The sequence below is a fragment of the Uranotaenia lowii genome, chromosome 3 (genome assembly GCF_029784155.1).
Source record: "Uranotaenia lowii strain MFRU-FL chromosome 3, ASM2978415v1, whole genome shotgun sequence".
Lineage (NCBI taxonomy): Eukaryota > Metazoa > Arthropoda > Insecta > Diptera > Culicidae > Uranotaenia > Uranotaenia lowii.
This window is the reverse complement of record NC_073693.1, coordinates 240458676-240578158: the sequence shown is the minus strand read 5'-3', so window position 1 is coordinate 240578158 and position 119483 is coordinate 240458676. Positions and strand designations below refer to the sequence as shown.

Below are 119483 nucleotides of genomic sequence, written 5' to 3'. Positions count from 1 at the left end.
AAGTCATTGAACACGTTTGAAATGTATTCCAAACGATTTCGAGTTTAATTTACTGATTACATCGCTAATCTCGAGTGAAGTTCCATAATACTGCCACATAACGGTTTGTAAATATGATTTGTATTGCTCGTTAAGCACGTGGTCAATCTTTTCTCGATCTCCAAAGCTCATCTGAGTTCTTGAGTTAACCAAACGCGTAGAGAGCAACGAGAAGAACTTTCTCTCTTTCCGCCCCAGCGCAGATCCGGTACTCTCACCGGGGGAACCAAACTTGAATGAAAATCGCTTTTCCACCCATCTCACCCCTTTGCTTTCCGGAAGGGTGCCAGAGGGAGGGAGCTCAAACGGTTTCAAATAATGCTCCCGCTCTTATAACGGATTTCGCTCACCGTCGCTCAGAAAAATTTCGGATATCGACGAATCGCACAAAAGTTTTATCCAAAAGTATTGCTCCTTCGAGTGCTACCGTTCACTGTCTTTGGATCCGCGCTGGCGTACGGTTTGAGTTTCGTCTCCTGATCGAAGTGCATACGTTTTGTCGTCCCCCTCGCTCGAATCTACCACTGCGAATCGGTTGAAGATAAAAGAAGCTATAACGATAATTGTCCTCCTTTTGTGCTTACTGTTGTTCCTTGTGTCCCCTTTCGAGCACCATTATAATCGCCCTCGAGTGTTTGTTCGGGGAAAAATTGCGTGGAAATTTTTCACAAACGCGCGCCCGGAACTGCTGTTGGAAAGTGTTGGGGAGCTGTTTTTCTTCGGTGAAAAACTGCGTATGTTGAATCGATAGCATACCTTGTGCCGGAATCTACAAGGCGCTACCATTCCTAGTCAATTAGTACGGTGTCTGCAAATTATCGGTGGTCGATTTAATTTGTTTTTCGAAATTTTCGCGATATCCCGGTCATCCATATCCGAACCCGTGGCCGCAGGTGCCAAAAAGATCCCCTTTTGGAGTGAAAAAGTGTTTACGTAATTTCGTGAATTTTCTTGGTTGTGTAATGTGAAGAATCGTTCTCGCGTGTGTGCAATAGAAGAGTATAAAAAGGGCAGCGCTACCGAGAGTTGGCAAGAAGAAGAAAACGGTTTTAGCAAATTGTTCGTCGAAATTCGCTCCGACCGACCGTCGTCGTCGTCCTGTGCCATTGCCGTCGTCGTTTGAAGGAAGAAAAGAAATACACCAAAACGGACTCTGCTGCCACTTTGGGTGTAGTTGTGTGAGCCCTTTTGTGGATCAAACAGGAGCAGCAAAAAAGGTTGCAGCCTTCTCCCCTTCTCGCCGTCGGTCCGACCTTGGTCACATAGCGCTTGGCCGTGCAGATCCATCAAACGCTGAACAGAGCAGCAGTAAACGTCAGGAATAACCCAAACAGGCAGACAGACGACAGGCTCGCTAGGACGTTTCCGTGTCGTGGTAGAATAATCCTCCCGGTCGTGTTGTGTAATGGCGTTTCTGCGTTCGGTAGCTCGATGCAATAGTCTGGTATCGCGCAAAGTTTCTTCATCTTCATCCCCATCGGTGCTTGGCAGTGGTCTTCCCGCCGGTCAACGTGCTGGATTCTCGCTCAATGACCCACTGCTGATTGCCGGTGACCACCATGCGTCCCTCGCCTATCTCTGCCAAACGTTGGCAGGTGGACAACTTCACCAGCGACGGTTTCGTTCAGTAACGGCCACTGCAACGGCTGGAGGGCATCATGTGGCCAAACAGCAGCAGCAACAGCAAAATGACCCAGGCTCCCCCCATCGGGACCCGCTGGACGTCAGCTTCAATGACCCGAACGCCGCCTTTAAGAGCAAAACAACGTTCGAGCTGATCCGAGCCTACTTCGTCTATCTGCTCTGTTCGTCCGAGTTTCTGGTCGAGAACAACATGAAGGTAAACGTTTTCGGTACCAAATGAAAATAGATCAAACACCATGCCCAAAACCACCCTACACCTCCTCAAATCCCCACCAAAGAATCACATCCAATTTGGAATCGGTCGGATCTTCATTGCGTCACAACAATGATCCCATGCCCTTGCCTTTGGGAGATACCCTTTCTACGTTCGTTCGACTGCATCCCGTAGGACGGCAGCAGTTTGATCTCATTACATACATATATGTATCTCGCTGCACCACCAAGATCAAAATATCTTCAAAAATCTACCTTCGCCCATCCTCATGTACCAGAACTACCCCACACATATGTACATCACATCAGAAAAACTAATCTTGCATCGTACCTTTATATTGTGCAAACCAATTATCCTCGTCCCGCCCGAGCTTCACATGTGACGACGCGCCACTACTGGGGGAGATGTTTTGACCAGTAATCTCAACTTGTTTGGGTTTCAATCTACTTACTAAAATTTTACCGAATTACATAAGGTGATCCACAAATCACTCAGTTGTGCTTTTTTCACTCATTTACAATAATTTATTGTGGAAAAATGAATAAAACTGAGAAAAATATTTTTTTTATGTTCAACTCGTTAACGTTAGTCTCTTTAAACATATTTGTATTTACATAGTTTTAAAAGTTAGACCTCCAAAATTCCCGAAACATAAATTAACGACGAAATGAGATATTCCAACTTGAATCGTAATTCAGATTACAATCTTGAATACAGATTTTCGTAATTCAGACTAAAGATTCAAAAATCTAAAAAAAATTTTAGATTCCAAGGAAAAGTTATCAAAATCATAGAAAATCTATAATTTTCCAAAACCATACTGCCGTTCCAAGCAAAACCGTCCCATATGACTTTTTGGTAATTTTTTGCCGGAAACGGTATCTTTTAGTGTTAACTTTCGAATAAAAACACAAACAAGTATACTTTGTTCCTGAACTTATATGAAATGTTACTTTTATTTATCGGCCTTAGCGGTGAAAAGTGATGTCCTTTTTAGTAGGGGCATCTAAAGATTATGAATTTTTTATATAAGGTACACCGGGGCAAGTGCAAACGGTTTTCACCATAGTTCAACTTTCACATGTCCTAGAAAAATATGTAAATCTTTAAAATTTATCTATTATCGTTCGTTGCATCATTAAAATGGTTCTCAACAAATTCCCGTTGAAAGTGAAAAATTAAAAAATGTTGGTAAAAAGTAACGGCACTTTTGTGAAAAAATTTCTAAATTTGCACTTGCCCCGTTTATGGGGGCAAGTGCAAACACAATGCTTTTCCCAAATTTATTCAAAAATGCGTAAGTGTATCGTTACTAAAACGAATTTAATACATGTTCCGGTATGTTCTATCAACTTTTTTTGATGCATTTGCTGTTTTTTCTGCAATATTAATTACTTTTTGAAACCTCAATTTTGCTGACTGTTGTTTGGAGCAAAATACCTTCATTTCCTAAGGCATTACGGAATTTCGAATATCCGCTTCAGATACAACACTTTGGATACCCTTTCTGACCACTCTAATATAATGCTGAACTATTTTTGAGATGATTTTTTTCTAATGTCTGATGTTACATGGCTTAAAGGTGCGTTTGCACTTACCCCGGTAGTGTCGTTTGCACTTGCCCCGCAGTGTGGGTTGACAGGAGTGAATATTATTTTCACAATTTTCAGGGTCTACTGAAAATTTATCATAAATTTTCTGCTTTCACTTGAATATCAGTCCCAAACACTCACCTTTCAACGAAAATACGGATTTAAATGCCCTTTTTTGTAGCCAAAAAAGCAAAACAAAAAAACACTTATCATGTCTAGTACGTACTTAAATTCGTGTGTAATCAAACAGTGTCGTGTTTTTAGTGAATTATTAAAAGAAAGTTTAGTTTATCTATGTCAGATTGTTGGCTTGGACAACAACAACAACTTCTAGAAGAAGAAATATTTTTTAATTTTTTTGTAACAGAGGAAAGTTGATCGTTTGCACTTGCCCCGAGTTTGCACTTGCCCCGGTGTACCTTAGATGGATAGAAGGTTAGATGAAATGAAAGATGGTGAAAATGAGCTGGTAGAATTTATTTAGAAGCATTATCATCACATTTAAAATTTTTTGTTCCTCACGGGCCTACTACTATGAAGTGGTAGATACAGATAGAGTTGCATCGACCACCACACATTAGTAGGCCAAGCGTGGTCCGCCCCACAAGGGAAAACTTGCATTGCGGACGAACAAAAAGATGACATGTGATCGCTCAGATAAGCTCCCTTTAACTCTGAAACGCATCTATCGATGTATAGTCTTCTCAGTTTGTTATCTTCGCATTCGTTACATCCGAGGTTTGGATGCGAAACGGTACGGTCAATAGTCTGATTATGACCTATCACCGATGCTATGATGTCGTGTTTTTTTTTATTTCTTTTTGGCCAAAGTTATTAATTATTATAAAGAGATTAAATAAACAAGAATCCAGGGGTGGAGAAAAGAAGAAAAAAAAACAAAAAAGACGCTCAAATGTCAAATTGATCTGATTAAATCACCGACCAGTGAGCAGGCATCAAATTTTGTTTCATTAGAATGACCATTCTTAAACCTTTTTTTAAGTCGTTGAGAGAGTTTTGCATTAGATAAGTTTACAAGTTTCACCAAACTTAGCATGCCTCATCTATAAAACAATAGCTTTGTTGATTTTGTTTGGATCCGGCACGAATTTTTATCATAAACGATTACAAATCTTTTCAACAAGTGCTCAATTTTTTGTCGAAAAGTAAAAAATGCTGCAGCTAAATTTCTATTTGCCTGACCTAGATAAGAATAGGCGATCATAATAAGATAACAAAATCAGTTGGCTAAAGAAGAGGGGAAAATTAAAGCCCTACAGTTAAAGTGAGGCAGACTGTCACCGCGGAGTTCCAATCGAGCTGTCAAAAGTCGTTCCAATCGAGCATAACTGCAGGGCACTTTAACTGTAGAGCTTTAGGGAAAATGGGATAACTAGAATTACAATAGATCTCATCACGATGCATTTGGCAAAAAAGTAAGCTGTTGGAGGGATAACATGCCAAATAAAAGTAGCAACCATTCGACGTACCCGTAAAGGTACCACGCATCGATCGAAGTAGGCGATGGAATCGCTGCCGAGTTTGGGTGATGGTTTTCCATAAGTGCAAGAGGGATGCAGCTAAATTTTTCATCCAACTTTTGACAGATCTGACGGATTTTTCTTAAGGAGAGAAAGAATAACTTTTCGCCTCCATCGCCCATAGAAACAGCACGTGTGAGCGTGCTGCTGGGGTGATCGATCCATAAGTAGCTGGTTGTGGGTCGCAATGTGGCTTCTACGTCATCCATCGTACCGATTACTGTCAAAAATACAGGTTGTCATTATGATTCGGATCGGTTTTAATTCGAATTCAGACAGTTTTTCTTGACAAGGCATGCGTCGTTTGAAAAAGTGTTTCATTTTCGCGCGATTTCGCGGACTGATTCTCCTGATGGACGGATGAAAATCGGTTCGATTTTTTTCCATTCTGGGTTACTGCAATAGACTGAGTCGATTTGGGGTCATTTTTTAATTGCTCAAACCCTGGAGTCTAGAAAGCTTCGATTAGTTTCAAAACTCATCCATGATTTTTACAAAATTTTTCAGCTACGTTTGCATGAGTGAATGTGAATTTTTAAGCGGGCCATAGACCACACAAATGGCTTGTGCAATTCGATTCCACGACGATTGTTTGATTCTATGCTCGCCCACACACAATACAAACATAGCAACAGCAACAAAAAGAATCCCCATCCCTGCTGGGGCTGAGTAAATGGCCTGCATTTTGTACAAACAGCACCATACACCATGCCACAGAGGGTTGTTTGTACAAAATATTTTAATCCCGACCGATTTTATTTAAACCGTTTGCGCGTTCGTTAGAGCAGTGCCATACACGACGCAAATCGTATTCACAGGGACAGAATGTCATCGAATTTCATCGCATTTGTACAAATGTGGTGTAGTCTATGGCTCGCTTAAGGTTTGTATGGGAAAACTGAATACAGACCCCGTTCGTTTTTGGCAACATTCGATATTGGCAACGTTCGATTTTGGCAACATCCGATTTTGGCACATGTGCGAAATCGAACGACTTTTAGTAACAACAACATTACCTTGTTGTTTTCGTTAATTTAGACGAACACCATAAATACGTTTTTATGTTATGAAATGGTGATAAAATGCAACAATAAAAACAAAAGTTTTTTTTTTAATTTATAAAGTACCCAAAAATGACAAAAAGATGAAAAATTCAAAAAGTTCAAAAACAAATTCAAAAAAGGCTGAAAATGACAAAAAAAAACAACTAAAAATGATGAAGAATGACAAAAATAGCAAATATGACAAATGAAAACGAACATTATAAACAAAACAAGAAAAGGGCAAAATGCATTAAAAACAGGATGAAAAAAATAAAAAAAATGACTAAAAATGGTCGGAAATTGACTGAAAATAACGTTTTTGATAATAATATTAGTCATTTTGTATAAATAACTGATAAAAAGTTGAGAAAAAAAAAACCGTTCGATTTTGGCAACATTCGATTTTGACAACACAAATTGTACGGACGTGTTGCCAAAATCGACGAATGTAGATATTTTGTACTGAAAAATCATCATCATTTTTGTTTCTGCTTGGTGCCTAGCGAGGTATAGGCGATGGAATAACAAAATTTGACAGCGAGTTTGGGTGAAGCGAAATGTAAACAAAGCTGTTCGAAAATAGTGAGATTTTAAAAAACATTTTGGACGATCTTGAGCATTTTTTTGATAAAAAGGTCAGTAAAATCAAGTTAATTATAATGTTCTTCCACATATTCTTTAATTTTTTGCTCGGTTTTTGTGTGCATTGAGCCCAAACTTTCGTGTTCAAAATGGTGTACATTAATGTGCTGTAGGAAATTAAAATCTCAAAATAACGATTTCTCATTTGTAACAAAAGATTTTGATAATCTTTTATTACCAAAACCAGCGCAAAGAATGATAGTATTTATCAATGCCTGAGTTGGAAATAAATAAATTGAATATTGCTTGTATAAAAGTTCTTCAAATGGTGTATACCATCATGTCACCATCTACCGCCCAGTTAAGCGGTTTTTCAACTTCAAACATATGTAATAAAAAAACGACGGCAGATTTTTATTCGCTTTCTTTTCCAATACATCTCAAAACTGCTCTACTTTCAATAAAAAATTTAGTGGAATGCGAAAAATGTACGCTTTTCAAGATAATTAACTGAACTTTGGGTTGTTCAACTGGCCCTATTACCGCCCACTCGACTTTTTCGGGTATCGATAATGTTTTCTTAAGGAAAAACTATCTAACAACACGGAAACTGTTCTTTTTAGTATTTTTCATGTAAAGAGCTGTTAAAACAATATTTTGGATCTTGAAAGAATACATTTTGTGAAATTTTTTCCTCAAATTTTGTACAAATTTTAACAAAGTGCGTTGACTAACAAAATGATGTTTCCCGGCAAACAGCCTCAAGTAACCGGTTACTTTCAGCGATAAAACATCATTTTCTTGCCTAATCAAACTAAATGCTTCTTACAATTTACACATTTGACACAATACATGCGTTAAAGACAAAGAAATTGTTCCTGACCGGTCATTAGGAACACACACTTTTTTTTATACACCAATTACCGCCCATCACTAAACGCTTAAAAAAACAACAACTATTGAAAAAATCGAAAATGTTCCGATGCAAATCTATTCTACGAAAATAAAACTATCGTTTCAAGTCTATTTTAGGTCAAATAGGTACTATCTAGTAAACAAAAACCCTTTTTACCCTAGGAGCACAGTAATGCTAGTTCGCTAACAGGCGTCGAATTCAATAATTTGATCGGAAACGAAAAACCAAATATTTTATTTCTGGCTATAGTTAGCATAATTAAGTGAAGTTTTTTCAGTGAAATGGTCGAACAATGATGCCGAAACAGAACACAGGTCTTACTTTTGGAGAAAACATCCCAGTTTTTTCAAAATACACACAAAAGGGTGATTTTGGGCGGTAAATGGTGTCTGGGCGGTGAATGGTGACTTGATGGTATATTGTTATTTCAATAGCAAGCTGAACACATCAAGACGGTTGCATTGATTTTTTTTAAACTTGTTCCTTTACCGGTGTATGTATCAGGTTGGTCGAAGAAAAAGGAAAAGGCTTGAAGCTGATCTTATGGAAATGGATGTCATCTTCCCTAAGTACCAAAATCCTTCGAATAAGACTCAGAAAATGTATTGAATTGAGAAGCCGAAGATGACCAAGAGAAATACAATAATAACTAAGTACCTACAACAATACAAAATAAGATAATGATGGAATAAACAGTTTTCTTTCAATGATACATTCAAAATACAAAAACTTTTAAATATTTTTTCTCAGATATTTTATTTTGAAATTCATTGCTTTAAATTTGTTTTGGAAGTCTGAGGATCCAGTTTTGTCGGTGAATTATTCTGTTTCTTTTGTTAAGTAAAGATTGAATCTGTAACAGTTGTTTTACTTCACTGTTCTGTCGCTCATTCTGGCTCCAAATCATTATAATAAATAGTCCACAAACAACTGCTCGATGCTAGAACTTTTGATGATCTTAAAAATGATAATTATTCCAGTGCCACGATGCTTCTAACAAATGGGCATTAGGCTTGCTGTCCGATTAATATTGCACTGAAACGACATTATAATTGTATTTTAAACAGCTGATTAAGGAGAATCTACGAAGAAATGTTCATAAAAACTTAAACACATGCATAGTTCTGATCTTTTTTCGATCTCTTATCATAATTGCTACCTTTTAAGTCGTTTTTACAATCAAAATGTTTGAACAGAAAATTACTTACTTTTCCAATCTTTAAATTTTCATGGATTTCTCTCCACGTTTTACATGGCCTCGTAAACGTTTTCATCTTCAACTGAATGAACAATCCCGTAACAAAACACGATAAAACTGATGGTAAATAAAACTGAACTTAAAATGATCAGCCAAGCGGAAAATTAAAACTTTTTAACTTGGACAAAATGTTGTTCCTTTTGTTTACTTTTCCATCACCCAACTTTTAGATATTCAGAGTTGGCAGCAGCGCAGCTATTCCGCCTCCTATTGCATGACTACTTTTCATGCAATACTTCGCGAGGCTCAAGCAGTGAGATCAATTGAATTTATTGTTAATCAATGCGAAGAGACATACCCCTGTTAAACAGCTAATAACTTTTTTGTCTAATAAGATACGAAGTAACGGTCTTGAACAAAATTGTTCAGCGGAAAATTTTCTTTGGAGAATTTATAAATTTCACGAAAAACTATAGTCAGGTTCGGCTGCACAGAAGAAACAAAAATAATGTTGATTTTTCAGTACATAATATTCAATTTTCCCATACAAACTAGTGAACCTACAGTTGCGTTCAAAAAAGAATGAAATCGCGTGAAGCTGCGCACCCACTTCCAACTTTGACAAGCTGCCATTTCTCTCTCGGTAGATATTTTTTCATTAAAATTTCACACAATCTAGTTCAACTATCCAACAAACACTCCACAAAATTTGAAGTCTTTACAATGACGGAAAACAAAGATACAACTATTCCCGTGAAAAAGGGAAATTTAGAGTTGCTTCACTAAATTTGCTGTATCCTTGACAATTTTCATTGAAAAATCTTGAAATTTGGTCCAAAGATGTAAAAATATTTGATCTAATACCAGGCCAAGTTTCGTCAAAATCGATGAACGTGATCAAAAATGGTGCCGGGTTGAAAATGAGGTTCATTATCGCCCAGCAGACGATTTCATTCTTTTTTGGGCGGATGTTTATATGGAAAACATCGTAATCCATGTATTCTTGGTATTTTCTTTCACAAAACCAAAATTTATCACAAAGAATGTTGTAAATTACTAAAAACTTCATTCGTACTTTGTTTCGAAAGAGAAAATGTTTCAACAGAGTTCAAAATAAGAAGAACCGAGTTTCAGAAATGACCTGCTAATTATACAGATAAACAAATTTGTTCCACAATTTAAGCGAATATTCTATTCGCTCTTGTGTTTCAATACCAGTTCTGTTGGAACAATTTCTGTTTCTAAACAAAGCAAGAATAAAGTTCCTATCAATTTTCAACATTCTTTGTGATAAATTTCGGTTTTGTGAAAGAAAATACCAAGAATACATGGATAACGTTGTTTTCCATATAAACATCCGTCCAAAAAAGAATGAAATCGTCTGCTGGGCGATAATGAACCTCATTTTCAACTCGGCACCATTTTTGATCACGTTCATTGATTTTGACGAAACTTGGCCTGGTATTAGATAAAATATTTTTACATATTTGGACCAAATTTCAAGATTTTTCAATGAAAATTGTCAAAGATACAGCAAATTTAGTGAAGCAACTCTAAATTTGCCTTTTTTACGGGAATAGCTGTATCTTTGTTTTCCGTCATTGTAAAGACTTCAAATTTTGTGGAGTGTTTGTTGGATAGTTGAACTAAATTGTGTGAAATTTTCATGAAAAAATATCAACCGAGAGAGAAATAGCCGCTTGTCAAAGTTGGAAGTGGGTGCGCAGCTTCACGCGATTTCATTCTTTTTTGAACGCAACTGTACATGTAAGAGAAGCGACGTCTGAAACACAAAATTCCAATCGATACAAAAGAACTGTCCAATTCGATTCCCATCGATAAGAGCTTTCAAATTCAAAACTCATCCAAGAAGAGTATTGTGATTATTGTTGTAGTTCAAACAGATAAATTTTAAGCTCGTCATATGAATTTATGATTGAGTGCCTTTTTTTTCACTGCTTTGGTGGATCGCGTTCCTAGTTAGAAAACTATCTGATTGTTAACTAAATTCAAGTCATTCATACTGTTAATATCGCGATCTTTTGGGCATCAAATTCAATGTTGTTTTGTTGGATTTACTGAGCGTTCACTTTAGAGCTTGAATATTGAGCCAGAAAACAGAGCTGAGGATTTTTTTGTCCAAGCTTTCGGCTATGTTGCCACATATTTTATTTTAAGAGGAATTAGACGTCGCTTATCTTATATGCAGGTTCACTATACAAACCTAAAAGTTCAAATTTACTCATGTAAACTTAACTTAAAAATTCTGCAAAAATCACCCACAGGGTTTGAGAAATTCAAAAATGACCGCAAATCGACTCAGTCGATTACTTCAAACAACCAGCTGGTGCTGAGGTAAAGAATCACCCAGGCAGTTTAAAGCTGTTGATAATACGAAGCCCTAGATCACATTTTTAAACATCTATTCGTTTCTTCTACCCAAAGCGCTCTAGCTGGCCACCTAGTAGATAAATCATTTTCCAAATATGATTTTACCTAGTGTCTATTAATTTGCCGAAATGCCGAAAATTCTAATTGAAATTAATTATGAATCATTAATAACCAGGGTTTAACATCAAGACTCAAAATCAGAGTCAAAAGTCAGTTTCCATTTCGAAATGAAAATTATAAACCAAAATTCTTGAGTGTAGGCATTATTGATGATACTCATAGGCATTATCAACGCTAACGGCAGTTTTCAATCTAGGTATTTGTTTTACCATATTCCGGCATCAAATTTTACAAATGTTCTTCACATTGACTTAAAATTTAAAAATTCAGATACTTTTTTGCACAATAGGAATGTTTTCATTAAAAAACAAGTCATTGAACTTCTTAATATGCAGTCGATGATTCATTTCTTGCGTTAGTCGATCTTTTGAAAAGGGAAAATGCTTTGAAGATTATTTTCATGTACGAAAAAATAGTGTAAATTGAAGGTAATATCACGTTATTGAGTGATGAAGTTTTGACGAATCGATACAGAAAAAAGGATTGCTGTGGATATTTTGGGAACAATACTACGTCAAACTCGTTAAAACATCTCCCTCGGACATTGCGCGCGAATCACCCTCCCTGAAAAAGGTTCCATCAATTGCATAATAATACCGCTTCCAATCCCAAACATCTGCGTGCATATCCCCACTCATTCTAAGGAAACGTAGAAGAACCTATGAATTTGCATGACAACAGCAATCAACTAAACACTGGGTCATTAATTTGCTGTTCTCCATTGACCAGCGGAACATTTCCGAGTTCCGACTATCAGAACCAGTAATAAACCACCCAGTGTACCTTTACCGTTATCTCTCTTTCGAAACGGACACCTGTCTGTCTGATGAATTTGAATAAGTTTGATTATTGCAAAGATACCTCCTGCCTTTTAACGTTCTCACTGCAATTTTCCCATTCACCTGTTGTAGCACCACATCTCTATTGTATCCTCATTTTCCTCGAAAACTCGCGCTCGATCACGTGACCGTTTTTTAGCGTGATCCCGAAACGGTTTCTCGAATACAGAGCTACAGAAGAACAACACACCCTCGAGCGTGAATTGGAGCATAAATCATCGGTGAATCTCGTGCAAACTTATTTCGGGCGATGTGGGTTAATTTCGTTTGGTTCGGTGTTGTTTGTAGAAGCTTCGCAAATTTTGTGATTTTTTGTTTCATACCCTACACACTTTTTGTGACACGAGACGCGGCTTGGCGTGGCACGAGAATATGCGAACGATGTAAAATGTTCCGATTAGAACCAATTCAAACGTCATGCGTTTCAAAAATATGGCTAGCAGCCGGTTGTTTGAAATTTGGCATTATATTAGTGGAATGTTCGAAAGTGTTAGTTTTTCATAGTGAAAATATGAAAAATGAGTCAATATCAGGAACAAAAAATGGCAAACAATGACACATGAAAATATCTTGTAAATTGTTACTATTTTAAACTTCACACGAGTTAGACATTGCTTGACAAAAAGTTGTTAATTTAGTGAAGGTCTTCGAGGACCTATTCCAACGTCATTTGGTAGCAATTTAATGCAAGCCAAGTTTAGCTAATTTTGTTTCAACTTTCGATCAAAGAATCGAACGATTTAATTCACCGCTGTAGGGAATGAATTGGCGATGCTAAATCGTTGCCAAGAATCCTCCTGGTCTGGGAACGTGCCACTTAGAACAGCCAAATTATTTTTTCCCTAGATAACCAGCTGGTAGAGATCCTATACAAGAGAATGAAAAAGAATCTAGGCTATTTCAATTTGAAAACAAAACCGATTTCTTGTTCAGAATTCTGACTTGAATATGATTTTAAATAATAATCATTTTAAAATAAAAACTTTACTGGACAGCTCTATCTGTATCTACCACTTCATAGTAGTAGACCCGTGAGGAACAAAAATTTGATATGTGATGATAATGCTTCTAAATAAATTCTACAAGCTCATTTTCACCATCTTTCATTTCATCTAACATTCTATCCATCTATATTAAAATTTCACAATCTTTAGATGTCCCTACTGGAAAGGACATCACTTTTCACCGCTAAGGCCGAAAAATTAAAAAGTAACATACAAAAATTACGGTGGTTTATCTTTTCATAAAATTTGTACGGAACTTTCTTTGGGAAAAGTGCAAATTTACTTAATAATTTTCAACCGGAAAGGGGTTATAAATCCATATCCATATCCATATAAATCCAAAGTATAGTGTGAAATAATTCTAAAAATTTCCAAACAATTTTGAATTAATTTGGCATACATGGCAGTTTTGATGTAAATCATTATTCAGAAGACTTTTATGGCAATATTATACCAAATTATGCTATCATGCTTCGGAAATTAAATTTGGTACCATTTTGCCCGAGTAAAGGTGGTACAATGCCGAAATTTGGGACTTACTTTTCATATATGAATACCTCTATCATGTCAAGTGAAATTTTCTCATGTTTTTGTTTTGGTTTTGCCATTTTTAAATATAATTCACAGCCAAAATGTGGCATCGTTATTATATCGAATCCTTAACAAACGCTGTCCAGACAAGGTATCATTAAGATTCTATTGAAACCAAAATTTGGCGTATCTGTGGTATTCGCGAATACAGCAAAATTTTGTTTGTATTGTAAAGATTTATTTCAATTTTACCTTCTTGTTAATTTCCGAAACATCCAGGCGAGACTTGTCAACGAAAAGTTTTGGCTGGATACCTGCCAGGGCCGGCTAAAGAGTTCGTTTTGCTGTCCATTGTGAAATTGTCAAAATTTCTCACCACAAGTGGTTCAAATATTTTAGGCACGATTTGACCACCGTATTTCGTTTGTTTTACTTGTGGGCAGATTTTTTACCTTGTAGAAGATAAGTCAGGCCTGTTTATTAACTAGCTAGATAAACCAGTCTGGAAAACTTACCTTTTTCATCACCTCCCCCATTAAAATTTTCAGATTGAGCTTGATAAAACTTCTCACATTCCTTAACTTCATGGAATAAATCATCTTCACTTTTATCAAATTTTAGCCCACTATGAGATCCTCTAGGACTCTTTGAACGATTTACCATATGAATTTTGATCGAACAGTTGAATTACAGCTGTTCTTTCATACCACAAAAACTAGATGTGATAGATAAAATCTGTTGAATGATTTGAATTCAGGACGCCAAAATCTTCCAAAACCAGTTAGATAAATATTAAATATTACATAGGCACCAAAAATTCAACTCTAGTCTAACATTTCTCCCATGTTTTCCCTTTTCATCATTTAAATTTTCCAGGAGACTTGTATTACTAGTTAATATTTAAAAAACGCCCAAACTACTTAAACAAGACCGATGCAATTTTACCGGTTTCATCAGGAATAACCTGACGACTTCTGATCGAAAACGATCTTGTAAACAGAATAATGATCTCGTTTCTTTTACAATCCCAGCCAATCAAGTACCGTTTTAAATGTTATGAGTCAGAGTGCCGCGGCCTAAAACAGGTCGCTACCTTTCAAATATTTACAGTAGTGATGAATGATTTATTCTGTCAGATGATCAACGCGCTGCTAAGTCGAACGTGCATATTCAAACATTTCTCTCCAGATAAATTATCTGCTACCTAATAATAATCGATCTGTACATGTGTGCAGCTTCCAATAGTAAGATGTCAGACAAAGTAGTGGTTTCGAGCAATCGCAACGCGAAACATGCGCACATGTAATTTCCCTTTTTTATATTTATGGTTTACAGAACAACCTGTCGACGGACTAAAAATAAGCTTTATTGAACTTACATATATTCCAAGCTGTTTAAAAACCATTTTTATTTAATTTCAAATCTTTCTTTACAAATAATAATGTGTTTTTTTTTTGTTAAACTCAATCTTACATTGTAAGATTGAGGATTAGACATGGATTGGTAGACAAGCTGAGATTTTTCCGACCCCCCGTTAAATGGTTTTGAGAGAAAATTGAGCAGTTACTCGGCCACCCACATACCAACAACAACACGAGGAACTCATAACTCGGTGCATCGAACGTGTCGTTTCGTTTGTGATCATACCATGCGTTGCCGGTAACTCACCAAGATAAAATGCGATCAAAGCAAGCAAGCCGGTAACGTGTGGAGTCATTTTTTTCTGTTCAAGTTCGGACGGTTGATAATTTCCAAGAAATACCAACAAGTTACACTACTTGATTTAGGATCGAAGGTTATAATTATCGTGTTTGTTTGTTATTGATAGAATTGATTGCTATAATTATTGTGGGAAAGGTCCAAGTAAGGTATTTCACGTTCTAGTAATGATAACGTGCTCACAGATAGTGTAACGTTAAAAAGTTTGTGTAAACCAGTGCTCAAAACTGTTGACATTCTTGGATGAAATGAAATAATTTTCCTTTCAATGTCTACGTTTCACGTTTCCATCATTGCGCCCAATCAGTCAAAATAGCAATCTGTGACTGACTGTCGAAAAAAAAGTCACTTCAATTTCTTACTCGTGAATGTGAACTTTTGAAAAACTCAGTCAGCTAAATTCGGAGATCATGATAGAGTTGAAATTGCAAACAACGCATGATTTTTTTTTTTTGATTTTAACGCCTGGACGTTTTTATCCCCTACAAACATTGCATGGCGGGGATCTCCATTGTTTATCTTCCAGGTCATAGTTTATTAAGAAATTATTAAGCCGACCAATTAAAATCATCGTTTTTAGAGGCATTTTATCATTCAGACAAGCCTAACCGTGCTGGGGAAGAGTAGTCACGTTAAATTGATTTCGCAAACGTCCAGACGCCATTGCTAAGAGTCCGAAAAAGAAATTTTTTAGTTGTCTGGTAGCATAGAAAGTACATCCAATCATAAAAAATCCAATTGACATGACTGAATATTTGTTGACTGTCACGACTTTGTGGATTGAATGACTGTGGAGTGAATGACGAAAGAAAATAATGTATTCACTGTCATTATGAAGTTCGTCTATGCTAACATGATTTTATTTCATCGTCTTTCGAAACACGTGGGGATGAAATTTATTTTCTCTCATTCATGCCCTACTGCGGTCAATGAATATGATTTCTTCGAGCTCTGGTGTAAACATAGAAATTCATGTAATTTGTAGTGTTCATGCCTAAGTGTTGATCAACTTGAAATCAACAATAGGGCTTTTGATACACACACATACAAAAAATCTATTGGGCATCAGAGGTTTTTATACTCATGTGTCAAATGTAGTTTTTCCTAAAATGGATGCCGCTTGTCTCCGAAAAAGAGAGATCAAGAAAATATATCATTCAATCATTTGCTAACATGTGGAAACGATTAACCCTCATCCGTCCCTGAAATTTTTATCCGTTTTAGTCCCTGGAGTGTCAATTTGACGCTCCTGGCCAAAAACCAATATTTCTCTTTTGTTTCTCAACCGATTTTTACAAAATTTATAGTTTTGGAACCTCGTAATGTAACTCAAATATGTTTATCAGACACTATTCACCTACAACACTTTAGTTTTCCGTTATTGAAAGCCTAAGAAAAAAAACCGAAAAACACCCTTCGGAAAAAGACTGTAGATCAGCTACGAATGCTCAAAAAAATTTCATTTAGTGGTCAAAAAAGGTGAAGTCGAAAGCTACGTTGCCCATAACGTTGCCCATAAAGATATTTTATTTGAATTTTTTTTAAATCATGACCACACAAAAATGTAAAAAAGTGGTGTAAAAACCGTACTTTTCAATCAATGAACCGTTTGTTTAAGTCACACAGATAAATTTTGGAAAAAGAATTGAAAAATTGACGTAATTTGGCACATTTTTGCATTTTTAGATTGTCAAAATACGAAACACAGAATTTTTGACGAAGGTATATATTTTTTACCTTTTTATCAATTTTCAATTTCGCAGATTTTCTTGCACTTTAATTTAACTTTGCACTGGATTTTGAGTATATTAACAATAAATTTATGCACCAAAAAGCCAATTTAATACCGATTCTAGTGGTGTTATTACATAAGCGCTGAGTTAATGTTTCAGAATTAATCATGATATTTCAGCAACATTTCAAACCACTTAAAATGATTACTGCACATGGCAACGTTCTGATTGGAACATTGTTTACCTTAAGAACACTTGATTTAAAACTTCAATCAGAAGGAAGAAGAATAAGAATGCAGAGCTAATTTCAAATTATTTTTCTCCGTATTTTTATACATAAAATCGATGGACTATAATACAATAAGAGGTATTTTTCTTTCAAACTTTGAATCTTTTTGTCAAATTTTCGTGTTGGGAACAAATTGCCAAAAACTTATTCCAGAGTTTAGTTTAGGTAAAAATACCAAAAAGTAGTCAAATTACTTTTGCCAGCTTTCTTTGAGTTGCTGATTGTTTGTGATTTTCTTGCGCAAGGATAATTCATTTCTCAAGATTTTAAATCGTTATTTGAATTTAAATAACGACTGAAAAATCTTGAGCGATGTCCTTGCGGATGAAAATCCCAAAAAAAAAACGACTGAAACATGATGCTGGCATGCAAGCTTAGAGATTACGTAGCATTTTTACATGTTTATTAGAAGATTCAAAAATTGTTTTTTTTTTTCATAAAAAAAATCCTGAAACCGGGAAAATATTTATTTATATTAAATATTTTAATTCATATTTAAATACTAGCTGATTTTACCCGGCGTTGCTCGGGTTCACATAAAAATATACATCAACATAAGTTGTTTGACTTTCAGAAATTTTTAAGCTTTGTTTTCATGTTATGAATAGATTAACCACCGTAATTTATGTTTGTTACTTTAACTTATCGGCCTTAGCGGTGAAAAATGATGTCCTTTTTAGTAAGGACATCTAAAAATTATGAAATTTTTATATAGATAAATAGAAGGTTAGATGAAATGAAAGATGGTGAAAATGAGCGGGTAGAATTTATTTAGAAGCATTATCATCACATGTCAAATTTTTGTTCATCACGGATTTTCATCATTATAAGAAATTTGCCCATGTATGCACTATAAGTTATGTTAATCTTTTTAAAATGTTGATTGAGATTGTTCACTATGTTTATCGTTTTCATAAAATTGATAAATTTAAAGTTATGAGGTTTGTTTCAATAGAAATTAAAAATTATTTCCCTTGAATGATTATACATCCCATCACGAAAAACATTTCATACCAACAATTATTCAGAAAGCTTGGAAAGATTTGGTCTTTTAATCTTCAGATGATAAAACCGTATTTTTTTTTCTTCACCATCCCTCATCTAATGAAAATCTCTTTTGGAGGTTATCCCACTTTTCAAGATGGATGATCTCCCTGTACAATTGTATATTCAAGTTTTTTTTATTTAGAGATTTCTAAAAATATCGGAACCATGTTGAAGACTCATTTTGAATGTTCTCAATTGTATTTGTTTCTTTTTTTGCTGTTTAATTTAACACTGTTTTTTTCTTAAACGTTGAAAGTTCCTTTTGAAATTAATTTTTACGGCCTTAACGGTGAATGTTATGTTCTCATAGTGAGAACATTTCAAGAATTGAAAATTATAGATGGATAGAAGAAGATTAGAAGAAAATTATAGGTGTTGAAAATGAGCGGGTAGAAATTTTTAAGAAGCATTTTCACCATGTTAGACCACCATGTGTTAGACTCAACCCTGTCCGATTCTAACATTTCAAAAAAGTTGATCCGTGATTGAACAAAAGTTAAGTATGTGGTGAAAATGCTTCTTAAAAATTTCTACACGCTCAATTTCAACACCTATAATTTTCTTCTAATCTTCTTCTATCCATCTATAATTTTCAATTCTTGAAATGTTTTCACTATGAGAACATAACATTCACCGATAAGGCCGTAAAAATTAATTTCAAAACATAAATCATGGTGATTAATCTTAATTAATATAAGTTGAAAGTTCCAATAATAGTTTTTTGAAGTTATCGAAAACAAATCATCTAGGAACCGAAATCTCCCTCTTGATAATGTTACGAAAAACCTTTTATTTGAGTTCTATTTAAGTTTTTATATTCTTTGACACAAAAACCCCATAAATTATTGTGAAGAGTGATCAATGTAAGAATTCTGTGATTTCATTTGTTTGAATTCGCAGTACTAAACAGTTTATGTTTTCTCATAATTGGATTATAGAATTGAACATATTGATGACCAACAATAACTCAAAAATTTTAAACTGCCCAATGAAATTGAATAACTAAAAACCCCAGAATTATTTACTAAAAAGCTGCATGACGGGTTTTCACTGATTTTGCACGTTTGATTTTCTAATCCTACATTCCAATTCCCCGACGACTCAAAGCTTGAACTTGCAGCTTTCAACTTAAAACTTTGAATTTAATTATTTTTTATTTTTCTGTAAGAAATTTCAAAAATATGAAAAAAATGATTAGTTCCTAAAAGCTGGAATTTATGAATATCGGTTCATTTGTTTTCAGCCCTCGTTTCAAATAGTTATTCAGCTTTAGGATCATTATATCATCTAAGAACCTCGTGCGTGTGCCCCGTGCTACGAACAGTAGAAAAAAATCCCGCCAAAAATGTTGCTCTGAAGTTTTTAATCATTAGCAGGCATTGATTTGCTGTCCAGTACATGTGAACTCTGGATGGTCGTTTCTAATGCCCAGCCCATGGTGATGGTGAAAACAACCCCGAGAAACGAAACTCGGTTTTGAAAAATGGGTGCCATGACTTTTGGTTCGTGGGAGAAAAAACAAAAGTTATATGGGAGGGTCCCTTTTCTTAGATGGGAGGGTCTCAAAACTATTACTAAAACCTTACCATGGTCCAAACACATAACTGTACCAAATTTCAGGCTGATCGGTTAAGCGGTGTGGATTTGTATAAGGTGCATACAAACAAACATATATAGTCCAACTCATCTTTATATATTAGAAGAAGAAGATTAAGTAAAAACCAACAACGTGTCGTGTCAAACAGCTTTGTTGCAAATCGCCATTCGACTCAATCAAACAAATATTGTGCATCGTTTGGGAACTTAAAAACTGTCTTGTCAACTGGCAGCGCAGATGGGACGAGGATGAGTTGGGTCGGTGGCTTCGCTCAAATACTTGTCGGGAGACTGAATAACTCGAGAACCCATCAAGTATATCAAGCATATGAAACCAAATTTAGATATTTAGGAGGGTATTACCCATATAATTTTTAAATAACTCAGGGTCTAATCGCGTAGATAGAACTAGATTTAGCATGGGATCGTATTTTTTTAAAAGAAATATTTCTCTGTTATTTTCAGACTTCTCCCACCTTTCAAAAGGGAGTTAGGGAAGGGTGAGGAGGTAGCCTATAAAAATTATAATAATAACATTAAGAATATATAATAAGTTGGAAAATTTCTTAGATATTTAGTTTCGAAAAAAATGATATGGTAATCGAGCCCTTCTTCATATAAGTATTGATAGTAAAGGGTGATACGGTCAAAATTTGTTCAAGGGAAAACGCGTGTAAATCGTTTATTTAAAAATCAAATTAAATTTCTTTTTCAAGTTTAATTAGTATAAAATTCAGGAAAAATATTCAGTTAGGCTTCCGCTTTTCCAAATCCGAATTGCCGGTCCTTACGCTTAACCCCTGCCATCAGATTTTGTACAGCCACCTTGTCCATCTTCTTCGCCGTAGAAAGCCAGTTTGCCTTGAACTGCTGCTCGTCCTTAGCAGTTTTTTTGGTCTTCTTTAAGTTCCGCTTGACAATAGCCCAGTATTTCTCAATTGGGCGGAGCTCTGGCGTGTTGGGAGGGTTCATGTCCTTGGGAACCACCTGCACGTTGTTGGCGGCGTACCACTCCATGCCGTTTTTACCGTAATGGCAAGACGCCAAATCCGACCAAAACGGTACGGAACAACCGTGTTTCTTCAGGAAAGACAGCAGACGCTTATTCAAACACTCTTTCACGTAAACTCTTGGTTGACAGTCCCGGAAGCTATGAAAATGCTGATTTTAAGCCACCGGTACAGATGGCTTGCCAAACCAGATATTTCTTCACGAACTTTGACAGTTTCATGTGCTTGAAAATATCTGCTACCTTTCCCCTTTCTTTTGCCGTATAAAACTTCTGTCCCGGAAGCTGCTTGTAGTTGGCTTTGACGTAGGTTTCGTCGTCCATTACCACGCAGTCAAATTTCGTCAGCATCGTCGTGTACAGCCTCCGGGATCGCGCTTTGGCCGTCGTATTTTGTTTATCATCGCGATTTGGAATCACTACCTTCTTGTAAGTCGATAGTCCGGCTCGTTTTTTGGCTCGATGCACGGTTGTAGACGATACACCCAGCTTATTTGCGGCATCTCGGAGAGAGAGGTTAGGGTTTCGCTTGAAACTAACGGCAACTCTCTTTGTCGTCTCAGCGGCTTCCGGTTTTCGATTTTCCCCCGATCCAGACTTCCTGGCTGTCGGAAAACGTTCCCCAAACAATTTAATTACATTTGTAACGGTTGATTTGGCAACTTTTAGCGATCTTGCCAGCTTTGCGTGCGAGTAGCTCGGATTTTCGCGATGCACGGGCAAAATTTTGATACGCTGCTCTTCTTTCTTGGACGGCATTTTGATAACTGAAGAGTGAATTTCAAATTCAAAATAGGGGCAACATTCTACACAAATACAAACCTTCAAAATGAGGGGTTCAGGTTTCTTAAATGCAAAATTGAAAGAAATCCGTCAAGTTGATATTGACGAAATTTTGACCGTATCACCCTTTGGTAGTAGAAGTATGGATAATTTGTAAGTAAATACAAAAAATGGCGTGCCCAATGAACTGATGAAGCAAACAAAAACAAGATATTTTTTTCGGATTCAAAAAAATGATTAAAAAACAAATTTTAAATCAGGTTAAAAAACATTTTAACACATTTGAATTAATCTACAAAGCACTTCGAAAAAAATTTGAAACTTTCATAAGAAATAAAATGTATCTAATTCATTTTTAAATTAAATTCAAAATGTTGTGCAAATGTATCAAAATTTAAAAAAATATATGAAGAGATTAATCACCGTTATTTATGTTTGTTACTTAATTCATCGGCCTTATCGGTGAAAAGTGATGTCCTTTTTAGTAAGCACATCTTAAGATTAAGAAATTTTTATAGACAGATAGAAAGTTAGAAAAAATGAAAGATGGTGAAAATGAGCGGGTAGAATATATTAGAAGCATTATCATCACATACCAAATTTTAGTTCGGCACGGGCCAACTACTATGAAGTGGTAGATACAGATAGAGTTGCATCTACCACTCCACATTAGTAGGCCAAGCGTGGTTCGCCCCACGCCCCAAATTTGGTATGTGATGATAATGCTTCTAATAAATTATACCCACTCATTTTCACCACTTTGCATTTCTTCTAACTTCTAGCTAAAAATTTCATAGTCTTAAGATGTTCTTACTAAAAAGGACATCTCTTTTCACCGATAAGGCTGATAAATGAATTAACAATTTGAAAAATTATTACAAGTTTTATTAGTTATTTTTAGGTGTAGCAAAGTACACCTGGTCAGGTGATATGTAGTAAAATACAAATTTTCATTAACCATATCGTCGCGTTTATACTTTCAGAGGGTCCAAAACAGATTATAAATATAATCCTGTTTTTACAAGGATAAGTTTGAAAAGAAATAGAGAAAACCGAAAACATCTGGAAAAACGTAATTTCACTTCCACTGAAGTGACTTCCAATTAAATTTGACAAGTGTTTACTACCTACCCAGTTGTTATCGTTAGGTAACGAACCAAAATTGCGGGGAGATGACAAACCCAATCATGTCATCGATGCGCAAATTATGGAATGAATTTATAATGAACAAAATCGCACTTTCATCGTACCAACAACACAACCTTTATCTGCATGCCTTGCGGTATCCAGAAAACCCCTCATGCCTTAGCTGCTCAGTTCAGTATCATCAGCATTATCGCAATAATTACATACCGAATCGAATTTCAATGTGAACGAAAATCGACCCCACTACTGCAAGCTGCTACAGCTTTGCACCCGAATGCATCAATCTAAAGTTGATGCATTGCAAAAAAAAATGGGAACACCCTTTGAAAGTACTTGGGCGGGATACGATTGTACTAATAACACATTCATACGTATCTAAGTGACTAGTCTACTGAACTTTGGGTTTGTGGAATCAATTTTCGCTCCTCCGCTGACACGACGCGACGGCTGGCTGAGTTGGCTCATACCGGTTCAGGAACAATCCTGTGCGCAGTGATTCCTACTGAAAATATGTCAATCTCGGCGATTGCAGTTTTTGCTGATTCGTCGTTAATATCCAGTGCATGGGCGTCGATTGCATTTTTTTTCTCAACATAAGGGAGTCAGTTGAATTTTGTATCCATTGTACATTAACGAACATTTACGTGAATCTTTACAAAATCCTCAAAAAGTGATAGTAAATAACTTCAAACATTTTTCCAATTACATAGTTTAGATTCATTCCCCTTGAAAACCACACTGCTTGTGACAAGTGACAACAAATGAGTAGGTATTTCCTACAAGCTTGTTTACACAGAGTGCAACATGAAAGGGCAGCCAGTTGAAATATCCGTTGAAAGTTCGAGATAACAACCGATTATTTTCTCGATACGGATAAAATTGCACTAATGAGACATTTAATCACTGAACCTTCCCTTAGAGTTTTCTGCCTAACTCCATAGCCAAAAAACTTGTTTCGTGTGCGGTATCAGGTTAATTTAATTAGATATTTGTATTGATTGATCAAGATTATTTAATGACCTTCAAAATAATTGTCACACGATGAACACACAACATACATTGTATTACAATGTAAGCTAAACTTTATTACTGATTGGTAAATTGTGGAATATTAATTAGCAATTACGTGTCAAATTGCATTCTGAGGGCATTGATCAATAACAAGAGCAGTATAATTTGGCACACCAAACATTCGGATAGCCATGCAATTAACATATTACAAAAAAAGGCTATTGGGGAACATTTTGTAACTTCATGTCCATATTTAGAAGGCTGTTTGCGGCCTTACTTGTTACTTTAATACTGAGTGGATGCGATTGACACAAACAAAAAAGGTTGTTTGAAGAACATTTATTTAGTAACTTCATGCTCGCATTTGAGAGAATTCGGTACCAATTCCCTTTGGAACCTTTGTTCAGCGAATTTCGGACTGTAGAGGCACGCGTTTAAGTAGATATTAGACAATTGATTGCTTGGGCGAATACCACCAAAATTCAAGCTAATCGAATGGTCGACTCATCGAATAATTGCGCTAGAAGATATTTGACGAAAAAGGTCAAATCTTTTTGTTCAAGAATGCAAACCAATTGAATTTATCCTGTACCTAATAGTTTTATTCTATTTTTCAGAAGATAATCACATATCGAGGTGGTATACTACAAAAACTTAATTCTTTGATTGAAAGCAAATGGGTTTCAGAATGGGGGTAGGCTTCGATGTTTAATGGATTACGGCCTGTCCCTGAAATTGAGCTTACATAAATATTGAATCGATCCATCACGTAGAGAATAACTCACAAAATGCACGAGTTCTTGATGTTGTCGGGACGGGTAAATTCTTCCTAAAGGTCTAACACATCAAAGGCATTCGTCTTAGCCTAAAAAAAATTTGTTTTTTTTAATATGTAGAAAATTTGCTTGAAAAATTTTCGAATATTTGTGTTCCCACAAATGGAAAACTGGATTTTCATGTTCTTCCCGATTTGATTGACAGACAATAGATGTATGGGAAAAATTTTATGATCGAATTTTAAAAAACCGACATCTTCCTTTTTATAGATTGGCTTAAAAAAACTGACCTGTACGAAAGTGCTTCAACGCGCTTGAAGTTTCGGTTTTTGAACCTCAAAAATCATCCAAGTGGGGACCAAAAGGACCAATACGAAAAATCTAAATTTTAATTTTGATGCCAAATGGCTTTAAAAATATATGAAACGTCAAGATCTGGTGTTAACTCGAATAAAATTTTCTTGCCAAAAATCGACTTTCTGGGATTGGCCGTTTTTTTTCGGAAAACCGGTCCCAAAAAGTCGATTTTTGGCTAAATTTTTTTTTTCAAAATATCATCAGCAAAGTTGCTGGAAAAAATTCAGTGTTTTAGACGCATAAAATTCTTTAATTATGTGATTATACCTAAAAATTCTGTGACGGGATTCAGTGATGTATTTTCTAAGCCTTTCACAAAAAAAAACATTTCAAACATTCACAAATTTGTTTGATTTAGTAAAATACTTATAAAAAAAATCTTTTAAAAACGCAGGTTTCAATGGTGGAATACAGTTAATCTTAATTCGTTTTGTTCGTCAAGTCCTTAAATAACTACCTACTTAAACACGCAACGAAAAGTTTTTTTTTATTTTAAAGGAAAGTGCCGCAAAAACAAAGGATTTTTTCCTTTGATTTTAGGATGAATAAAAGTTACTTTGATTCAAATACATTTTCCTTAGCATCAAAGAAATGGTTTCCTTTGAATCAAAAAACGTACTTTGATTCAAAATCTCAAATACTTTGATGCAATACCTCAAGTCCGTTGAATCTATAGGATTTTCGTTTGATGTTATAAAATTTTCCTTTATTTCCAAGTTATTTTGATTTTAATTTGAAATCATTTATTATTTGATCTAATTTTTTTCGTTCGTTTTAACAAAAATTGTACCACAAATATTTTATTTCGAAAAACAATAATAAATTTTATTTTTCCAATAATTTATCTGAAGTTTGGCCACTTCGTCCAACATCCTGGACCAAATTTCCGGAAGTCTTCCTATAAAGAAGAGAGGAAAATAGAAAATATTAAAGATAACAAGACACAAATGAATGACAAAAATACTTTCCCTAAAAACATTTAATGAAATGTAGGGAGGTAATTAAGCACAAGCAACTCTCGTAGTGATCGTAGTGTAACAATATATAAGTAATATTGAAGGTACTCTTTTTTAAACATGCTAGCGTTGATCTATACCTTATCGGACCACTTGGAATTTCGCAGCTTTCAATCCGATACTTTCCTTGAATCCAATCGTCGCATCTTCGGCTGAACAATTGACCTAAAACATATTTATAACTTTAATAATTCACTTCAGATAAATTTAACACTAAACGTACCGGAGGTGGTCAAATGACGGTTTTTGAACTTTAAATGACGCCTAATATAATTTTTTTTTCGCAAATGTAACGACAGGACTTTCTTTATTTTTAAAATAGAAGAATTTTTGCGTTTTTTTAATTTTTTTTAAGTTTTTTGGTTTTCGAATAACGCATGTGGTATATCTATTCATACCGGGAGCGGTCAAAAGACGGCTTACACTGTTTTCGCTTAAACTCTCTTGTTTCTCAACCGATTTCTACAATATCTATAGTTTTGAAAAGCCTATAATGTGACTCAAATATGTTTCTCAGACAATTTTCAGCTACAATCAATTATTTTAAAGTTATTTAAAGTCCTAAAAAAAAATTATGAAAAAACACGCTTCAGAAAAAAGGCTGTAAATCAGGCATTAAGTACTCGAAAAAAATTTAACTTAGTGCCTGAGAAAGCTGAAGTTAGAAGCTATATATTGCATGCATGGAATTTTTCTTTTAATTTTTTTTAAGATCATGGTAACAAAAAATGTAAAAAAGTTGTGTAAAACTTTAAATTTGATTAAATCGATTTCGACTCTTTTTAGAATTTTATGCCTTGGGGTAACATTGATCAGTCTCTATTTTGACGGTTTTAACGAGTTTTCTTGATCATAATGGGTACAAAACACCATCATATTTACAAATGCTAGAAATTGATAAACTAAGACAGTTCGTGTGATAAGGCCGAAAAACAGCTAAAATCAAAAGATGGACAATGATGCTGCATACATTAGAAGGCTAAATTTGTTTAACATTATATATACAATTTTAACTACAAAAAAAGGAAATTTTAGGCCCTCACACTATTCTCCTTTATTTTTTTCCTTCAAACCTTACCATTTGATAGGGTTTCTAGCCTTTTGTCCGAGACTGAATTAAATTAAAACAGGGTTTTGAACTTAAATTAAAAATTCAAATATTAGTATCGAAATAATATTCATATGTGTTTTGTCGACTGTCAATGGATTTTTGGGATACTTTTTTAGCTAGCATTCTAACAAAAAAGGAATTTTTATTTATGATTCCAAAGGTCGATCAAAGATCGAAACGTTTCAATCATAAATAATCTGTTTGCCGAAAATGTATCATACAGAAATTATATTCGAAATGTGGATAAGAATTCCAGAATCTGAATTTGTTTTCGATTTAAATTGAAAATTCAGATAGGAAATTCAAACCAAGAGATCGGGATGAAATTTTTATTATTTATACAGAAGTCGAACTCAAAATGCAGATGAAGATGAAGAATGAAGTGCAGATGAAGTTTCAAATTTACAATCTAAGAGTAAGTTTGAAATGCAATTTTCAAACAAATATACAGCTCAGCTAAATCAGAGTCTGTTTTGAGAATTTCCGTGGAAAAGATAAACCTTTAAAAAACAAATTAATTTATGCATTGTGTGGTCAACAAAATCTAAATCAACTCTTGAACTGAAAGAAAAAAGCTGATTGCTTGGAATCAACGCCCCAAATTAAAATAAGCTCTTCAATTCTTGGCTCTTCAGAAAGGTAAAATTTTTGAACCTGTGTCAGCAATTGAATTTAGACCTAAATTTTGAAATTTCAACTCGATTAATTAAAACCTCCACCTGGAAAATATTTAAAATGTCTTTTCTACGGTATAGAAAAAAATTAACGTATTTATTTGGGTATATTGAAACCGGGTTATTTTATCCTAAAATCTTGCAAAATCCGGTCATATTCTTTCAAAAATTTTCCCAAAATCCGGCCTGTATGCAGGAAAGTTACGGTATTATTCCATTAAAAAAACACTTGGAAAATTGTTTTTGTTTTATCGAAACACACCAGCCGATTCAGAATCATATTGAAGGCTATCAAAAAATCGTTCATGTTTATTTTGAAAATATATGTTTAAAAAAAGAGTTTTGGACGCAAGATACGTTAGAAAAAAAACTTGTCATGCTAAGGAATCAGTTTCAATTTTTGTTTGATTTTGCAAACAGAGTGAAAAATCTGGTCAAAATTCGGACATTCTGGCAAGCTAAGTCTAACGTTATTGGGTTCAAAATTTGGGACTCAATTAGTATCAACAAGTGAGAAATTTTTATTAAAACTGCAAGGTTGCCGAAATCACAGAAAAATCTGTAATTTCATAGAAATTTGAGCAAATTTTCATCACAGAATCTGTGTCACAGAACACAGAATTTTGAAATATTCGCAGGTTTCACAGAATTTTTAAATCTTGAATTAATTTCGAAAATTTTAATTTCATGGCCAATAAAAATTTATATTTCTTGCTTTTAATAAGAACGGTATGATAACATTTCTTATGTTGATTGATTTTTCACAACTCAAATGTAAAAAAGACACAATTTGTCATGAATTTTCAATGCAAATAATGGAAAAGGCATCACAGAAAACCATCACAGAATTTTTGGGTTAAATCACAGAAATTCAGAATTTTTTTTATTAAAAACACAGAATTCTTTTTTCGGCAACCTTGGTTTGACGTCAAGATTGTTACTTTTGAATCATCTTAGTAGTTCATCAAAATTTGATTAGTATTCTCAAATTTTATGTTTAGCAAAAAAAAATTCGCTTCGCAGGTTTGGACCCTCATGTGGGTGGTTTGAACCTCCTACGGCACAAAAACAAAATATTTGACTTTTTTTTCGACTCCACCACAGTTTTGCGTAATGGCTTCAGATCCAGCCGAAACTGAGTACAAACTTTGTGGGACCTATTTAAGTGCTATGCAGGGAAAACGGTCGCATTTGGAAGCAGTCTTCTTTGTATTTTTAGCCATTCATCGTGTGAATCGTTATGAAACACTGACTGAATTGAAGCTTCAAAAGATCATCAGCCTCCTCTAGTGCTAGACTAGATTTTTTTAATTTTCCCTCCTTGTTCATTTCCGTTTCGCTGTCCAATACAAATTTATTCAAAATTTCTCCCCGCCAACGGTCCAAATATTTTGCTCACGATTTGACCACCGTATTTTGTTTATTTTTCCTGTGGGCAGATTTTTTACCTTGTAGAAGTGAAGTGAAGTGAAGTGAAGTGAAAAATTGATCTTTTTTTAATCACTTCCCCAATAGAAAATTTCGGATTGCGCTTGATAATACCGCTCACATTCTTCAACTTCGTTTAATCAATCATCTTCAGTTTTGTTAAAACTTTAGCTGGCTGTTAGATCCTCTGAAACTCCTTAAACGATTTACCATATGAACTTTGATGGAATAGTTCATTTACAGCTGTTCTTGGGTCTCACACCGGGACTTTTCTGGATTTTTCTCGTTTCTGCCCAAAAAAAATTGTCAATGAGCTTCTGCATTGGACGCTATCTCAAAAATAACTTGACAGATTTTCAGTAGCACTGAAAAGCAGCATTTTTAGAAAAGTAGCATTTTTCGACATTGTTTTGAAAACTGTATTGAAAAGAACTATTTTTGGACATTGCTTTTCTGGTAGGAAAAGCAGGTCTTTTGAAAACCAAGCCTTGTAACGAAAAACAATCATTTTTGTGCGGAGTTGCAACAAAAAAAATTAGAACACGCAGTACTCCATCTATAAGCTTATAACCTCGAACGATTCTGCAAAAAGGTACATGCATATGGATTTATTTTATCTTCGTCAGGTGAGTTTACCTTGTAAGACGAGTTATTTCTAGATGATTGTAGGCTAGCTCTAGTGACATTCGAAGCTAATCCGAATGTGTTAATTACTAGAGCTATTATTTAAAGACATTACTGGCAATGGCCAGATGACTTTCTGCTGACTGACTGACTAACTGCCTGATGTCGGGGCAAACACACAGAAGCACACGGCGCGCGAATTTGTTACACATTATCACCTTCCGATGCACATGCACAAACAAAAGGCTATCCATCCGCACATTCGCGATCTCCCAGTAATTTACAAGCTTTCTCGAGCTTATGACAATATAAGCGCTAAGTGGATATCCACCATCCATCGAATCGGAGCGTGAACTTGATAGTTGATAGCACGACGACGGACGTAGAGATAACGATGATGCAAGTGTCTTGTGTCCTGTTATGCAATCGGCAAGCTGGCACGTGAGAATGCAGAACTTGGAAATCTGAATCCCAGATTAATTTTGAATTTCTCATACAACAAGTATAGTTGCGTATCCCAACAACTACGCCAGCAATTGTTATTTGTTGAAAAGTAGCTGAACTGAACACTTTTTTAAAAAGCTTTTGCAACTGTTTTTTTTAGAGCTGGGAATTTTGTGCGACCTTGCGGAAAAAATGAGAGAAATCTAAAATTGAATTTGAGTGGCCATGGTAATTTTTTGATTCTTCTAAGAAATGGTTCCAAATGACAGAAACGTGCATGTGGCATAATTTTCAGAAAACGTTGTAAGTAAACATCCATTAAACACATTGTCAAAGTAAATCCAAAATAGCACAACCACCATATGCCTTGTCTGGAAGCTAAGTCTAAAACACTGTTGCCAAGTATGATTTCGGATGCACTATACACTCACAAGTTAAGTTAGAAGTTATAAAACAGCAGTTTATGACCTTGGTGGCAATAATGATTAGATCGTCATCATACCAAGTCAATCACACCAACTACAGCCCGCCTTTGGCAAGCCAGCCGAAATAAATTGAACTTTATAGCTCTGGCTTTTTGTTGTCCTACTCTTTGCAAAAAATCATTTTAGCTGATCAACGACACACGGAGCAATGATCGAGGACCGGCGTGTGAGGAAGCTCGATAATTTGACGATAGCAAAATGGAACCGGCATATTTGGGGATCGGCCCGGAATCAGTTGGAACATTTTTTTCATAGTTTGTTAACTGATTTTTTTCCATATTTTGCTTTCATTCCATATTGACTTAATGGCTTTTTGGCTGAGGATTAAAATTTGAATTGGTACTCAATATCAAACATTGAAAGAGCTCAGGCATTTTCGAATGCCCTTTTTATGTTTTTTTTGGATGTGAATTCAGAAGGAGTTTCAAATATGGTATATTTTTTCTATGAGTTTCTTGCCATTTACATTCTATATTGAGGAAAGAACTAAAATGTTAGCCTGTCCTATGCTTCAAAAAAATTTACAGTACACTTTCCTAATAATATAAATATTAAATGGGCTTGTGATATAGCTCAGTTGGCAAGTCTGTTGCTTCCTGAGCCGATGTCCGTGAGTTCGAGCCCAAGAGTAAACATCGAACACAGTTGTACCGGATAAGTTTTTCAATAACGATCCGCCAACTGCAACGTTGATAGAGTCGCGAATGCCATAAAGATGGTAAAACGACTATAATCGAAACAAAAAAAAAAAATTAATAAATAAATAAATATTAAAACCGAATGAGTTTTGTTTGTCCACGGTATTCACATAGAAGAGGTTGCAAAAATTCAATGCCAATTTAGCAAATCTATGTGCCGAAAATGCGCTAAAAAGTGTACTATGCCAAAGATGACATGTTTGAAAAAGCACAACTGGCATAAGGAATCGAGCTCCCAAGAAAAATGATTCATCAAAGAACCTAAAAAAAAATTTTGAGACTTTTATCATATTGAATAATTCATCCCAGAAACAAGAAAATTTTAAAAAAAAAACCACTGTACCGTAGGGAAGTGAGAATCGAACTCACAACACAATTTTTATATCGTCTTGCCAATCTGACATCTTACCCAGTTTACAATATAGGCTTTCTGCCACCGATCAATTACTAAAAACGCACAACGGTGGATTCCTGACGTTTGGCCTCCTTTCAAAGTAGTCTTTTGGCTTGTGAAGAAAACGGGAAAACGAATGGATTCCAATTGAATGAGAATTGTGTTTGGAATTGTAGATTGGATTAAGGGAATGTGTTTTTTTGCTTTTGCTAAATATATACACACGCACAGCGCTCGGTGCGGCTGCCTGGTGTTGGCCGGTATTTATTTCTAGACTACTTCGTCTTGTGATGGGATAGGGAGGAACGAGAAAACGTTTCTATTTTGTTTCATTCAGTCATACCCAATGCGATTTCTCTGGGGGGTTAATGCCGGCTGTCGCAAATCGAATCATCCCCGGTCGCGTTCTGTTCTTATGCCAATGATGCTATGATATTGATCACTCACGATTGGCATAGAAGCTAAATTTTGAGTGTAGTAGCAGTCTGAGTCATTTTTTGTGTCAAATGTAGCTTTCATGTAAACAACGTAAATTTGGTTCAAATTCGAGTAAATACCAATGATCGTTTCACGCGATTGTTTTCCAAATTTCTGAGTTGGGAAAATATCGAAATTTACAATTTCACAACTCCCTCGCCATTTCAAGAATACCAAGTAATGACAACTTCCTGAAAATTATCTGAATTTTGTGATCAGGTTAGCAAACATAGCATGAGTCATAAATAGCTAAAATATAATAATGTTACGTTTTCCGCGACACGAATTATAGAGAGATAAAGTTCTTTGTGGATCTGTATAGCCTTTACTCATGACAAAATCAGAGCTGCAAATGGTCAGTGTCAGACATCCAATGTCAGTCGACTTTGATAGTTAAAAAGAGCAACAACTTGATGCTGTGACAAATTTTCTCACAGTAAAGTCGCTGGTCAGGATCGAATAAAATTGACAGGAAATTACAAGCCTTGGACAAAAAGTTGGCGTCTGTCTACGATTAACGTCGCGGAGCAACATGATGTGCAGATAAATAACCAAATCGTTATTCCCTATATACTGCCCATTTTAAACCATCTTTTTAATACAATTATTAGAACATCTAAATTTCCGTTTCAATGGAAAATAGTTAAAGTTATACCAATTCCAAGAAAATCGAATAATCACGATATTATGTACTAATTTAAGACCTATTAGTCTTCTTAGCTCCATTTCAAAAATATTCGAAAAGCTGATCAAACAACAAATTTCAGACTATATCAATGAGAATAATCTTTTAAGCAATAGTCAATCTGGATTTAGAGCTCACTATAGTACAGAAATGCGGTAACGACGCGAAAACTGCAAGTATTTGTAAACCGCTGCCTGCGGAATATCATCCGCGCTTGGTGGCCTGGCAACTGGATCTCGAATGAGGAACTACATCGCCGGTGTCATCAAAAGGCGCTAGAAATCGAGATTCGGGAACGTAAGTGGAGATGGATTGGGCACACGCTGCGAAGAGATGAAAACGAGATTTGCAGAGAGGCGCTAGATTGGAATCCAGAAGGTCATCGAAGAAGAGGCAGACCCAGAAATTCGTGGCGGCGAAGTCTAGCCGCTGAAATCCGAACTGTCGACGAGAATCTTGACTGGGACCAGGTGAAGACGCTGGCTCCGGATCGTCAACAGTGGAGGTCTTTTACCACGGCCCTATGCACCGGAGGATCGGCGCGGGATCATTAAGTAAGTAAGTAAGTATAGTACAGAAACTACTTTGATCAAAATGCATAATGATATTGCCGCTTCTCTTGATAAAAAAGGGTTAGCAATTCTCTTATTAATAGATTTGGCTAAAGCGTTCGACAGGGGGTGACTCATAAAAAGCTCATCGAAAAATTAATTTCTAAATTTTATTTTTCTGGACCCGCAGCGAAAATGATTAAATCATACCTTCAGGGTCGTGAACAGGCTTAATTCCTTGATAGCTGTTTGTCTGTCCTAATGTCCATTGAGTCAGGAGTTCCTCAAGGATCAGTTCTAGGTCCACATCTTTTTTCACTCTTCATAAATGATCTTCTTACAGTTCTTAAATATTGAATTATTCAAATGTTTGCAGATGACGTGCAAATATATTTTTGCTCTGACAAATCAGTGCCCCTAAGTGATGTTTGTGATAAAATCAATTATGACTTATTAAAAGTTAATGAATGGTCCTACTTAAACCTTCTACCTGTAAACCCCGCAAAAACTAATGCTCTGTTTTTTAATAGATGGAATAGGGATTCAGATCTTTGGCAGGCTCTGAAATTATTTTCTCAGATTATGCGGAAAAGCTTATTGTAATCTTTGATTATGAATTATCATGGAAAAGGAAAGTAAACAAACAATGTAGCAGAATTTACGGATCCTTAAAAAGGCTTAATCTTACCACTAGGCACCTCGATATTAATACTAAATTAAAACTGTTGAAATGCTACACTTATCCATTGTTTATATACAGAGATTTTATTTATTCAAATTGTTCAGTTAGGTCTATGGACAGACTTCTAGTTGCTTTGTACTCATGTGTCCGTTACGTCTATGGTCTATCTAGATTTTCAAGTGTTTCTCATCTTCCTACCAGCATAAAGTCCATTATATCGAAATCGGAATTCAAGAAAGCTTCACTATCAAGATTTACATTAAACAGGTAACAACTGACTCTTATTAGTTAGACATGAAAATTCATCAGAAACAATTAAATTGAAATTGAAACAGTGCAAACCCAAATGTAACACTTCAAAAAGATTGTACATATCTTATCTTACACAAATAAAATTGATTATTATTATTATTATTATTAAAAAAATGCTAACATCAATTCAGTCCTGCTACTTATGAATCATCCGTAACCTACTGTTCATAAACACCCGTTATCTCCCCGAACGGTGATTTGGTCTGTTTAGTATACTTCATTACTTCATAATTGAATACAAATGAAAATTCTGTTCTTGCAACAATCTCACTTTATCAGGGACACATTTTAAAAGCTTTTTTGTGACTTGTAACTAAAAAGTTTCATGACTGATTTATTCCATTGCTTGTAGGCTTGAAACGTAGTAAAGTCGAACATGGATAAACAAGAGTCCAGAGAATTGATTTTTTTTTTTCTTGTTCCGTAGGTTTCATACTTATCCAGGTTACCAGTTATAGAGGGTTTGAAGAACATAAATATTAATAAATATTATTTCATATAAATAAAAAAAAAACAAAAAAACAAAACAACACAGAGGCTCCTAATTATTTACGTAGTAGTTCATAGTAGAGTTTTGATTAGTGAGGAAGCTTTTGGGAACATTTTCTCCTAACTACAAAACGTCAAACATTTACCTGACATCGCAGATGGAAGCGCTGCCGAATTTTGGGTGATGGTTTTGCATTCGTGCAAATAGGATGCAGCTTAACTTTTGACCCAACTTTCGACAAATATTACAGGTTTTTTTAAGAAGGAAAATAATATCTTTCCGTTTCCATCGACTAATTTTGCTAGCTTTTGTTTTGAAATTGATGATATGTTTACATTTCAATATTTTGATCTAGTGAACAATTTAGTTGAAGACTTATTTAAAATTGATGGATGACCGTTACCAGGTGACCAGTTCATTAATTAACCAACAAAAAACGCATCTCAACTGATAACAACGTGTGGATATTTAACCTGGCCAACGACTGACATTTTTTGATTAAAAAGGTTGTGCAATATACTTTTCGACACTGAATTTAGTGCTGAAAAGAAGCACTTAAGATACTGTTTTCTGTGTCGAAATTTTCACTTTTCAATACTGAATTACATAATTTTCAAGTTATTTTCATCTTAACATTTCATCATTACATACTTAGATTTTTTATATCAAAAACTTTGATTTTTTTTTATAAAGAAAACGGTAAGAAAACATTGCGAATTGTAACATCATGACTTTAATAAATTATAGTTCGAAAACTTGTTCACAAAGATAAAATCAATAATTATGTAGCGCTCTAGTTCACCAATTTTTGAACTTCGCCATCATTCCTAAATTTTATATTTACACGATTTATCAAAAAATGTATTCTAAAAGTTTTGCTCTAATGTGTCAAAGCCCAGCAAACATTTTCGAAGCTATATTCTTATGTAGTTTTGATATACGTTCCATATACATTATAGAGAAATATCGTAAGAATGTCGGAAAAATAGCATTTAATAGCATACAAAAATTTTATTTCTTCTTCAGCGACGAAAACTACACCAATTGGACGTTATCTGACACCTTATTCGTACCTATCGGAAGAATGCAAGAGAGTAGGATTGTTCGATCTTCGAGAAAAGATCGATTCAGATGAACGGTTTTGGGATCGATCCATCTAAATCAACGGAGCTTGAAGATCGATCTCCGATTAATCGATCTTTTCCATTTGTAACAAGAGGAAAATGCTTTTTATTAAAAATTCATCCTTCTACATATAGACAGAAAAAAAAATCAATAGCTTTTATGTAAGGTGAACCGGAGTTAGTGTTTTAAAATCACACTTATCAAAATCCAAATATCTCGGAAACGCTTTGATATTTTTAAGTAATGTACTGACAAAAAATATTCTAGAGATAAAAAGAATTATTTCACGGTATTTTTACTAAGATTTTTTTATTATACAAAATTTGATACCTGAAATTGCCTGCCCGTTTTTTGAAACCCACATGATTTAGTTTTCATTGAAATCCACTGAACAATAACGTCAATATCACAAAAGCGGTGAACATGTAATATGGACAACCCCTTTTGCCGACCCCTCACACCAAATACCTTAAATCGATTATCCGTGCCTGAAAACTTCCGGGGGTCAATTTTCATCTAAATCCATTTTATAATAACGTCATTATCGCAAAAACAGTGAACAGGTAATATGGACGACCCCTTTTGCCGATCTCTGTCCCGAAGTTGTATAATTGGAATCAATTGTTCGTTCCTAAAAACTCCCGTGTGCCAATTATTTATCTCCATCCGGTATATAATAACGTCAATATCGCAAAAAAAAACAATGAACAGATAAATTTGATACCTGAAATCGGCTGCTCGTCTTTTAAAACCCACATGCGTGAGTTTTCATTGCAATCCAATGTACAAATACGTCAGTATCGCAAAAACAGTGATGAGGTAATATGGACGACCCCTTTTTCCAACCCCTTACACCAAATTTGATTTCATAAATCGATTATCTGTCCCTGAAAACTTCTCCGGGTTATCCGAAAATATAAAAACATTTGTCTTCAATCCTAGTCCCAATGAGCACCCTTGCCAAATTTCAGCTCTCTAGGTCTTAAGGCGGCTGAGCCAATGAAGACAAACACACAAACGAACAAACAAACAAACGGAAATTTCTTTTTATATAAGGGTTAGTTGCCCTACTTTGGACCCTTTAAGCGGTGGTTTTTAAATAATCATGTTTTTCTCATAAAAACAAACGGGAGGTTTATATCTTTCAAGCAATTTATTTATAGTTCGTGATCTTATCTGCAAGTTTTAATGAGAATTTTCAACATAGGTTTCGCCATTATATAAAGATTTGCAAAGATATTGATGATCAAAATTTCCATCTTTGAATCTACTGTTCATATTTTTGTAATTCTTATAAAAGGTACGATTTTTTGAAAATATATAAACAAATTCATGAAAAATGTAATTTTTAATCAAATATTATCATAAAAAGTATCCAGCTTTTTAACGATAAAAAACTCAAATTTCTGTTATGGATATTTTAAACACTTTCACTCTCCGTCAGCTCTATCAGCAGGATAATAGCTGAAACTCTTTTGTGTTTATGTACTTGTAGTTTATTTGCGTAAAGCTGACAAAAAATGTTAAAAATCTTCAATATTGGTTCTGAATAATGCCCCAATTAAAAATTCGCACCTTTGTTGGTTTGTGTCGAAATCGAAAGTCTCCTTCATTTGGACCCTTTAGAAATTTGTCGGGTTTACCATTGATTTTCATTTATTTTAGAAAAAATAGGTAGTATGGTTCATATTCTTCACAGTGAAAGTAATTTCCCTTTTAACTTTGGCTTGGACAGTAAAAACGTGATTTTTCCTTATTCACTCTCTTTTCTCAAAACGCGCCTCACTAATTGAGCTGTCTGATTTAATACTAAACAGGAGGTACATTTTTAAAAACGTTCAACATTTAATCAGAAAGACTTTTTATGGCAAAATGCGGTATGGTCGGATTCAGGAAGAATAAAAATTCATTGTGTACATAGCAATTTCTTCATCCTATGCTAGAAAAATGAATTATTTATAGTTTTCGGCATTTAAGGACTAAAGTAGGCTATAGAGTCTAGGTCCAAAGTAGGAGCACTCACCCTATATAGATTTTCATTTTCCCTCCGCATCATGGTCTTGGTTTTACCAAAACTTGAGTTCGGAAACGTCAATTTTTTGAATATCCTTAGTTTACTTCCTTCATTAGTACTCTCTCACATAGTGAGGTTTTGGACCACAAAAAGCATGGGACATGGCTATTTCTCTCACTAGTCTCACATAAAGAGGTTTCTCGCTTAACCAGTTCTCGCTTGACGTGCCATCAAAAATAAGTCTTGTCTCTTGTATAACAAATAAAGTTTTTTAAGGACTATTCTCAAAAAATACTAGGTAACTTATTGTGCCACAAACTAAATCTTGATTCCACCGAATAATTGTGAACATTACTTTAAGTTTTTCAATTTCTGCAGAAAGTCGAAACCTTACGGAATTTGTGTTTTATGAAAGTGAAATTCAAATTCAATCAATTGTTGATCAATTGTACACCCCAATTTGGAGTGTTTCTAGATACGTTTAACCTTCAATTTTGGATGTATCCAAATGCTAAAACCGCCAACTGAAGCATGTCAGGCGATGTGATGATCGATATACGATATTATGATCGGCACAGTATACCAGAATGGTATTCTCCACTCTACCATGGCCGCTGACAAATCAACATGTTATCCGATCCACATATGTCTGATTGAGTAAAGGATTAAATAGTTGATTGATAACACAGATACACCTAATTATTGATTTGATTTTGAAAGTTATTCAATTGCATTAATTTGACCAAAAAACTTTTATCAAATTTATCAAAAAGCTAGAAGTCAATACTCGTTAAATGAGTTTTTTTTTTCAAATTGTGTTAATTTTGTCCACAACTTCTTTAGATTTAATTTGTATCAAGACATTTTGCAACGTTCGATTCTAAGAATTTGTTTCACCACCATCATCAGGTTGGAGATTTTTCTTGCTATCATGTCACTTTTTGATTGCTGTTGTCCAACAAGTTCTCTTCTTCGCCGTCTTCCTTCATTAAAATACGTAAGAACACTCCCTTCCTCTACCGTTTCATCCCATTGATCCATCGAAAAACAAAACTAACCAAAAAATAATAAAACATACAACGTTACTAATTGCTTGCTAATGAACAAAATTTCTCTCTTCTCCATCGACATGTCTGCAAATGAATTGGAACAATCTGTGCATATAATATATTACGATCATCCGTTTCCGAAAACCGAAATTTGACGCTTGTGCCTGTTTGTGAATGATGCGTGAATACTGTTTAAACAACAAAACCAAAAACGAACAAAAACTATCATCAAACTCATGGAATGTGTCAACAACTGTCTGTCGGCTTGAAACGAATCCACCAAAACTCATACAGCTGATGAAAGTTGCACAAACTGTCATGGGCGAGAAGCTGTTCACACTACTGATGAAGTACACATTCTACGGTCATTTTGTGGCTGGTGAAGACCAAGTCAAAATTGTCCCAACACTCGAAAGGTACATCCACCAATTAATGTTCTAGTTTAAATTTACCCTTGTTTTTTTTCTCCCTCTTTTTTATTTTCTTTTTCGTTCAATCTACGGTGTCCCTGGTCTCTGTTCGAAAACTGCGCACGAATTTTTTGCGAACGATAAAAACACATATAAAATGAACCAATCTGATCTGCACAAACGATATATATGTACGTACAAAAAAAAAAACGCAATTCCCTCTCACATGGAACAACTCGCAGATCATGAAGCTAACCAAAGCCATTATGGGAGAAAATCTGTTCGTGCAATCGATGAAGATGACGTTCTACGGACATTTTGTCGCCGGAGAGGACAGATATAGGATCGTACCGACGCTCGAGAGGTTTTTATCGTATCAGTTGTTGATTCAGCCATAATGCAGAGTTGATCTTACTATGTCACATCAAACTCAATCATTTACCTGAGTGAAATTGAAGAGCAGAGCAGACAACATCTGGAAAACTGCAAACTTGATAGCCATTCAACAAATAAGCATTTCTACATGATTTTTGTATCTTGTTTTCGTGTTTCATCAACTGCTTAGTGTGAACCTTCTGAAGAACACCATTCCAAAAAACAACTTCAGCAAGGCCAATGAAAATATGATTAACGGTTCAAAATATTAAACAAAATTAAAAGCAAAGTTTTCAATGGTGTACTTCAGAGAGAAAAATTGATATTATCAATAACGAAGATATTGGATTGTGTCAACTAACTCAGTTCCTCACTTGACTTTTCTGGAGAAAAAATTGTCTCAAACGTTGATTTTTTCGATTTTCAAAATAAAAAATATTCGTTCATAAATTACTTTGGGCGTGCTTAAATCTAAATTTGACACACTGGAGCAAGAATCAGGCAGAATTGAAAAAAAAAATATATTGGCTATATAATGAATTGGTTGAATTGGTCTAAAATTTTGGTTGAACTGACTATAAAAAAAGTATTTAATACTGTCTGATTTTAGAAACTTCAATACATTTCAGTGTTTTTGTTTTTCTTATGTTTCTTGTGTTCAATTTAAGTCTTTATTGTTCTTATCGATAACATATTATGTTTCAAGTGCCTTTTCGTACTGTTTTCTTTTCTGTCTAAATATGTCATACATATATGGTAAACTCGTTATTAATTCACTTTTCTTTTTATTTTTCTATTAAAAAAAAAACAATGTTGATCAGACTGCGATCGTTCGGCGTCAAACCCATTCTTGACTACTCGGTAGAGGAAGATCTGTCCCAGGAGGAAGCTGAGAAGCGTGAAGTGGAGTAAGTATAAAATAAACCTCTTTTGCCCTAAATTTTGAAAATCTTAATCGTACAGCGTCTCGAAATGTACCAAAGTAACATTGAAATGAGGTTGACGATCCAAGAGGTTTGCTACTTTAAAAACATACATAATTGTGCACGGCCTTATTTGCTATGGCTTTGCCTATAGCATTCTCGCATTTAAAGCGTCATCGAAAATAAAGGGCAAAACAACACGACAAACACGTGTTTAAAAGCTCATAAAAAGCTACGTTGACCGTCACTTGAGACTTGCGACTAGTGAACTTGCCAAAGCAAAGAAAAAGCAGGAGTTGGCCGCATAATTGTTGTGTCTGTAAAAAAAAAACCTTTGAGGCATTTGATACCCAAACACAAAGCCAATTTCAGAACACGTAAATCGTTTGGTCTTCAATCTGGAAGCACTGCAAACGTATCTTTGAAATAGTCTACAAACCAAGTTTTAACACACCAAACCAAAGCGAGATGATTTTTTATATCAAAATGTTTCTCTTCACTTTCGAGTTGAGGATTTTTTTTTAATGACACACATGATACACACATGATTGCAGATTTTAAACTTTTGAATTTCCAAGATATTTGAAGTTATGTTTTTAGATGAAACAACTATATTCCGAATGCACATTACTTTGTAATTTTCAACGGAAATCATACAATAGCACATAAAATCTCATCGAAAGTTAATCAGCTTTCAAATGAAATATAAAAAAAAAATTGTTAACTTCTTAATTAAAAATAAAATAGATGTAAAATACTACACAACTTGAACAATTTTTAAGTGATTTTCATAAAATTTGAAGACATAAAATTGAACATTACGATTAAGATTCGTTGCATTTAAAAAAGAGTGAAGTGAAATTTTAACAAATTCTATTAAAAAAAACATGTTCATTAATTGTTTCGAAAGACGACTTCTATTTCCAAAATGGTTGTGTCTCATACAACAACACTGTGGAAATTCTACCTTGATCTGCTTCATCTTTGAAACACTTTTGATATAGCGGAATAATTTATTTTATTGTAAGATCTTTAAAAGAGAGGGAAGTAGGGGGTGTAAAAGGGGCTCCCATACAAAATCGATTTTAAATAGGACAGACCCGAAAATAATAGCAGCTATACTTTAACCCCAGGGGTGGAAAACAGAAAAAAAGCGCTCAAATGTCAAATTGATCTGATTAAATCACCGACCAGTGAGCAGGTATCAAATTTTGTTTCATTAGAATGATTATTCTTAAAACTTTTTTTGAGTCTTTGAGAGAGTTTTGCACTGAATAAGCTTACAAGTTTCACCAAACTGAACATGCCTCATCCATGAAACAATAGCATTGTTGATTTTGTTTGGTTCCGACACGAGTATTTATCATAAACGATTACAAATCTTTTCAAAAAGTGCTCATTTCCTGACGAAAAGTAAAAAAAAAAATGCCAAAAAGAATTTCTATTTGCCTGACCTAGCTTTAACCGACATACACCACTAAATATGAGAAAACGGGAGACACGAAAAACGCTATCTGGCGACAGAAATGGAAGTATTACACTGTGTTTTTTTTAAAGCTTGTTCCGAATTGTCCTGATTTTCAAAAAAAAAAATCTCAAAAAGGATCGAATTTGTAGTAAACTTATGAGAACATCGAGAAAATTTGCTATAAAATAGTTGAACCCATGTAACCGATGGTAACTAAATGGTGTTTTTCGATATGAATTGCAGTCCAGCCAAGAAGATGTTTTCTTTTGATGCCTGTTTATGCTTTGATTTATGCAATCTAGTGATGTCTTGAAAAATAAATCAAATCCTGTTATTGACAATAGCTTCGTTCAATCGTTAGTAAAAATCGGTTTCAACTGGTTTCTGTTAACTGGTAGATGTTCAACGAGCCAATGTTTTGGTCGAAACTAGTTAGGTCGTTGTTCATTGGAGCAAGTTGAAACCAATCCAGCTCGACAGCAGGATTAGTTTCGACTTGGTAGAAATCGGTCGAAGTCAATTGGAAAGAGACGGATGATCAACTGTCAATCCATTTCTACTTGTTTCGACTCGTTTCGATTAGACTTTAGACCTAGTACCTCTGTTGGACAATCACAAAAAGTGTTGTTCAGGGTTGCCGTCCGAATAACTTTTTATTACTTTTTTCTTTAGTTGACGTACACTGCCCCTACTCGCATAACAGTCCCATATGAATTTTCGTCATTTTTCATCTAACCTGACAGTTCGTCATTTTGAACATAGCGCTTCAATATAAAACAATAAAAAAGATATTTTGTTCTAGAAATTTCGAAAAAAATATCAACTTGTGGCTGTCCCATATGGAATATACCCTCCAGTCCTATATGTGAAATACCACGCATTTGGTTACTTTTAAATGCTACTTTTGGCGAAATAGTCTTTGATTTATTGCTTTGAATCATTTAAAAAAGATTTTACACGTTTGGTGTCGAATTATGAACACTAGTTTTCGAAAGCGGGTCAGTAAGAAGGAAGGAATGTCTTCCTGGGCGAAAAACTATCAGATGCAATAAAACATCAAGATTCAACTTACAATGTGGAATTCACGATATTTTTTCAAAAGTATGTTTCTTTTTCTGAAAATAGCATTTAGAAGTTCAAATTTGAGTCTTAGAAAGTAGCTCGGTGAGAAAAACAAATTCTGTATGGGACTGTTATGTGAGTATATTTGAAAAAGGTTTCAAATATGCTCGCATAACAGTCCCATAACGATGAAAATGGTGCTCCCGACCTCTCCAATGTTTCAATTTTAAAAAAAGGTCTTACTATTTATTATGACAATCTAGAACACATTCCATCAAACGATTTCCGTTTATGCTGAAAGTTGTGCTCATAATTTAAAATTATATTTCAAAACAGAAAAATCTTATTTTCTTGCTTGTTTGTTTTTGCATATGGGACCGTTATGAAAGTAGGGGCAGTTACAATGATGAAAAAATATTTGAGAAATCTGATTTAATTTCCCATTTTTAATGACTCGGCACGAAAATCTTTAATGGCACCGATTCATTCAGCATTGCCCATTTAATATAAGACACACACAATAGTAATTGATGGATTTTTGTTTAAGTTAAGGCGTAAGTCAGGATAGCTACTAGTGTGAATCTAGGGGAGGAAGACTGGAATTTGCTGTATCGTTTTCTGTATCGTTTTTTTTACAGTTCGGCAAAAATCCAGCAATTTTTGAAAAGATTTTTAATCGTTTAAATTTCAAACTTTAGATTATTAGTTTCGTGTAACGAGTTATGTAACTCAGGTCAGGTAGATGCTAAATTTATGTCTTCTGAGCTTATTGCAGCAAATTCAAAAATAATCATCGAAATAGAACAGATTATCCAATTCTAATCTGTCAACTCAGTCGTGAACATAAATTTTGGACTGTCTAATTCTGTTATTTATGCTATTTTTAGAACAACCATGAATCAGACAATTATTATTTATCAGCTTCAAAAAATTCAACGAGTTTTGAGTGAATTTATACGTCTAAGCCTACAAGAATTTGCCAGAACAAAACAAAGCCTAATTAGATAATCGTTTAATGTACAACAAGTGCTTTTCAACATAAAAAAGTTTTTTTTTGAAAATCACTTAATAAGAAAGTATATTTTGAACCTTCGCACTGGTCGGTAGATTGATGAGACAAATTTGACGTTTGAAAGTCATCGTTTAGCAGCGTGTGCCCAATCCATCTCCACTTACGTTCCCGAATCTCGATTTCAAGCGCCTTTTGATGACACCGGCGATGTAGTTCCTCATTCGAGATCCAGTTGCCAGGCCACCAAGCGCGGATGAAGATTCAGATTCGTTCGTAGAGAGATCTGGCGTGACCGGACCGGACTGGAGGGATTTCCTATGTTGATCTCCATCGACTTAGATGTATTAGCTTTTTAAATTTAAAGTACCTAGTAAGGTATCCTGTATTAAGAAATTTTTGCAATTGTTTCTCCGTGTTGATTACAAGCTGTGTATAATCTTCGTTTATGTATGATAGAGCTTTGATAAATTTTGTAACGAACCTAGAAATTTCCAGTGTCTAACAAGAAAAACATGCAAAAGATGGAAACAATAGCTTTTTTACTAAGTTTAACTAACTTGAGTTTAACTAAAACAACTCATCCGCCACACACAGGGGTAAAAGATGAAAAAGGCGATCAAAACTATTTTCCGCCGAAACTATGCGTTTAGACCTATAGTGTCTTGGAGACAAACGACCAACATTACAAGGGCTAAAAAATAAGTTTTTTGAAAAATTGATTAATCCACCTAGTAGTGAGTTGGAAAAACTAACTTTTTTAATATCCATTTTAGAGCTATATTGTCTGAGAAAAGTTTTTAGCTTGTACCAATTCTAGCAACTTTGCTAAAGAAGTCATAGCTGTAACATTAATCGTTTCAAAGTTATGATAATTTTTAGAAAAATAACATCAATTTTCAATTTTTTCAACATAACTTTTTTGCGCGTGATTTTTCATATAAAATATGTTCTAGTGAGTTTTGAAGACAAAAAAGTTGTACACTTTTGCTGAATACACTGTTTAAACATTTTGAAGTTTAAACGAGATATCTTAAAAGTACTTAACAAAAATAGTCATTTTGAACTGGTTATATCTCCTGAGTTCGGACGAGCTAGGTTACATATTTTACAGTTTTGCGATCTTAAAAGTATCGTCCTTCAAACAATATACAACTCAAAGTGGCTAATTTTGATCTTCATAGTGTAAATGTCAATAGAAGTGGGATAAAAATGAAGTTTGTATCCTTAGAAAGATCCTTAAGACCTCTAGCTCTTAAGACGGCTGAGTCTATAGAGGACAAACAAACAAACAAACAAACAAACAAACAAACAAACAAACAAACAAACAAACAAACAAACAAACAAACAAACAAACAAACAAACAAACAAACAAACAAACAAACAAACAAACAAACAAACAAACCCACAGAAATTGCTTTTTATATATATATAGATGAGTTATTTTTCGTTATCAATGTTTTCAATTCTACCATCCAATTTTGAGAAGGCTTATTGAAGAAACGTTTGGTACTGCGAATTCAAACAAATGATATCTTAAAATTTGAACATTTATCACTCTTCACAATAATTAATGGATTGATTGTGTCCAAGAATAGAAACATTGAAATAAAACTAAAAAAAACATTTTTCATAATATTATAATGCAACTTCGGTTAAGATGAAATGTTTTCGATAAATTCAATAAACTATTAGTGAAACTTTCAACATTTAAGACAAGTACTCATAAAACAGTGTTAAATAAAAAAGCGAAAAATGCAAACACACAATTGAGAACATGAAATGTGAGTCTATAATATGGTTCAACAAGATTCGGAAGTCTATTGAGCAATTTCTAAATAAATAAAACTTGAATATACCATAGTACAGGGAACCATGTTGAAAATTAAGAGATTTTTAAAAGATGGGGGATAGTAAAAATAAATAAAAATTCTTATTTGAAGATAAAAAAAGTAGAAGACGAAATGAAACGAATAAACGCAGTGAAAACGATAAACACAGTGTAAATCTCAATAAAAACTTTAAAAATACTAATAAATTTCTTATAATGAGCTTTCAAAATTTTGAAAATTGAAACGTCTCATTTTTATTTTACTTTATGTGAACCCGAGCAAGGATCAGCTAGTAGAATCAGTTAGTGGTGTGTAAATACGGGCAAAATATGGGTTTTTTTTTCAATAAAATCCGGACAACCGGACCCGACCGGACGTTTTCCAAATTTTGTTTTGAATATCCAAGCAAACCCGGATAAAACCGGGCAATCTGGCAAGCTGGAGTCAATATGGAAGACCCTTTTGGGAGACCCCCGACTCAAAATTGAAATCAATGCAAATTTTAATCTGAATCCGAAGTTTCATAATGCTCAACAGTATTTGTATTGTATGGATGACCCTCTTCAAAGGGGGGCCATCCGAAAACCTGAAAACACTTTTCATCATTCCTGATTCTAATGATCACTCGAGCAGAAATTTTAGCTTACTAGGTCTTAAGACGTCTGAGCCTATTGAAGATAAAAAATATACAAACTAAAAAACACAGCAAATTTGCTTTTCAAATATTGTAAATTTTAAGAAATGGCTGAACCAGAATAGATTTAGCAGTTAAAAAAATGACTGGAAAAAGAATACACAATTTATATCAATACTTAAATAAGAAAAGAAAAACATAACAAGATTAATCCATTCGGTGAACAAGAGCTTACTTATAGAGCTCAAATTTGATTTTTTGTAATTTATAAATTTCAAAATTAAAAGTTGTTGACGCCTGAAAAGCCAATAAGTATAAAAATTTGTCTTTGTGAACTCTTGGGATCATCTCAACCCATTTACACAGTTGCCCAGTTACATTTTGTTTAACTAGATCCTTATAAAAATGAGAGTTAACCATTGCTCTGAAAATATGGTGCTATAAAGTTAATACAACTATCCAACAATTGACATTTTGACATTTTATTATTGTGATTTTCTTATTTTGAAAACGTTTTAAACTGATGAAAATTTAAAAAAAAATCAAAAAAGTTCAATAACTCAAAAAATACATTAACAACAAAGCTGCTTTACCGAATTGGCACATTTTTTCTAAATCTTTGTGACATGTTCTATTTACAATATATAGTTGAGTAACTATTTACAATATATAGTTGAGTAATCAAGTTTTAATCCCTTGTCACTCTCCCCTATATCGATTTTAAGCTAGGATTGTAAAATTCACACGCTAGAAGTCATTAGGAAATTTTTTTTTCATAAAAAAGTGATAATGAAAAGTTAAAGATCACGTAACTTCATTAGAAGTACAAGAAGAAACATTTTTTTTATGGAAGCACTTGAACAAAGTAACAACTTCCAATAGTTTCCAGTTTTCTAATTGATGCTTATTCACCAATTTCTACAGGGCTTCTACATCGTCCACCGGAACGAACCTAATGGGCGAGGAATCCTCGATGCCGCAGTACAGCGTGGACAAAACGTTCGCCGATCGGCGCTACAAAGTACAAAGTGCGCGTACCTACTTCTATCTCAATGAGGCGACCTGCGAGCGCAACATGGAAACGTTCCTGGAGTGTTTGGACGCGGTCAAAGGTAGGAATATCACATTTTAGTAGATTTCTTTTGCAGCTTCACTCAGCAACTGCGCCGATTACATAACGAGCGAGAATGAAAACAAAAGGTGTCACGTGATAAATATGTCACACAGAATGCATAAAAATAACTATTTTGCACCTCAAAACCAGCCGTTGGTTGTTGCCGTTTGGCGTTGTCGAGAGGAAACATGCCAAAATCCACAGGCTGGGGATGAATATTTAATAAAATTGGTCAAACCACAAGTAAAGTAAAGCAACAACGCCATGGCTGGCAAGCGGGAAGGGCAAGCACCTCGCCTGATGGCGCAGTGGAACCGACGGGCGACGACACCAAACCAGGGTTGCACAATCGGTTTCAATTGGCAGTCGTACAAATATTCCGGGATGGTCTGACCTACTACTAGAAGACTACTGGGGAGGTTTGGCAGTTCATTTGAATGTTTTTAGAGTACTTGCACCAAAAGTGGATAGTTCGATTTTCCAAAAACTGTGTATGAAACAAACAACGAAGAAATGAAACTTATTTGGCGAAATATACTTTAGCGACAAGTGTTTGAATTCACATGTCGGAAATAGCTACTGGCACTGTATGGATTACTCACCCAGCTTCTACAATGACAAGGCGTCATTCATAAATTACGTAACGCAAAAATGCACTTCTTCGGCCCCACCTAAACCCCCATATGTCACAAAGCGTAACATTGCGAATGAACACACTCAAAATATGAGCAGTTAATCGGCCCACAATGTTAATGATGTTAACATTTTAAGCAAATGACTGAAATTAAACTATCCACAATTTTTTTATAGATTGTCAGCCTTGGAGTCCACATCATTCCAGATTGCTTATAAATTTTCATTAAATACTTTTTGTAAACGCTTGATATCGTGCTATTTGACTAATTGCCGCACTTTTTCTTTTATTACACTCAAGAAGCATAACTATATACTCAATACTAAATACTACACTTTGCTATATTCGGTTTTTTAACGATTTTCCACGGAAAGGCGGTAAATATTGTGACGAAGTCTCTTTCAGAATCTATGAAAGAGGCACAAATACAAATCAGTTTAAATTACACGCAGCGAAAAGATTTTTTATTTCAAAGGAAAGTGCCACGAAAACAAAGGATTTTTTCCTTTGATTTTGGGATAAATAAAAATTTCTTTGTTTCAAATGCATTTTCGTTAGTTTCAAAGAATTTTTCTTTTGAAAAATCTTTGATTCAAAAGATTGATACTTTGATACAAAAAACAGTTTCTTTTGATTCAAAGTTGCTTTCTTTTGCCACAAGGTAATTTAATTTAGATTTAAAAGCATTTATTCATTGAACCATTTTCTATTTATTCAAATTAGAAGCATTATTTTCTGTTGTTTTGAAATTCCTATTAGGAATTTGAAATAATAAAAAGAAAGGATTTTAAATTTAAAATTTATTTTCATTTACAAATCAATGAAACACTGGGTCACACACTGGTTCACTTTAATCGATTCATCCGGTTGAAATTTTAGTGGACCTGATCGCTGGTTTGGAGCGGTGTCACCTCGGTTGAGGTATTTAAGGACTTGGAAAACCATCTATCGGCCGTGGTCCTGTAAAATTTCAAGCACTTATTGAAAATCTTCAACATTCATTCTTTAACCTTCCAAAGCCGTTCGCTAAAAATCCGTTTCGGGGAAATTTGAACTGTAGTTTGATTTCGTTCTCCTGGCTGCAAATGTTAACCGATTTTGATGATATTATATTCATTGTCTAGGTAATTTATTCTTATTACTCAACATTCCAAAATAAAGTTGATAAATATTACCACATTATCAGAAACCGGTCCAGAAAGTAAAAAGTCCGAAAAATCAATTTTATTTTTAAAATACTCATAACTTCTGACAGCTTTTCTGTATTTAACTGTTTTTTTAATGTTTGAAATCGTCAAGAATCCATCTATCCGACAATGTATAGATATATTGGGGTCCAATGAAAGTGTAGACCGCTATGACTAATCTTCCGGTAGAAAAAAATCTTACTGTAAAAGAACGACATCCAATTTTGGCTTTGCTTAGCTGTATTTCATTTCCCAATGAACCGATTTTCAAAACTCAAATTTTAATTTTTTGGCGTTGATTTGATCATTATTTTCATAGAACATACTTGGTCTGTCAAAATTATCAGTTCATCAGTATATTGGAATGATGATAAAGATGTTTGAAATGTGCGCTTCGGGTCATATTGACCCGAACGGCTTTGGAGGGTTAATTAACATAAACTTACCATACTTCATCCTGAATCCTCCTAACTAAGCTAACTCTGATCCACATTTTCACACGACCAGCCAAACCGATTTTTCGTTTTAAATTTTTCTTGCTCAATGCAAAAAACCTTCTAAGTTTGAAGTTTTTATTTTAAGAAATTGTTCCTTTGCATTGAATACATTTTTCTTTGGTTAAAAGAAAATTTACTTTGTTTCCAAATAAATATGCAATTGAACAAATGTCTTTTGAATCAAAGAATTTGTTTAAAATCAAAGTCCAAAATTATTCGATTCAAAAAATTAATTCTTTCTTTCAACAATTATTTATTTGAAACAAAACCATAATTCATTGATTCAAAGAAAACAGGAGATTGAATCGAAAAAATGAATTTTTTGAATCAAAGTCAGTTTTGTTTTGTTTCAAAATCCAAGTTTTCTCTGCGTGTATGTAGGAGTTTACAGCTTTCTAGTTGTCTTCGTCTTGCTTATCATGGCTATGGCAAAAATATAATGGCAACAGCTCAAAACACGTAGCTGCAAACTTAATCACTAATCGTACTTCCACAGCCAGAGCTTATGTCTGAGTCCCAAAGAATAATAAGATTACGTTATTATTCTTCTTGTCTTTGTTTATGCTTTTCATCATTTTAACATAAAACATTAAAATGATTAAAAACATAAAATGGTTGGGCCTACCATGGAGCAGAGAACGCAGAGACATCTGGAACACAGGAACATGAAGAAACGTGGACCACCAGTGCCATACGTTTCAAATGGGTAATATCGTTGGAAGCATGCTAAGAAAAATGCTCCTTGATGAAAAATCCATGCGTAATGTGAAGCAACAAGGACCTTTCTCCTGCGGCTGGAAATGATTTATTTTGTACACAGAAATCACAAAACTTACGAATAAATTCATTTTGAAAAATATTATGTGATCAATGAATGGATTTTGAAATACTATGAATTATTTTTCTTTGTTGTTTTGGATTTCAGTGCACAATCATTTCTGGTCATCGACCAAGGATAAAGCGCCTTTACTCGCTCTTGAAAATAAAAAAGAAACGGAAAACATTAATCGAACATAAAACCTTCCGAGGTTTGTTTATAGCTCGAAAGGTTTTTTTCAAACATTTAATCATTATAAATGAGATAAATCGATAATATTACCTTGAACCTTTCAATCTTTAACGTGAATTTCTTGCTTAAGATATAATAAATAACAATTGAATCTCCAAGAATGTCTCGACTGTTTATAAAAGATAAAAATAACTCTTTATTACCTTATTGCGTGAGTTAAGAATTATTAAGAATAATTATCTTAGTGCAGCCGCTGGGAATTTAAGAGAAATCCGGAAGCGCGTTTAAAGTTTTGAGAAACTTTATCTGCATCTCACTGGGGTACATGTAAACCATGAAAAATACTCAACTGCAATGGCATAGCCAATCATCCCTAGAGCTCTATCAGGAAATGGCTAAAGAAATAAGTCGTAATAAGATAGAACAGGCAACGTTTATAACCTAAAAAACAAACGTAGGGAAATCACAACAGAACCAAATTTCTTGTCGGATGCCAACGAGGACAAAAATGTTTGAAGCTTTCATTTAAGCACGTTAAGAATGATTGCTTAATTTGGTTCTTATTTTGTGCCGAAGATTTAAATTTTTTTAGTCACGCCTTGTATAAAATCCACTGATAAAAGCATTAATCTGCATTTGCCCTGCTATCGAAAAGTTACTTCCAATCACATGGAAAATTTCCATAACTTAATGAATGTTTAATACCAAATATAACATAGGTGTACCACCACTAAAATGCAGTGGAAACAGCTAATTTGAGAAGAAAGGAGAGGCAAAAGAGAGTGTTATTTTAAAATAATTTCGGCCCGAATAGATTTATGCAACTTGTGCAAATGGTTGCTGATGTATGGAGCCCTTAAAGTTTTCAACGCTTGCTGTGATCAAAATGCAATTCAGACCAAAAAGAGAGCAAACATTAACACAACCGCTGCTACAATTAATCACGGCTATCTTCACTTTGACGGGTTCTGATCTGAACCTACATATTTGAAGAAGTTATTGGAAATATTACGAACTAATGAAATTAATAGATATTCTCTGCACGAGTTATATTGAGATAGAAAGAAACGTATAAAAATGACATATAGGAACAAGCTCACCGGGGTTTCCTTGAATAGCAAATAGTCGCTCGCTCCCTGTTCCCGTCCTTCAAACATGTTTCGATTCTCGGAATTCCTAAATTTTCGCTTTTCACATTTTTCACTAAATATGTTTTGGAAAATGCACCAAAGTACTTATTTTCGAATAATACTCTAATTTTAAACCATCAGCATCACCAGTACACTACGTCAAATTTCTTCATATAACCCAAACCACCAAACTTTATTTGGCCAAGTTTCCAGTATACACACAAATTATTTTTCTATTGCCAGCCCATTTTGCTAAATTCTTCTCGTTAGTTTATCGTGGACGGCTTGTTTGAAAATTTAAACCAAATCATACCCGCCGGGGCTTAATGAAAAGATAGGATTTCACTCGCGTTAAATTATAATAAGTTCGTTTGAAACTAAAGATAGAGCCCTTCGCTCCACCACCATATTGATTCACAAATCTTAAAGCTTATTTTCTCAGATTTAGCTAATCACTGATTTGTATTGTCATCACTTTTTCAAACATAAATTAACTTTTCACTATGAATTAGGCATGGTACCCGAAACGAAAATGAAAATCGTAGCACGAACGCGAGGAGACGAAAAAAACACAACCGCTTCTCAGCAAAGCCTGCTGAGACTCCCAAAACACGTAGCTGCAAACTTAAGGAAAAAAATCATAACGTTAGTCGCTATGTTGATAGTTCTACGCAAGAATGTCACACTAGATAAAGTTCTATGAAAAATGCAAATTTTATCAAAAAATTGTCTTAAGATGAGTTCAAACTGTTGAATTTAATGTTATTCACTGGAAAGAACACTAAAATAGAGGGCAGAGGAAGAGCGAGAAGCCTTGAGTGTTTTATTCAGAGAAATTTTCACTACCTAAACACTTTTCGGTAGGCACTACTTACAGGATCCAACCTCAACTATACATTTTCATAAACAAAGAGGAACGTATTTCTCAAATTACGGTTTAGCATGAGTTTTTGGGAAAGAAATAAACTACCCAAGCTTTTAAAATGATAGAGAAATTGTAGCCGTGTGACAGTTTTTCGTAGAACTAGCATCGGCATGCGTTCTGATTCTACGCAAAAGTGTCACACGAAGCATTTTTGGCTCTAGTTTGCTGTTTTTTGTAGGATTTTTTTGGCAGAAAACATTGTAAAATGATTAACTTGAACTGTTCACTACGAAAAAACTGTCGGTGAATTTTTAGTTTGAGAGAAAAAATGGAAATATAGCTGATATTTCAATCGCGTTTTTCTCGTTTGCACGTTTTTCCACATGGGACAATCTAGCTTAGAACGGCTGTATAACTAAATTAAGTAGTTCAATGACATTTTCGTATTATTGAATGATTATACAATATCAAAAACCATGAAAAATACCATGCACCGCTCTACGCTTTTGATTGAATATTAAGGTCCTGGACAGGCTTCTTCGAATCTCTTGATTTTGGCTCTGTTTTTATCATCTCCTTGTCAAACGCCTGGGAGAAATATGCTTTCTCACACTTAAAACGATCAAGCAGCCCATATTTTATTGGAGAGCATTTCAATCACGCAGTCACCCGATCTCATTCTCGCTAGGAGAAATTTTCATTAGCTTCTCAGTAACTGGCTGAGAAATCAACGATCGCAATTCATTTCACTGATCACACGTAGCACTGGTTATGTGTTTTCAAAGTCACACACCAACAGTGCTCTGCCAGTAGAAGAGTTCGTTAGAGAAAAAATTTCCCCCCGCTCTATCAGCAGTAGAGGATAAATTGCTCATTTTTAATGACTCACAATTATGCGGAGCGAAAAAGTTCACTGTCTCCTTTTGATCAAGATGAGTAAAATGAAGCCTGGTCCTGGAAATGGTTTCTGAATGATTTATGAAAAAAGCGTGATAGAATCGAAACAATAACCGTGATAAAATCGAGCGTATATTTGACGAGTATTGAAAAAAATGAACAGGGATCAAATCTAAAAACTACTGTATCGAAGTTGAATGAATTAGCTATCGTTCATCTTAACTTCATTTTTATGCACGATTAATAGTAGGTATATTGTTGATATACCACCCTACCCCACTGCTGATTGTTGATATTTGCGAATTTATGATCGAAATAAATATTTTTAGAAAAAAATACAGCCGAGAGCGCTGCCGGTTATCTGCTCGACGTTCTGGGATGCCAAGACCCGGTAAAAAGTGCTCACGAGCACACTTTTGTCTGGAAAGTGGTCTACATTTTTCTCGATAAGAAAATTTTACACTTAATTTTTACAGGAAAGTTTTTAAATCGTTTCCATTTTTTGTAAAAAAATTAAAAAAAATTAAAATGGGAACCAAAAAAATTGACTTGAGTGAATATTTTTTGAATTTTTTACTGTCCAAATTTAGTCCATAAACCGGATTTACTGCCACAACGTCCTCATTTATAGTTCATCTGTGCAACATGTGCATTGCACAAATATCTGTACAATTATCTTCCCCTCATGATTGTGTAGCAAATATAAGTAACGTGTTTACTAAAGCGTAAAAAATTTTAGAAAAAAAAAATCATCCCGAATCCACTCGTCGTTCTCGGCTGTTTGCTATGTGTCTATATGGTACAAATAGGTGCAATAAAATCTTATCCCGTTAGTGCATCGAATTTATTTAAGTCGTGGAAGAATGCACAACACGTGCACCCGAAAAGAAGGGGCTTTTCTAAATTGACTTCAAACTAAATGATGACGGATTTTGGATCGATCAAAAAGTCAGAAGAAGGATGCTGCTGACTTCAAATGATCAGCAATTACACAGTATTTATTTAATTCATCACCTACTCTCACAGCCGGTTTATGTAAGACATATTTTGGGGGCTCGTCCCGGTTTGCGGACTCTCATTGACGTCACATTTTTTTATGGACCAACTGGTATACGGTGTTTGATCTAGGTAGAAAATCCGACATTCTACATATTAAGGAACCGGCTTCGATAGAACGGCAATGTGCCTGGTTGCTGTATTTGTGCCGTCGACTAGTTTGTAATCGATTTTTGTCGCCCGATGTGTGGGTGGTTTCGAATACATTGCATTTGTGTTTTTCCCAACGACCGACGGGGGAGCTACTTTATTGTGTTCAATGAGGGTAGGTACTAGTTTCGCGGTTTGTGGGTGGAAAATGGCACTCCGAGAAGGGTAGTCCATTGTGTGGGTGAGTTGAAATAGAGAGTGAGAAAAAAGCCGAACATGTGACTCGCTGGGCTGAGTGCCTGTTAACGGTGAGTTACTGTGAGCTTTGAGTGAGAGGGAAAGTTTTCCCTTATCAATGGGGAAGGAACTTGATCGAGAATTTTCCCTAGACATGCTGCCGCTATCTTGCCAATCGGGAACGAAATTTTAGAATTTTTTATAAATACAAAAAGAAAAAGCTATATTCGGGAATCACTGATGATCATTGTGAATTCAACATTTTTGAAGTCTCACATGACGGTGTAATCTTGAGTGATATTACTTATTGCTAATTCGAATAAGTTTAGCTAATTTCAACGACAGTGGTAATTCCAAAGAACAAAGTAGAGTTCAGCAATAGCAATCACTCTTTTTATAGAATTTTGTATATTTTTTTTTGTTTCAATTATAGTCGTTTTATACCTTTGTGGCTTTCTATATTCGATGTTTGCTCTTACTCTTGAGCTCCAACTCGCGAACATCGGCTCAGCAAGCAACTGACTTGGCTGGGCTGTATCACAAGCCCATTTTTATATTAAAGTTGTTATTAAGTATTGAAATCCAAATTTTGGTAATTTGATTAAGAAGTCAAATAAGGCGTTTGGAGCCAAATAGTTATAAGTGCAAAAATCATCATTTAAGTTAATAACACCTAACTTTTCTCGGTATCTTAATGTTCATCTCATGTATGTTCAAATTTTTTTTATTTAATTTGCATACTATTTTTTTCCAAGGAAAACAACAACTTTCGAAAAAAATATTATGCATGCAGAAAAAAACCAAAATATGAGCGCTAATAATCATAGCAGCTTTGCCTACTAGCGACACGTCGTATACGTCGCGACGTTGAAAATAATAACGACGCAGCGCGAGTTTCCTAGGAGACTTGAAGCAAGCGATTGATAGCCCAAGGAAAATGTACAGTAAATAACATTAAAAATGTTCGAGTACTACATCGAAATCGCCTACTGGACTGAAAAAGGAAAAAAAAACCTGCGAATGACAGGAATCCCGCTAGTAAAAAAGCGTCGCTAGTCCTACTGTCGCTATTCGGTTTGGTGCTATACACATAATATATAGAAACGGACAAAACGAAAACTTTCAAGCACTTCGATGGCTTTATACCCCTATAGCTCTGAGAGCCTCAAATGCAAAAAATCAGATTAAGAAATTATAGAGAACAGTACATGAAAAACAAAATAGCTCAAATTAAAAATGACAAATCACGGTTTAAGACACAGAGTGGAAATATGAATTTAAAAATACTTAGTAACTGGGTTTTATGTAAATCCAGATTTAAATTTAAAATATAAATTTCTTAGCAGGTGTTCAAGATTGAAAAAAAAAACCGATAAACATTTTAGTGTTCAATTTTTGGCTAGCTTTCAGACTTAATCTATAATTTCATATATTTGGGGAGGAGTATTCCATGATTGGTTGACAACGGATGCGTTGATTTTTTATGCTGAAGTGGTAAAATTGATTTGAAATGTTGGAACTATTAAAATATCGAATATCAGTAAGTGTCCCTATTCGTTAAGTGTTATCGAGTGATAGAGATTGATTGTTGTGGCCGTTGTGTGCTGTACCGAGCGGAAACCGGCCAAGAGCTGACGGGAAACTGGTTTACCAACTACCATGTCGAAAGCTTATTTGGTGAGTCCGTTCCTTGACACTTATCTTACGTAAAAGAAATGATATCTGGAAGATTTCTCGTGGAAATCTTCCGATTTTGATAGGTACATTATCTTCGATTTACGAGAGCCGATAACTGAAAAGTGATTACTCGTTTCAGATTTTTGTTGGATCAGCTATTTTTTTCTGAAACAGAATCGTTAGAGTTTAGATTTTTATGGTCTTCAGAAAACGACCTTAAAGCCAAAAAAGTTCCTAGAATTGGGTGTTTAACATAAAAGATAACTCATTTTGTTGAAGTCTTATTGAAAAACTCTTGATTGATATTAGTTCAGATAGATTGAGAGCTCATATGAAATAATAAAAATATTTGGTTTTTGGACCACAGCTGGTTGTTTTAAAGTTTTTTAGAATAGAAAGTGCTTAGCGAACACAACCATTCCGAGTTTGGCACTCGTCGGGAGCGGACGTGTATTTGCCTTGTTTCGTGTCGTGAGTTTTTTTTTGTTTCACAAGTTAGGACCGATGCGAGGATTTGTGTTTTCTGAAAAAGCAAAGTAAAGTGAATTCCGTGTAATTGAGAATTTCAACGATTTTGGCTGAAAAAAGTGATTTTTGTGCTTATGGTTTAGTTGCATTTGATGGGAGACAACAGTGTGCGTTCGTTCTTTCGGTCATATACGGGAAAAGTTAAAAAAAAAAGGTTGCGATCATTAGTGGGTTCGAAAAGATGGATAAATCGGTTGAAATTGTTGAGAAAGAAATGTTTGAAAAACGAAGAAAATTGTTACCTAGAAGTGTTTCGCAAATTGGTCCGAAAAGAGGGCTGCAATTATTTTAATGTTCTAGAATCGGTGACCGTGATGACGTGTTCAAACATGTTTCCCATCCAAGCCGCCGCGTCATTTGTTTTTCGATCAAAGCAAGCGGTGCGTGGGAGCGGCTGTATATCGCGGTTAAAGCTCACCCCAAATTCCGGCGAGAAGTTTCCATACTGTTTATTATTTATATTTTAGTTATTTTTTATCATTCTGTTCGGTGGAAACCAGGATTGCATGGGCTTGAATTTTTTTTATCGTTTTTGTGATTTACAGTTCTGATTGAATAATTGCTGTTGAAAATATTTCATAATTGCTAAAAAAAACAGAAATTCTTAACAACAACAGTAAAACGTAACTTTTCACGGGTTCCTGTAAGAAGCAAAGATGAATGTTTAATTTTGTTTTGACCTTTTAACGTTATTTATTAATTTCTCTAATATTCATGGCATCAGAGTACGATTGTTTCTTCATGCTAGGTGATAGCACAGACTGTGATGATAGTTCGTTGGAAATTATGAGTTCAGATTATTCTATAAATCTTCAAGCGTAATCGTTTGAGTTGGATGAGGTAGTGCTCGAAATATCATGTAACGCAGTATTAAATATTTCATTTAAACCGTTTGGCGCCAGCAGATCGTGGCCTAGTGGATAGCATACTTGTCTTCTAAGCCAACGTTCATGAGATCGAATCCCGGTCGTGACATAACCTGGCACACATAGTATGATGAAGGTTGGCGGTTATAGCATTAGTGAAATGCTAGCCGTGTATACCTTGGAATTGTACGCCTCAATAATGCAGCACATGCATGTGGATGGATCTTTTCAAGGGAACTTAGATTGCACTTGGAGATCCTACCTTGATATGTGTGTGCTCGTAGTGCTACCGGTAAACAACTGCAGCTTCAACCAATAGTGCAGGGGTGTCAAGTAGCATAGCAAAGTAAAAATAGTAACGCGGGGTAATACCACAATAGATCAACTTAATGGTCGCAGTGGACTCTCTCCCCAACAGGAAAAAAAAAAAAAACCGTTTGGCTTGGTTTGTAATAGTATATAAAGTTCATTATTATTTTCATGAAATGTATTAAAGGTCGGATGGAGCTATAGGTAAGATTAAAGGTTTTCTTTGGTTAAAGGTAAGTTTATGACGAAAAGGTAAGATAATTTTATTGCATAACTATTCCTTTTATTTCTTAAAATAAATAATCATTTAAAAACGACCAATCATTTCCCAGCTGGGCAGGTATGTACACGGATGCGGGATACCTGTCATAGATTCATAACCTTGAAAACGTTATGATTTTTTTACGGCTGAAAAGTGATTGCCTCGTTTTACAAAATAAACCTATCACTTACATATAAAACATTCCTTACATAACAGTTCACACGAAGCCATGGTGTCGGGTATGTGTTACATTGCATTGAAGATATGCCGAACTATTAAGCTAAAGAATGCAAATAACGCATGCGTTGGCGAAACTGCGGTGAATCCGTGCACCCATGGTGGATTATCTACATACATACATACATACAGAAAGTGCTTAGCGAACACAACCGACCTTCTTAAAAGAAGTTGCATTAAACGCGCTTAGAAGTTCCGTTATCGATATTTTTACCATTTAAATGGCGATAGAAGTTCCTGAGTAACTTTTACGTGACGAGAGTCACCTAAAGCTCCCTTAAAACATTTGTTCAGCCAAATGTGAACTTCGGAGTTCCATCTTTATAAGTAAGAATGCGACTTTTGGGTGCTTGGGTGTCTTTACAGAATAAATACACGCGGAGAAAACTTGGATTTTGAACCAAAAAAAACTGATTTTGATTCAAAACATTCAGTTTTTTGAATCAAACTCTTGTTTTTTTTTTAATCAATGAATTCTTGTTCTGATTCAAATGAATAATTTTTGAAAGAAAGAATTAATTTTTTGAACTGAATAATTTTGGACTTTGATTTTAAACAATTTCTTTGATTCAAAAGACATTTTTTCAATTGCATATGTCTTTTGAATCAAAGTAAATTTTCTTTCAACCAAAGAAAAATGTTTTGTGTTCTTTAAGTTAAAACTTCAAACTTAGAAGATAATTTGGATTGAGCAAGTACCGAATTTCAAATAAAGTTTGGCCGGTCGTGTTAAAAATCAAAACTAGTAAATCAGAGATAGCTATTTAGGAGGATTTAGGATGAGGAATGCATACCATGGTAAGTGCATGTTAATCCGTTAGTCAAAAAGTGAATATTCAAGATTTTATAAACTTTTGCATTGTTACAGGACCACGGCTGATTACGCCCCAAATCCAGCGGTCTGATTATCTTCGGTCCGATCTTCAGCGGCAATCACCAGTTGGATGACCACTAAAGCTAGCAACCGGAGTTGCTTCTGGAAGTCATTGAGTAGCCCGAGAAGAATGCCTTCAGGCCAAAATTTAGGACCGGTTGATTCCATTATAGTGAACCAGTGTTTGTGTTAAGTTTGTGAATAAAAATGAATTTAAAATGTAAATTGTTTCATTTTATTATTCAAAATTCCTAATAGGAACTTCGGAACAACAGAAAAATTTTCTTCCAATTGGAATAAAAGGAAAATGGTTCAATAAACCAATCCTTTTCAATCTAAATCTAAATTACATTGGAGCAAACGAAAACAATTTTGCATCAAATGAATCTGTTTTTTATTTCAAAGCATTAAGATTTTGATTCAAAGATTATTCAAAAGAAAAATTCTTTGAAACAAAGGAAAAAGTCCTTGAACCAAAGGAAATTTTATTTATCCCCAAATCAAAGGAAAAAATCCTTTGTTTTTGCGGCACTTTCCTTTGAAACAAAAAATCTTTTTTCTGCGTGTAGTATATTAGCCCAGTTTTATGAATATTAGCTTATAAGTCAGTAAAAAAATGATTTCCAAGAAGAAAGTCATTGATTTTCCATTTTTCCAAACCAAAAACTTTTATTACTTAGAATGAATCTTCAAATCAGCTTGAATTTAGCTGACATAGTGAAATGTCATCATTCGAAACGGGATGATCACGATCTTTGTTCGAAATCGCCATCTTTTTTAGGCCATTTTGTCTTTTGGTTCAATTTTCAGACGCCACAAAAATTTTAAAAAAAATTGTAGGCTACCCCAAAATGGTATAATTTATGAAAATCGGTTCAGTAGTTTTGAAGATACAGCCATGATAGTAATCCGGGTCTCCGGGAGCCATAATAGTAATCCGAGAAGGTTAAAATACAAACGGCATCAGGCTTAGGTTCCGAATCCTTATCCTGATCAGAAACCTGATTCTGATACTGTTACGAAACATCATCTAAGTTCTGATTCCAGCCTTAACCCAAACGACCCTAATCCGAAACAAGGTCCAGACTCTGGATTCAGATTATGGAAACCCATACTTGAATCTGGTCATGATTCTCTCAAATCATTATCCTAATTCTAGTTCCATTATCCTAATGCTAGTTCCAGATCCTCAATTTTGGATCTCGCATCCTAAGCAATCCTTAATATCGATCCCGAATCATGATTCCGGATCTTGATCTTGAATCATTATTGCGGAAATTCAGGGATCCTTGTCTTGGATAATGATTCGATATTTTGTTTTTGGATCATGATCCTGGATTCTGATCCTGATTTTGATCGTTTTACTGATTCTCGACCCTGATCATAGATCCTAGACCTTTGTGAGGAGCTTGATCATAGATCCAGATCTGGGATCCTAATTCTTATTCTTATTAACCGGGAATTTTGATCCCGGTTTCTGTTCCTGATCGGATTTTGATCCTGGACCGTGATTTCGAATCCAAATACAGATCCTAAATCCGATTCGGTTCATGATTCTGTACCAAGTTCTGGTTCCTTGATTCTCATCCTATTCCTCAATCTGATCTTGGGTCCTGTTCAATCTATAATCCTGATCCCGCTTTTTGATCTCGCTGCTCGGTCCCGAAACCCGACCCTGAATCCCGAATTCGGATTCTGATTGAGGATCCTGATTCCATTCTAATTTATCTTTGATGATAGCAGTGGAAACTGCTGCATCATTTCTAGATTTCGATCCTTTTGTTTCAGTCTCACGAAAAAAATCAAGGCAATAATTTTTATGATTAGCCTATGGAGTGTTTTCGTAAAAAATGCAACACTTTGTTTTGTGAATAACATTTGAATGCATGAATTTAAATTGATGAAATTGATGATTTTGATGTTCTGTCAAGTGGTTTATGAGATAGCGTGAAATGAAGAATGTGTTCGACTTAAATTTTGGACAACACGTGCGCCATCTACAATAATACCACCCATTTTCCAAATCAAGGCTATTTTTGATACCGTTTTCTGTTTCCTGAAGCTTGTTCTTCAAAATAACTCAAAAGTTGGAATTTGGTCGAAGTAATAACAAATTTAGCCGATTGTCCTCCTTCGGCACAAAAACAACATAAATATTTGATTTTTATCACTCCACCACCGTTTTTGCATTATGGCACGATTCCAGATCCAACTCAAACAGAGTATAAACTTCGCGGGACCTATTGAAGTGCTTTTCAGAGAAAACGGTTGCATTTGAAGGACAGTTTTCTTTCTATTTTTAGCCATTCATTGTGTCAATCGTTATGAAAGACTGAGTAATTTGTAGTTTTCACAGATCGTAAGCCTCCTCGTACTAGACATTAACTTTGCCAATTTTTTCACCTTGTTTATCTTCGGAAAATACAGGCGAGACTTGTCAACGAAAAGTTTCTGGTTGGAATCCTGTCAGGTTACCGCTAAAGAGTTCGTTTGCTGTCCATTATTAAATTTTTCGAAATATTTCCTCACAAGCAAATATTTTGCGTACGATTTTACCGGTGGGCAGCTTTCGACTTGACTTTTTTATCACTTCCTCTATTCATATTTTCGAATTACACGTAAAGAACCTCTCACATTCCCCTCACTTCATGTAATCAATCATCTTCACTTGTATTCAAATTTTAGCTCACTATTGGATCCTCTAGGACTTCTTAAACAATTTACCGTGTGTATTTTGGTCGAATAGTTGATTTTCAGTTGTTTTTGGGTCTCCCACTGGAATTTTTTCGAATTTCTCTCGATTCTGCCCAACAAATTTTGTCAATGAACTTCAGTATTGGACGCTATCTAAAAAAACACTTGACAGATTGTCACCAAATTTTGTGCACGTACACATCACATTACATAGGAAGCTTCACTGAAAATTTCATCAATTTCCCTCCATGCATTCCAAAGCGCTTAAAAAAAACAAAGTATTGCCTTTTTTCGAATACACTCCTTAGAACTAAAACTTTATTCATTACACATCATGTAAAATCGGTAGACCAAGCAATGATTTTTGTGATTTTGAAGGATTTTAGTTTTTACTCCCAACCCTATAGTGTTACCGCCAGATGTAATTTAATGTCAAAAAATTAACCAAGAGTGTGTCACACTTCAGTTTAAAAAAAAAACATTATTTCTTTCAAAACACTAGGTTTTAACCTCTTGTACAAACTTGTCAGATCGCCCGGCCTTGTAGTAAAGGGATGAATCATCCTAAAGGATGAAAATCCTGGAAAAAAGCCCGGACTTGCTAGGATATTCGATAAAATTAGGTCCGACTCAGTTGCCCGATTTTCGTTGAAAACAGCCCAGATTTTGCCAGGATTTATTTTCTTTATTTACAAAATCTAAAAAAACTCGAATTTCGTTATTGTGATTTCTGATTTTTGCGTCCAAAAACGAATTCTTCAAAACAAATTTAACGAAAAAATTATGAATGGTTGTTTCAAAGCCTAAAATCTGCTATGTGTATTGATGATGAAAAAAGTTTCAAAATTTTATCGAATAGTTCCTGAGTTTTGACCAAATTTGCCGAATTTGTTTGAAAATTTTGAAATCTAATCCCCGGATTTTTTCAGGTTTTTTACAAAAATTTCCCGTAATTTGAAATACTCCTGAGTTTTGACTAATTCTTCCAAATTTCGGTTTGAAATATTTTAAATCAAATGCCCGGATTTTTCCCAGTTTTTAACTAAAATAGCTCGGAGTTGTCCGGTCCGAATACGTGCGGTAAAAATTCAAAACTCTGGTAACCTTACTCTAAATGGAATCGCTGAAATTTGTTTTTTCCCCCTTTTTTCCTGAATCCAATCGAAACTGCCCTCAAATTCATCAATTAGACGGAACACTTTCGTGTTAAGAATGGTCCATGTTCTTGGGAAATTGAAAAGAAAGAAATTGAGTGACTTTGTTTCGATGTGCTTCTCTTGGCTCATACAAAGAAAAATGAGAATTTTGTTCATGAAAAATGATACTTCAGAAGCTCAAATCTGGATTAGTTCTAAAAGTTTTTTAATAAAATTCGGAAAAAAATCAAAATTGTTGTAATAAATAAAATTAAAAGGTTAATATAAAATCATGATTTTCAATCAGTCGATTCGAGCAGCACAATACGAAGCTGTTGTCGAAGTTAGCCCTTCGTTTCATGATTTTTTATTTTTCCTTAAAAATCATTTTAAACAGTTGAAAATGATGCGTACATCAAGAAAAAAAATTAAAATAAAATACGATTTTTCCACTTTTCTATACATTAATTGTTGCAAATTTGTAACTTTATGAAACGAAGGGTTAGAGCTTTACGTGACCCTTGCAGATCAAAACATGAAAAATTTATACAAACCTAATACTTCTGCTTATTGGGACTTTACTAATGTTGATCTTTCGTTTTGCAGGTGCAACCTTTGGAACCGGTATCACCGCCATCAAACTAACGGCTTTGGGTAGACCTCAACTGTTGGTAAGCTTATTTACAATAAGAGTCTAGCACACGTACAATTCTACAATTAGGTAATTATTTAAATTTTATCCGTTTCTATTCCATCTTTCTAGCTTCAACTGTCCGAAGTCATCATGAAGGCCCGTAGCTACATGCGCGAGCTAGCCGGAACGCACGGCAACGTACTAACACATCACAAGACTATTCAGGATCTCGAACGCTACCTGGAGAACGTGACCGACAAGAAGGAGGTCAAAAAGTTCCTCGAGAAGGTCACCTCGGACAAGGATGGGTGAGATCAGTTTTATATCTATAAGAAATTTGACAAGTTAAAATAAATTCTTTATATTTGTTTTCTAGCATTCTTCATTTGTTCCCCTGGTCCGGTATCATCAACGAAGACTGCGAGCTCAGTGATACCTTCCGAGTGCCTGATCCCGTTTCCGGCCAGATGCGACGATTGATCTCCCAGATTCCCCACAAGGAGGAGGAAATGTTCCGCAACATGATCCGGCGCTTGAACACCATCGTTAAGGTAAGATTTTCTAAAGTTCTAGAAGATTATCAAAAATGGTATCTTTCAAGCTGATCTCCTCCCCGACAACAGGCTGCCCAAGACTTGGACGTGCGTATAATGATTGACGCTGAGCAGACCTACTTCCAGCCGGCCATCTCTCGCATCACCCTGGAAATGATGCGGAAGTACAACACCGAGAAAGCAATCGTTTTCAACACCTACCAGTGCTATTTGAAGGATACTTACAAAGAGGTACCAATGATCTAGTAGATCTCAGAATGATCACAGGAATTAACACATATTTAACCCTCGAAGGTTTGCACCGATCTGGAACAGGCAAAGCGACAGAACTTCTACTTCGGCGCCAAGTTGGTGCGGGGAGCTTACATCGAGCAGGAACGTGCCCGTGCCGCCGCCCTAGGCTACGAAGATCCAACGAACCCATCCTTTGAAGCCACTACCGAAATGTATCACAAGACGTTGACGGAGTGCTTGAGAAGAATCAGGGTAAGTACACATTAGGATTCATCTACCAAGATTTGTAACACAATCTCTCCTTTTGCCAGCTTCTGAAAGACGCCAACATCGATCCGAAGATGATTGCCATCATGGTGGCATCCCACAACGAAGACACTGTCCGATTCGCCATCAAGAAGATGGAGGAAATCGGCATCCATCCGGAGGACAAGGTTATCTGTTTCGGCCAGCTGCTGGGCATGTGCGACTACATCACTTTCCCGTTAGGTGCGTAGAATTATTTAGTATTAAGTTCATAACGTCATTTTAATTTTGGACTCAAACTTATAAAAAAATATTAAAAACAAGACTGATCAACTTTTTCAAAAAGATGTAAAATTTTCAAGCTCAATTGGATAACATAAACATTCAAGATTGCCCGGATATTCAATAAACTATTCGAGACAAGTTTGGTCCATCCCAGACAGGACTTTTTTGTTCCGGCATCTCTTAGGATGATTCATCCCTTTTCCGGGCAGGACTTTGGTGCATCTGGATTTTATGGAAAACTGCCCGAATTTATTCTTGTTATTTCAAAGTTCAGCAAAAAACTTGAATAAATTTAGTTTTGGTTTTTGGGTCCATTTTTGGGTATAAACACAAAAAAATACGTAGATTCCGTGAAGGAACATTGAGGGTAGACGGATCAGAAGAACGTTGCAGTCGATGTTGTTCGCTGAAAGATGAATGGATTTTTATTCTCTGAGATGATTCATCCCTTTGAAGAGTTCTTCATTGCTAATCGATCCACGAACGATATTCGGTGCGAGGCTGCGAGGTAGTAAAATAGGATTACTCCCCGACAGACATCGTAAAGCACATAGGAGTAATCGCTTTTGCATTTTATCGATGCGGTTGATGTGATGTGATGTAACCACACTTGGATTCCGTACTCCAGTGTGCTCGTTACGTGTGTACAAAACATAAATCTTAGTAGATATCTTTGAAGTTCTGCGTATTCCTTTGTATAAACCCAAGTGTTAAGTAGGGTTTACTGATTAGCGTAGGAAGATCTGAGTCCAAATCTTTTACAATAAGGACACTCTTCTCGCCCATGGTGTATTCGAAGTGCACTAAAACAGATTTTGAATCTTTTTATTATGCTTCATTGAATCAAGTATTCAGATCTTGCTTGGATATTTTAGTTTCAGAAATACAACGCTTAAAAAATTAAAACCTACAATTTTTAGAAATTTTAATAAATCATTCAAGAGTTATTTAACCGGATTAAAAACTTGTAGAAGACTGCAAAATGATTTGCAAAATGAAGCTTAAGCTTTAAGAAATATCAAAGATTACATATGGTTGAATTTTTTTTTTTAATTTCGTCAAAACTCCAGTCTTTTGTGTAATTGGAAGAAATTGACAAACAGAAAACTTCTTCTTCTTCTTCTACCAACATAGCCAAAACATGTAAGCATCCTGGAAAATGAAAAACTTCGTTCTTCATTCTCCTTTTCAACATAGTATCTGTTACATAAAACATGCATTGCAGATACTACTACGGCCAGGCCAGCCATGTGGTAAATACCGCAAAAGATACTGGAACAAAGGGAAGAATAAAGCGTGGAGTTCCCTGCCTAACGCTTCATATGGATTATAAATAAATATATGTTGATGATTTAAGAGCTGGAACGCAACTTATACAATGTAAAAGTTAAAAATAGTTAAAAGGGTGGATGCTACCATATAAGCGATCATTATCATCGATGGAAAATCTTTTCTTCTAGTATCTGTGGGTTAGTTGAATGAATGAATTGAACATTGGCTTCTAAGATTTGGGAGGGCAGCTTGTGTTAATTTAAGTTCGGAAACAGCAACAACCAGAATTTCGGACGCCGCTTCCAACAATCATTTAGTTTTTGTGATACCTATTTATCTTATGTTCAAAAGTATTTTCCACGATTGTACCTCGATTCAAAACTTTGAATTGAGAAAGAATGTCGTGGATGATTTGTTGCCTGTAGATTCAGTGGACTTTTGAAATTCTTTTCCTTCTCAAGACAAAAACTTCCTTGAACTTCCGAAATATTTTTCTGAGACATAGAGATAAATGGAACAAACTCACCAAATGTTCACGATAACGTCTCAATCTTTTGAGGGTGACTTCCGGTTATTTTATATGCTGTAATTTCATCACCATCCGCCCTTGTCCTGGTAAGCTGGTTCTTGTCACAATAGTTTTACACATCGGCTCTTCAAAATCCTCTGGTTAAAAAAAGCCGTATGAATTCGTCTTATTCTGTTTGAATTGTAGGTTCAATAAATAACTTTTTCCCAAACATTTTCAAATTTTCGAGGTATCTGGCAGCAGCTTGGCAAGAACACGTCACTTCACAACAACTGGTTGCTTCGATCCCTAAAATTGACGAACAAAAAACTTCTATAAATTCTTTAACTTTTTTTCTCAGAAGTCAAAATTTCTCATGGTCTTCGGAAAGTTTACCCTTGAATTTAATTCTTTATATTTCACCTTTGGCTTGTGTAAAAGTTTAACTCTACAGTAAGAAGAAAAAAGTAAAACATCATGACATCGAATCAATGACAAAATGCTACCGATATTTATTCAAGCTCGTTAGGGATAAAAAAATGCGATGAAAATCCAAAATATGTGTGTTTCCGAAATGGAAGATTACTGACGAACGAGGAAAACAGAAGAATCCAAAGGCTAAATGACATCACAAATTGATCATAGTTTTTAACTGTCGTTCCAACCAATCACAAAAAAAAACTTTTTCTTTCGATTACCCTAAACTCGGTAAAGCCAAAAATTATCCATTACAAGATTCGGAACTCTTGCGGGAATCGACGGACAAAATCTAAAAGCGCCACCATCAACTACTGCGGCAGAAATGCAACTATTTAGTAAAACACGCTAAGGAAAAAAAAACCAATTTATACTACACGGTCGGAAATAACTAGCAGTTTGAGGGTTCATTTGCACAACAAACACAATGAGGTCTTTCTCTACATGGTCTTGGCTCTCCAGAATTAGCACGGTTTTTCGGTATCAGAGTGATCGTCATTCGCTATTCAAAGCTCTTTTTTTTTCCTTGGGGGCCGTTCAGATACCACGCGGATAGAAAAATGAGATTTTAGAGCCCCTCCTCCCCCTGCGTTTTCAAGCGTGGACGTTTGGCAAACCCCTATCCCATCAGGACATCCGGTGACGTGGACAAGTTTGAATTTTTTATTCTAAATCTAATTTGACAGTTAGAAAACACTACTTTCTGTTTTATTATTAAAGAAATGGCTGATTTTGAAAAAAAAAAAATAAAGCGAAATAGCATTTCCTGATATGAAATCATTTTAAAAATTTTAAATTTCTAAACTATTATATTTATCACTTGCTTTCAAGTGGCTACTAGGGTAACGGACTTATATTGGACCAGGGGACCTATTATGGACCACCTTGATTAGCTCTCTTATGGATCAAGTAATAATGAAAAAAATAGTGCATTACATTGAGTGTCCGGGCTTCTACAATATTTGCTAAAAATTTCATGATTATTTGTTTTATAAGAGAGCAAAATAAGTCTGTTACCCTAGTTGTTTAAACTTAAACTGGAAAACTTTACAATTTTAAGATTTTGAATTAAACATCTTAATAAAACTAAATAAAATTTATCTTCATCTGAATGAATTAGACTAAATTAAATTAAGACCTTAGTAAAATAATCTGTATTATAACATAAATCAGGATCCCAGTCAAAATAAATACTTGGCCAAGTCATCAAAACCCTTAATCGCAATATTTTCAGCACTGTTCTGTGGAATTTGGAATCAATAATCAGGCTCAACGAGATATGCAATACAAATAAGTTATCTGTTTTAAATGAAGATTATTATTTTCAATTGAGGAATCTGAATGCACAAAAACGAGTCAGGTTCTCAATTAAATTGAGTCAATGGAATAGTTTTTCTCCAAAAATTGGTGAAAGTATGTCAGAGTGCATTTTGCAAATGTATTCCAAATTTGAACAAAAGCAAATTAGAGTGCATTTTAAACCCCCCGGAACGAGGGGCACAAGTGAAAAATTCAATTATTGAGAAATGTTGACCTTTTCTGTCAGTAGATGGTGTTAAGGTTTGTTAAAAGATCGTCCGTTGGCATTTATATGCAAAATTCCAAGAGCTCGGTATCTTTGAATATATTATTTTTGGTAAAGCTCATGTGTATCGTTGTCTAACTACAACGTCTACATCTGCTTTTTTTTGTATCGAGAAAAATTAGACGTGGTGGGACTGCATTCTTGAATTCCGTTCATCGTCGGTGGCACGGCAGTTACCCCTTTTTCCACCGGATTTCGATCTCCTACCCAAGTTAACCGGCCAAACGTTGAAATCTCCTCCTATTACTACAGGGGCCCTTCCTGTCAGTTCGTGAGTGTTGAACTCCCCGATAGTTCATCTTGGTGGAGCGTAGCAGCTGCAGAAAAAGATGCCGTTATAACGTATTGCCTGGTGCGTATAATCGTCACACTCTCCAATTTATGTCAGTTTTTAATGATGGGCTCGAAAAGGTGATATTTATAACTGACGTTCTGTCTGGTATTCCATGCTTTCGATAGGTGCTGATAGATCCAGTATTGCACAGCTCAACCTCCAGTCTCGTGAAGGACTCTAGCAGACTTTGGCCCCTAAGGTTGTTGCACCTACTACCCAAGTTAACCGGCCAAACGTTGAAATCTCCTCCTATTACTACAGGGGCCCTTCCTGTCAGTTCGTGAGTGTTGAACTCCCCGATAGTTCATCTTGGTGGAGCGTAGCAGCTGCAGAAAAAGATGCCGTTCGTTTTAGCAATCACGAGTCCGTCCCGAGAATCTAACACTATCTCCTGGATAGGAAAACGTCCCGTGGCGTAGACAGCGCTAAGCCAGACTTATCCGCTGTCCAATTACCGTTTCCAGCCGGAATTCTGTATGGTCGCACTTCCTTTTGCCTACCGTTTGCTCCAGCAGAAGCTGTGCAACCTTGCTATGGTTGAGGTTTAGCTGAATTACATCCAATTTTACTGGCTTTGCCTTTTTGTATGCCTGGCAGTCCAAGCCACCAGTTTCGTGAGCGTTGTCGTCCGCCTGCTTGCACAGTATGCATTTCGGTTAATTTTTGCAAACTCTAGCGAAGTGTCCTTCTTCACCACATCTTCGGCAACATCGTGAACGGTCGGGGCCGTTGCAGCTTCGGGATTGGTGACCAAAGTCCCAGCAATTAAAGCAGCGTTGCATTTGTTTCGTAATCCTGGGCGCGGTTCTAAAGTGCCCCACTGACCACCCAACTCTTACGCTTCCTACCGCTACCGTCAGTAGCGTGTCAGCCGCGTACGCCTTTCTCAGTTTTATAGCTTCTGATCCGTTGCTCATACCAGGTAAGGTATGCTGGAGAGTGCTTTCTCGAGCTCCTCTGCAGTGGTAAACTAATCCAAGTCCTTGCATTCAATAGATGCGACCTGCGATAGTGTTTAGACAGTCGCTTCACCTCCTAGGGTACTTTCAACATGCTCCTTGAAGTCGGCGTTCTTTACCACCGTGTTTTTTTTAGCTCGAAGAGCAGTTCGCATTTTCGGGTGCGTATTGCTTTGCATATCAAGTCTATCTCTGTGACTAAGACCTGCTCTTTCGCCGATTAGGCCTTTTTAGGCAGCCAGAGTCCTTGTTCAGGTTTGTCAATGTTACTATATTTTTCAGCCTTACTTTTCTTCGAATTCTTTCTTCTGAACATTCGTAGAACATACATTTTCTAAGGACGGCCATTTTAGCGTTTAGCGGGCACCCTAGTGTAACCGCCACAATAATAATCCAATACCTCCTTACTCTTCTATTGTCGGATTGGCAATACTGTCTATCTAAGTTACTACTAGTGATCTGTGATCATATGACTCGTGTAGGCATAAGGTATAGGTCTAGGACCTGTCAGACCAATGTTTCTTGTCATTCCTTTCAGAGTTTCGCCGTTTCGAAGGCCATCATCTATTCTTGATAGTTTACACCAAGGTCTGATACACCTCCTAAACGTAAACCGTTTTTTTCTTACAGGTCAAGCCGGCTACTCGGCCTACAAGTACATCCCGTACGGTCCGGTCCAGGAGGTGCTGCCGTACCTATCACGGCGAGCTCAGGAAAACAAGGGCGTGCTGCAGAAGATCAAGAAGGAAAAGCGGCTGCTGCTCACCGAAATCACCAAGAGACTGGCCAAAGGTCAATTGTTCTACACGCCAAAGGGCAAATACACGCCAATCTAAGCAGAAAAAGAAGAAGAAGAAGGAAAAAACCAAATGCCTCCCGGTGCGGTGTTAGAACTATTTAAACAATTTAAGCTATTTAGACTCTATAGTATGTATAGGTTGTATAGTGCTTGAAGCATAAACTAAACTCGAGATAGCGATGTTACGTCCCAAGTGAGATAGACACACCGAAAACACACTAAATACACCCATACACGTACACACTGGGCAGATAGAACGGAACAAAAAAGTTTTAAACACACTGTAGTAGGACCTCAAATTGAAATGTGAAACTGTTAGTCGTACTGAAGAATCCTTATTTAGAGTTTTAGACTTGGGTTACATGATCAGGACAACCAAATGGACTAGGAATTTGTGATTTCTCATAGAATCGTTTTAAATATTTTTGACCGACCAAGCTAAAACTGAACTCGAACAATCGGAATGATATTTGAGCTAGGTTTCAGTCTTGCCTGAGCGATTAATTAGTTAAGAAAAAGTACAGTCTCGAAACTATGCAACCCATCTCGAAAAAAAAATCAACCAACTAATCAAAAAGACGTCCCATGTTTTACGTTTGTTTTTCAAGAATATCATCTGCTTTTACTGCGAATAAATTTGTGATTGTAATTTTAGTTGCTAGTTTTAACGATGTAAGCCCGATGTGAAAAATAAAGTCACAATTTTATCTGTTACGCTCATAAGGCAGCTGCACCAAAGTGGTATTACTTTATTTGAAAAATTACTGCAAAAAAACTCCTTCTACCGTATTCGTTCGTGGAGTTTCTCATCCAAGACTCATTGTTTTCTCACTCAACTTCCGCACTGTTTCATAAGGAAATATGCAAAACCCCCTAATCAGAATTTAGTTTAGTACAGAAACTGCCTCAGGACGACAAATAGTAGCTACCTACTGCGTAAGCCAGTTACTTGAGATTACCATCAACCGAGAAAAATGTGTTTTACCAATAAACCGTTCCAGTTAGAAACAGAGTCTAAATACAAATCTGCATGTTACACCATTTCTTCAACATATCCGCGTTTAATGTATGTGTACTGACTGTCAAAACGTGATTTCAACCACGTGGTCGTTCCGAGTTACTTTCAATCCCGAAGACACACATCTAATTAGAACACACAACATTTTTCTTTCAGCGCCAAACATACAAACAGGCTAAGGAATGTTTTAATCTGTATACACACAAAATTCCATTATTCTAAATCCCTTCGTAACCCAAAAAAAGAAAACCAAAACAACACTATTGAATGACAAACGCTTTCAATATGACACTGATTACAATTCAAATGTTGACAATAAAATGTGAAGATTAAATCGTATCGTAACTAAAGATGGATAAACTCTTGAAACTAAAACTAAAACCTGTATGTATATTGTGTATTGTTGTAAGTCGAATCGTACTGAAGAAGCGGCGTGTGTTGTTGACATATTCTGTTCCCAGTAAATAACCAAAGTTGCTACTTTAAAAACATTGAAAGAAATAAAAACACAATTACCACGAAACAACACACGCACAAAGATGAAAACAAAACAAACGAGAAGAAAACAAAGTTCTTACAATAGTGTGATGTGAAATGCTGTGTAACAATGATTGGTGCATATTTTTAGGAAGGATAACGGGAAAGCGGGCAGAACTTGAAAAAAAAAAATGGATAATTTGGAACAACAAGAAAAACTACAAACAAAAATTACCTATTTCAAATGTACACCATTCTACAAGCGCATATACCTACTATTATGGAGGGAAAGAAAAAAAAACAACTAAACAATTCGTAGTCACAATTGATGAATCGAGCAAAACTGAAAAAAAAACAAACAAAAACACACGTCTCTTGGAAGTTTTGAGATCGATAAAGCGGAGGCTATCCATCCAAAACAGCCAGCCGACATGAAAATAAACTAATTCTAACGAGTAATTAACATCAAATAATAAAGAAAACAAAAAATACCTTGTTCTTATTGTAAGATGTGTAAAGATATTGAATCCAAAATAAAAGAAAAAAGCTGTCGAAAGATAGAGCAAGTTAGATGTGTCATTGATGGGAAGTAGTGATGTATCACATCAAGGTAAACTTTTTTTACTTTCAATTTTCTCATTCATTGTAAAATCAGTTTTTTCTCAGAAGAAGTTTTCTATGAAATAGTCACTTATAAAAAATGGAAAGTAATGTACATGTTTTTTTTTAAATACTCACAACTTTCTTATACCTATAGCATCTAATCTAATTAACCAAACAACTAATATCTACGTGCTAAACCTTCTTTGAAATTTTGGCTATCAGTTTAAACCGAAAAAAAACAAGAATAGCTCAAAAAACTTTCCTTAGACCTCCATACATTTTTTCAGAAAGTGAAACATTTATTCGACGATGCTCGCTACTAAAACGCTAATTTATATATTTATTTATTTATTTTTTTATTTATTTATTTAACAGGGCTTAACAGGGTTTTTTTCAACGAACGCCTAAATTTTGACAACTGAGCCACTTCACTTCTACCAATTGCTCAAGGAGAGTCCCCTGAAAAATTCTTCAGCATAAAAAAATTTCTTTAAAAAAAATCGGTTTTTTTTTTGTGGATCCTTTTGAGAGTTACTGGAGAGTAACACTGGATCCTCTGTGATGTACACAGTAAACGAAAATTACCGAGTTCGGTAATTTTTTTACCGAAATCCTAACATGTGTAAATCGTTAAACTGTTCGGTAATTTTTTCGGTAAAAAATAAATGAACATCGGTAAATGAAGAATCGATTTACCGATGTTCGTTTATTTTTTACCGACAAAATTACCGAACAGTTTAACGATTTACACATGTTAGGATTTCGGTAAAAAATTACCGAACTCGGTAATTTTCGTTTACTGTGTACTGAAGCCTCGACCTTCGACCTTAAAATCGACCATTGTCATCTGTAGTTTTTTTTTTGCTTTTGGGGTTTTAGTGTCAAACTGTCAAACTCACAGGTCTGCACCTAAAAAAACATCCCATGTGATCCATCTTGTAGGAAAAACTCTCAGCCTCAATACAGTATTGTTCCGATTTTGTCAGCTCCCGATTTTGTCTACCCCCGATTTTGTCAGCATTTTATCCCGATTTTGTCAGCCTTTAAATTTAGTTGAAATTTTCTGCTTTTGAACTAAAATTCCCAGTCATTTAACACTGTATGTTTTTTGGGGGTTGTCTTGACCCACGTAGAGGACCACCCATTAACCACTTGGTATTTTAAGGGTTGGAATTTTAAGGGTTGGGGGTGATTGAAGGTTCATAAGAGTTTTCATTGATGACGAATGGAAGGAGGTTGAAACTTGACTACACTTTGATCACATGGTTTATGAATAGCCCTTAGGGATCATCCATAAACCACGTAGACTTCTGGATGGAGGGGGGGGGGGGGTTTGCCAAAGTCTACGCTCTATACAAATTTTAGAAATTTTATATGGACAAAAGTATACAAGAGGGAAGGGGGAGTCTGAAATTACCAAAAATGATTCTACGTGGTTCATGGATAGTCCCTTAGGGAACTATCCACAAACCACGTGGATTTGTCGTTTTCCATGAAACATATTTTTTATTCTTTTTTAATTCAGAAAAATCAGGGACGGTTCAAAATAAAACATTTATTGTTGTTAATCCATAAAAAAGTACCATTACATACTTCAAATTAAAACACTCCATTGCTTGTGGTTTAACATCAGTTTTCCAGAGATTTTACCATAGCTACCTGACGAATACGACGCAGACACATGATGTCATCAATCGAAAGGGATGATTCCTCTGCCCAATCGATGATTTTATCGAACATTCCCACCGCTTCTGCATGGCTGGTTGTCCCTTCATACGATGATTCATCCATTTCAGTGATGTGAGATGCACTCTGGTCTGGTTCCTCAGGATGCTCTGCTTCTTCATTTGTCGCTGATTGGTCGTCCAGAACAAGGATTAGGATTTCTGCATCGGTGTATGCCTTGCTCGCATATCGTTCTTCCACATTATGAGCAATCCTGCTATCATCGCGATAGTTCCTTGTACACATCAGCTGCGCCAGTGGAATGTTGTCTTCGTGCACAAATTTATCGCCTTGGGTGGGATCATGTTTTCAGCTGCGAATCGCCGTACTGCAGAAACGAAATCTTTGAAAAACCAGAAACGGAACAGGTCCCTGGTCATCCATGCACTTTTGGATGCAAGGTACGTAACGGGAAGTTTGACGTTCTTAAAGGCTCTGGGATTCCGAGATATTATACCATACCGCTTTTTGAAGTTATGTATCCAGTGCAGCGAAAATTTAAATGAATCTGGGATGTTGCAACTTTCAGCAAATGTTTGAGCTTTGACTATGAGCATGGTCGAAGAAACTGTTTTGTTCAGGCGTCGTTGGTTAAGAAACCAAAAAAAATAAAACAGTCTTACCAAAACGACACGACGTGTTGGATGCCGCACGAAGTATGGAGTCAGCATTCTTTTGAATTTTTCTGACGGTTGTTGGATGGATGTTGTACTTCTTCGCGATATTTGCTTTCTTCGCAGCCTTGTCCTCAAGATTCCGAAGGATATTGACTTTCTCTTTATTGCTGAGCGAGTTTCGTTTTTTTTCTCAACAGCCACTATTTTTGGAGACATCTGTAAATTGTTAAAAAAAGCCATCTGTTTTGAAAACCATACAATTTGAAACACTTAGGATAGTACACACCTTGCTCTACACAGAGCTTTGCTATTAATGGTGACGCTTTTAAAAGTTTATTATAACGAAGGTTCTTGATAGTTTTCCGATATTACTGCGGAAAAATTGGTAAACGTATGTACATATTAGGAAACAGTATTTTCAGATTTTATTTGGCGTTTAGAACTTACCTCACCGGCGGTTGGAAGCAGAAAGAGGTTGTTGAATATTGACACTTAATCATGAAGCATTTCTGTAATGTTTGCAGAAGTGAGCTGTCAACACGTGCTGATAGGTTCAAGATGTATTAAGTTTAAAGTGATCTAACTTATGTGATCAACAAATTCAGCTGTTTTGCAATTGCTTATCAATCCTGCAGCTACGCACCAACGGTTTTTCAAATAATATGTACACAATCCATTGTATGAAGGGTGTTTGTAAACAATCACTTAGGGTTGAGTTCTTTAACAGGTCCTGCATTTTGCTATTGGAAAGACCTTTCATTTGACGCCTCAAGAACTCAAATCGGTCAAGCGGTCATCGAGAAACGTGAGTGACATTATTTTGTAACATACACACACACATACACATATACAAACACACACATATACATACACACATACAAACACACACATACATACACACATACAGACATGTTCCGATCCCGACGAACTGAGTCGAATGGTATGTGACACTTGGCCCTCTGGGCCTCAAATCGAAAGTTGGGTTTTCAAGCGACATGTATGCCCTTCTTCGTAAGAAGGGTAAAAAATAAAGAAAAGAGGTCAATGTCACCCCTAAGCACGGTATTGACATAAAATATCGAAATAACAAGTAAACGGACAATTATCAAATCAATATTGAAATTATTTTTAAGAAAATTTTTTTTCCCGATTTTGTCAGTTACCCTGTTTTGTCAGCCCTAAATTCAAGATGGGGCTGACAAAATCGGAACAGTACTGTATGAGGTACCGAAGATGACCAAGAAATGGCTCTGACATAGGTTTGGAATGTCATTTACGGAAAAACTGCAAACGAGCATCGTCGAAGGCATTTGCAACTGACTGAAGGAATCTATTCGCGATGCCAGGTAAATGTTTGACGTTTTGTAGTTAGAAAAAAAGGTAAACAAAAGGGTGTAAATTTTCGATGAATTTAAAACTAATTTTACTACGGCTTTTTACTTTAGAGATCTCTAAAAAAGTAAGTAGAATCAACTTTTAGGTCTTCTTCTAGTGTTTTAAATATTTTTTGAAAAAATATTGATAATTTGAGATTCAAAAACTGGTGTTTTTCTTGTGGTTGAAAACACACCTATGTATTTGAAAAGTTTTTGAATGAAAAAGTGATATTTTTACAAAAACATTCATTCCAAAAAAATGTTGGAGATATTTGTAAGCTAAATTTACGAAAGTTCTAATTTGGACAGCATTCTAACAAAAAAAAACTGGTTGAAAAAACTGGAATTTTATCCTGTTCTCTGTTAACCAAAGTAACAAATTTGATGGTTTTTTTTCTGGAATCAATGGAGTGTTTGAGTTGTTTTTATACTGGAAGAAGATTTAAAATGATTTAGATTTTTTATAGATTTATTTAAGAGTGGTATTTCATTTATGAAAATTGCACTTCTGGAATGTCTGCTCTTATGTGAGAGATGTTTGCACATTTTTCGAAAACTTTTGTAAAAAAATCGAATGTATTTCTGTCGGTGTGTCTTGTAAATACCTTTTAATGACAAAATTTTGCCCAATAATTATTCAAAAATAACATTAGGAGCTAATTCCCTTTTAATTATATGCCTGTTCCTAAAAGCTTCGCTAATTCTCTAAACTCTTGTTTGGAGCACTTTGTAGCGCTAGTGTTTGGTTAATATCTCGGATTGCGACTGCGGGAGGCAAGTTCGAACCACTCTTGATTTTTTTGTTCGATGTTGTTTCCAAGGTTGCAACTATTTGTTCAGAAGGTTCGATTTTATTTAAAAAAAAAAGAAGGCTGGGTAGCGGTTTTGAAGCATTTTTTAAAAGTACGGGAACTTTATTATCATTCTTTTGTTACGTCAACGTGCTGGATTGATCTTTATTTTGATACTTTATTTTTTAAATGGCATCCAAAGCATTATTAAAAAACATCCAATTTTTTAAGTTGCGCATTCAAAATACATTGAACATTAACTTAGTTGAATTAAATAAATTGGAACTAGATGTAAAAAAAAAATGTATTTCGAAATCCAAATCCACATCATCGAGCTTCAATATTCCTGGCAACACTGTTAAACATCTCAAAGTCAAAGGAGACAAAATTAAAGTTTTTGTAAATAAACTCTTTTTTACTAATTTTTAACCGCCGCACACAGGAGTAAAATATGAAAAAGACGATCAAAACTAATTTCTGTTAAAACTATGCGTTTTAGACCTATAGTGTCTTCGAGACAAATGACCAACATAACAAGGGCTAAAAAATTAGTTTTTTGAAAAAATGATTAATCCACCTAGCAGTCAGTTAGAAAAACTTACTTTTTTAATACCCACTTTAGAGCTATACTATCTGAGAAATGTTTTGAACTTGTATCAATTCTAGCAACTTTGCCAAAGAAGTCATTACTGTATCAATAATCGTTTCAAGGTTATGACAATTTCTAGAAAAATATCATAAATTTTCAGTTTTTTCAACATAACTTTTTGGCGAGTGATTTTTCATGTAAAATATATTCTAGAGAGTTTTGGAGACAGTGAAGTTGCACACTTTTGCTGAATATACTACATAAAAATTTTGAAGTTTAAACGAGATATCTCTAAAATACTTAACAAAAATTGTCATTTTTAACTGGTTATATCTCCTGTGTTTGGACGAGTTCGGTTACATATTTTTCAGTTTTGCAATCAGAAAAGTACCACCAGTCGAAGACTTTGTCTATCTCGGCTCACTGGTGACCGCAGACAATGACACCAGCCGTGAGATCCGGAGGCGAATTATCAGCGGAAGTCGTGCCTACTATGGACTCCACAAGCAACTGCGGTCGAGAAGACTTAGCCCTCGCACGAAGTGTAACCTGTATACGACGCTCATTAGACCGGTTGTTCTCTACGGGCACGAGACATGGATATTGCTCGAGGAGGACCTGCGTACACTCGGAGTATTTGAGCGACGAGTGTTAAGAACCATCTTTGGAGGCGTACAGGAGAACGGAGTGTGGAGGCGAAGGATGATCCACGAGCTCGCGCGACTCTACGGCGAACCCAGTATCCAGAAGGTGGTGAAAGCTGGCCGGATACGCTGGGCGGGACATGTTGCGAGAATGCCGGACGACTGTCCTGCAAAACAGGTGTTCGCTACGAATCCGGTAGGAACAAGACGAGCGGGGGCGCAACGAGCGAGATGGTTAGACCAAGTGGAGCGTGATCTGGCGAACGTGGGATGCCCGAGAAATTGGAGAACGGTTGCCATGGACCGAGTGAATTTTAGGAATTATGTTCGTCAAGATATGTCGTGAGACGGAATACTATGTAAATAAATAATAACCACCTTTCAAACAATATACAACTCAAAGTGGCTAATTATAGTCTTCGTAGTGTAAATGACAATATGTAGAAGTGAGCCAAAAATTAAGTTTTTATACTAATTTGAGCGTAACTATTACTATCAGCCTGCAACATTCTCGAACCGGAATGTACAGAATGCATTCTGTTTTCTGTTCGTTTCTCTTCATATCTGTACCAACACGTGAAAAGGATGTATCTCCAAATATGGCGAACCGAGAAAAACGCGTTTGAAAAAAATACAACCTATTTTAAATCGCTAATTTAAAATCACTTGAAATTTTTACTTTTTATGAAAGACTAACGAATTTTAGAAGCATCCCCTACATGTTAGAATAGAGGGATATCAATTTTCATGACAAAACAACGCACTATCGTAGATAGAACCTAGCTCACTTAATATTTTGTCTCCCTTGTTTATACACCCTTTGCTATTTTCTCATTTCTAGCTTCAGTTTTAAGCTCGCGTTCATTTGCAACTATGTTTTTATGTTGAATAAAGTGTTAAATCTTTACCAACACATAAAAAGGATCATTCTCCATATATGGCATATCAAGAAAATGCGTTTGAATAAAATAAAATCTATTTTAAATCCTTAATTAAAAATCACTTGAAATTTTTGCGTTTTTATGCAAGACAAACGAATTTTAGAAGCAGATAGCAAAGAACTATGTGTTAGAATAAAGAAATATCAATTTTCATGAAAAAACAATGCGCTATCGTAGATAGAACCTTTCTCACGTAATATTTTGTTTAACCTGTTTATACACCCTTTGCTATTTTCTTATTTTTAGCTTTAGTTAAAAGCTCGAATTCATTTGTAACTATGTTTTTATGTTCAATAAAGAGTCAAATTGATTATTTTGAGTTTGTTTGTGGAGTAGTAGCGAAAAAAATTTCCGGAGTAAAGGGCGTATATCAACGTGATGGAAGTTCTGGTTTGAGAATGTTTATAGATCCTTTACTCAAATTGAGTTTTTAATGTAACGGAATAATATTTTCTGAAAAGAGTTTTACCGTTAAGTAGTGCAAATGTGGGCCTATCATGAGGTACTGAAATTGGTTTTTGTTTACTTTTGGAGATAGATCCTTTTCACGTGTTGGTACAGATATGTATTTCGATTTATTTTCGTTATTAAACTCCTTGGTTCGCGTTTCATAATAATTTAATTTTCGTTCAAAACAACAACGATTATGCCTTTTAGAAATGTGATTCGAAAATCAGAAGCGAGCAACGGCTGATTTGAAAAACTGACACCGAGTGTCTATGTGTGCGTCAGTGCGAAAATATTTCTGCGTGGAAATTATTTGCGCGGGAGTCTAAATAGGTGCAATTTCCGCAACAATTTACGAGAAATTTACAATTAAAAAAGATGCACATCAACTTGAATATTTTTTTCATGCTTATATATATGCTGTTCTTGAGTTTGAAAATGTTTCTCGTAAAGTTATTGATTCGAAGCTTGAAAAACAGACTGAGTCGATTTTAAGTGATTTTTAATTTGTTCAAGCCTTGTTGTCTAAAAGTTCGGTTTTCAAATATTATTTCCATGAGTAAATCATTACTTTTAGGCTTGCATGAGAGATTTTAAAAAGAGTTGAAGCATTACACAACCCCAAAATCCTTTAACATTCGAAAGATGGGAGATACAATGCGGGAGAGAACATCCTGTAGAAGCCTATCAGCAGCAGCAGCATAGCGAGCGAGGAAATAGTGAGTAAACATAATTCCGAGGGATCTCCTTCACCGAAGAGAGAGGAGTCCCTGTCTGGAGTAGAAATGGAAAAGCTTTCTCTCGTGGGTAAGGATTTTCCTTCCCGCGTTTTCGAATGTTGGTAAATCGTTGGCCTCCCCCCTACGTTAAGAAAAACGGGATGAGGAAATGTTGGGCTGCTCCCGGAAGAGTGCACGGCGTGGAGTTCCCGTATATGTCTTATGCTGGGGAAAAACCCAGCTCTATGTAGATGTATGTATTCATGTTGGGCCACAGTTAGTCGTCGATTCAGACAGACAGACGGTGTTTTTCGATCTGCGAGTGCAAGCAAGGACAAGGAAGAAGAACGATGGGCGTATAATTTTCCTAAAGGAAATTCATTTCCTAAATTGATAGTTTTTCCTCGGGGCAATCGGAGTGCAATTGTTACAAAGATTGATTATTGTTCCAAACCGGAGGGTAGCAAGTTCCTCTCATTAGTGCAGTAAAATCTTCAGACACATTCCCGGAAAATTTGATACTGTAAAGTAATTGTGTTGCCATCATTATTGATTACATATTGCCGCTTGCAAGGTGAAGGAGTTTTCACCAATAGTCGACGGAGATAATTTACATTTCCTTGCGGATAAGTGCTTGTCAATTTTTCGACACTTTTTCCCGGTTGGCTAAAGTCCTAAGTTCGGGACCATGGATTTGAGGAATAAAGTTGCCCTGGTGACGGGAGCAGCAACAGGCCTCGGAAGAGCCTTCTGCGAGGAGTTGCTGAAGCATGGCGCCAAGGTGAGTTGGGGCTTCTTTTTTTTCGGGTGACATGGACATGATACATACCATACATGATGATGGCTGGCGATACAAAGTTAATCATCTTCACATTGTCGTAGGTTTCCATTTGTGATTTGGATTCGGATGCGGGGGAGCTGACGGCCCGGGAGCTGGAGCATGAATTCGGTGCCAATCGGGTGCTGTTCTGTCACTGTGATGTTACCGATTACATTCAGTTTGAGGGTAAGTGACTTGTAAAAACATTTTTATGGACAGCACTTTCTTTGATTCGTTAAAACATTTTGTCATTATATTATTAAAGTGATTTTCTTGCTCTAAAATGTGTTGTGACTCACAACACAATTTGTGAGCCTACTTGGTTGAATAATTCTACTGAATCAAAGCAATCGAAAGATTCCCTTTAACACAACAACGTTAAAATAAAAGTTCAGATACCGGTATTTCGATAGCAACTTACTATTTTCTTATATTAGTACTAGCTGATCCCGTACGAACTCCGTTCCGCTTTCAACTTTTAATACGCTAAGATGAGTTTGCTTTTGAATAAAGAAGTCTATGCATTTTCACTACAATATTGCATAAAACATTCAACAGTATTAAAGATGACCTTTTTACTTAATCTTCAACTTTAAATTATAAATTCAATATTCAAGGAACATTGATTTGTTTATTTCGACGACTCCTTTTCTTGACCTGGACGTGCTCTTCTAATGTCTAATGACCCAAAATTTGGCTATGGAAACCAATTTTCCGTTCCTTGCAACTCCCTCGTGCTAGTTTTTTTTTTTCTAATTTCGATATATCAATATCGCAAAACATTCAATATGGACAACCCTGTTGGCCGACCTGTGACCCGAAATTATGAACAACTCCTTTTTTTCGACCTCGATCGAAAATTGGACACGTGTAATCAATTTCCTAGCCTTCAAAATCTCGTGAACAAAAATTCCTCTCAATTTGATGCATATTCATGACAATATTGCCATAACAGTCATTAAACTATCATTAAAACAGTGAACACTTAATATGAACGACCCCTGACCCGAAATTGGACAATCGAGATGAATTGCTCGTCACAAAAACTCCTATGTGCAAAATTTCAGGTCAATCCGATGCACACTCACAACAAAATCGCGAAAATATTGGAAAATTTATTTGGACGACCCCTTTTTCCTATCCTCGATTCCAAATTGGACGCATGAAATCCATAACCCTTCTCTCAAAACTCTCATGAGCAACATTTCATCACAGTCCTATGCATAATCACGACAATATCGCAAAAACGGTGAACATTTGATATGGACAACTCCGTTTTTCAACCCCTGACCGAAAACTTGGAACCCGAAATCGAATACCCCTTCCTTTAAAATTAATTGTGCAAATTTTCATGTCAATCCAATGTATTATAACGAAAATGTCGCTCAAAGAGTGAACAGTTTTCATGGACGGCCCGTTTGGCCGACCCCTGACACAAAATTGTATAACCAAAAAGAATTTCCCGTTCCTTAAAAACCCCGTGCGCAAATTTTCATCTCAATCCGGTGCACAATACCGCGAGAACAGTGAACAGTTAGTATGGACGACCCCTTCGGCCGACCCCTTCGGCCGACCCTTATCAAAAAAATTTCAATACAGAAAAGGATTGCCCGTCCCTAAAAATCCCTGTGAGCAAATTTCCATTTCAATCCGATGCATAAAAACGACAATTTCGTGAAAACACGGAACAGTTAATATGGACGACCCCTTTAGGGGACCCCTGACACAAACTTTGATACTTGAAATCGATTGAACGCCCTTAAGAAACCCCGTGTGCAAATTTTCATTTCAATCCAGTGAATAATAACGTGTGTTGTATGGACGAACCCTTTTGCCGGCCCCTTACACAAAATCTGATACCTGAAATCAGGGTTACTGATAATCGCTTCGTATACTTCAAAATTTCTAATCGTTACCGATGCAACCACAGTAACGACGCTGTTTAGCATTTACTTGCGAACGAATTAAAACATGCAACAGAAGAACGCCGCCTTAGTGAACTATGTAGGGGGAAGTTGTCTACTACCGGACACTTAAGGCTTTTAAGCAATAACTTCAAAAATAGAATTTTGTAAATATTGGTTCCTCTTCTGATTTGAAGAGTATCAATATTATGATCACTTAACAATATTAGAAAAAAATAATTTACAAAATATTCATGGAGTAAGATAAATCATTTCATGTTAATTTTCACTCATTTCCAAAAGTGTTGTCTATGGACACTACGAATTACTTCACCAAAGTTGTCACCAATGGCACAAAAACGTAGCAAAATGGCTGAAATCACTTGCACAGGTCTTGTGAGTATGTGTTTTCCAATACTGAACGTTCTTTGAAGCTAGTCATAAAAGTTTTTTTGACAAACCAGAATGAAACATTTGTTTCGAAAAAACTAGAGAAAAATTGTCTATGACCGGACAGCAAAATTTAAAGTTTCTCAGAGGACCAAAATAGTTTCGTTATTGAATCCTTATCTTCTGCTAACCATTTGAGAGTGCTATAGAGATGAAAAAATGAAAGTTTCAAGTTGAAATCATCTATAATTTTGAATATTTTCTTGTCCGGTCATAGACAACAATTTGTGTCCGGTCATAGAAAAATAGCATTTTTTTGAATTTTCCTAATATTTCGTTTGAACTTCCGTTTTCGGCGATCCTCTCCGCACTACTAGGCAAAAGCTTTAGATGCCTTTCATTGGTTTCCCTTTTCAGATTGGATAACCATATTTCTAACACCATATCAGGCTACTATTAACTTTATTTTCATGGTGTTAAAACATTATTAGGATATTTTGTTTTCGAAAAATCTATGTTGTCCGGCCATAGGCGATGTCCGGCCATAGACGACTTCCCCCTACGATGATTTTTCGTTTTGTTTCTGTTGCCTAGGGTTCCTTGATGATTTTCTCCTCCAGATTTTCAGTCATTGTTTACTCCAGCAATCATTCACTTCGCAACAGAATCAATTCGTTCAGAATTGATTCGGCGCGAGGTGATGACGATGTTGTTGATTCATGCCCAGACTCAGACCCTTAAGGGGGGGGGGTCTAACACTTTCAAAAAATCTATTTTTTTATTTTTTTATTTTCTTATTGTAAAACATGTTGTGTCAAATTTTCAAGTCAATTGAAGCAAAACTGTAGAAATTATAGGCCTTTATCTCCTTCTATCTAATACTGCAAGAAAGCAAGAGCAGAAACTTCAAACGCGTTTTTCTCGAAAGCACATTTTTAAAGTCCGTGGACATCGTCATTTGAAAACTACTTATCCGATTCTTTTCAAATTTGGAACATATTTTCTACATATAAAATACCAGACCCCAACGTTTTTCTTTTTTTTTTACTTTGAGGAGATTTTACAGATAAAAAATGGCGGATTTTTTCGTGAAAAATCGTAGTTTTTACTTCAAACAGCCACAAAAATTTCATAATTTTTTTAAGTTAAATAAAAACGTTGAGGTCCAGAAAAACATCTATTAAAAATATTTTGCTCTGATTTTTTGACTTCAGATTCAGATTCTGTGCTGAGATACACACCCTTATTCTCGTTTACGGCGTATCTGACTTTCGTTCGAACGGATACTTTCGAACGAATTCGAAAACTGTATTCTTGTTTTCGTACGAATGTGATACGTTCGAAGTTGGTGTTGCCACATCAACTTCGAAATTTTTAGGCAGCCCTGTTCTTTTCAAAACATTGCAGCTATTTTGTTTTTGGTAGAAATTGATTCATTGACCAGTGTAGGAAAATATTGAAAAAAAAAATAATTCGTCGTTTGCCGGGGGCGAATCAGAGAAGCAGCCTAAGATGAGCAGTCAGCAGTCGAGGTGTCTGATTCCAGTAGTAGATTTGACCGCCAAAGTTTCCATCTCCAGGTGCAGTCGATAAGCAGTGCAGAAAGCTGCATCCTAGATGCAGGGCTAGAAGTTGGTCACTTTTTAGTAACTTTGTCACTTTTTTTGAGCTGGTCACTCAAAAGTTACTTTTTTCAAAATTTGGTCACTAAAGTCACTTTTTTCTACAATTTAAATACAAATGACTACATATTACGTTTGAAAACCGTTTTGCAACTTTGCCCGAACTTTGAATACGCGAATGCGCCAACATCACTGTTTAGAGAAAAACGTATTCAAAGTTCGACAGTTCCCAGCAAAAATATAATTTTGTTTTGTTAATTTCTTGAACACCAAATTTCATTCAGATAACTTTGTGCTATCAAAATGTAGATCTCAAAACGTACTTTTCGACCCAGCTTATAACTTCATTTGTTAACGCATTTGTCCTTTTCTAAATTCACTACCAAATTTCATTTTACAGGTCGAACTCGATTATCAGTTGACGCGAATATCCGTAACTTGATTATTTGTTTTTAAAACAAATTTATCCTTGCATAAAAACGTGGTTTGTCAACGTTTGTGATTCGTTTTATTCTATAAAATTCTATAAAATTTCTTTATATTTTCTTTATTTTTGTTTAATTTTAAAGTGAAGTTTAGCCTTTTTTAGTTTAGGTATTTTTTTTTTGTTTATGAGCTTTAAAATGTAAAATATAATATTTGAGAATATAAATAGGCACATATTATTCTTTTGGGATTCAAAATTTTATAGCTTTTATCAAAAAGTAAATTTTTTCAATAGGTTTTTTATGTTTTGTGTCTATTCTTGCTTCTTAAACTAAATTATATTTAAAAAATGTGTATCAACATTTTTATGTCTTCATTATATATCTGATATTTAATTCTCAATTTTAAATTTTCTTATCCTTAATTCAATTTTAAATCTACTGAAATTTGAATGTTTCGAAAATTTCTACAAGGTTTTTTTTCTGCCTGTCCGTCTGTCTGTCTGTTCCCTTAGACATTCAGCAGAAAATGTCATTTAAAGAATTTATAAATTTGCACTAAAGCGTTAAGACAGCTCGGTTCCACAGTAAAAACGACAGATCATGTTCGTTTTCAGAACAAAATTTTAAATTGTCCCATTCAAACCTAAAACTTTAGATTTACTCATAAAATTCATAATTCTGCAAAAAAAAAAATGGAAGAGTTTTAAACCAAAAAACGAAACTTTACAGAAATCAGGACATTTGAAATAAAAAAAAATGATCAAAATTAACTCAGTCTGATGCCATGTGATAAACTGTATTTTCTTCTTTTCCATGAGCTTATGAATTCTTATAAATTGCGTCTTAACCCTCTACTTAAATTAATTTCTTCAACGGAAATAACTTTATTGGCCTCTGAACATGCAATTCAGAAAAAAAACAAAATTGTTTTTTCAATATTTCTTTTGTTTAAATAAATAGTGTGGAAAATAAGATAATTTTTTTTTTTTTAATGTTTTAAAATGTTGATGCATTAAAATCGTTGTAGTTCTTTAAAAGTATTGCATTATGCACGAAAAAGCGAAAAAAAATTAGGGGACATATATGAGCTCGTATGCAGTAAAGGGTTGAAAAATGCAGAAAGGCCCTATTGATGTAATTTTTGACTTGATATGGTCACTAATTTTGCCCTAATTTTATTTCAAAGTAACTATTTTGCCCTACTTTTTTGCCTCGTGGCCGCTTCTAGCCCTGTAGATGGTCCCCAGGAGCTGTTTTTTTTTCGGACGCAAGCAGCCGGTAGTGTTTGTGAGTTGTGATAGTGATGCCGAATGCCGGATGTCGTTGCTAAAAATCTCACCCGCTGGGAGGAAGTGACAAAATTTGGGAAAAAATTGACTTTCAAATGAAAAATATATCTAAAAAATAAAAATAAAAAAAAGGGTTTTTTTAATTTGTTTAAAAAGCTTTCCTTAAGACGCTCATTATTGCCCGTCTAACTTCACAAACTTTTGCTTTAAATGCCTTAGGTTCGAAACATCAGATATGCGATTCAACTTCAAAAACGCTCCCGGTTCGCAGCATCTGACTCGCTTTTGTTAAGCGGTAGTGAAATACAAATAATTGTCATTTAAAGTTAAATACAAATTTCAGCATTAAAACATATGAACATTCTTTATTATTTTAAACCACGTATCATTCCCTAAATCGTTCAATTTCACAAACTTTTTATTTGAACGTCCAAGATTCGCAACATAAAACTAGCACTTTTTTAACGAAGAATAAAAAATGTTTCGTCTTTAAAATTTTGTTATTTTACAACACACAAATTCGCGGGTTTTAAAAAAAAAATATTCTTATTTTGAACAATTTTTGAACTCCACAATCGCGATATTAAACTTCACCAATTGCTTTAAACGATCATGATTCGCAGCATCAGATTTGCGTTTGACAGTCCATAGAAAAAATACGTTCGATCGAAAACGGGAATGCACTGTTTCGTTCGTACGAACGATGTTCGAAAAATCGAACTGTTCTCATTCGTTCGAACGAAAACAAGAATGCGAAATTGCAAAACTTTCGAACGAATGCCATTCGATCGAAAACAAGAATAAGGGTGACAGTGTCCACCGCTTTGTATAGTGCAAAAAATTTGAATACATTTGTTTGAACTATAGCTCTAGAAAAAATCGCGAAAATGGTGTTTTTTTTCACCCGTTAGACCCTACCCCCCCCCCCCCCTCCCCACCTTAAGGAAGAATGCTACTAGGAGGACAATTCCCGAGATAACGACTAAGACCCATACAATTGACAGAGAAAAATAAACCAATATTGGCCTAGATTTAGTTTTTGGCCACCTTTTGTGTTCCTAGAATTGAATCATTATGCTTCATGAAGCATTCGTGGCGAAGCATGATCGTCAGCGAGTCGAGAATGCGCCTAATGATATGACGCCGTCTTCGCGCAATGTTTTCATCAAGGGCGTTTGATGGTTACCGATAGTAACTCAGAAAATAACTGATCACTAGAGAGGGGAAGAAAAACAAACCAGGTATGCGTCGTTCGATGCTGAAAAGCGTCGTTTGTAAGGAAAACAGCGTTTCTATGTTGAGGAGTAAAATCATTGGTGACTAGGATGGGGAGAAAAAATCATTCTGAACGAAGATCCGCAACCTTGCCTGAAATCAAAACACCCATGTGCAAATTTTCATCTTAATCCGATGTATAATAACGTCAATTTCGCAAAAAAAAAATTGAACAAATTGTGTAAATTGTTATGAATTTAAAACTGATTGTAAATCGAAAATATCGTATTATTATTATCAATTCTGCTCCTTGGAGCCTAAAGGTATGAGCCGAATTCACAAAAAAATCTGGTTTCGTTTCTCCAATTTCTAAAATAAAGTTATCAAAATCAGATTTTGAGATATGAAGTTTTTGGAATTTTATTTTTACCGTAGAAACTGGGATTTTTTCTAACTCGAATTTAGAAATCAGTAGAAGAATTTTTTGAACTTTACTTTATAATATTTTATATATAATTACTGTTTTGTAGTAACTGTATTTTTTACGGCCATCCGTAATATGAATAGTGTAAGTGATGGATCTTATTCTTATCCCAATCCCAATAGCTCTTCATGTCACATTTTGTTAAATTTCTCAAACAAAGCTCAATAATACAATTTGTTCTTATTTTTTCAAATAACAGGTTTGTTGTTTTGTTCTATTTGGCACATTTTACTAGAACATTTGATCTTTGTAAAACATTCCGGTTTTGAGATAAAGCTAAGGAATCAAGTCACCTCAGGGATCAAGTATCCTCATTCTCCCCTACTGTGTGGGCAAGCCAGCGACCCTAGCGCAGTAGATAGAGTTATAGTCTTGCCAATGGCCAAAAGATCCAATCTAGTTCATGACACACATACACGCAGAGAAAACTAGGCTTTTCAAACAAAACAAAACCGACTTTAATTCAAAACGTTCATTTTTTTTGGAATCGAATTCCTGTTTTATTTGAGCCCATAAATTATGGTTTTGATTAAAAAAATAATTTTCGAAAAAAATAATTAATTTTTTGAACTAAATAATTCAGGACTTAGATTTCAAACGAATTCTTCGATTCAAATGAAATTTGTTCTATTGCTTATTTCTATAGTAACAATTAACTGGAGGAGGGAAAAAGAAATGTTTTCTTTTAATAATAGATATTTGGGATTGACATGCAAGAAGAACAGGAAACCAAAAAATCTAAAAAAAATCACTATCAGATGGAGTTAGCTAAATTCAGAAGGTTCCGGATGCAAAATGGTAAGTTTAATTTAATCAAAGAGTTAATATTGAGGATTAACTTAACACTAAACATACCGACACTTTGTATATACCTATTCATACCGCGAGCGGTCAAATGACGGTTTACACTGTTTTCGCTAAAACTTTCTTGTTTCTCAACCGATTTCTTTAAAATTTATAGTTTTGAAAAGCCTATAATGTGACTCAAATATGTTTCTCAGACAGTTTCCAGCTACAATCAATAATTTCAAAGTTATTTTAAATCCGAAAATTTTTTTATGAAAAAACATGCTTCAGGAAAATTGCTATAAATCAGTTATTTAGTGCTCGAAAAAAATTTCACTTAGTGCCTAAAGCTTAGTTCTTTTAGAAATGGGACACTTTCTTTTGCTAATAGCTCGTTTACTAGTAATCGGACATTCAAAATTTTACCAGCATTTTGTTGCCTGTAAAAAGTACTATCCAACCTATTTTTTTCAAAATTTTAAATTTACGCATTTTTGAGATATTTACGATGCAAGAGAAAAAGGAAAAAATAATTTTGCACAGTTTCATTCAAAATTCATCATTATCAAATTGATAGCTGACAAAACCGTTGATAATTCGAAGAATTACTGTGTGTGAGTGGTGGAAAAGTATGCAAATACTGCCAAAAATGTCCACAAAGTTCAAATCAAGCATTGGAGTGAAGCATATGATTGGCAACTTCGGCTAAGGGTCATTAGGGAAGTCAAGTCTCATACCAGCATTTTTAATTTTCAATAAGCGAAAAACTAAGGGTAAATCGTTGAAATTTTCAAAAAAAAAAATTCTCCGATAAGCTGAAAGTGTTGCCTGGTAATGAGTCATTCAAACCGAACCTCAAACAACAAATTTTTGCTAGTTCCACAGTTCGTAAGCTGTATAGGCGGTTTCGAGGCTATGGGACAGATGATTTCTGATGAACGAAAAAACTTATGAAATACCCTGTTCTAAACAAACTCCAGCGTTTGAATCCAATACCATGTCTGCTCGTGGCAAGGTCCCGAGTATATTAAAGAATGTATTTGCTGGTGATTTTGTATAAAATATAATGATTTGCCAAAATTCTGCTCCTGTGGAAAAAATACAACAATTTTCAAGACGAAAACTATGGTCTTCGCTGTTTTTAAAAGCCTAAAAAGAGTAATCTTTTATATACCCTTCGCAACATACGATCTATACTAACCTATTATACTTTAAGTTCAATCTCATAACGGTTTTACTTCGTTATTGCCAGATTTTGGCAGCAAAAATTCCATTAAAAACGCTCAAAAAGTGGCTCAAAAATAATCAAATTTGTTAATTTCGAAACAACTTTTTCACTAAACTGCCCTCAGTTTCTTTGAAAAGAGAAGTATTGGTCCGAAAAGTAGCAGAAATTGAAGAAGGAGGATGTAGCCACCTAAAATACAGATAAGACGAAGTATAAGTTTGAAAAACTTATCAATATCATGACTGGAAAAAGTGTGCGCTGGCTGATGGGAGGTACCAAGAATAAAGTAAAATTTATTCTTACAAAAAACGAAAAATATTTTTTTTCAAATTTTTTCATGAATTATCATAAGAATACCTTCATTTCCTTCATAGAAAGTATTAAGATCAAACGAAAGGTTTTTGAGATAGAAGCATTCGTAACTGTCCCATTTCTAAAAGAACTAAGCTTTAAGAAAGCTGAAGTTAGAAGCTATATGCTGCACATACGGAAATTTTTATCAAATTTTTTTTAAGATCATGCCCACAAAAAATGTAAAAAAGTTGTGTAAAACCCGTACTTTTCAATCAATCAACCGCCAAAGCTGTTCCTGTTACAGTAGAAAAATTTCAAAAAATGAATTGGAAAGTTGATGTAATTTGTTACATTTTGACATCTTTAGATTTTGTAAAATACGAAATACATAATTTATGACGAATTTTCAAAGGTAGCTGTTTTTCGAACATTTCATCAATTCGGATTTTTGAAACAATTCCTACACCTAAATTCAGCTTTGCACTGGATTTTTAGTATGTTATCGTAAGGTTTAGGCAAAAACAATATATGCAAAAGAAAGAAAATTTCATACCGGTTCTAGTGGTGTAACTATATTGGCGGTGCGATGCTTGACAAAAATATAATATATTTCTGAAAGTAAAACCAGGAAATTTGAGCGAATGCTCGTTTGTTTTTTCGTTTCCTTTCATCCGTCTTCGTGTGCAAATCAGCTTTGAGATATTACCACCCACTGCGCCCGCATGCCAAGCAAGAATTTGTGCTGACTTCTCAAAATTCAGAAACTACTTCACTGTTTTATTTATCATATTTTTGCTAAGCATTGCACCGCCAATGCAGTTACACCACTAGAAACGGTATGAAATTAGCTTTCTTTTGCATATAGTTTTATCGCCTAAACCTCACGTTAAAGTACTCAAAATCCAGTGCAAAGCTGAGCTTAGGTGTAGGAATTGTATCAAAAATCCAAATTGTTAAAAAGTTCGAAAAACAGCTACCTTTGAAAAGTCGTCATAAATTATGTATTTCGTATTTCACAAAATCTAAAGATGCCAAAATGTGACAAATTACGTCCCCTTTCCAATTCACTTTTTAAATTTTCTCTACTGTAACAGGAACAGCTTTGGCGGTTGATTGATTGAAAAGTACGGGTTTTACACAACTTTTTTACATTTTTTGTGGGCATGATCTTAAAAAAAATTTGATAAAAATTTTTGTACGTGCAGCATATAGCTTCTAACTTCAGCTTTCTCAGGCACTAAGTGAAATTTTTTTCGAGCACTTAATAACTGATTTATAGCAATTTTCCTGAAGCATGTTTTTTCATAAAACATTTTTTGGACTTAAAATAACTTTGAAATTATTGATTGTAGCTGGAAACTGTCTGAAAAACATATTTGAGTCACATTATAGGCTTTTCAAAACTATAAATTTTAAAGGAATCGGTTGAGAAACAAGAAAGTTTTAGCGAAAACAGTGTAAACCGTCATTTGACCGCTCGCGGTATGAATAGGTATACCACATGCGTTATTCGAAAACCACAACACTTAGAAAAAATTTAAAAACGCAAAAATACTTGCACTTTGAAAATAAAAATAGTCCTGTCGCTCAATTGGCGAAAAAAAATATATAAGGCGTAATCATCCTTCAAAATTTAAAAACCGTCATTTGACCGCCCCCGGTACGTTTAGTGTTAAAGCGCTTATAGGACCACCGCACAGTGGTCCGAAATGGCAAAAAGTGGAACTTTTTTTCTAGCGCCTCTGTCTTCCATCTTATCTCTTAAGTGTCTTCAGAACATTTGCTTGCTTATGCTTATGATACATACACAGCCAGATCTTGTCAGCATCCCGGTGAATAGTAAAAATACATTTACTATTCATCTTATCAAGGCCGGGCCCACTGTGCAGTATTGAACGCAGAGACGACTGGAACCAGGGGAGGAAGAAACGTGGACAACAGTACCATACGTTCCCATGTTTTTTTTTATATTTATTCGTTGGGAGCATAGATGCTAAGATATTTCTATGCTCCTTGGTGTTAGGCCTTGCGATTCTTCCTTCAGGGGATGGAAATGAGGTTTTTCTACATAAAGTCCAAAATTTAACAATACAATAATTAAAGAAATTTTTCTTTAACCATCATACACTGTTTAATTCTGGATCCCTGTACCTTCATCTCAGGTCATCGACCATGGTTATAGCGCCATTGCTCGCTTTTGAAAAGATTTGAAAGAGCAGAGAAATTATTAATACAGCACCGAAATCCTTAGAATTTTTCCATTCTAAAAGATTTCAGTGCCAAGAGGAATACATATTGATAATAATAATAATAGCAACAAAAAAATAAAATGCCCTGATATGATGAATACTTTACGCGATTTATTTAACCATTCCTACCTTGAATCAAAAAACCGTCATTTTTATGGAAATGTTTCCAATGCAACCTGAAACAATTTGCACATATTTTCTAATGTTCATTACCGATAAATGCTATGAACTGAATTATTAAGTTTAGTTAAAAGTTCAAAGTATAATATTTAACCCTCATCCGCATTAGGGTGTCATTTTGACACCATTGCAAGTTTGAAGGCTTATAACTTTTTTCAGAAGCTTCAAAATACAAAAATTTCTTCGGGGACCCTAAATGAATTCAAAAGTTCTTCAATATTGCATCTTTACTTTTTTTATGGACGAACCCTGGAAGCCTGGACAAAAAAACTCCCTTTTCCGACTTTTGGTGTCAATTTGACACCACAAAAGTAAAATCTATTTAAGTCGTTTGAATTATTATGAACTTCATATAAAACTTATATCAATAGAAACCTTGTAATGTCAGTAAAATATGTTTAGAACATTATATACAGCTAAAGTTACAAGTTTTCTCGTTATTCAGCATGAAAGAAAAAAAATCCGAAAAAACATGCCTCACGAAAACTGCTGTAGTTCATATGTTCCACGTCTAAAAAAATATTTGCTTTATGCATATGAAAGCTGAAGTTAATGCCTAAATCATGAAGACAAGAAATATTTTTTTGAATTTTTTTTAATGAAATGGTCACAAAAAGTTGAAAAAAGTGGTCTAAAAAACCTACTTTTCATTCGATTGCTAGTAAATACTGTTTGAGCGATGGTAGAGTTTTAAAAAAAATATGACAACAAACTTTATTAAAATTCTAACATTTTGCTGTCTTTAGATTTTTGATGCAACAAAAATTGAAATTACTGGAATTTTTCAAAGTTCACTACTTTGCGCAATTTTTTTACAAATTGAAATTTCATCTGTTTTTGTGGTCCTCCGTCAGGTTGTACTAGGGTGGTCTAACCGGTTTTACCGAAACCGGTAAAACCGGTAAAACCGTCCATTTTCCAATACCGGAAATACCGACTATTGAGACGGTAAAAAACCGGTATTTCCGATAAATTTTTCACTATTCTTGGCATTCAAATGAATTTGACACAGACAAATGTTTTTTTTCTACCAAATATGTATGAGTACAAATACTCAAATTTTGTTCAATCAGCTTCAAAATCTAAGCTCAATAAACCGAACTGCAATATTTGTGTGAGATTTAATTATTGCTAAAACTTCTAGATATTAAATTAGAGCTATAGTGGCGTTCAAAAGAGCATTGACTTACTGCCATCTCTCTCTTAGATGATATTTTTATCATAAAACATTACTCATTTCAGCTCAGCTATCGAACAAACGCTCCACAACATTTAAATTTGTACAAGTGTACAATGACTGGAAAAAGATACAGCTACAAGCTACATTTAAGATTGCTCCACAATTATCATTGTATTTTACATTTAAAAACTGGAATTTGGTCAAAAGATGCAAAAAATGATTTATCTTTAAACAGGCGAAGTTATCAAAAATGTTCTAAGCGGTGCCGAGCTTTCACGAATTTTAAATTTAAAACCAAAAATCTTGAAAACAGCTTAGAAACTTCCATCTTTGTTTTAAAACATTAAATGCTTCAACAGAGTCAGCAGATAAACACATGTTTAAATGTTTATAAGAAATATATCTATCAAAATTTTCCAGGTAATTGATGGAACTCTGTTGTTTTTATTTGTAACGCTTTTGAAGAATTTCTTTTTTCCAGACAAAGTAGTAACAAAGTTTTTATAAATTTGCAACAGTATTATAATAAAAAGCGTATCAATCAGATCCAAACATATATATTTATTGCTTAATTTTGATTGGATTTTGAATAGATTTTCTGTAATTCTGTAATTCTGTGAGTCAACCAGAAACTTTGTCATAGTGTTTTGTGCTGTGCCTGATAAAATTTAGTAATTTTTTTTAACCGTAAATCTTTTTGTTTATCAAAATATTATATTTTGTTTATCATTGAAATGAAAGACTATTTAAAACTTTTACTAAATTTGTAAAATCTGTTCTTAAATCTGAATACGGTAGTACAGAGTACAGAACAAAAATTCGTTGAAAATTCTATGAAACTTCTATTATTTCTCTAACCTTACAGCAAAATTATAATAACGAAATGACGATGATAAATATAACGATTATCATGAGGATGATGATAGATTTCTGACAAAGGGATAATTTAAAGACACAATACCATATTTTTCAATCGAAAAGGTTGCTGAATCTATTGCGTTATAAATTCTGAGCATTTTATGCCATTATTACTGAAATTAGACGAAACATTTTCATGAATTCGATATGCTTTGAAAAATACCGGTTTTATCGGTTTTATCGGTTTTATAAATTACATATACCGAAATACCGGATTTGAAAAAAACCGGTAAATCCGACCACCCTAGGTTGTACCCGGATTTTCAGTGCTTTTACTTTGTTTGGACCAATCAAAAGTATATTCATTGGAAAGCTAATTTAATCTATATTCTAGTGAGGTGCAACAAATTACGCTGTGAGATTTCACAAAAATATGAAAATTATAAACGTAAAATCATTCCTGAATTTCTAGAACTACAAGCACCGCGTCCAGCAAAACGTGTATGTTTGCTCTCCGAGTAGGTACGGTGGGTGGTGATTTGGGCAGAGAGCGAAGCCGACAGACGAAGAAATGCACGACACGCATCGTTATTTCGTCTGTCGGACAATGTAGATGTAGACAATGTAGACATTAACTTCAGCTTTCATATGCATAAGGCAAATATTTTTTTGGACGTGTAATATATGAACTACAACTTGTAACTTTAGCTGTATATAATGTTCTAATCATATTTTACTGACATTACAAGGTTTCTTTTGATGTAAGTTTTGTTTAAATCGGTCTAACAAGCCAAAAGTTATAACGATTTGAGCTTGTGGTGTCAAATTGACACCACAAGTGCTGATTAGGGTAATGAAATCTAATGCGGATGAGGGTTAAAAAGCGAAAATATATTTTTAATTGAAGAACGATTGATACATTATCGTAATATACCACATTTTATTATTTACTATTCCACAAATGTCACCCAAAAAGTCTGTAATGTGAAATATGAATATGAAATCTTATGTTCAGTTTTGAAAAATGTAAATCATAGTTCGCAAAAGACCATCTTTGTTGGTGCAATTAACTTTTCATTTTGTTCAGATGTTGCGATAATCTTGAGTTTCCCGAGAAACAAATTTAAGCACGCATAAAAACACATAAGCCGATGACACTCCGATGCGTCCGGCCGGCGAACATAATTAAGAAACGCACATGTGAAACGCGCCAATATGCCATCCGCAAGAAATAATTGAGCCACTACTCACACGTGGAATATTGAGCTAAATAAGAACAGATACACCTACACATGACTGTGTTAAGCGGGCCATAGACTACACAAATGGCCTGTAAAAATTCGATGATTCCACGACGATTGTTTGATCTATGCTCGCCCACACACTATACAAACATTTTTCACGCGAACACAAACGATTGCTGGCGAAAACAGCAACAGCAACAAAAAAAAAACCCGATTTAATACACTTGACAGTGGATTGTAGCCTTTCTTACAGCCTGTAAATTATATTTGGGTACATATAAAACAAAATGAATTATGAATTATGATTAATGAATTTCATACGCAATAAATCCAAAATGAATTTAGGATATAAAGATTCAACGTTTTTATTAGGATAAAAGTATTTTTATATAATCATAAATTTCATATAAATAACCTTATTTGCAACTTATTGGAGATTTTTGAATAACTAGATTCTGGAATATCATGTATGATTCCGTTTCTATGACATTATAGTCTAACTCAATTTACTCCTTTTGGAGTTACAGCATATGATATCTTCAAAATGGAAGGGGTATAAAAATTAAGAATACAATTTAAAAAAAAGATACCTGACCATGTATTTCAAATAATTCAACCTCTCAAGTAGAGGAAACAAATACAAAGATAAAATTATTGGATTAAATTTCAATTGCTAGAGTAAAATACGATACCTAAATGTAGAAAATCGGTTGAATAAATTTTGAAAATTAATAATATTGAAAATTTTGAAAGCGTAGTATTTTTAATTTTGTTATTTTGAGATTTTTATTCTGTTTTGTTGATTTTGTCTATTTCGTTAATTTTGTTAATTTGGTCATTTTTTCCATTTTGTCAATAATGTCAATTTTATCAATTTTCATGATATTGTCAGCATTGTTAGTTAGTAAATTGTGTCAATTTAACCAATTTTCTAGATTTTGTCGATTTTAACAATTTTCATGATTTTGTCAACTTTTTCAAATTTGAAAATTCTGTCAATTTTTTCAAATTTGTCAATCTTGTCAATTTTGTCAGCTTTGTCAATTAAGTGCATTTTGTCGATTTTGTCATTGTCAATTTGGCCAATTTTCTCAATTTTGTCAATTTTCTTCGATTTTGTCAAGTTTGTCAATTTTGTCAATTTGTCAATCTTGTCAATTTTGTCAATTTGGTCAATTGGGTCAATTTTGTAAATTTCGCCAGTCCATTTTGTCAATTTTTTAAATAAAGTGAATTTTGTCGATTTTGTCTTTGTCAATTTTGTGAATTTTTACAATTTGGTCGTTTTAGTCAATTTTGTCGATTTTTGTCAGTTTTATCAATCTTGTCAGTTTTGTCAATTCAGTGAATTTTGTCGATTTTTTCATCGTCAATTTTGTCAACTCTGCCAATTTTCTCGATTTTTTCAATTTTATAAATATTATCAATTGTTATGATTTTTTCAGCTAAGTGAATTTTGTCAAATCAATGAATTAAGCCAAGTTTGTCAATTTGGTCGATTTGGTCAATTTGGTCAATTTTGTCAATTTTGTCGATTTTTTTTCAGTTTTATCAATCTTGTCAATTTTGTCAATTTAGTGATTTTGTCATCTCTTTTGTCAATTTTGTTAATTTTTTCAATTTTGTCAATTTTGTCAATTTTGTCAATTTTGTCAATTTTTTCAATTTTGTTAATTTTGTCAATTCAGTGAATTTTATCGACCAATTTTCTCGATTTTGTCAATTTTATAAATTCCATCAAATTTTATGATTTTTTCAACTAAGTGAGTTTTGTCAAATCAATGAATTATGTCAAGTTTGTCAATTTCGTCAATTTTGTCAAATTGGTCTATTAAGTCAATTTTTTCAATTTTGTCATTTTTGTATTTTCTTCAACTTTGTCAATAATGATTATTAGCTTTTTAGCTTTATATGCATGTTCCAAAAAAAATCCCAAATGCTTCAAACTCTACTATGAAGGGCTTGGTGGCGCTACTGTTTGGTTGTCATCTTCCATTGGCTTCAGCAAGTGAAAGTTCAAATTGACCTCCAAGCAGTCATCGTTTTTGCAAGACACCAACCCCAACAACAACAACGCAACGTTAGATCTGAAGAGAGGAAGAGAAAAGGGAACAAAAAAACAAGCCCGAGAGCTTAAAGCTCGAGAGGATTCAGTAGCATTTGTCTTATTAGATTTAATTTGCTTCCACGGGCGAAATACTCTCCTGTCGTTGCTGCTTTAGAAAAAGCTTCGTAAGCACGAACGGCATGTGAGAAGATGAGAGGACATACATCGTCCGCGTACCCGTGTTGTTTTCCCCTTCTCAGAGCAATCTGTGCCTGAATATAATGTTGGGCGAAGTTACTATCGCTTCCGTACCATACAGTGTGGGCATGACGTACTCATCAACGACTTCATCAATTTCGGGGTAGTACCCCTTGGTGAAAACCATTTTTATGATTCAAATTCGGGGCTTCGGTTCCGAAATTTTTGCAATGGATCGGTATCAAACTGATCCATAAAAATTTAAAAAAAATCTTTGGCTGGGAAAATTTTAACTGTCTTCTTCCTCCCATACGGTTTCTGTCAGGATGACATCAAAACCTGAGTGGGAGTAAATTCTGTCTGTTCTCCCTTCCACACATCGACAGGTCCATACTTTTAGATAGCAAGCGCGTATCTATGACGTCACGTATAATTTGACGTCATATATACGATAATCTTGAGTTTAGTGATTGCTGGTTGTGGCTAGCCAGCCATATTGACACGTTTTTGGAGTGATGATTTGATGATAATTACTATGAAAATTTATTTTTCAAACTATTTTGTTTTTTTTTCTTTCTTTTATACATTGAAGAGGGAAAAAAATCTAATTTTTTAAGACAAAAATCATTTTTATTGTACTTCCCAGTTTCGCAAAAACGTGTGGACAATGTTTACAAAAAATCACACCAGCACACACAAATACACTGACATCGTCTGAACTAGTCGAGCTGATTCGATAGGTACCTATAAAGGTATATCTAAGACCCATAATTAAGGATCTCCCAAATCGACCGATAACTATACCTTTCTGTAAGAAAGGCAAAACCATCTCCACCCCAGCTGGGAGGATAGTTTGTACAAAATATTTCGATCCCGACCGATTTTACTCCAACCGTTTGGGCGCTCATTCAAGCAGTGCCATACACTATGCAAATCGTGTTTACTTACTTACTTAATGATCCCGCGCCTATCCACCGGTGCATAGGGCCGTGGTAAAAGACCTCCACTGTTGACGATCCGGAGCTAGCGTCTTCACCTGGTCCCAGTCAAGATTCTCGTCGACAGTTCGGATTTCAGCGGCTAGGCTTCGCCGCCACGAGTTTCTGGGTCTGCCTCTTCTTCGATGTCCTTCTGGATTCCAGTCTAGCGCCTCTCTGCAAATCTCGTTTTCATCTTTCCGCAGCGTGTGCCCAATCCATCTCCACTTACGTTCCCGAATCACGATTTCTAGCGCCCTTTGATGACACCGGCGATATAGTTCCTCATTTGAGATCCAGTTGCCAGGCCACCAAGCGCGGATGATATTCCGCAGGCAGCGATTTACAAATACTTGCAGTTTTCGCGTCGTTACCGCATATGTGCACCAAGTTTCGCACCCGTACAGCAATACGGATTTGACGTTTGAGTTGAAGATTCGGATTTTCGTTCGTAGAGAGATCTGGCGTGACCGCCAGATGTTACGGAGACTCGCAAATGCGAAACGGGCCTTTCTGATCCGGGTTTCGATGTCTTTCCTGGTACCACCATCAGGCGTTATCTGGCTACTAAGATACTGGAGCACTCCACTGTCTCAACTTGTTGCCCAGCGACCATGAAACTGGAGGGATTTCCTGTGTTGATCTCCATCGACTTGGTCTTTCCGACATTAACTTTGAGACCTGCTGCCTTGGAATTTTCGGTGAGGTCGTCGAGTTTGCTCTGCATGTCCGGTTGTGTTTGGGCGAGCAAAACAATATCGTTAGCCAGGTCAAGGTCGTTCAGTTGCTCCATTGTTGAAGGATTCCACGGCAATCCTCGGTTCGTTGCACAGTCAATCGATCCAGTCAGAATCTCATCCATTACGATTAGAAAAAGTAGCGGTGATAAGATACATCCTTGTCTCACTCCAGCAGTTACCGGGATTGGTTCGGACAAGACACCGTCGTGCAAGACCTTGCACGAAAATGCCTCGTATTGTGCTTCGATGAGATGGACTAGTTTCCCTGGGACCCCTCGTCGCCTTAGAGCCGCCCAGATGTTTTCATGGTTAAGTCGGTCGAATGCTTTTTCGAAATCAACGAACACCAGCAGAAGAGAGTCCTGGAATTCGTTGATTTGTTCGTGTTTACAGCGACAAAATTTCATCGATCCACACATGTTCCAGCATGTTTCGAATCCCGGCATTCCGACACTATTTAGTTAGTTTTACCCTTATTTTCCCAATCGGTACAATAAAAATTATTCCATGGGGCCGTTCAGATACCACGTGGACAGAAAAATGAGATTTTTAACCCCCTCCTCCCCCTCCGTGGACAAGCGTGGACATTTGGCAAACCCCTACCCCCTCCCAGGATGTCCACGTGGACAGATTTGAAATAGTTTTTTTTAAATACCTATAATTTGACATTTAGAAAACACCAATTTTTGCATTTTTGTTATAGAAATGGCTGATTTTGAAAAAAAACCGGACATGAATTTTTCGATATAGGGGAAAGGTTTCCTAAATGGGCCTATCGGGTTAAATGACCCTACGGCTGGTTGATGAAATGGCTGACTAGACAGCTTATCTGACCAATGCATTTTGAGGGTGATACGCTTAGAACATAAGGCAAGACAAAATTTTATGAATTTACAAACTCAAAAAAAAAAAATTAAAAAAATCATACAAGGTTTTGATACATTTTGATGTAATATTTCGACTTTTAAAAATTAAACGTAAAGAAGCTTTAAACAAAAACAAGGATGGTTTTTGTTTCTAACTCAAATGAACTTTAGAAATTAAACATATTTCAGCTTTTGTGGAGGTTTAATAATGATTATATAGTGGAATAATAGAGTGTTTTTGTATGCTCCCATCATGTTTGTAAAATGCCTCCATCCTAAAATAACAGGTTAAATAGAAAAAATTAATGATTTTTTTTATTGAACCTTCAAATTTAAGCTCTGAATAACATCTTCAGAGAGAATTGAAGATCCAAAAACAGATTTGATAAAGTTTTTCTCATGGATAAACTGCCTCCATAGTATGGCAACCCTAACTTTTGTTTTATTCCATAAAATTATATCTATACATAGATTTTTATCAAATTTCAGCTTTATCGTACGGAAATTATTACTTTCTAGCAGTTTCAATGAAATTATACGGAAATATTGCTCAAAAAACTGAAATTTTGTTCAAAACATAAATAGGCGCATTTAGCCCGCATGGTTTTAGGTTCGGCATTTTAGACAACACTTATTATAAAATCGTTTTCTTAGAAACAGAAGAAAATTTTGACATAAAAATTACTTCAATGTATAGAAAACAGATGCCTGCACACGAGTATATAGTTTTTGTACACATATTTGATGTGATATTTGATTAAATCAGTGTTCTGCTTGATAGGCGCATATAGCCCGCTCCTCCCCTAATTTTTTTTTTTCAAATTTTAAATTTCTAAGCTATCCTATTTATCACTTGCTTTCAATTAGAAAAAGAAAATATGTTGAAAGTAAGTATGTCCACGTGGATATGACCCAAACCCCTACCCCCCTCTCCGTGGACAAGCGTGGACATTTCCATACCCCCCCCCCCCTCCCCCTAAGTTGTCCACGTGGTATGTGGACGGCCCCCATGCGATTTTCAACTAAAATCATCTGCCACTAATTCCACCTTTTACACTTCATTCAGTTCTCAATCACAACATATTTTTTAAATATATATATCTTCGATTCCATTTTAATATCCGAACCCGCCGGCACTTAGAGAAAGGTTTTACACTCGCGTTCAAATTAATTTGTTTGTCTTAAGTGTCTTCAGAACATTTGCTTCTTCAAACATGTTTCATAACTTGAAAGCATCAATATTCAGTCACAGTCCACAATGAAAACAATAAAAATTTTAACTTTTTTTTTTCGATACATAGAGCTTTACTTTATGCTACAAAGTTGTAGAGCACGTAAAAATATGAAACTTTTTTAATCAAAACTCTATCTCTTTTCAGAACAGAGTTATAAAGGCTTTATTTTGAAAGTTATTTAAAAGTTAGTTTTTTATACTTAACTATAGTTAGATGAGGATTCACATGAATAAGATGTTCTGAACGGTTATTAGGGGAACTAAAATCACACGTTTTGCACAAGATTTCAACATTCTATGACGTTTCCTAGCCAACTTATTGCAACTTAAAGTTTTATGTTTTCTCAACTTCACGAGTGTTTATTGCAAAACGTGCAAGTGGATTTTTTAAACTAATAAATCATATTGAAGCTTGAACTAAGTGCAACAAATTGGTGTTGGCGCAATTTGTCTCCCCACCCTCATATTTGAACACCTCAAGCATATATTTGATGTGTTTTGCGTGTTTCCATACAAAAATTATTTTCAACTGCCTTCTGCCTTCCTTCTGCATAGCATTTCTGAGCATCTGAATAGCATGGAAATCTATTTTTGTATGGAAACACGCAAAACACATCAAATATATGCTTGTGGTTTTCAAATATGAGGGCGTGGAGACACATTGCACCAACACCAATTTGTTGCACTTAGTTCAAGCTACAATATGATTTATTAGTTTTGAAAATTCACTTGCACGTTTTTGCAATAAACGCTCGTGAAGTTGAGAAAACATAAAACTTTAAGTTGCAATAAGTTGGCTAGGAATCGTTGCGTCGTTGAATGTTGAAATCTTATGCAAACGTGTGATTTAAATGCCCCAACAAATGTTTAGAACGTAAATCCTACACAGAAAAAAAATCTGAATCCTAAACAGCACTGAAATAGAAAACCTTTATTATTACATGACGTGGAACGCGATTTATTAATGTAAATTTACAGAATAAAAAAAGTTGAATCCTTAACAGCACTGAATTCTAATGACACGAACATAACTTGACACGGAACACGATTATTTGATGTAAATCTACATCACATATGATGTAAATAAAAAGAAGCATCACATATGACGGAATTTTCAATTCGAATTCAATATTACACGTCTCAAATATTTTACATGTCTTTCATATTTTACAGGTCTGTTGAAGTTTATAGACGTGTAATATTCAACTTGCACTGAAAATTCCATTATATGTGATGCTTTTTTTTCGTTACATCATATGTGATGTAATATTACAACATTTTCGGGTCACACAAAATTCTTAACAGCACTGAATTAGAAATTTCTTAAAATTACACGACATGGAATTTTATAGGACATTGAATTTGAATTTAATTAATATTACAATACACTGAACGCGATGATGTCATGTAAAAATACAAACTGTCGAAAACAGGCAGACACAAATGTCAACAAAGTGTTGCGTCAAGTCGTGCCCAACAATATTTTATTGAAGAAGGTTTTCCGCGATTAAGTTAATCAATCTTGCTGGTTCCTGGAGATCTTCGAGAGGCAGGAATAGGAAAAGGACCATACAGAAAAATGTAAACAAACTGTTAGGTCAAGTCGTGCACCAAAGTATTTTGTCTAAGCCTTTTCCTCGCGCGTGAGTAAGCTTTTCGGTTTTGATGGTTCCCGGAGATCTTTGAGCAGCAGGGATGCGGTTCTGGAAGTTGCTGCATGATACCCAAATTTGGATCCGGTACTTAGGGGAAGAAAATAATTGTGTGAATGTGGCTCCTAATTAAATAAAATTGTGAGATGAAAAAATTTTGCCGCTTGATAAAATAAATTATATTTATAATAAAAAGATTTTATTTTCATTAACAGCTGAGAAAATTCCATTATTTAATCATAATAACAATAAATAAAACAAAACAAATTCCAATTGGAATGTTTTTCTTTTAAGATTCAGTGGTTTTATAATTTACATCTTTTTTATTTTACACGTTGCAAAATTTTACATCATTTTTCATTTTACATGTTGCAGAATTTTACTGGCGTGTAATTTCCAACAAGCACTGAAAATTCCGTCATATATGATGCTTCTTTTTATTTACATCACATGTGATGTGATTTTACAGATTTTTTTCGTTGTGTGTAGTCTAACTATAGTTAAGTATAAAAAACTAACTTTTAAATAACTTTCAAAATAAAACTGCTCTGAAAAGAGATAGGGTTTTGATGTGTTCAACAAAGTTTCATATTTTTACGTGCTCTAAAACTTTGTATTGTGAGGTCCACCTTGTCGTTTATAGACTCCCTTCGGGCCCGAGGAAAACCACCTAACGTTCTAGCGAGAGATGTACTAGCTGTGCTAGATTTGGACTACATGTTTGAAATCTACTCTTTTCTAAAAGCTATCGATCTTCGTCTATAATTCTATTTTATTTTCATTTTTCCCTTTCTATCTTCTATTTTCTTCTTAAAAAAGTGCTAAGCTAAGAAAACGATTTTAAAAACAAAAAAAGCGAGTTTGGCTCCTTGAAACTTAATTGTATAAGCCGTTTCAAATAAAGAATTACATAAAAAAATACAACTTTGTAGTATGAAGTAAAGCTCTATCTATTGAAATAAAAAAGTTTTAATTTTCAATTTTTTCATAGTGGACTTTGACTAACTTTTGTTGCTTTCAAGTTATGAAGCATGCTTGAAGAAGCAAATATTCTGAAGACACTTAAGAGTTAAGATGAAAGAAAGAGGCTCTAGGAAAAAAGTTCCACTTTCATCCCTTTCGGACCACACTGTGCACCGGTCGACGGATGGATATCCAAGTTCCTGGATGTTTCAAACATGATGAAAGTGACACCGCCCCATATCCAGTCCGGTCTAACTATCTTCAGCCCGATCTTCAGCAGTAATCCCCAGTCGAACCAGCCAGCAGACAGGATGGCTTCCGAATGTTTTTTGAGCGGCCCACGGAGAATGCCAAACTTAAACAACGAAAATAAGGACCGGATTGCTCGATTATAGTGAATAAGTTTTTTACGTGTTGTTTCAAATCTTCTAGATTTTGAATCGAAGATTTTTCAAAAGAAAAATTCTTCGAAACGAAGGAAAATGCATTTGAAGTAATTTTTAATAATCGCAAAAACAAAGGAAAATTCACATTTTTTGGGCCACCTTTTCCTTTGAAATAAAAAATCTTTCCGCTGCGTGTAATACTTTTTCTAGAGGTTAGTAAACTCGATATAATACAACAAAGTATCTTTTTTGCTATCAATTTTGCTTGCTGCTATTTAAAATATCTTTAGCACAGAAAATTATTTAAAACCGAACTAAAGCTTAGTCCACACTAAGCACTAAACGATATCGGACGCTGCAATGAGTCGCAGGTCTTCAATAAAGAGTGTCCACGATGAAATCGGCACACACAAAATTGATTCGCAAAATCCGAGTTTTCATTCGGCCATAAAATTCTGCACAACTTGTGAATCAACCGTTTTTTGCATGTAAACCAATTCTTTCTTCAGTTTCTCGACTGTCTTCACTACCTTGGGTCGTTTAAGAAGGTGCTGCTTCATAATCGCTCAGTACTTCTCGATGGGGTGGAGCTCAGGAGTGTTGGGAGGGTTGAACATTTTAGGCAAAATTAACCTTATTGTCCGCATACCACTTCAGCACCTCATTGGAATAGTGGCATGAGGCCAAATCCGGCCAGAAGATTGTTGGGACGTGCCGCTTCTGGAAGGCACTCTTTCATGTACACCTTTCCGTATTTTTTTTTCGCAAAATTGGACATCTTCTGAGTGCAGACATGCTCCGGAACGCTGAAATTATCCTTGGCCGTAAGACAGGTTGCCGGGGATCTGTTTGAAGTCGGCCTTCACATATGTTTCGTCGTCCATGATGCAGCATTCAACTTTCGTCAGCATGTTGAGGTACAACTTCCTGGTACGGGTTTTGGTGGACTTGTTCTGCTTCTCGTCGCGATTAGGGGCCTTTAGTACCTTTAACGTTCGAAGCCCAGCCTTAGTGTTGGCCTTCTGAACTAATCTTCGCCTTAGGTGCAGCTTCTTAGCCACATCCCGAACGGAGGCGTTCGGGTTTCGGTTGAAGGCCCCAACTACGCGGTTGTAATTTTTGGTGTTGTACGGAATACTTTTTCCTTCATTTCTGGGCTTCCTATCGGTGGTCAATCGTTCCTCTAACCGCTTAATCACCTGCGACATCGTGGAATTCGCGCTTCTCAACGTTTTAGCGATGGAACGATGCGAGAGATCCTTGTTCTCGTGATGAATGGGCAAGATTTTATCACGAACGAGCTGTTCTTTTGACTTCATTTCCGCGAGGTTTTGATCACAGGACTTTAAAACTTCCAGGATGTAAACAATGCACTATGAACTAAATCCACCCAAATTTTCATTAAATTCTACCCAACGGTTAAAAAGTTACAGCAATTTCATAGTGTGGCAATTTCATCGTGGACACTCTTTAAGGCCGGTAAAGTTGAGTCTCCCTGAAAATATGAGAGAGCTGCGATATTGGTTCCACGTTTTTGGATCACGTTCATCTATGATTTTTCTAAAAATAATAGTATTTTCACCAATCAATGATGATCTTTATTTTTCTAAACTTACAGAGGCCTTCCAATATACAAAGACCATCTTCAACGAAATAGACATCGTGATCAACAATGCCGAGATCATGAACGATAAATTTTGGGAACTTGAAGTCGATGTCAATCTGAACGGAGCCATCCGCGGTACCTTGCTGGCTCAGCAGTTTATGAGCAAGGACAAGGGCGGCAACGGAGGTGTTCTGGTCAACATCGGATCGGCGGTCAGCGTTAAGCCACAATTGTCCACTCCGATTTACACGGCCACGAAGCACGCCATCCTGGGAATGACCAAGTCCTGCGGTGATCCGTATCACTTCAATATCACTAACATCCGGACGTTTGCCTACTGCCCTGGACCGATAGAAAATTCCTTCTCCCACAACAAGCGCTTCAGTTCACCGGCACACGAAAAGGCCTGGAAACTGGACATATCTGGAGTACAGTTCCAGAAGTAAGTCAATAGATTATTATTTAAAAAATGCCATTGATCAATGGTATTCTTTTTATTTTTGTATTCCAGATTAGAACATGTGGCCAGAGAATTGATCCCGCTGCTTAAAAATGCCCCCACCGGCTCGATTTGGCTGGTGACTAACGGGAAAGCTCCCAGAGAAATACCCTACAGTAGTCACTAAATTTTAAAATTGATTTCCAATCAACCCTTTGATAACATTGCTACGCAAACTAATCAAACCATTCTTCAAAGCTAAATGAATTCAACCATTAGATATATCAAAACATTGACACCGTTCAGCCATAATTGCAAATTATGTAACTTTACTAACATTTACCTAAATCACATATATTTACCATACATCTGTCGCAGAGTGGACAGTTAAACAAACTAATTGGAGTGTCATCTTTAGCATTAAATTGTACCAGTATTATGTAAAACATGAGAAATAGGTCTCTTGTATTTCTACTACAGAAGATAGGTAAGAGAAAGATGAACTTACTGTCCCATCTCTTTAAAAAGAAAATATGTAGATCTGTTTCTGTGCGAATGGTCACCTTACGTGATGTAGCATAACAAAATTTGATTCATCAGAATCTCTAGTTTTAGCAGAATAGAATAAAAACGGGAAGTAAAACTTTTGATACAGCATTCATTAGATGAACCAAAAAACCATCGACATTCAATATCATAAAAAACTGATACACTTTTCATATTTTCTACGAGAAAATAGATGTTTGCAAAACTCCTTGAATGTATTTAAACCTGTGATGGTGGGGAGAAATTTCCGCCAATGGATAATGGATTCCCCGAGTTTTGTTTCTACTATTTTCACGAGAAAATTTGAACACTTTAACATAACTACCGGATCGCATCACTCAACATACCAATCAACCAACCTACATGTCAGCGTACGAAAAGATAAAAAAAGGTATATTTATTGCGACATACATTATTATGATAACTATTATTATCGCTTTTGATAAATCACAAAAAACTGCAATAAATTTTGTGAAATATGTATTAAAAATTATCTTGTTTGCTTAGTTATTGTTTTCCGAAACCTGAATGAGATATTTATAAAAATCGATTTGTCCAGCCGAAAAACCGAGGTTTCATGGCAGCTTATGAACTAGTGGAGTGTTAGGCCGATGACATAGTAAGATAGTTAGATTTTGGTCAGCCACCTTGTCCACCTTCTTCGCCGCAGAAAGACAGTTTACCTTGTACTGCTGCTCGTCCTTAGCAGTTGTTTTGGTCTTCTTTAGGTTCCGCTTGACAATAGTCCAGTATTTCTCAATTGGGCGGAGCTCTGGCGTGTTGGGAGGGTTCTTGTCCTTGGGAACCACCTGCACGTTGTTGGCGGGATACCACTCCATGGCCTTTTTACCGTAATGGCAAGATGCCAAATCCGGCCAAAACAGTACGGAACAACCGTGTTTCAGGAAAGGCAGCAGACGTTTATTCAAACACTCTTTCACGTAAATTTCTTGGTTGACAGTCCAGGAAGCTATGAAAATGCTGCTTTTCAAGCCACAGGTACAGATGGCTTGCCAAACCAGATATTTCTTCGCGAAATTTGACAGTTTCATGTGATTGAAAATATCTACTACCCAAGCAACCAAAAGTCGTGTTTTTACTTAACTCCGAACTCCGAAGTTCACATTTGGCTGAAAAAATGTATTACGGGAACTTCAGGTGACTCTTGTCGCGTAAAATTTACTCAGGAACTTCCATCGCCCTTTGAAAGGTTAAACTATCGATAACGAAACTTCTAAGCGCTTTTAATGGAACTTCTTTCAAGAAGGTCGATAACGTTCGCGTAACATTCCAAAACGCACCATTAAGATACTTGAAGGTGTTTTAAAGAACCTATATGGGAATTCTAAGCGACATGTCAAAAATGTTTTTCAAGAAGGTCGATAACGTTCGCGTAACATTCTAAAGCGCACCATTAAGGTACTTGAAGGTGTTTTAAAGAACCTATATGGGAATTCTAAGCGACATGTCAAAAATGTCTGTCAATTTCTTGTCATGGTATTTGTTTTGTTTATATCTGTACTGATATTTACAAATGGAATTCAAGATTTTTTCGAATTTTTCTTATAAATGTTAAATAAGATATTCGAATAAATTTTTGATGATGCGAATTTTTGTTATGATTCATATTGTGTACTGAAAGTCCTTTGAACGAAATAAGGTACCTTCTATTGACCAACCCACTCAATCATCTCAAATGACATTAAGTTTAAATACTAATCATTACAGTGGCAATTAGCTATTGCTGGATTGGTCGAGAGGCTGGTGAGTTTCATTGCAACCTAGAGAGCAGCGGTTCAATTCTCTAGGCGTGTAAGCAGCTTTTGTAATCAAAACAATATAATTAAAATCAATGAGATAGACCATGATAGACCGGCAACCTAGCAATCTGACATGTGGTTGTCAGAGCAATCTGTCAATCTGATTTTTTTTCTCGGCGCGTAGAAGTTTCTTGACGTTCTCTTAGAAGCTGAATAGCGTTCTCTACAGCCACCTAAACGAACTTGAAAGTAGCCTTAAGAACTTAAATTTTGGGCTGATTAGCATTCTCTTCAGACACAAACGAGAGCTGATTAAGCTTATATGGAACCTTTTTAAGGGAATTCTGGTTGCTTGGGTACCTTCCCCTTTTTCCGTATAAAACTCCTGTCCTGGAAGCTGCTTGTAGTCGGCTTTGACGTAGGTTTCATCGTCTATTACCACGCAGTCAAACTTCGTCAGCATCATCGTGTACAGCCTCCGGGATCGCGCTTTGGCCGTCGTATTTTGTTCATCATCGCGATTTGTAAGGCAAATTGACATCTACTTCGCCGCGTTGAGTATGTCAGGTTTAAGCGATTCACATACAGGGTGACAAAAAAGTCCGGTAACACAGGAAAATCTAAATATTTCAAAGAATAAGAAGAAAATCTGAATCTGGTTTTCATAGCGTTATTCAGTAACTCATAAAGATACTTCACAGAGGATATCTCAAAATTACACCATCTTTATCTGATCGAACCAGATTCAGACGTCTCGGGAAGTCGTCGCAAGCGGCGCGCACCTGCTCCATCGGCATCTCGTCCCAAATTTTCGTGATAACTCGCTTGAATTGCTCCAAATTTGTTATTTTATGGTCGTTCAGCTTCGACATCATGTATCCCCACAAGAAATAATCCAGTGGATTCAGATCCGGAGACAAAGGAGGCCATTCATTCTTCCAAATGAAATCGGTCAGGTTTTTCTCACACCACGCCTGAACAACCTTTGCGGTGTGAGATGCTGCGCCATCTGTCTGGAAGCAAGACTGACATCTTATTTTGGAACCGGGAAACATTCAGCTTGTCCGCAGGAGCTTGCTGGAGGCTCACACTCCAAACTCGATCATTTTGGCGATTGACTGTTTGCTTCAAAACGAACAGCTTCTCGTCCGAAAAAATAATCTCGTCATCTGCGCGCCAAACCAAGCATTGATAATAGCTGCCCTTAACTCTACCATGGCTCACAACTCAATGTAAACAAACTGAACAGAAACGAAACTCTGCCACTTTGAGCAGCAGAGTTAGCCCTTTCATTTGACATATAGAAGTCACCAGAGAGATGCAACGTGCAGGCTACAGGCGACTCCAAAAAAGTGTGATCGGACTTATTTGTCACCCTGTACATTTTCATCAAATGTGGTTCGCCGCATTGAATCGCATTCGCCGTTTCGCATCGCATCGCACTCACTATGTCATCGGCCTTACACTTCCCTTTGTAAATAACTTTTGAATGTATGAAATTTTCAGTGAAATTACGTTGTTATATCATTTTCACATGTTTTCACCCTAAAAAATCAATCTTCAACTAAAATGTATTTATTATATAATGATACCAACATTAAATAATTATAAAACAAAATATTCACACAAACAGAACAAAGTTTAAAATAATATTTAACAAAAGTAACGAATGAAAAAGTGAATGAGAAATTGTTATTATAACATCAGTTGGTACTGTTCTTCTAATTTTACATACAATGCCCGCAATTTGGTTGTATACTGTTTACCGGAATTCCATTTACCGGAAGTACCATTAACCGGACTACCGTTTACCGGACTGTACTATTTATAGGGATTTCATTTAACGGACTATACCATTTACCGGAAAACCTTTTACCAGAACTACCATTTACCGGAATTCCTGCTATTAATATTTTTGCAGGTGCAAAATTGTCTAACATCAGTTGAATCGCAGACACCAGATACCCAGACTGATCAGTGGCGGTTGAGCCCATACAACTACAAATCGCCCAGAATCATACGCCATCTGACGGGGCATCGTGAAACCATTGTGCCTCATCAAGAAAAGAAAATACACTTGATAATTTACAAGCCAAATGAGAACTGTCTTGATTGAATCACCTATTAGTATTAGGAATTCTATCTAAAATATTTTCATTTTGGTTTTTGTCTTCAATGTTAAATTGTTTACATTTTTTTCTGTATCATAATAAGAGATGAATGTTGTTCAAACAATGATTGTTGATTGATTTAGATGAAAAAATACAAACGCTAGTGTTCATTCATGGAATATTTAATTTAATTTTTTTTTCGTAAATATTATATTAATCCATTATTCACTACAGCTAGGTTATACCGGTCCTTAGTTGAGAGGCAATTTAAAGTATTAGGTTTTTATTTCGAAATTTATCTGGCAGAGTGACAGTATAAAAATTATAATGTACATAATTAATAACTAATCGAATTCTGAATTATTCGTCTTAATCTGAATGGTTGATTTATAATTTACTATGGCAAAAAAAATCAATTACATATAACTTTTTGAAAAACTTGAATTACATTTTATCTTAACTGTTTTTTAGCTCATACCTATAGATAGATTTGAAGAGTGAAATAACTTATTGATCATTGGATTGATTAGAACTTGTTTAGACAATTTTCAGAAAAAAAAAATAAAAAAAAAGAATAATAAATGTGAAGAATGTATTGATAAGCTGTCTAATTCTATTTGCCGCTGGAAGTGCTCGTGATAGAATACTGATTGTTTCACTAAAAAATATAAATTCTTGGAAAAATAATCTTAGAAACGACCGTGTTTGTCGCCCGGTTATTTTTTCCTGCTCATTTGTACACACCCAACAAGTGGGCGTGAGAAATGTCAAAACAACAGTAATGGCCTTTTTGGCATAATTCTGGACTTGGGGAAAATTAACTTAAAAGCGAACTTTTTTTTTTGACTATTTTTCCATCTAAATCCGCACACGAGAGCAAGTGTGCGTGGGAAATGTCAACTTGAATATCTTTAATTCTGAAAAAAAAAAATTATTGTAAAACAAGGGCAAATATCCACTGAATTTGGAACAATTAATTGATTCAAAGTTTGTTAAAACCGCAGACTAAAAGTAATTAGTTTACCAAATGAATCCATTCTTCAAAATACTATAATTTTGAATAAGGTTCCTTAACAGCTACCCAGCAAATAGCAATAATTTCGCTGTGACTAAACTTATATATCGAATTCAATGCTTTTCTACATCAGCAAAACGAATTTTGAATGGTAAAAGAACATTACTATCTTGATGCAAACGGAGGTCATTTTTATTTTCTTGTCGTAGCATGGAATGTCAAATATCGTATGGCTGTGTGAGTGAATTCATTTAATGTTTTGATTTTGATGTGACGAATTCACGATCATTTTTTTATACCCATTGATAAAACCAATTACACATGCGATATTCAAAAATGAAAAATGGTTCGAAATTTAACTTAAAAGAAAAATAACTGAACAACAGATCAGGAAAAGCTAAGCTGTTCTCATTAAACAGACTCGGATGGTTGAGATTGTTTGTCAATATTCATCATATTTCAACCAACGTACTTTTTTAAAATTGTACTAAATTTGTGGGAAAATGTTTACGAGATGCATCATCTCGGAGTCCAAATATTGTTTCAAAAACTGCCTCGTCCAGTGGGCGGTAAAAGGGCTCATTTAATATCCAAAATTAGTTCGATATTTTGAAAAGCAGAATGTGACTAAGTTTTTCATCGAAAGGAAAGTTTCAGGATTTATTCGAGGAAAAAGTGAATAAAAATCTGACAGCGATTTTTCGTTGTAGATGGTGACTTGATAATATATTTCGTAGTTGCGTTTTTCATTAGTTTTTTTCTGTAAACTACACTTTCCTTTCAAATTTTGTAAATATCACCTTTACTTTTGTTTTATTTATTTGCAATATACAATCATTGGATTTTTTTTGTGTCGTTACAATATTGTTTGGGATACTTGAATTTACTCTCGACGGAGGTTCCGGGGGTTAACGAAATCTTGCAGATGAAAGTGATCTTCACAAATGAAGCAATTGTTAGGCAGTCAAGGCAGCTTTTTATTTCCGCAGTTCTTCATGTGAATCGAGAATGTGTGATTTTCCACCACATCAGAGATTTCAGAAGATGATTATTTTTCAACCACAACGAAATAAGGAAGTGTAGCGGACAATCATCCATACTCATCTGACTTGAATCGTTGAACAATCATCGTTTTAGTCGTAAATGATGGCAACTCGTAAAAGTTTACTGATGGACTCAAACATCAAACAAAGCGTTGTGCAATATTGCAAGTGTTAATTGAGTTTATTTTAATTGATCGATATTGAGTTATGAATTCCTTTACACGTCGTTTCAAGTGAGTTTCCTAATGTCAAACCACCAATTCATCATATATTGTCATTGAAGTTGAAATCCGAAGTTTTCGCGCTGGTGATCGGCAACCTTGCCAACTAGCGACGTTGTGAAATATCATTACTGGCAACGCTTTTGTAAAGTAATAACCAGCGTGCCTATACAGCTACGGGTGGTTGCATATTGAGCAACAGTAGGCAAGGAGTACCAAAAGTTTCTCATTGGTGGGGGGTGGAGACGGAGCGCTTTTTGACAGCGAATTGTTCGCCTACCATGCCTATGATTACGATTGCCTGTCACAAGATGGACGATTCCGTGTCGACGGATAGATTTCCAAGTCTCTCGAACATGGAGAAAGCTGCGCAAAGTAACACCTCCCCAAATCCCGCGGTCGTATTTTTTCGGCCCAATCTTCAACGGCAATCACCAGTCGGACCAGCCAGCAGCTGGAGTGGCTTTCGGAAGTTTATTGACCGGCCCACGGAGAATGCGAAACTTTGTCAACGATATCAAACCCTACTCGGTTATAGTGAACCAGTGTTTTATGTGTTTGTGAATAAAAAAGAATTTAAGAACTAAAATTGTATATTTTTATTATTCAAACTCCTAATAGGAACTTCGAAACAACAGGGTAAAAATCTTCCAATTGGAATAAATGGAAAATGGTTCAATGAATAAATGCTTTTAAATCTATATCTAAATTACCTTTGAGCAAAGATAATAACTTTGAATCAAATGAAACTGGTTTTTGTATCAAAGCATTAATATTTTGAATCTAAGATTTTTCAAAAGAAAAAATCTTTGAAACAGAGGAAAATGCATTTGAACCAAAGGATTTTTTATTTATACCAAAACCAAAGGAAAAAATCCTTTGTTTTTGCGGCACTTTCCTTTGAAATAAAAAATCTTTGGTATAAGAACACACCCGAAGTTGTACACGTCCTGATAATAACTTGTCGCCAGTGAGTGTCGCCAGTAAATGTCGCCAGCGCTCATTGACGATAACTCCGGTTTGGGGATTCAGCGACAATATTTCGAAATAAATTCAATCGTTTCGTTAAGATGGAAGAACGTCTATGGTTGAATTCTAACCACATTTGGTTATGCGCTCTAATTTATAAATGGTTCTTTTTTCTATCAAAAGTAGGTAACCAAAAACGACCGTGTTCATCGCTAGATGTAAAGAAAACAACAGCACAATGCAAATGTGTGTGTGTGTGAAATATCAAGGGCGTTTCAATATGCACACAAAATAAGTTATGTTTGTGTAAGATTTTTCCGTTTGTGTATGTGGCCGTTAGTTTCACGATAACCCGTAGATAGCGCTGCGGAACAAGCGCCAAAATCAGCCTTCAGTGGTGAGTCTGGGTATCTGGTGTCTGCGGTTGAATGCACACAGTAAATGAAAATTACCGAGTTCGGTAATTTTTTTACCGAAATCCTAACATGTGTAAATCGTTTAACTGTTCGGTATTTTTTTTCGGTAAAAAATAAACGAACATCGGTAAATCGATTCTTCATTTACCGATGTTCGTTTATTTTTTACCGAAAAAATTACCGAACAGTTTAACGATTTACACATGTTAGGATTTCGGTAAAAAAATTACCGAACTCGGTAATTTTGGTTTACTGTGCATGTCACGCCCAAAAATTTATATTAGCACGACTCCTCACGCTGCGCGTTCGAACTTGAAAGACATATTGTCCTTCACGCTGTCGCGTGGCGGACGGGGCTAAGGGATCATCCCTAGCTTTCACTTTCACACAGACCGAGGAAGCCCCGGCAGACCTAGACCAATGTAATAGGGCCGCCGCTTTCTTGGCGTTGTCGCATTGCTTCTATAAGCTTGGCTTCTTTGCTTTTGGCTTTTTTATTCACTCTTACGACAATGTCTCCCTGAATAAGGCGTAGATACACAGCAAAAAAAGTATTGCGATATTACATCAAATACCTGCACATAACTTGAGTCGCAAATGGTACACGGAAAAAAATTGCGTTGCTATTCCAAAGACGTTGTCATGATAATTTTATCATTTCTGCGTTATAGTATTTTCAACCACGCAAATTATAACATCAATTTTGTAAAAGTGCACATGAAACATTATTGAAATTACTATGTACTTGGTAATTTTCGATAACTGTCAATATTTGTTGCCGAAAATACTATGGTCATGATGATTTCATCATAATTTCTATTGCAACTAGCGATCGCATAGTAATTTAGACATTGCGGCAACAATTCATATCAACAAAATACTACGCACATGGTACTTTTGAGAACAAAACATATTTGACTCAAAAACATCAGTGCGTATGATAATTTTACTATGGAAAACATTCTTGTTGTTTATACTTATTCAGGATCATTAATCATCAAACCCGCGAGTAAACAAACAAATTTTGAGCTGCTTTCAAGTTTCATAACTTTGAAAAAATCTTTCCAGAGCATCGGGAGAACACACTAACATTGACCGACGTGTGTCGGAAGTGTGAATTTCAATGTTTTACATGAAGTCATAATGCATGCATGCAAATAAACAAACAAACATGCATAGTAATTTTACTATTGAAATCAAGCTCCTCGTGCATACTAATCTTTATCATAACACATACTAGTTTCATCATGAAACATATCAATTTTACTAGGCACGAAGTAAAACCATGCATCATTTCATTGACAATTTTACTAAAAAGCAGTCGAATTTACCATGCGCAGCCAAATTGAGCACATGGTAAAATAGCTATGCGTAACGTAATATAAACAACAAAACATATTTGACTCAAAAATATGGTTGCCTGTTGTTCATTTAAACCACGGATTTAGTAGTTTTACTATGATTTTTTTTTGTGTGTACTTAATTTTAAATTGTCTTGATGTACCAGGCTGTTTGGAGTTAAAGAATATGATTCGTATCGCTGATCCATACGGGTCAAATATCATACAAAATGAAAAATAATGAAGTTATTTTTCAAGCTGTGGGTTTGCTTATATTTTTAATTAATTTTGGTAGTACTTACAAGCCAAACAAATATAGCTGAAGTCCGCAATCCGTTTCTTAATTTTTGAAATGAAATCAAATTTGAACGTCAACAGAAGAACAGATTGACTACTTGATGCGATATTGCACTTCAAGGCGTATTCGCGTTGTGTACATCATTTAGAGGTATTATCACAACAGATCTCCGTAATACAACATCATCTCTAGAAATTACATCGTCCATCGTTACATTTTTTTTTGCTGTGTATTCAACGGCTGTTGATTTTTCTTCCTCC

At 35.2% G+C, this 119483-nt stretch overlaps 2 protein-coding genes across 3 annotated transcripts; both read left to right on the top strand.

Annotated features, from left to right (window-relative positions):
* Positions 1 to 464: 464 nt before the first annotated feature.
* LOC129758707 (proline dehydrogenase 1, mitochondrial) lies at positions 465 to 74098 on the top strand. Of its 2 annotated transcripts, none has more exons than XM_055756299.1 (11): positions 465 to 1879; positions 40032 to 40153; positions 40986 to 41072; positions 48017 to 48204; positions 64998 to 65062; positions 65155 to 65333; positions 65402 to 65576; positions 65649 to 65810; positions 65874 to 66065; positions 66125 to 66302; positions 72110 to 74098. In XM_055756299.1, exons 1-11 carry the CDS (start codon positions 1445 to 1447, stop codon positions 72313 to 72315), a joined length of 1989 nt encoding a protein of 662 aa, XP_055612274.1. In that variant the 5' UTR covers positions 465 to 1444; the 3' UTR covers positions 72316 to 74098. The 2 variants fall into 2 exon arrangements, with proteins under 2 accessions (XP_055612274.1, XP_055612273.1); XM_055756298.1 differs by lacking the exon at positions 40032 to 40153 and adding an exon at positions 39674 to 39795.
* An 8415-nt stretch (positions 74099 to 82513) lies between these two features.
* On the top strand, positions 82514 to 110543 carry LOC129757233 (15-hydroxyprostaglandin dehydrogenase [NAD(+)]-like). Its single transcript, XM_055754383.1, has 4 exons — positions 82514 to 83006; positions 83108 to 83231; positions 109078 to 109507; positions 109577 to 110543. The coding sequence occupies exons 1-4, from the start codon at positions 82914 to 82916 to the stop codon at positions 109689 to 109691; spliced, it is 762 nt and encodes a 253-aa protein (XP_055610358.1). The 5' UTR covers positions 82514 to 82913; the 3' UTR covers positions 109692 to 110543.
* Positions 110544 to 119483: the final 8940 nt, after the last annotated feature.

What these genes read in the sequence shown, in the direction of transcription:
- LOC129758707 (XM_055756299.1), top strand. Translation starts at nt 1,445, where the DNA reads ATGGCGTTTCTGCGTTCGGTAGCTCGATGCAATAGTCTGGTATCGCGC. An exon ending in ATCGTACCGACGCTCGAGAG is followed by an intron (nt 40,154 to 40,985) that starts GTTTTTATCGTA and finishes AATGTTGATCAG; the next exon opens with ACTGCGATCGTTCGGCGTCA. An exon ending in CTACATCACTTTCCCGTTAG is followed by an intron (nt 66,303 to 72,109) that starts GTGCGTAGAATT and finishes TTTTTCTTACAG; the next exon opens with GTCAAGCCGGCTACTCGGCC.
- LOC129757233 (XM_055754383.1), top strand. Translation starts at nt 82,914, where the DNA reads ATGGATTTGAGGAATAAAGTTGCCCTGGTGACGGGAGCAGCAACAGGC. An exon ending in TGCTGAAGCATGGCGCCAAG is followed by an intron (nt 83,007 to 83,107) that starts GTGAGTTGGGGC and finishes ACATTGTCGTAG; the next exon opens with GTTTCCATTTGTGATTTGGA. An exon ending in CGATTACATTCAGTTTGAGG is followed by an intron (nt 83,232 to 109,077) that starts GTAAGTGACTTG and finishes CTAAACTTACAG; the next exon opens with AGGCCTTCCAATATACAAAG.